Genomic DNA, 122,192 nt, shown 5'->3' with positions numbered 1-122,192 from the left:
ACCACAAAAATTTTGCTTCAACATTTATTGACTGAAAAAGTAAAATTCACAAAGAGAAGCTGCTTCAAAGACATTTGATTGAAGAAACTGGGAGAACTCTAACTTCTTAGAAACCCTGCTGGGTGTTGCTGCAGCAAGAGACAAGATGATAGAGGAAATTATCTAATTCATTTACCAAAGTAATTTACATGTGGATTCAAGCAGCCATGCTATGCACCAGAAAAGAATGGAGGTAAAGAACAAAGGAGGCAAAAAGACATCTAAATCACTTCCAGGAGACTGGCAAGTAGTATATCAATACTCACCGCTGATACAAAACTGTATTAAGGGAGGACCATTCCCGGCACACCTAGAGGCATTAATGCTTTTTAAATGGAGACTAGTAAATAAAACATGGTTCTTCCTTATGTCACCTGGATTAGGAGTTAAGAGGTCAGCAGGATACTTGTGATAAGGGAAGATGGAACTTATACTGCAGCAGATGTTACCAATTGAGTAAAGTTGCCTAAGAGCCCAAGAAATCAGACTGCATGAAGAGATCAATTTTCTAGTCAGGAAAGGGAGTGGTTATTCTATACAAATAAATGGGCAATTTCAGATAAAGTCAGTGCTAAAAGAATCATAAAGAGGTTGAGCTGGCCAAGGACTGCCCAGGGTAGACATCAGAACTGTTCCTGTTAAAACTTGTGAAACAGAACATGAAGAATTCCCTGTCTTTCAAATGCTGACAAATTTCCTGTTTTGAGAAAGAATTCAAAGCTGCACTTCCACTCGAAGAACTGCTAGTTAGCTTCAACAAAAAGCTTTTGTGATCTGATTATATCCAGTTCAGCCTGAGGTAAAAGGTACTTCTAATTTAAACCATAATTCATCCCTGAACAGAGAGGATTGCAGAGCTACACTCCTGGGAAAATAACAATAAACCTCTCAAATAATGTCAGCTCTGAAAATCCCTACTAACCTCTGGAAATCCAACTGAAAAAGGATTTGTTTGTTCTTCACCAAGTACCTTGTTAGTTACTAAGGAGCTGAAGAGCTGTACATCTTCAATATTGTCTACTTGGCCTTTGCTAGCATCATTCCTGGTTTGGCTGCTAATGCTTCCAATCTCTTAGTTCTGGGGAAGTTAAAGCACACGCAGTTCACATGGAAGTGTTAAAGCTGATGTCTGAGCTGACATGAAGCAAGGACTACACTGCTCATTTATCACTTACCTGCATTATGCTCGGTAATTAGAACTTCGTGTCTCCTATAATCACCTTCAACAGAGAGCAACCCTAATTAAGCAAGTCAAAACCACACAGAAAATTACAAGCACAGTGTCACAGCACTGTCTCCTCCCGCAGCCTTCAGAAAAGAGCAGCCTTCCAGGGTGCACTGCAGGATGAAATGACACAAGCCCCACAGGACAGAGGTAAAACAGCCTCAAAGATTAATGACCCCAGCATACCGAAGTCTGCTCCCCCTCCAAGAACTGCAAGCAGCAGAGGGATTTACCGACCAAAAACCAATGCCTCTGGTAACAAACAAGGATCTGTGAGGCAGCACTCAATACCTGGAGCAGAATCTTTATCCGCTCTACTTGTGAACCATAGTTATCATGCTGGCTGGTATATTCCACAACCACTAATATTTCAGGAGGACTTTCCATGGCAGCCTTGCATTAAGAGCACTTTATAATCCAGCAGCTGTGCTTTTACATAAAAGACTAAGCCTTTGATTGCAGCCCAGCCTCATTAGACTGCAGGTGTTATTGGCACAATTAATTGCAGGTAGTAGAAGGAAATGATGGCTGAGTATCCACTGGTACAACCTAGTTAAAAATACTCAAAACATTTGCCTCAAGATTGTCCTGTTGCTGTTGTTACTGCCAGATCTGACAGCTCCGTGTGTCCCATGAGAGTTAACAAATTCAGTTTAAATGATGGGGGAGACAAGACAGTGCTGCAATGTGTCAAATGCTGAAAAATTCTCATTGTCTACATTTTTAATGTGAATAATCACATACTTAAGGCAGCAAACAAAACGTGTCTGAGCCCAATGACTTCTTAGATCTTCCATCAATTTTGCTTTTATGCATTTTTAGAAGATTCAAGACTGCTTTGTGGGTTTTGTTTGTTTGTTTTCAGTATTTCCAGAGGAATTAAGATTAAAGCAGCCGCTGACTTCAGTGTCATGTCTGCATTAGAGAGCAGAGTGCCTTCCCTCCTGGACAGCCATCGCCTCACCCATGGTGGTGCGTCCCCTCCACCCTTACCTTCTCCTGTGGCAGCACAGTCTGTGGCTCTTTCTCAGATAAATTCTTTGGGCAGTGTCAATCCATAACATTCAGCCACAGCGTTTCTTTCCATGCATCATCCTTTGTCTAAAAATGCTCATGATGAATGAAAACGAATCTAGTCTTTCAATGGTTATGAATGCACCTTTCAGTTCACGGCATTATCAGCCTCTGAACACATTACATCCACTCATCTCCTCCAGGAAACATTTCCTGGAACAAAACACCAAAACCAATCAGCACACCTACTTCCTAGGACATTCTTCCTAAATATTGGGTGCCCATGTCTACACTGCAATGACTCACCCATCACCACTGAACTGACTTCAGACTACATGCAGCTGAAACGCAGTCTGTCCCAGTATCCATACTGAAGGGGAGGCTGTATCTCTGCAGAAAGCTGTGGTGGTGATGCCCTGCTTGCTCCCTGTTTTTCCACCAGCCCAGCTGCAGGATGTTTGCCAGGATTTACACTGATACAGCTAATCACTGAACGCCACAGGCAGAAATGTTACCTGCTGTGAGAGTGGTTTGGTACTTCTAGCTGGTAAAGCCTCAGATGGCAGCTCAGGGTACGCTTCTTGAATCAACCAGCAGCTCTGCAAAGCAGGGAGGATCTCACCATTGGGATCACTCAGGCAGGCAGCGAAGGAGGTAAGAAACAGTCGAGATGAAAGCAAAAAAGTTCAGTGGCAGGAGGGCTGCAGGACGGGCTACGGTGCTGCTGCCCCTGTAGTCAGCCTTGTCCCAGCCCTCCGCTCCTGTCCCTGCTGCTCCAGGATGGGGCACTCTCCATCCACAGAAGTCCCACTCTGGCTGGAGGAACCTGCCTCTGTTTAGCACTAGAATTTCAGAGACAAAAGCCTCCCGCCCCTCCCCACCCCGAGTGTTCCTTCTCTCGGGTCAGGACTCTCCAAGCCCCGTCTCAGATTACGATTTCGTGAAGCTAAACCCAGGCAGAGCAGAGGCATCGGTACAAAGGCACAGGAGGCTGTTCCAGCATTGCTCTGAGCTGTCTTTACACGTCACACGGTTCGTTCCTATTCTGCAAAGCTAGAGTGCGACTTCTCATCTACTCTGGAAAATCCTTGACAGACAAGATGAGGGCACTGCTCACTCTGGGACCTGGTGCTCACAGAGCAATTGTGTTCAATTCAGTGCCTTCCTTAGGGTTCCTGAACTGCAGGTTGTATGCGATTTTTTCTCTTCAAGCTATCTTTATTGAAAAAAAGGCCTAAAGTAGATTAATTTTCTTTTTCTTTAAAGCATGAGGTAGACGTTGGAGTAAATTAATTGTTCAGAATATCTGCACAGGCATCTCTGTATCAGTCCTTCCTATTCTGAGCCCCTGCCACCCAAAGGTCACGCTATATAACTTCAGCTTTTGTCCATAGATCACAATTACTGCACATTGTATTAACCCCGCAAGTCCCCTTTTGTGTTGTCAATCACTACATGCCCAAATCACACGACTGAAAACGCTGACTGCACATTCCTTGCAAGCATATTATTGGATCCCATGGATAATCAGAGGATTTACAGATGTGCAGCCACCCGTACATGTCCCAGTACTAAAGATCATCATTTTTCCTGTCCATGGTATAATGAAAAGATAACTCCACCCTACAAAAAAAAGGTCATTAGCTTGATTTCAGAAAGACACTAAGGCAGGAAATCAGGTTCGATACTGGTAAGCAGCTGATTCTCATTTTCAGCTGTTTAGTCACATTATACATGGCTTCCTTGTATCAGAGGAGATACTTGCCAAGTGTAAGTTTTTCTCTGTAAGCAAATGTTTTAAGAGTACTCCCAAGTGGCATTTGGGAACCCTCCCCCAAGATTTTACAACTTGTAACACAAATGTTCCAATAGTTAAGTTCAACATAATGCACTTAATAGAAGTACTTAATTTTCCTGACTGTACTTCGATAAAACAAGGCATCAAGGAGACAAAGCTGAAAAGGAAAGTCTCTTTCACAAGTTAGTCTGGGTTTCCCATAAAAGATAAGGAATATTTCCAGGTGTTCAAGCCACCTTGCAAGATTCTCTCTATTCCCATGAGAACCAAACTGGAAGTGTTAACACCCCGTCTCCCTAACCCACACGTACCTTATACTTACAGTGAAAATTGTTTGTCTTTTAACTTTCCCCTCTGCATCAGTAAACTGGCCTGTGAGACAAGTGGTGTTTTTGAGACCAGCACTGCGAAGTGCTTTTATTCCCAACTGTTAATTTTATGACATAAAAAAGCAGAAATTGCTGCCACATGTCATATGTATATCTATGGGCTGCCATCTAGCCCTACTAAAAAAGGACCAATAAAAGAATGAAGGTTGCTGTTTTCCAGCTCTTTCTGCCCCTTGGCATGGCAAAACAGGAATGTAACTGGATGACCCTTTGTCAGAAAGACCAAAGAGAGTTCAGCAATATCTGGGGAAAAAACCTGCTTGTGCTTAAAAGAAACCCAAATATACCACCAAAAAAAGAAAAAGGTTGCGAGCAAACTGCAGCATGCAACAAACAAATTTACTCAGCACCACTATCCTGCTGCCATTTTAGAGGCAGAATAAAAAGAACTGAACCAATACTGAGCTAGATATGACAGCTTGAAGAATCACTTAATCACACCCAAAAAGATACTGGTTCCTATGTGTACTATAGGGTACTTGACCTGAATGCCTCACACAACTTAAAATCAACTCTATTTAAAGAGAACAACAGTTCAAAAGAGAGCAGGATAAAAGGAGTCAAAAGCAGCATAAAACTGCTGTGGCACATGTTTTCAATACAAATTCAGGCATCAAATATCTAGAAATTCAAAAGCAATGTTCCTAACCACAGGTAAAACACTATGAAATATACGACTTCAGACAATATTTGCTGTGTTCTAAAAACTTTACATTTATACCCTGTATCATGATGCCATGGATTATGGAGCAGATTAATTAAAAAGGAAAAATATTTTTTTTTGCTTGAAAGTAATGCATTTTGTTATCAGAGCTTTTACTGTAACTACTTTTGTGCAGTACATCTAATGAGACTCAGTATGCAGAAACATAGGTTTGATGGGAAAACACTGGCAGCTTCGATGGCTGAGTAGAGGTATTCATTATTTATGCCATTTTTATTGTAACACTACATGGCAACATACAAGTCCCAGCTGAATTTCTACTGGAACAACTTCTGCTTTCTGGAAAATATTAACCTAAATGTACTGACTGCTACATACACATTTCACAGTCTATTGCTGGCCATTAGACAGTCACTCAAAACTAATGTTTTTATAATTCATATATTTAAATATAAATGCACTGAACAAATGCATTCAAGGCAAGAACCTGATCTGGATAAAAAAAGATTATACAGAAGCACCACGTTTTGTGCACATTCCTGATAAAATCATCAGTGAAAATAAACTGTGTTACATAAGTCCAAACAGATACTCACACATTAGTCAGCAGAAAGATGGACTAAAAGACGTAAGTCTCTCTCAAAGCAGTTAAACAGAGAAAAAAATGTTCCACTGAAGGACTAGCCTTCATAATGTTAAATTCGGAAACAACTCAACTGGAAACATCTGATCTGTGGAAACCCATGGGCACCAGACAGAGAATTCCAACTTCTCCACTATACACTCCAGGGTACCCCAGGCTGAACCAGAGGACACCAGATATATCAAGCAATGACTGGGAAGCAATACTGCAGCAGTGGCCCATGCTATGGGCACATGCATCAAGAACTGGGTGAGTCAAGAAAACGTTACATGTCTTCATCATGGTAGAACATGCAGCAGTGCTGGAAACAGCTCCATTATGCTGCACTCAACCCTCAACACTTCAGAAAACTTGAGTAAAAATTTACTGCTGGTCTATCTGCCACTGGTGCTGATAAATTCTGCCTTTTCATTAACAGACCAAAAGCAAAGGGGCCTGTCGTGGTTTAAAACCCAACCACCATCTATCACACCCCCCCTCGAACCCCCCCCTCCCCACTCCCGGAGGGATGCGGAGGAGAATCGAAGGAATGTAACTCCCATGGGTTGAGATAAGAACAGTCCAGTAACTAAGGTATAACACAAAACACTGCTGCTACCACCAATAAAAATAATGATAGAGGAAATAAGTGAACATGATACCACCCGCCAAAATGAGCCCGACCCGGAAGAGAGCAAACCAGAGCCCTTCTGGTGAACTCCCAGTTACCTCCCCAGGCAGGACATGCTGTGGTATGGAATACCTCTTCGGCTAGTTTGGATAGGGTGTCCTGTCTCTGCTTCCTCCCGGCCTCCCCTCCTTCCCTGGCAGAGCATGAGACTCACAAAGTCCTTGATCAGAGTAAACATTTGAGCAGTAACTACAAACACAGGTGCTATCAGCACCGTTCTCAGCCCAAAAGTCAAACCACAGCACTGCACCAGCTACCAAGGAGAAAAAATGACTGCTACTGCTGCTCAACAAAACTAGGAAAGGGATCTCACTTTCAAAGAAAGGTGTCATATTAAGCATCACCATGCCCTGCTAGCTTCTGCTGACATGAGTAGTGCTTCTGCAAGCAGAAAAGGCTATGAGACCATTTCCAGGAGGTGGAAAAAAGGTAAGAAATTTTCCAGGTGTTGGAAGGAGTAAAAGAATAAAGAGGAGAAGCCAGTGTCTGGAAGGAGAAAAATAGTGTGGGATATGGTGAGCAAGCCAATGTTCAAGCTAAATAGCTCCTCGAGTTCTCCATGCAGAAGCTGATGGGTGCTCTCTAATGGAGGTGTGGGGGTAAATAGAAGCACAAAAAGCAAGAATACAGATAGAATAGCAATCTAGGACTTAGTGTAACAAAAAAAATGGCCAAAGATGTCTATTTTCAAAAGACTAAGCAACAGTTTTGGTAGCATTGTTCTTTATCTTCTTAGCTGCTTCGCAGGAAAATCTATTCTTCTCATCTCCAGTATGTTCATTGGTTCTTGAAAGGCATTGGTTCTTGAAAGGAAAATTAAGGCACGAGTTGAAACAACTTGCTCAAGAACCAAGAATAAAATACAGGCCTCCTAAGGCCCAACTTCAAGCCTTTTCTGCCTGTTTATTCATGGAAGCATCTTTGCTGTGTGTTTGCACATGTCTGGAGGTTTGCTGGGGTTTGCTATTGCACTGCTTACTGAATCTATTTCCATAGCTATTGCTGTAGCCACCCATCTGATGTATCTGGGAAAGAAGGTTTGTCCAAGTGCTTGTTAGCTGCTGACACTTTATTGTTCCATTGCTTTTTATTCAGTGTCTGCTAACTGTAAGTCTATTTGGTACAGCATTTTTGTTCTGTGACACTGGCTTCAAATTTTGACATTTGGGGTCAGTATCCAGTCATGAATTAAAATTTGCCTTGAATATTTCAGCTGGAAGAGGTTTTTACTTTCTTTCCATGTTTGGAATGCAGAATAACAGTTATCAGGGTGGAGCCAAGAGTACATAACCTAGAAAACAATGACCTCTCAGGAGGGAATCTCCAAGTATCCCATTTTAAAATCTTTAAGTGAGCAGCCAGCATCCCCCTTTGGGCTCATTTGCTTGGGGGCTTCCCACTGCGTCATTGCCTTCGGGTTCCTGTATCCCTATCCCAAACCATGTCCCGCTGAACCCAGGACAGGGCCTCAAGAAAGTCAGCTTTATTATAGACCATTTTGCATACAGATGTATCACCTGGAACTTTCTTCCTAGCCTTATTCAGACATCCACTAATATGAATATCACTTTCTAAGGGCTTAACTCAGTAATTCCTCCCTACCAGACAAAACACAAAAAGGGGAGGGAAATAATCTATAAACTGACACGAGATTCCATTTACTGGTCTGCTGCAGCAGTGCTTTCTCTGCAGAACAAGACAGTCTGAGGTTTACTTTCTATAGAGCATCTATGATGACTTTAAAATTATGAATTGGATGTTGAAGTATTAGAGTAGGACCTAGCTTAGGCTCACTTTTTACTAGCCTTTCGTCAGCACCTGCTACATAATGAAAGAAGTGTGAAGGCTATGAAGTGCGACATGAAATACAAAAAAAACATTGTTCATGAATTAAAACTGACAAAGATTGCTTCTCCAAACCTCTGTTACTGATAGTCTATTCAATTTTCTTCAGAATTAGTTACATTTCTGGGAATATTGCCAAGCAGCTTTAGCTAATATACAGCATCAATGCTGGACATATACAGAACCTTAAGCTGTTTGGTAAAGCAACCAGAACAGGCTGCAGAGGTCTCTGCTCCTCAGATTATTTGTGCTTCAGGAGACTGGTCAAAGCCTGTATGTTCTAGAACTTTTCCTTGTTTTCCCTCCCTTCCCCCCCCTTTATTCTTTACCCTTTTAATTTCCTTTCCAACATAAATGCATACTGTACATAATATCTGAAACACTATTACATCAAAGCAGTATAAAGAGTACTCCTTCTAACAAATACTTTTTCTACTATAAAAATCTGTATCATTAGTAACTGTCTCGCAGGGTCACCCACTGAACCATAAGATGAGGCTTGCTTGTGGTGACAACTACTTTCAGTTCAGCAATTTCAGGTAAGCACACCCATCAAAACATTTCAAGAGATGTTTCAGTATGCCTAAGAAGATGTTATCTTGAATTCTAGAATTATTTTCTTGTATGTTCACAGGTACTGCTGCATTTCATGAACAAACCTTTCATTTAAATAAATGGTGCTCAACATCAAAAATGAAACATGCTGTCAACAATTTGGTCAAAGGTAAAGGTGAAAAATATAATCTGATTACAAAAGTATTTGTTAACACCATCTGTACAACATAGATAATGTCTTTCGTAAGATAAATTCAATCACCACCCTCATTCAATCATTCTTTGATGTTATCCATTCATAAAGCATGCCTTTTCTGTGTACTTTTATGCCATTAGTGTTTTATAGTACTTTCTACTTCAGTGTGAGCAGTTATTACACAGTGACTCAGTTGAGATGAATGAGGGGAAAAGCTTGTGTGTTATTTTAATGAAAAGATACTTTCCTGTCTAGCTCCAAAAGAGCCAAGAAAGGTAAGTGATAAAAGCACCAGCTTAGACTCTTGAACATAAACTCAGGCATTTTAATGTGTATCTCAGTAAAGCTACACGTTTGCATGTAGGTTATTCATACATATTATGGCACTTAGACTCTCCTAACAGGTATTTAGTTACCTAGGATATCTAGGCTAAAAAGAAAGGTCTGCTAAAATTAACCATTTCTGTAAGAAAACCATTAATTTTCCTGGAATTTGCATCAAAATACAATTCACATTATTTGAGTAAGTTGCCTTTGACAGTGATGTCATGTTAACTTAGATCTCTAGTGATTTGTGACTACAAAGGCAGGCAATCTTATCCACTTTCAAAAACCAAGCTGTGTACTGCTCCTTAACAATTATAATATGGAGTATTGATACTTGTGTATCCATTCATTTGTTGGACTAGAGTCTCTGAAGTAATTACACATACTAAGAAAGAAGTCCAAATTTAATTAAAAGTGGCTTACAATGCTAGCTTTTTCTCCATGTAAGGCATTATTCTGACATCTACTGGCCTGATTTCCAACCATACATTTTAATACACTGCATTTGTTATTGAAAATGAGCATATATATTAATCCAAAGATAAGAACAATTAAAAAACCACAGACAACATACATTTAAAACAGGCCCATGTATTTTCATAGAAATCTCACAACCCTGCCAGTATTTTGGTAGGTTTCTATTGCTTTCTTAACTCATCTGAACCACTGTATGAGGCTTTAACGCAAGCAGCTTTGGGAAAGAAAGTTACATTTTGAAGGGAAAAAAAACAGAAACAAGTAAAAAAAAATTAAATCCAAGAAGCTCTTAAAAAAAGAAAAATCTTTACTTGCAAAATGAAGCAGCTATTTTGTGATTCATATCTGAATTGATAAAGACTAATCAGACCAAAATAAAAACCTAAAAATGGTAATTCTATAAATAATGAAAATTTTGATTTCACTAGACTTTCATGAAAAGCATTTGGTAATTAAATACTTGCTACTTTTCATTTTGTTGATGAACTTTATTAGGGTTAAAACTGTAACAAAGTTCATCCTAAAACATTTTGCAATGCAAAATTATTTTCACTTGAGGAGTGTCTCAAATTGAGTGCTAAGAATTACAAGCAATCTTCAGAAGCAGACACTCACATTCATAAAACTTTATACATCTTTTGGAACTAAGATATTTATACTACTAAAATCAAACATGCATCACTTCCCATACATTCTGGTATCATGATTTATATTACATTATGTAACACCATTCTTCTAAACAGCAGCAGTTTTATCATACGCTTGCTCCATTTTCTTTGGATTTCTGATCTTTATCTTCGCTCTTCACAATATCCTTTAAAAGGAAAAAGGGAAAGGGTAACATGAATTATAAAGTGATATTTCTTATGTGAACTAGAAAGCAGCATGAGACAGATACTGTTTGGTATCAACTTTAAATATTATGTGAACTGATATCTTACTCAGTTTATTTATAACCAATTCATATTTCCAGTATTTTCCTGAAAAATTGAGGTAGTGGAAATTAAGGGTGACTTACGCACTTTTAAAAAGAAGCACAAAAAGCATGCCCAGAAGCCTCATTTTGTAGTCTAAAGGTTTGGGGGTTGCTGAGCCTTTTTAGTTTTCTTTTCTTTTTTTTCCCTAGTTGTTTCATTCTTTATTTGAAGAGCAACTGAAACCAGTTGCAAAATCCACTGAATTAGGAAATTAGGATAATAATTTACTGTAACAGTTCCGGCAAAGTATTTATACTGGCCAAAGCCATCTGAAAACACTAGGCTTCAAAGACATTATCATTTCAAGAATACCAGACAGAATGAGCAAGATATTTAACTAAGCTAAGGGCAAGGCAAAAGAGGGTTACGCAGTATCTTCATCTGTGGGCTCTGGTGGAGTGGGAGGTCTACAGCATGTAATGAAGCACAGGACTGCACAATGACATTGATGACAGATGTGCAAAAATATGCAAATATCTTTCTGCACAAGGACAGAAATGCTTTGGAGCATTATCTGGTTGGCTTAAAACTAATTTTACTGTAATACCTCCATATCAATTGAAATACCTGAGTTCTGCCTTGAAAAACTACTTCTAATTGATCAAACAGAAGAGCAGATTTGGACTGCTGGGAATGGACAAGATCAAGACAGGAAAACCCTAAGATGGTTTGAGATAAAAACTTTTTTGTTTCAACAATTTCTCCTACAGGAAGCCTGTATACAATAATAAAAATGGAATTAAGCGATTCTAACCTTTTTAAGAACACTCTGTATTTCATCCATAACAGTAGCTAAATTTTTGATTGTCTTATTCAGCTGACCCTCAAATTGCAAGTTTTTATCATCCGAGATCTTCAAATTTTCTTGCAGATGACCAAGGTCCTTTTTCACTTCTTTGAGCTCCGTAGACAGACTTCTGTTAGAATTCTCCAGTTGTAGTATGGTCTTTTCGTCCTCGTCTTAGAGGGAAGGGAACAAGGAAAAAAGTTAAGTCACTTCGAGTGACATGTGCTGTGCATCCTAACATTCCATTTACATGCCAACACTGTAACTACTGATTTTTAAGGAATACTGAATGCTGCATTACATTACAATTTGATAATACTCAAGTCTGACTACATTTGGAAGTCTTACGTTCACCTTGAATAAAATATAAAAGCATTTCAGCATGGGACAGTGCTACTCAATAACACTTGGTGTGCATGGTCAAAGAGCTTGGGAGACAGAAAATAAAAAATCTTGGTGAAAAAATCAGCCAAGAAATTTAGGCCACAAATATTACTCAACTTGGTTTATCTACTTAAGAAGCCTTGCACCCATGTAAGAACCACCTTCAAAGTAATGTCCAACCTGTTTTTTCTTCTAGTAACTGAAGCTTTTGCTCTATTTCTGCCCGCACTCTTTCACTCTTCTCCAGCTTCTGTAAAAGGCTCCCAACATCCACCATAGCTCCGTTGTACACAATGAGGCCAACATTTTCTTCTATGGCTTTTGATTCTTGCTTTACAGTAGGCGATGGTAACAGTAATCTGTTTCCTGTATTAGATTAAGTAGCATTAGGAAATAATCATTCTGCCATTTTTTAGTGACCAACCTCTAAAAGCGTCTTAAAAAGACACACAACCAAACCCCCCCTGCCCAAAACCCCTCAGACCAACACCAAAAAAACCCAGGCTAAGACTAAATTCAAGTTTGCTGGTCTATCCCTCACATTTCTCTCCTCCCTTCTTATCCCAGTTCCTACCCTCCCTGCCCCCCAAAGGAGCAAGTTCTTTCACGACATTCTTCAATGCCTCCTCCTGCATTCCTGCCAAGTTGGACAGAGCCTCGGGTGACACAGTTTAGTGTGAGGTGTCCCTGCCCATGGCAGGGGGGTTGGAACTAGATGATCTTAAGGTCCTTTCCAATCCAAACTATTCTATGATTCTATGATTGTCTCCAGAAATCAGGCTCTGTTCTACCACCTACAGCACTGATCCTCCTGATTGCGAAACTGGCGTGAATGCACCAGTACTTGATGTTAACCTCTGTCCTCCTTCCTGTTCAAAGATATTTTCATCCTACAGATATTCTGGAAGCCAGAAATACTGTAATTTACAAACTGCCCAAGATCTACTTTTCCAGACTGGCAGGTTCCCTGCAGACCTAAATTAATTTCTTCAAGGAAGCAAGTATCTCAGCACTCTCATTATCATTAGCACAAAAACAATTCTCTGGAATTTTGTGGCATAAGAAAATAAAATACCACCTAACATATCTTCTTGTAGTTCTTCAGACTCTTCTTGGTTTTCTTCATCTTTAGAAGTGTCTGTTAGTCTTCTATAAAAGCAAGATTCTCTAAGCACTACTTTACTAAGTAGCTTCTTAACCTACAACAAAGCCATGGAAAGAAATATAGTGTTACTTAACACATGCATTGTATAACCTAAAAAAGAATGTTTTAACTTGGAAAATTTAAAGAAGCTGCAAAGCTTTTTAAACTTTAACATACTGGGACGTAAAATGAAAAAAGCTAGGGAAAAAAAAAGTATTAAATTTTGAGACAAAAGCTCCATACACAATATGGGCATATGAAGAGCTGCAAACTGCACCTTTTCATTCCAAGATCATTTACAAAAGATTAAACTAGTATTTTATTGTAAATATGATGTGGCTACATAAAAATCAGGGATGAAATATTTAAACAACAGCTTTTAGAAGCTGAATTATATTCCTCCCACTTACAGCACCCTTGTAATGTTTTCACAGATATTTCTTTTAGGATACAAAACCTGAGCACGTGACAGGTGTAGTCCAAGAGTGTACAGTATCTCCTCCATGTCCTTCTCCAGAAGATATCCACAATGACTTTGATCAAAATAAACAAAAGCCATCAGAAGATCTCTATTAACAGTTACCATCTGCGTCTTGTCCTTCTCCTACAGAAAATTCATTATGGGATCATTAGCAAGTTAAAATGTCATTTCCCCATCATAATTAAAACCAGAACTTATCAGTTAACAAAAATTTTCCTCTGTTAATTTTATTACTGCGTTCAGTTGCATGATTACTATAACCAGCATTTACCTGCTGAGCTCAAATAAAAACATAAACAAGCTATTTGATCTTTCAAATATTGTAAGAATTACAGCACAGTTGATCATAACATCTGTTGGACACACTTTTCCTTTTGTTCATGCCAGTATGCCAAAAAAATGAACAATTAACCTGACAACAGTAAACATCCCTTCTCTCAATCCCATATTTTACTGACCAGCTGTTTTCAAAGTGAAATCCCCATAAGCATGTAATGAATGAGCATCTAGTTCCCACAGCTACAGCAGTTCTGCAGACTGTGTTTTCCATTATTCCTATTCCTACATCTGTTTTTCCTTGAAGAAAAAAATAGAGAACCAGAACTTTGTTGTATTCTTGCATTTATAAATAACGTTTAAGTATAACAAAACAAGCTTATGCTGTTCCTTGATCTTCACTTATGGAAACAAGGTATTGGTCTCATGACACAAAAAGTATCAATTTTCTTGCAGGGAGATGCAGAAACATCACTTGACAACTGAAAAACCAGTTTATCTATCAAGCTAAGCTTCTCCTTTCTTATGTAAGGATACAACAGTTGAAAATAACAGATAAAATTGCATCTGCTGTCTCTAACATGCACACATACAGCATCAGTCTTCGTGTCTTTCAGACAGATACACTATGCACACTCAGTGTTTCAGTCCAGAAGTGCTGAAGGAATCAAGGAGTGCAAATAGGTCTTACAATAAAAGTAGTTAATATCTAGTTAGGACACCTTTAATAAGGCTACATTCAGCTGTTAAGAAAGGTGTTAATTACTTTATCTTTTGATGATCTCTCTTTGCAATGCCTATTGCCATCTCTTCTGTCCTCTCGTTTGTTCATTTCCTCCTCATCCCGATCTGTAAAACAGAAAGACAATTCAACATACTCCCAGAAAACAATTTTATAGCCACTATCTCAATGTACACACACTAATTTACAAGTATACATAAATCCCCAAATATATGAAACCAATGTCTTTCACTGAAAAATAGTAATAATTAAAAAACCCAAATGGCCTTTAAGTGAATCCTCTTAAATTTTGGCTGTTTTCTCTGGTCTTAATTTAACATAAGCCATTTGTCTTTTTCTGCCCCTTTGGAATAGCTGAAAAAAAAAGCTAAGTAGTCCAAAATGAGTTCTGCCAACATCACCATCTACGTACACATGTGTAGAGAATGACCACAATTCGCCCTGATGAGGCTTGAGAGAGTCTACATCTAACTATGGTTACTCTTACTAGAAAAAAATCAGTACTATTTACTCTCAAATATTTTTATACCATAAAAACTGTATCAAGTATGCAATTAAAAGCATGTTTATTTATGTATATTTCTGAGTGGGGTATTACGGATACTGTGATCAGTAGATTCTCCAAGAAATTACAGATCACACTGCTTAGTAGATATGAATTACAAACTGCAGGTTTTTTGTTTAGAGGTAGAAACTGAAGTAAAACTAAATCTAAAATCAGGAGAGAAAGGGAATATGACAACTTCAGGGACGGATTATGGCATGCAGCTCTGTACCTTATGTGCAAGTCTTTAGTCAGAGAATCACATCCCAAGTTCAGCTTTAAACTCACCTTTCTTGTGAGGAAAACTTTGGATAAAACTATGTATCATAACATTTGTGTAATTTTGCCAACGTGTTTCTAAGAACCAATAGCTTTCTCCTGTACCTCATGGACTGTTCTCAGCAACTCTGACTGGGAACAGCACAATGACAGATTATGGGAAGTAACAGAACTTGTACAGAACAGGCCCATGTCACTCTCATGGCCAGATTTTAAGAAAGAGTTATTTTGGAAATCACAGATTGGCACCAATTTTTTAAGATTGGTGCAGTACTCTGCCAAAAACACAACTAAAAATGTAGGTTAGAAAATGCTGGGACTGCAGTATCAAAGCAGTTCAACCCCATACCTCTAGCAAAAACTCCACAAAAGGACAAAAACCCCCAAAAAAGTGCAAGCCGAATAGCATACATCGTATCTTATGCCTTTCTGAACCTCTGAGCAGGGAAAGAGGGCTGTTCCCTGGAGAAAGTTCCCCAGTCCCTTTCCCCATTTCTTCAGGCAAATACAGCTTCACGCAAACAGAAATCAAACCCTCATAGCATCATGGACAGGGCACCCCACACTTATTCTGGCTTAATAAAAACAGGATGACATTTCAGAACTGAGGAATAGGAAGTCAGGCACGTCAGAGTGGCTTGGTTTTTCAGAGGTGCTGAATACTCACATCTCCTACTGACTTCAATGGGAGTTGCGAGTGGTCTGCATTCTGAAAAAAATAAAACCACTTCTATATACATGCCTTACTTTGAGTACCATGGCTACTTTATATTAACTACGTTCATACAATGCCAGAAGTACTAAAATTAGTCTAATAATGCAATTTTAAATTGTTTAGTTCCAGTGCATTCTCCAGCTTGAGAGAACATATTTCGTGACAATAAAGAATAATTCTGAAAGCCATAAAATTTGTAATCCAAGATACCTTCATCGTCATCTTCAGCATCTTCTGCCTCCATTGGATCATATTCTTCTTGATTATTGTCATCTTCAGTTTCTTCTTCGTCTTTAGAATCATCTTTCCTTTTATCTTCCCTCTGTAACAGAAGTTCCTAAAAACTTATTTAGTCAGAACTAAATAACTAGGAAAGTAAAAACCTCACTACCATTCACTCAAAATTTGCATATGTTTATATTAAGTTGCTTAAAAATCTGTATGATATAGCTGAATGTTAAAATATCATTACACCTGTAGAATTTTTAAATTGCTAAATATTACTGAAGCATATTTTAAATAGATCAACAAGTCAAACCAATTAACTAACACTACAAAACCTGAGTTTTGAAAGCAATAAAGTAAAATTCAAACAGATTGATCCAGACAGGACAGAAGATATATGAACTATCTGCAAACCTTCTTTTCGTCTCTATCTTCTTTTTTATCATCTCCAGATTTTCTCCTCTTAGGTTTTGGATCATCTGTTTCATCATCTTTTTCTTCTTTTTTTTCTTTTCTCTCATCCTTTTTGCCTTTTTTGTCTTTTTTATCTTCCCTCTCTGGGAGAGAAATCAGTGCTTTGTAAATTCTGACACCAAAATCTCTCTGAAGCATTTCATTGAAGAGTTCTGCAAACAGTGATACCTGAACAAAAAAAGAATAAAAGGAGAACTGACAAAAAGTTTTTAAGTATGCAGTAAAAATTTATACAGCTGTGACTAAATAGCTCTGAGCTGCTATCTTACCAACTTTCATCATATCAGGATTTTATGTAGTATCAGATTTCCTACCATCTGCTTTGAATATGGAAACCTTGAACAGCTTTATAAACATGATTCTTTCCTGTACTCCAGTAGTGTAGGACTTAGACCAGCCACATAAATTATAAACTCACTTTCACATCTGAAAACTTGCACATTTCTTTGGGATATAGTATAGTGACTATATAGTTATTGTAAACCAGGTACAAAAGACTGAACATTTTTTTTCCAGGTATTGCATAAAACATAACATAGCAAAATTAAACTTGAATAAGTTATCATACACTTTTACAATTTCAGAATATGGCAGTAGTAACAGAATTTAAAAGAAACAAGAGTGGCTAACGGCAAGTAGCACAGCTAAATTACCTCAAAGGAATGTTCTTTATTATCTTCTAATCTATAGTCCAGAAGAACACTAAGAGACATAATGCTACAGTCAAACTTCCCACTCTTTGCTGCCCAATTAGGATGTACAATGATTGCTGGTTCATCAGGTAAGATGTATCGTCTCTCCCGCCGCTGACGTTCCATTTCTTCTTGACGTTTTCTTTCCTCTTCCTGAAAAGAGGCAAAAAAACCCCAACCATACAGCATACTCCAAACATGAAGTTTCAGTCTACAGACCTGTTTTTAAGACTCACTGCTTTGAAGAAAGTGAAGGAAAGCCTAACCTGCTGGATGCAACACAGAATATAGAAGTCACACACTAGAATTTCTGGAATGCATTCTGCATCCACTGCCAACATTCACCTGTAACAACTGCAACCTTGAGCAACATAAAGTAAGACATGCAGTGTTATTTAGCCAACAGAGCAACGAGCACCTTGTAAGTATCTTATGGTGCTTACTGCAGCATATTTATTCAATACTGGAAGGACTCAAGCTAGTTCACTTCAAGAAAGGGACTGCAAACTAGCAAAGGAGCCAATGCTCCTGAAGGAACTTTGATTGCCTAGGGGTGTTTTTAGAGCAATACAGTACAGTAAGCTGTCTCATTCCTTACACAGGTCATCTTCTCAACACAGCTTTAACAACTACCAGATGACAATTTATTCAGCTCTTTTGATTATGGGAAATCAAATCTCTGTAGATAAAACTGAGGCACATGAAACAAAAGGTTACTAAAGGTAAAATACCAAGTAGCTTACTGAATGCCAAGAGAGAAATACTGAAGTTTTATGAGTATGGATAAATGGCATGGCAGAGCTTGTGCTTTTTAAAGAAACAAGCAAAATCTTGAAAGCTCTGTCCCTACTGTTAAAGAAAGTCATGGCAAGAAACCTGAAGATAGCTGAAGTGCATCCAAGCTGTGTGAGAAGGCAGCAGCTGACAGAATTAGCAAGCACATGGCCTTTGCTCCCTTCAGCAAGGCTTATGCAGATATATAAAATTTCAAATCATCCCATACTGGCTAGCAGGTAACACACAAAAGAGCAGGTTTAAAAGCAACTGACCCACAGTACATTCTCAGGACATTTATGTCCCTTTTCTGTGGCTGAGCTTTGGCCTTACTGCACAGATCCTGTTTATCCTCAGGAAACAGCAAAACAGTCTAAGTAGTACTGAAACTACCAATTGCAAAACTGAGATACTTCAACACACAGGACTGTCATCCAAAAGCAAAAATTAACGTTTCACAATAAGGGAAAACAAACCTAACCAAACCGTTAGCCATGTGAAGAAACTGGACTCCCTGAGACACTTCTGTAACTTCTACAGGAGGCACCTGCCCCCTCCTATTTCCACAATAATTCCTTAAGGCTTTATACGACTAAGCAGTTACTTTTCATGTAGGTTTAAAAAGTTAAGTGTATTCACCTGTTCTCAAGAATTTTTTCTCATGAGTTTGGAATTTATTTTTCCTTACACTGAAGGCCTGACATCAACTCAGATACCCTTAGTGCAGCTGCACATTGCAGCTGACTTTGCTGATATAAAGAAATTCAAACTTGCCAAGATTTTGTTCCAATTCAGCATCTCAAGTTACAGCAAGGAATTCCCAGCAGTCATCCAAGAACTACAAAATCCTAACACAACCGGGCATAGTCTTGTACTTTTTATGCCAATGTATTTATTTATGCAAATGTTACACATAACTGTTTATGTATTTATGTATATTTAATAAGGCTTAAACCAAATATGTCCAAAATCTAACCTCTCTGTCATCTTCAGATTTCCTATCTTCCTCCTCTTCCTCTTCTTTCTCAGACTTCTCTAGCTCCTTTTGCTCTTCTTTTTGTTCCTCTACTTTCAGCTGCTTTGTCAGTCGAGCTATCAACTGCGATTTCAGTCCTTTAGAGCTAAGGGTTCGACTTTCTAATTCTTTGCGAAGGTCATTTACCTGGTAAACAAAAGCTTTGTAAGTGGTATCACCCAGTGACATTGCAAAACATTTGATTAGCAGAAAAGGTGAAGTAAAAATTAAGAACACTGAACAGTCAACTGTACTTTTTAAAACCTGTACTGAAACTCACTAGTACTTACAGATGCATAAACCATTCTACATTTAAAGCTGCATTCTGAAAGAAGCCCTTTTTGAAGAACTTCTCACAGGGGCAGGGAAGCCATTTTACTACAGCAAAATAGTTTATTATTATTCTTCCCTTCAAGGAGACTTTTACTTATGTCTCCTGTCACACATTTTTGTATAATTACTGCCTTTTCAAACTAACATTAAAGTATTTTAAAGTATTATGAAGATTACTGCAGAACTTTAATTTTGCAGTTAATATATCGTATGTGATACCCTTTAATTGTATGAAGTTCAAAAGCTCAGCACAGTTTTGTTTAGCTGTATTCACTTATTATAATCAGGAGTCACGCTTGCATACTGTGATATCACATCCAATCCCTACAAAAAACCAGCAGGGTAAAACACTTGTTTTAAAACATTTGCTGTAAAACAGAAGGTTTTTGCTCAATTAAGGGAATATATAGCTGTATTTCAGGCTGTGCCTTAAAAATGAAAATGTGAGGAAATAGAAGAAAATTTAAAAGTTAGTTACCTTCATTGTTTTTGGATCCAACTTAGACCAGTGTGTAGGTGTAGAGATCTCTTTAGTTTCCCCATCATCCTTTTCCTCTTCATCCTGACAAATAAAATTTAGAAATTATCATTCAGAAAGTCTGAAAACACTTCAGTTATTTTTTTTAATTCTGTTGCTGATCTGTGCAAGGTCACAACTGTTTCAGATAGTCTTCTCCTAAAGTTATTATTTAGACAAGTTCACACACACATTCTACCACTTTATAAATGATCACAGTGCCACTCAGCCAATACAAGCCAGATCTGCGGAACACAAAAGGGTGATAAGCAACACCACAAAGAATATTGGGGTTACACAGACACTGCTGGTCTCCGTTAACCACACAGTGTGTGATCTTCCCCCAGATTTTAAATCTCCCAAATTACTCCTTGTTCAGTCAGACCTTCCCTTATTCCAAGATGCTGATCAGCCACATGGCCTGAAATTCAGATGTTTCAGACTAGTGTTTGTTCAATTCCAAGTACCACAATTAGAACTGGCCAGAGGAGAGAATTTAGAAATTTTAGAAAATGGCAAAATGTTTAAAGACAGCTATTCGTAAACTGCATCTCACTCAACAACTGGTCCCAGATTCCAGCAACTACATCTATGATAAAAAATTTTCTGCGCATCGTAAGCACAATTCAATTCCATTTGTGGTATCAGCATACACATTTAAAATTAGTGAGCTAGCTGAAACAAAAATAAAAACCAACATCCACTACACTGCTGAAAGCTGGTTTACCAGTCATTGTTACCAGTTATGTTCCTCCTATGTATGTATGTTGTGTAGCATGTGGTGTGCATTTTGTGCCTGTGTTCCTGTGCCTGTGAGAAGCAGAAATAGAAAAAGGGATTAGCGTTCAGTGCCTGTTCTCCATCAGCCTCCTTGCGTTCACCCTGAAGCTTCTCGACCAGCTGCTGCTTGTATCCTCGGGAGAGGGTTTCCCACTCTGAGCGGGTGGGAAGGCAATGCCAAACATCCGGGAAAAATAAAACCACTGTCTCCACATGAGCTGGAACTGTACGCCCCTTGTGGGTCTCCTCAGGGCGATGGTAGCGAATCTCTGCAAAACGGTACCTGTTGCAAGGGAAGAAGCATGTTGGAAAAAAAATTCTACAATACATTTTAAAAGAGCCTAGATCACTTGTAGCACATCAAGTAAAGAAACTTTGCTGCAAGACCTTGAAGTTTATCTAAAGAAAAAAATTATGGAAGCCATATTTTCTCTTTCGGCACACTTGGACAACGTATCGCACTTGAAAAGGAGGAAAACCCACAAAATCCTTTTTATGTTACTTGTTGTTTAGCAGACAGGTTTGATGCACAAATAAAAGTGTTTAAGTGCGTGAAATTTAGCGTACAATAGACTGTCCTGGTAAACTTCAGCGAGTGTTAACACAGGACAAAAACTCAGCAAGAGAAAATATGGCTATATAATGAACGGCTATTCATTTGTAACAAAAGAACAATGAAATGAAGTTCTCTTGACGATCTTCTCCAGCTATGCACAAAATGAAAAATATTTTCAATGCACATTCATTAAGAAATTACAGCATAATACATCAAAATAAACCCAGAGTTTTTAATTAGTTCTTAATGCAGTATTCAGCACAGTTGGCACCAATCAAGTTTATTACAAATCAGAACATCCTTTGAATAGTTTACCTGCACTACCAAGAGCAGCCGACAAAGAAAAGTTTTTTCCATTTCTTTCTTTTCTTTTGTTTTTAAAAAAAAAACCTGGGGTAACAGACAAGTATTCCTACAGTGGACTTTGCTTTGCAGTACAGTACTTACCATTGTGTGCACACACTTAAGTCAATCCCTGTAAGGGCCTTGCAACAACGAATAGCCGTCTTTATCAGCACGGAAGGGTCCTTTTCTGGATCAGGTCCATCCAGTGATGGGGACCAGTGTCCTCCAATTGCCATAGCTTCATCTTTGCCTTTCATACCCACTAAAAACTAGACAAAAAGAGTCTTCTGAATGTTCCCCTGCTACGGATGGAGTCTCATTTTCCCAAAGCACAAATAATACTTCATAGAACACATTGAAATCCATGAGTAAGCTATCTCAAAGTCAGTCAAGAAAGAGTTCAGTTATTTTTTTCCACAGATCATTTCAGAAATGGAATAGGTTTAAAACATCATCACTCATTCTTGCTTGCAAGACTTTCCATCAAGTTTCTTTACTGGTATAAGGCTTGTTCCTTTACAATTAAAGCTTTCTAACACAAAAGACAAACAGCTACTCATTTAAATGGTGCCTTAATTCCAATACACATCTATAGATGCTCCTGCTTAGAAGTAATAAAGCAAAGCTACAAAAAATAAGAACATTATAAATTCAATTACTCCCATTTAAGACAATAGCGTTTAATTGGAAACCAAGTCTGTGACATCCTGAAACACCACAGCACTTATTGTTCAGGTTTTAACAAGTTAAATTTCACTTCATACACTGGTTATTTAACTGTTGCTTCATTTGTATTCTCTTCACAGCTGAGCCCTTAAAAAAAGTCTTAAGTGCTTGTAAAAAGACTAACAAAGTTAATAGTATAATACAGGTTTCTCCAAATATCTATTGTTTTGAGTTCAAGTAGAGCATTCAGTAAATATTAAAGCAGTGCATGAAGCTCCTATGAACTGGAAACAGGATTCACATATAAACTAGGTCTCCTTAGAAGGAATATGAAGCCATCATTCAGCTGCCTACAAACTCCTCCCTTATCGCCTAGTATTTTAAAGCTCTATAACCAACCTTTATTGCCAAAAATGTCTGGCATTGAAGCATATTTACCTTTACAAGTCTAGCGGGATGCTGAAATCCATCACGAAGTTCTTGAGGATCTTCAGCCAGAGCACATGACTTGTGATAGAGATCTTCCATACTAGGACTAGCCATCAACATCACCTGTTGTGTAAGTCAGATCAGTCTTGTGAAGGTTTCCCACTATGACTGGTAAACAATGACCACAACTTGCAAACACATACATACCAATACTTTTTCCTTAATCTCACAAAAAATCAAAACAAATAAAGGTAAAATAAATAGTTGAACTGAGGGTTAAAATATCTGTCAAGGACCAACGTCTCTCCATCACATATGGATGCAGTGTGTGATCTTATTTAAAACCAAACCAAACCGAAAGTAGATAAAAGCAAATGCTTTGCATGCTATCACTATATGCCAAATAGCCTATACCAAGAAGCACACTTAGTACGTTTCTGCTTTCAGTAACTTACTCCTTCCATTTGTCACAGTCGCAAGACTTACACACTGATTTGCATCCTCAAAGCATCCCATTAGCCCAGCCAATGCTAACAAGGTTGCTGTATATCCTAAAGAAGTTAGTATTATCAAATGGGATGTTATTCCTCAGTTACTAAATGTATTTTGAAGTTTGACCTTCTGAAAGAGAGCTCTTGCTCTGCATCAATAGACTAAAAAAACAGTATGTCTGATACTTGCCCCAGGGCTTCAAAACTTATATACACAGAACATAAGAGAAGTGAAGTCTTTCAGAAATACAAGGGTTAAAGGCAGTTTTGTTTCTAAACCTGTCTTTATAATAAACAGATTGACCTAGAAATCTCGGACCTATTTTAGTAAGTGTTTCAGGAACATGTTTTGACACTGAGGTCTTTTATACATCATTGCAGCCCTTGATGCAACATTTTTTGACATTCAGATAATCCCAATATGCTCAATCTACTTTCCACAAAATAATATTGAGAGGAATCTGAAAGAAAGAAAAAAAACTAAAACAAAAAAAAATCACTAAACAGAAGAGCACTAACTGCACAAAAGGGACTCTTGAAGAAATAAAAAAGGGGCTCCATTAACTATTCAGAATGAATCACCTAAAAATAACATTCAGACATACTGGGGGAGCTGGCTTTCTTTCCTATAGTCAGATCGGTGCAACTGGGTGCAGAAAGAAAATGGTAGAGGCCTCAGTGAAAATATTCACGACAGCTCTAGTAACAGCAGAACAAACTGAATTTCAGTCATGATTCTTCAAGCACTACATACTAGCTTTTTATTGAAAGGTTTAAAAACACTGTATTTTGCTTAAATTATAGAATACTTTCAGTTCAGTTAAATTAACTTTTTCACCTTATTGGTAAAAAACTTCTAATGAATAGCCACAGTACTGGAGATCTATACAAACCTTTGCACTGTACAGATGATCAGCATCAGGTGGATCAAGGACAGCGGCGTTTTTATCTATAGGATCTACTTCTCTATGCATTACATAGAAATTACAGTAGTTTCCCAGCTGAAATGGTCTAGACATAGGAAAAGCATCCACCCATGTAAACTGAGCATCAAAGAAATCACTTGGGATATACAAGTTCTGGTAACGCCTCCTCAGCTCCATCATATCGCAGCTACGGCTGAAATAAACAGTATTATTTGAAAGATACAGCAATAAAAAACATTAATAAAGGCACATAATTAAGAGGTATATTAACTGGAAGTACAGCCATTGTGTATTTATTACTGCATGTATATACGTAAAATGTAAAGAGAAATATTTGAGTGTCATGGTTTAAAATCGAGTAACTACTAAATACTTCTGATTAAGGTGTCTGAATACTAGGGAGTATTTACAGAGGTAGTCAGTAGCATCAAAACATAACAAAGAACCTAGAAAACATTTATCATAGAAGGTTCTCAGCCACTACGTATTTGATATTTCTTTAAGGGTAAGATATCATTTAACACTCACTACACACACGTGTTTACACAGCTCACAGTAATCTGTGCCCATAATTAAAGTAAGAAGTAGGCAAACATCTGGCACTATAAACATACCAGTCCAATGAGAACTTTGAAAACTGAACCGTGTAACGAGGAACAACACGTCGTGGTCTTCGAGGTGACCTCTCCCTCTCTCGTCTAGGTGACCTCTCTCTGGAGCGTTTTCTCTGGGGTGACCTTTCCCGGGACCTACGTCTCTCTCGTTCTCTTTCGCGACTTAAAAAACGCATACAAGATACAAATATTTTTGCATGCTGATAACACACAATGATTTCCAGAACAGAAGCTAAATAACGCACAAAAAGGAGAGAAGTTCCTCATGGTTTCAGAACACTGTCTCTTTACAAGAGACCATTCATGCAATTCCTTCATTTCAGAAAGGCAAGAACTCCTCACTAGTATTTATCGTAAAACCATTTGTGCATATCACTGACTCATGCTGGAGCAAGCCCAGCTCTTTTTGCAGACAGGTCTTTACAGAATGCTTTGATTATAGCCTAGTCTTCAGCAGCATACCTCCTGTCATCTTTTCGGTTTGGCATAGGGTCTCCTCCTCTGTCATTCCTCCCAGAAAATCGGGATGGTGGGTCTAATCTTCGAGCTGGTTGAGGCTGTGAAACTAGACGAACAGGCGGCTGTAACAAACCACCTGAAACAAAAATTTAGAAGATCAGTATCTAATAGGGGGCAACTATCCACACTTTAGAAACATAGCTGCTTTACAGTTGCTTCACTTATGTACATTTTCTAAACTAACCCTAGAGTCAAACAAATTATTTATTACGCCCACCCGAAGAAACTCAAGAGACCTATGCTTTTCATCACTGATTCTGAGACACTAGAGTGACACTGGTTTAAAAGCATCTTCTTAAGATGGAAGCTAATATAACATAACTAACATAGCTAACGTAATATAACACAGAAGCTATCAGTAATAGTTAAGCCTCTCCATGAAAAAGTAATTTGCTTTAAATTAGATAACTACCTACTCATTGAACTGAAGAAAACCAAAAGCTTGGTTTTGAGGCTACTGATAGGTAAAAACAGCTTCCTGAAATATTATTCTTAAATGTATTTATTACACTGCTCCATCAATGTTCTAGCATGTACTTTTTTGTCTTAAGGTATTTAACCACCTGATTGTAAACGGAGCAAGCATTACTAAACACCAACTAGGACTAATTAGATTGTAATAAGCATTTATCCAAAATAGTTCTGCTCTGGTGATAGCTTAAGATTGTCTCCGTTTGCTTCTATTATGTGCAAGACAAATCTTCATTTTATCTTATTATCAACCCTATTACTAATTCTTCAGCCAACATTCAAGTGACCCCACAACCTTTGTTTTAGGTTTGCCATGTTTGGCAGTATTTCTTCTCTCAAACACCAACTTAGCTAATAAAACACAGATATAGAAGTAACAGTTCTAACAACACAATTGTGTGATAAATTTAATATATGCTAATATAAAAATTATTACATTGACTTTGCTTTTGGATTATGAACAGGAGTCCATGGGGATTTCACTACCAGGTGACTCTTGAGCTATTGAAGGCAATATGCCTTGCATGTAGCTGCAGGAAGACACATATTCAAACTGAAAATTCTATAGGGTCCTTTCCATATTATTTAAGTTATGGCTTCAGTCTTCTGACTAACAAAAAGAGTTATCTTCACGCACTAAGCAGTAGAAGGACCACACAAACTTTGCGCACTGAAGGGGCACCTTTCTGCTGTGGCTGCTGCAGTAATGGCTGAGGCTGTGTCTGAAGCAAAGGTGTGATTGAAGCTGCTGATATTTGTGCCTGCAACAAGGACTGTGGCTGCGGCTGTGCCTGAACACTGAACGCAGTCTGCTGTGCAATGGGCTGAAGAACTGCTGGTGGAGTCTTCAGTAACGGTTGAGCTTGTGTCTGGTTCTAACAGCAGAAGAGAAAATTAATTGTGAGTAAGCTTAAACTAGAAGCAGTCAGTACAAGTTAGACTGAGGAACCCCATATACCTGATTTGGAAGTGTCTGGATCCTTTGTGCATTCCATTTAAATGGCATATTGGGATTGTAAGTAGCCTCTACCAAAACTCTGTCGCCCACCTGAGGTGTTTTTCCTTTAACAGCACTGCAAACATAACAAAATGTATTGTCTGAGTCTTATCTAGTTACTTCACATTTGCAAGTTACATGTAGACATGGGTGAAAGTATACATAAAAAAAAAGCAGCTTACAGAAAAAGCATTTACTCCAAAATTCAGTGAAAGTGCCACCTGCTTCAGCTCAGAGTATGCACAGGAATTCACTTCCCATCTTAGGTCCAAAAGTTCCCTAACGAGTACTAAGTTAAGACAGGAAGATAGCAAGTTTTATGCATTTTAATCATCTACAAATTCTAAAATTTCACAATATAAGGAGCTTAATACCTTTCAAATCTCACAGCTATAGGCTTTGCATTAGGAAAATTCAAAAATTCACATAAAGAAACTCAGTCTATTAACTTACTTGATCATCTTACTTCCACTGTTGATGGAAAACAATGTACTAACTTTGCAGGCACTATTGGTAGAGTAACAGGATGCAATAACCTAAAACTTTTGAGTGAAGAGACCCCAAAGTACTTCTGTAGGCAAGTAGTACACCTTACCTAAGTTGAAAAAAGACATCTTCATCCACAAAACCAAATGTATCATGTAGTTTAGTGACAACCCCGGTGAAGACACGCTGCTTTTGTGGCTGGGTTTGCTGCTGGCTTGACCGAGGTGCTGGGTAAGAAACAGTTATCTGGGCTGCTGGTTGAGGAGTAGACAGACTAAGACTGGTAGGCAGCGCAACAGCTGGCTGTAAGCAAAATAAAGCAAACTATAAATCTTATAACCAGCGACATACCTACAAGGAACAATTCCTTTACCCATGTAGGCAGGAGTTTAAAATGTCTCTAAAGCAATTATTCTGAATGGAGATTTTCAGAAGGTGGAAGTGTTTTGTCTGTAGATGACTTTTTTTCTACTTTGAATGAAGACTGAATTTGTTTATCCTTTTCTTTTAAAAAAGCCAACTTCCCCAAAATATGCACAGTCTAGAGAAAAAAAAAAGTGAGGACTGCATTAGTGCTTACAGGTAACCCATGCAATGGGCCTGAATAGCAGATATGTTCCTAACTTTGCCAGGAATACATGCTTAGAGATTATTCTCCATTTCTATTCCAGCTGTAGTGTTAGAAATCAGTAAAGGTTGAGCTAACACAAACTCTTTCCTAACTCAGTAATTCCAGTGCTTGCCTTCTTATAAAAGTAGAACACAGTAAGACAGTGTAGAGTTGGTTTTGTTTGGTTTTTTTTAAAAGCATGTTTTAAAGGTTAAGAGAAAAGGAAACTAGAGCAACCTAGTGTGCTAAATTGTTGCAAGTTTTAAACTTGTCAAGCTCAGCAAGACTCTTTTGGTATCTCTCCATACACCTACTGCAATACTGTTAAAACAGAAGGTTAAAATTCCTTCTCAAAGGAAAGATTTTCCCAGGTGGTTACTCACTGCAAGACAGCCAAACACTTGAAGTTTGAACAAAACAAAACAAAAAACCCCAAAACCCCCCAAACCAAAATAGATAGATCAACATACATATTCCCTTCAAGATTAAGGAACAGTGGTTGCTGCTGGTTTTTGAAACCAAGACAATGCATATTTTAACATCTGGATAAAATAAATCTGTACCAATTAAATGTCCATTCACATGACTTCATTTTACAGATTCAAATTCCCAAGACTTCACGAATTTGCAGTACTGAATTATCTGTGTTTGGGGATGAAGACCAAACAATAAAACCAAACTAACCTGAGTTAAAAGGGTCTGCTGAGGTTGCTGCAACTTAAAATAAATAAAGTTATAAATTAATTTTATTTGCTTAAGGAAAGTGTACAATTTTACCTCCTCTTTACAAGTAAGAGTTTTTGCTTAAGCTGTGTCAGTTAATAGTCCTTTGCTGTTTGGTAATTTCAGCAGTTTGCATATGCATAAAACTGTGCTTATGTGGTTAATTTTAAGGTTGTATAATCTAGGTTTATTCAGTAAGCAGAAATGCTGGGGTTTCTGTAACTGAAAGTAAATAACAAAACCAAAAAAGTTCTGGCAGCTGGAGAAGGTTAGGTCTGTAATTTCCATGTCCTTTCCTTCTTTTTCAAAACCTTGTGCAGTTCAAAGACCATAAAAAAATCCAAAAAACCAACAAACCAACAAAAAAACCCAAACTGACAAAACAAAAAAAACCAACACCACCTCCCCCCCCCAAATCCACAACAACAATCCAACCAACCAAAGACATAAAAAGGAACTTTTTCTGGACAGCATCTTTCCAGCAGTTAAAACACATGGTCCTGTTTAGAGCAAAGTTTAGCAGGAATCATGTAACATAGAACAGTATGTATTTTTAAGTTTCCTTTTTAGATGAAGGTACACAGGCTTCCATTCTGGATACATCTCTCCAAGTTTATGAATTTCAAACTCTCTTTCACTACAAAAAAGTATTAGTTTAACAACTTCCGATAAAAGGATGATTTCGGAGACAAATCCTACAAGACACATAGTGAATGTTATTTTTAAAGTTATTTGTGAGGTACAGTAAGAATCACACAAACCTGTTGCTGTACACTATAGAGAGTCTGCTGAGGTTGTGAATATTGCTGAAACAGATAAAAACAAAGTATCTCATAAACACAAAGTATTATTACCCCAATAACACCAAAACCAAGTTATCTGCTAAGTTAGTTTTAGATAGAAACTAGTAACATTCAACAATTCTAATACAAAATGTAACTAATAGTATCAGCATATTACTTTCATAACAAATATTTTTAGCCTTTACAGTGGATTCTGATGTACTCTTTCTAGCTAAAATCACCAATTTTTTTTAAGCCTGACACTTAGGACAGTATCTAGGGCACACCATGAAATCATGCAATATGCTATGAAGAATACATATAGTGATGGAAGATACTTGAAACTCTAGCTTCTTGGTTTAGGTGCAGCAAAATTCCTTTTCCCAAAAGGATTTCTGTAGCCAAAAGACAGCACCTCCACAGCCAAAATTCCCACCTTCACAGACTAATACAACTAATGATATCTGTAGACCTAAAATCCCACTGTTTTTTAAACAGCCTTATACTGTAATGTTCACCATTTCCCATACTGTTTTTCTCCTGGGTACTTCAGCTTTACAAAGCCGCAGTATTAAATTGTTAAGTTCATGCAGTCAACAGCAAATGCTTTTTCTTTACCTGCTGTAATGCAGCCGCTGCAGCTGCAGCTTGCTGCTGTAAAGCAGCTGTCTGAGTTAGCTGATAGTTTGTTGGTGTTTGTGTAGTCAGGCCTGCTGCTGCCAATGCTGTCTGCTGGGTGTATATTGTAGGAGAGGCTCCAAGCAGCGATGGCTGCTGTACACCAAGAGCAGCTGAAAAGAGAACACATTCAATAAGCACTAAGAGCAACTTAAAATAGCTGAAGTTTCTGATAGTTAGAAGAGAGGCAGCATGTGATGCTTCACTCCGGACTCAAGCCATAAAGCACAGAAATCCAATTCCAAAATTCAAGGTAAAGTTTCACACCTCACTAGTTTTTCTCCTACATTACTTTACAAACTGTACACCACAACAAAGGCACAGGGACCACTTAATTTCCTTCTCTCAAGTTGCTCATGAGTTCATAGCTCTATGAGCTGTCATCTCCGTCTGCATCCACCCTCAACACATACATTCAAGAAAAAATAAAGTGTGTGTATTTCAGGATTTGGATGAGGCAGAGGAAGACTTTTTTACTCTGTTCTGTAAATTAATACATTTCATTCTATCTGAGAGCAAGAGAAATCTTTACTGTAATAGCAGCTATGAATCAGAGGATTGTGGAACACATCGTCTAAAAATGCACAAGGCTTTGCTTCACTCAGTCCTGTCTTTGTACCTGTGAGAGCTGGATTTTGTAGATACGGGGCTGGTTGTGAAAGGACAGCCTTATAACAACAGGGAGTTTAACTGGTCCCCATATACAGAGGGAGCAAGTCAAGCTCTCCTCAGCTTTTACAGGAAAGGGTTTGTGCTGTCCTGACTCAAACTGCCAGGAAGGACAGATATAAGTTTATTTAATGTCATATCAGATTTTAATTAATTGCAGGGGATTAAGCAAATTACGAGGAGCAGCTACCCAGGCGCTACACTTCTTATGCATGTGACACTTCTGAATAAGATGCGCTTAAGCTTTACGGACAGAATTTTTCAGGACAAAGAGCCCTGCACAACACAAATCTGAGTGAAGAACTACAAACATATCTGCAAACCTGCTCCCTCTTTGGCAGGAGTTTTAGAAAAAGTTATCTGCAGCTGCATGAGCAAATACCACTTCATCAAGCTAACAGTCCAGTCCACATGTTTAAATAAAGCCAAAAACTCAGCAGGGAAACAACATACTGCTAGCAAAACCAGGTCAGCCAGCCACCTTCAGAACTAAAGAACATTTGAGTTGAACAAGGTTCCTTTCTCTTCCAAAGCCATTAGAGGTGCAACAAAATGAAGATCAGATTTACAGTACTTTTCCTGCAGAGTTTATGCTTCACACTATTAATGATCTAAAATGAAGCTGTCATTCCTGACCCAGGGATACAGTAAGAGACTGCTTGTAGTTGGTGATCATCACCACAGAATACACAAAAATACTGTATCCAACTCAAAAAATCCTGGGTAAGGTAATGCTCTCTACTACACTGTTCTTAGCAGCAGAATACAATCTTCAGGAAACAAGTTGATGGCACTAATCATCTTACAATTTTGGAATGAAATACGGGAGCAATATATGAACAACAGCAAAAATAATCACCATCACTGTGTTCCATATTAACTATTAATAAAAATATAAATTAGTATTCCTTCCTGGAATACTTACAAGTAAAACCAAGCATTCTATAGTACAGTATTTCCAGTATTATATGAATTCTCCCCCTGGAAAAATTCCAACATTTGGGTTTCTTTAGAAGCCAAATCTGAGGCTTTGTCCATGACAGGCCCTCCACATGCTTGATCCTCTTTCCTCCTGCTTACTCATCAGCTCCACCTTGAATGTGCATTTTTGACCACCCAGAAACACACTCTCATCCGGAACCTTACCAGTGCCTCCTTAAATGGACCTTTAATAAAAAGACTTCGCTGCTGCATCCTGGGACAACTTCAATTTTTCTTGGATAAACTACTGGGTCACTAATGCATTGGTCATTTACCTTGAATCTTCCTCCTCTTATTTCCACATACTGAGCAGAAATGCCTATCAGCACAGCAATTCACTTCATGCCATTATCTCTGAATCTTTTTGACTACACTAGCTATTGCCATTCAGTCTGATACTCTAGTCTAATGTTGCTCCAACACAGGGGGATGGAGTTGGGAAGCATTATCAAGCAAATTTCACAAGCTCTCTCCTACTTCTTGTACCAAGGATATCCACAAACAAATTATGCTAGCTCCCAAAACCAGCTCTTGGGATTACTCTACTCTTCAGTTTCTACTATGACAATTTCCCTTCCAGCATAACCCATAATTACCTCAAAAAAATCCCAGCCCACCCTAAGACTCTTATCCCATTTTGTCCATTAAGAGAAGGGAAATAAAACCAATTAAATTTGCCACCTCTACTGCCACTTTATGAGCGCTTAATACTGACTGGGTATCATATCATCTACATCACCACAGATCAACTTACAAACAAAAAGCAAAGAATAGAACTGCTGAGATCCCCTCAAAGGGTAACTAACATCTGTAGTAACAAGTTTTTCAAAGCTGTCTCTTCTTTCTACCAATTTGCCCCGAAGTGTTCTGAGAGTTTAATTTGACTGCCTTTCATCTGTGTACTCAATCTCAGCCGAGCAGGCTCCGATTTAATAGGCATCTGTGTTGGCTTTTTTTTTTTCAGGGAAAGGGAAAATCACACAGAGAAACAAAGCACACAGAATGAATCTCACACCAAGTGTGGAACTGGTATCTGACTGCCAAATTATTATTATTGGCAACAAGCATCTGCAGGGACAAACAATAGCTCCTTAGGATTTGCAATTATGTCAGAAAGAACAGCAATGGAGATGTCTTCTTTCAAACGTAGTTTGAACAACTTCCGCTTGCACCAAATGCTGCACGGCATAACCATCTGAAAAGACTTGGATAGAAATTAAGAGTCCTAAGTTGCAGCTCAAGCATCTTCCTAGGTAACAAATTTCTGTTGTAGCAAACACAAAGACAGTATTCAATAGCACCTCTCACAGCTTCTGAATTCCAGAGACTTTTAAAGATTATGGAAACATCTTCAAGTATTTAGCCACATATATTTCCTTGATAAATGATGTAAATTTACTAGTATTACAGTAAAGGAGTACCCTATCCAGAGCTTTGGACACTTCACAGTTGTCAGAAATTGAGTTTGTGTGTTTGGGGTTTTAAGTTTCTTCAAGATTAACACACTTATAATACAAATGCCATACAACCTACCCCAAAAGAATTCCTGCTAACAGGCACACAACAGCAACTAGGCTCAGCGTATTTATCACAGGACATCGGTTCAGAGCAAGCCAGCAAACTGTGCATCAGCTACTATTTCTCAGTGGCTCTGAAATCCACTATGTGCTTGTCCTATCACTTCTATAGTCACCTTCTCATGGCCACCAGCAGTAACAACATACTGAATTTACGGTATCTTTGTTTTCATCAGGTCATCAGGTCCTGTTTTTCACTCTAATGCAATGAAGGTTTTTTTATATAATAAAGATAATGATGATGCAAAGCAGCCAGAACGCAGCACAGCTAGGACTTTCCCTTGACTACAGTTCTACAAAAACAGGCTTCACTATGCAACCAGAAAACAGCATATGCCATGCCCTGCGATACAAACCAAAGACATGTCAAAAAAAACCACCTGAGAGAATAGGAGGGGTTCTCCTTTGCAGATGTTTCAGGAACTTGTACATCATTATGCACGTTAAAAGCATAGAGTACTTGGAAAAAACCCAATCTGTGCTACCTAGGAATTTTATAAACTTCAATTTTCTATAGTAGACATGATTTAACTTATGCTTTAATAATGCTTAAACAGCATAGGAGGGACTTTATTCTGGTTTTAGTCATGTGATGCACAAAACCACGAGACAAGGAACAGAGAAACCATTCCCCTGTGTTCCAAGTAGGAGTCTCTCTTTACACAGATCTTCGCTAGACCCAGAATTACCCATCTCTCTTCTAATACAAAGGCACAGACAGCAACCAGTAAGCTATCCTAAAGGGATCCCAGGAACCCTTCATTACACAGCATGCCATTCTACAACTACCTTAGTGTCACACCTTAATAATTAAGAGCGTATGTTTTCACCAGGGATTGCCAAGACAGCACCCAAGTCAGCAATATAAATCAACACCACCATCCCCAGCTCTGAAATTACCTTTTTGCTACTATCAAGCTGGATTTATAACACCATCACTCACCACTTTTGACAACAGCTTAGCAAAAAGCTACGTATCATTTTGCTTGTGTTACAAAGACCTCTCCCCCATACCCAAGCACCTTGACACTTTGGAGAAGGAACCTGACACTTAGATAAAAACAGCTGGTATGCATAAATATATGTAACACCTTTTACCAATCCTCTAAAAATACATAAAAAATTGGTAAATGTTGTTTTTTAAAAATCAGTTTATGAATGCTGAAACTCAAAAGGATAAGCCGATCTGCACAACTTCTTGAGTGCAGGTGAGAAGCAGTACATGCTAGACAGCATGCCTGAGCACTGACTGCATCTCTGTTCATCAGGCAAACTACCTAGCTGTACATTCATACTTCAATGTTGGGAGGGTGCATGAAAGGTGACTTAGCTGCAGTTCAGTAGTTAAACACTGTCCTTCAGCTCTCAGCAGTGCCAAAGAGCACTGCTTACTTTGCAAAACAAGTTTCCTGTGTCCTGTATTATAAATCATAATTGCCAATAAAAAGCCGGAGGACAAGTATGTACACTGGTACTAAAACAGGAGCTGGCCAGTAGAATCCCAGGACTGGATTCAATAGCAGAGACAGGGAAGAAAGAGGACACAGGCAGGCATGATGACTGTGTAAAGTAGTAGGAATAAGAAAGGACTTCAAAGGACACAAGGAGCTAAATGCCTTCAAGTGATGCTAGAGAAAATATACTACAGTGTGAAGGACACTAGGAACATAAAGGATGGTGGAACTAGCACAGGAAGAAGGCAAAAGCACAGTCAAATGTTCATCTTTAATGGCTCTCATGTTTGAGTCAAGTGCTTCCAGATCAGATAAACAGCTAAACATCCCTACTAAGGAGATATTGTCCTCATTGAAGTGAGGACAAGTGAAAACTCTCTCACAGCCGCTGATGCCGAGCAGTCCTAGCCCAATTAGATTTTGCACTTCATTTAATGTAAGGAGTCTCAGAAGTAGGCTGACAGAAGGCAGAGTCATAGAAATAAGAAAATGTATAAGAAATTTATGTATGCTTCTAATGCCCTTGCTCCATCCACCTCCTCTCCAGGGCCCCCTTCTGGTCCTAGCTCAGCAAAGTCTAAGATGGCTGCCAGCTCCTCCACATCAGCGGATTATATGCAGCTTTCCCTCTCAAACAGGACAGGGAGCTGGCCCTCAGTTTTCCACCGATATTTTTGATGGATTAGCTGTCACATTAGCCAATGTATGAAAAATACTCTAGCTCAGATGATACCATCCTTTGATCACTCAGACATAAGAACCAAAAGCTAAGATTGTCTTTCCCATTTTCCCAATACCAGCCCCTTCTTCTGTTAAGCAGTTTATTAGAGAAGGAGAGTACTGCCTTTTGGATCAAAGACACTTAAGCTCTTCAGAGAAGCAGTGAAAAAATGCTTGTAGGAAGCTGGTTAGGTACAGCAACAGTTTAAGCAGAGAGTAGGACAGAATGGGCATGGAGAAAAAGGCACACTGGGTCTAAGTACCATGAAACATATGGGGGGTGTGGATGAGTGGGGTGGCAGCAGTTCCCCGAGGACATGCACTACAATTGGACCAGTGCCCAAAGGAAAAAACTGGAGAGAGAGAAGTCATTTTGGGAAAAAAAATGGATCAGGAGAAATACTTCTCTCCCCACCGCCAAACCATGCACTTCCGAAAAACGGCAGGCATTCCCAACTTTTGCTAAGCTCCCAGACATAAAACCACTTACAAGAGAAGTATTATATTCAACTTCCTATCAAATTAGAGCAAGGTGCAAATAACAAGCACAAAAAACATACAACTCCTTCTAAAGACATCTCTTCAACAAGGTTACTGCCTGTGCTCACATTCTGGCATCCTGAATCCCCAAAGTACCACAGCCTTGTTAAAACCTTCTCACATCAGACAATGAAACTACAGTATCTGGGAAACATTTTGTATTCAGTAAGAGAAAAAAGCAAGCAAACTGGAAATGGAAGCACCAAAATTCACCATGCAGCAAGTTTCACATTCTCACTTCAAAACTTTTTATGCTATAAACCAATGTGAAACATCGAAACCTAGCCAGCTAGTTTTTTAATACCTGTGATAAGTCTTAGCTAATTCAAAAAGAAACCCTCTATCATTAACAGGGTGATACATTTGGTTATATGGATCCCTAAGTTTTAATTTGACATTTAGAAAGAAAATATATTCGCCACCAGTCAAGTAACAAATTTCAGAGACCTCTTCTCTACGTGAAGTATGTCCAATCTACTAACAAAGACAAAATATTTTGGAAATAGTGGCTTAGGTTGCCATGGAAATGCAATTCAGGCAGCACTTAAAAAATTCTTTATGCTTTATTAGCACTATTATTACTTAATCTAGAGCAATGCAATTAGATCTACATCTTTGGACATGAGTAACTTGATATGCTGTTTACTGACCAAGAGAATCAATAAAAATTCACCTGGGATTTTACTTATCACCCCTTACAAAAAACCAACCAAATAAAAAACAAAACACAATAGCTCCACAAACCCAACAGCTAGTATTAGACAAGAATCTTTAATGCTTTTATTGTGTGAAAAACTTCCAACTTAAACCATTTAATTAGATAGCATGGCACCACTCTTTAACTGGATACCCAACTACCGAATCTCCAAATCTACTAGATGTCAAGGTTCAAATATTAAGTGATACATAAACTGACCTGGCTGAGATACTGCAGTGGCTGTAAACTGAGTAGCCCAAGGGGGATTCTTCTGTCCTCCAAACTGAGCCATGGCGAAAGGCAAAATCTCTTGGGTGTCTATCTTCTATAACTGCAATCTATTAAAATAAAGCGCAGCTACAGTCTTTGACGCATACACCATCAGCCTATTGTAATTCTGGGTCAAAAAAAAAAAAAAAGGCGTTGAGAGATTATCTTTACACCCCTAAACCTGGTGGGCAACACGCATCAAAAGTGGGAAACACAGACAGTTGCAAGACAAGTTGTTCTATTTTCCTAAAGCACGATCTCCACTCTCCCCTTCTGAACAATAGAACTACCACTACTTAAACGCAAAAATTTATTGGAGTTTCCACCGAAAGGTGACTCTGCAGAACGAAGAGTTTTCATTACTATTTCTCGTCCAGGGATACTGCTCGGCGGCCACCGGGAAGCGCTGCCGGCAGAGGCACAGAGCACGCTTTCGGCTTCCCTCCCCCTGAACAAGGGCAAGTTAAACCACGCGAACATGGCAGGGCAGCTCTCCAGCTCCGCGGCTCGCCTCCCTCCCTGCCCCGCCACCATGGTTTTCAAAACCGACTCAACCCCCTCAGCACCGCTGGGCCCTCCCCGGTTTATAAGTTGTTTGGGTTTTTTTTTTTTTCCCTGGTTTCGCGCGTGGCCTCCAAACCCCATGGCGAAGCCGCAGCCGCGGAGCGGAAAACACAGCACGGGAGAAACGAAGAGGAGGAGGGCACCGGCCCTTCCTCCCGGCCCAGTGCGGCGGCGGCAGCCACCGGCACCCAAACCCCGCAGCGGCGAGGCCGCCGCCGCCCGCCCCTCCTCCTCCCGCCGCCCTCGGCCAACAATGCGGGCCTGAGCGCGGGCCCGCGCTCGCCGTGCTCCTCCCCACCCCAGGAGCCACCAGGACCTGCTCCGGTGAGGCCGCCGAGGCCCCCGCGCCCCACCCGGACCCGTTCTGCCGCTGGCCACGGTACCTGAACGGCGCTTCATTGGAGCCATCGCCAGCCCCTCCGAACCTCCCGCACCGAACGCGCCCCCACTGCGCAGGCGCGCCCACCCCCGCGAGCAGCGGCAGACGGCGGCGCACACTGCTTACGTTAAGGTCTGCGACCTCGCGAGACCGGAGCAGGCTGGCAGTTGGGCTCGCGCTCAGCCTGCCGCGTGCGGGAGACCGTTAGTGGGGGGTGGAGCGCGTGCGCCATCTTGGTCAGGACGGGAGGACGCAGGGTGGGGCTGGGCAGTCGCCATCTTGCAGATGGGCCTAGGTGGTGTGTCCACCGCGGAGGTTGGCTCTTGCTCAGCCTGTTACCCTGCCTTGCAGCCTACTCGTTGGTGTAAATGCGGGCGTAGTGTAGGTGTTGGGCCCTTCTCATGCCACCCCATGGGTGCCTTAGTGGGGGAGGAAATAGACCACCTTCAGCCTGAAGTAAAGCCATGCATGAGCCCCTGAGACCTGATTTTATGCTATTATGGGGAGAGGAGGGTAATATGATCATTGAGGTGAAGGGAAACCAGACTTGCCAGAGGGCAACAGTAGTTTGTCTTCCTGCTTTTGATGATGCTACAAAGAGCCTTCCATCCTTTAAGTAGTGTTTTACACGAGTTTGTTTTGAGGTGAAATGTGCACACTTGAAGTCAATGAGACTTTTTCATAAACGAAAATGGGACTTTGAAGTGTTTCATTTGTCATTAAAAATAAAGTTAGGGAATAAAATCTTAAGTGGCAATAACATGAAACTCTCCGTTGCGGTGTGCTGCATTGTGAGCCACCAGGATGCAACTAGAGGAAGCAGGATACCATCAGGACAAGGTGAATTTCTGCCAGCATTTGGTACTCGGTAATCTGTAAAGCCAGATCTGCCTTAGCCCTTTAAAATACATTGAAAATTACATGGGGGTTTAGATGTTTTACACTGATAAACATGTGTTTAACTCCAGACATTTTAAACATTACTCATGTCCCTTCCTGGCATAACTCCATGAATAAAGCAGCATCTGTACTATTTAACCTGGAAATAAGATTAGAGGCTGAGAAGGTAACAAGGCCCTCCCACACTACAAATGTAAAGGACAGTGGCAAAATCGTATTAAAGGAGAAAATAATTGGCAGCGGTGATCAGAATTTATTTATAAAGTAGCTCTGTTCTTCAGTCATTTGGACCAGGGCTTTTTTAATCTGAGGATGCATAATTCATAGTGATAATCTCAAAGAAAGCCTTAGAAGCTCATAGGAGACCACTAGCCTGATTTCCTGCACCTCAAGTAGAATATTACTTCTTGTACTTTTTCCTTTCCACATACTGCTACCATTACTGGGAAATTTGCTGCTGCCATTTATAGTACATTAATGATTCATTTAGATTTCAAGATAAACCATGCTGTCTTGATGAAAAATAGTTGTGATGGAAATCACAGTGAAAAAATGTGAGCACCTGTAGTCTTGTTTCTTAAAATAACTCTAGGCACCCTAAGTATCTTTCAGGTACAATTTAATCCAAAGTTGATGAAGAGGCAGAAGTCTGGAACAAGAATTCTACAAGTTACCTTAAAATAATAAAGCAAGTTGAGAAAAAATAAAAGGCAAAAAACATAAAGCATATGGTGCTTCTAGCCTTCTTGGTGGTTTCAGGAGCTAAGAACATGCTGGGGATATTGTGGAGAGAAATGATAATTTTTAGAGTTCATAATTGACATCATATGTCTTTTGTCACAATCAGTACATTTAATAAAGATGCATGGAAAAGTGCAAAGAATTTTAGTATTAAGGAATGCTGCATAGTAGTAAAATCTCATAGTGCAGGTGGTTAATACTTTGGAGCTCTGATCTTTAATATTCAGCTGCCTGCCTTTGCTCAGGAAGGCAGGGAAGTTTCATCTGTGACACCTTCCACAATGGTGTACATGCTCTTTTTAACCAGAGTTTTTCTGGAGTGAAAATACGTATGTCCTCTTTGAATAGAGGCTTATTTGGTTCTCTGTTAAATACTGTTATTTAAAAAAGTTTAAAACTCACAGCTTTCCGGTTTGCTTTTAAGGATCTATGACCAAAAGAGTTCTCAGAAACAATACCTCTTTAGATCCAACCTAATCATAGCAATAAATACATAATAGATAAATACACAATAAACACACAGCACCTAGTATTACTGAATCAGCTCTGTAAAAGCAACAGCTAATACCAAAAAGTATAAACACTGAATCAGCAAGTAGAAGCACACTGTTGGGTATAGGTGGAGTACACATTGAGAAGTGGATATGACAGGTCTTCAGTGAGCATGCTCAGTGTTTAAAAAGCTATTGTATGGTTTTGCTTGACATAGAGAAGTTTCTCCATTAGCTCAAGGAATATGAAATTGTACTGTTTCTGTATACAGTGTAAATTTCGTACCTGCACTGGTGTTGGTATGTATCAACATTGGCCACATTATATTTGTTGTTTGGCGCAGCATCTCACCTTCAACTGAGAAAGGAAAAGAATTAAAATACCGTCATTCACTTTAGAGATAAAACCACATTTGTACTTAGTGAAGCTGACTAATTACTCCAAGTTCAGATCCCCAGGATGTTGCAGAAGCAGAAAAATAATAATGTTTGTCACTAAAAAAATCTTTGCTGTCTTCAGACACTCCTAAGGTGTCTCATAAGAGTAATTGTATCATGAACTTATCACAAAACACAAGTGTTTGCTGTAGGGGTTTTGAAATCTAAAAGGAAAGAATGGGTATCAGCTGCAGATAATGTTTTTGTTGCCTTTAGGAAGAAGTCCTACCTTACAGCTTTGGGAAAGTAAACGTCCGGGTTTTGAAATAAAGTGTGAAACCAGAAACTGTTACAATGCTTATCCTTCTTTTGAAAATGAGAATATGAGTAAGGTTGATCTTCAAGGAATTGTTAAGAACTGTGTGCTTCAGGGACAAGTTCCCCTGTTACCTACAGCAGCACAGATTGCTTCACCATTACTCTTTAATACATCACTATACATTATTGACACTATGCATAGAGTTCAAAGCCATAATAAATACATTGTGGCTCAACACCTGTTATATAGTGTTCTTTACACAAAAATTAAGCACTTACCAAACTTTTGTCACTATACAGCAGTGACAGAGGTACTGTGGTATTTTCCTGCATCAGGTATAACAAAACCAGTTTGAGGTCTTAGGTGTGTGCTGTAAGCTTTAATGGTCTTTAGAGGTTTACAGAATTATTTAAAAAGTAGAATGCACTTCTCAATACTCCACAGCTGCATTGTGTATGATACAATTTGGAAATGCATCCCAATATGTCTCACAAAAACATTTTTAATTGTCACTTTGATGGCTAAAGGGCATATGTAACAAGGCTGGCTTAGTTCCAAAGGGGTTCTAATAGAACTGAAGCAACTCTCATCTAAACATAGTCATGTCCAAAGTTGAAGTTAATATTTGAACAAATAAAAACATTTACAGAAGCCATACAATTTTTAGAAGAATATTTGAAATTAAGTAAAAAATTGTGTAGAAAAATTAGTCTGTTAATAGGGTAGTTCCACCCAGGAGTGACAGCTGGACTTGAAAGGAGAGTGATGGAAGGTCTTTCCTTAGAGAACTGCTTTAGCGCAGGCAATGGTAGTGGCAGTGCAGAAGAGGTACATGGTATTAAGTAAGTGCAGCCTTACTGTTACTTAACTGTAGTTGTTGATTGCAGTTATGGCATAAAGCCTTTCACAGCCTCTGTGGTTACGTTAAAAAAAATGCTAGAAGGGATACCTAAAAGTCTTCGCCTAAAAATTTTGTGACATAGACTAGATTCAAGAAAGAGGCATTTCTATAAAAACAAGAAAACTAAACAAGTTTCTGCAAATAACTTGGAGGATATCTGAGGTAAATGGAAGACTGAACAGCTTGTCAGTGATGCCTAGAGGAAATGTAATCTAAATACTGTTTCAGTACCCTGTTAATGGGGCAACTCACCACTATTTCAGTTCTGAACTCATATCCCTAGGTAGAGGCCATCAGCGTCTGTGTTGTTGGCTGCTATTCTATCAATCCCATGAAAGCTTGGCTTTCATTCAGTTGAACCAATGCTTAGGCACAGTAATTTTATTTAAGCAACTAAACATCTTCTCCTAACCAAGTATAAAATAATTTTTTCTTCTGAATTGTCCCATTTGACACTTCAAAATTTAAAAAAAACCCAAATGTTCTTATGATTGAAAAGGTGTATTAGAAGGAAACCTTTTCAAAAATTGTTTTGGATGATCATTGTTAATGCTTTAAAGTCAGAGAAACACATTTCTTGCAAAAGGGAGAAATCATTTTGAAGCTGTAACTGTATCTTCTAAGGGTAAGGTAATTTCTTAAATAAAATCAGATTGGCTTTCAAATTTTACAATGTTCAGCTTTACTTAACTATTTAACATTTTACTTCTATCAGAAGTATTTGCCTGAGTCTTACAGTTCTTTGGGGAGGGCAGGATATCTCTTTATCTGATGTTGGTTGAAGGAGAAATTATCGTTCTGAATGTTAATGTGGAAGCTTCTTGTATAGGCTTAGGGAGACCTGTAATGTTTGGATCATTCTTCATGGTTTATGGCAGAAAAAAGAGGCGTAAAGACATAGGGTTTAAGCATTCCTTTCTTTTAACCCAATCTGACTTGTATTTGGGTGCCTTTGGAAAGTCCTCAATACCTTTCAGAAGGCCCCATTTTTTTGTGTGTATCAGATTTGAATGTGTATACAAGAAAGGATTTCTCATCTATCTCTGTACAGCTTTGGGGTAGCCAAGCTATATGAAAGACAGTCAATGCACTTCTGTAGACAGGCAGTAAAGAAAACTGATTAGAAAAATCCTGACCACCTTTTTAATCTTAGCTCTGTTACTTGAAAAGCAAGAGATTGAGGGATGAGAACTTACTTCCCTTCCACAACTGCCTGCAATATTTAGCCTCTTCCTGTAGCAGAGCACAGGCCTCTGATCTGAAGGACAGGCAGGCACAATTCCCGGTGCAGAACAATTGAGTGTAGTCTCATGCTTCATGACTTAGCTGTATTTTTCAGCATTATTTTTCAGCTTATTTTTAGCTTTATTGTTCCAGCAGCAATTCAGGACTGCTCCAGGACTGAGCAGTGGGGAAGTGTTACCCAGTTATCTTACAAATGAATGGATACACACAGGGTATAGTAGGAATTTTAAATATTTTTGGCCTTGTGTAAAAAGATGTTGACATTTTCAATATATCAGCTGTTGAAAGTTTTGTTTAAGTGGTCTGTATCATAAAAGCAAAAGAGTATCTAGAAATAAGCAGACATCTCAGGGAATTGAGGCCCATCTTAGGAATTGTGCTTCAGGCAATGGTTATTGCAATAGCTGAGTTTAAATTTCCACTTTTAAAATCCTTTTTCCAGTGCATCTTAGATTAAAAACACGGATGGGCATGACTGGTAATTATTTTAGATTTCCTAGGCCATTTCTTTAACCAAAACACTACTAATTGAAGCACTCGCTTGTGTTTAAATTACATTTGTATATGATGCTGGTTCTGATGTAGAAAATTCACAGGAAGTCCAATATTTTGATTAATACCTATTTTGAAGATGTAACCTGATACTGTGTAATAATATTATCAGCAGTAATCAGCATTAGCATTATTGAGCAGCAGCCAAACCCTGCTATTCTGTGATCTTTATCAGGTATTAGAGTACTACAGAAAACTGTAACTGTAGCACTAGCAAAACAATTTATCTTGCAGGTTAAAATACTGTTACCAATTAATACCGTTTTAATAGGTATTGTAATTTAAAGCTGTAACATCCTAAGAATTTAAAAGCAACTAACTGTACTGTATCAATATTCTATTATTTGTATAGTTTATGCAACAAAATACAAAATACAAGAAAGCACTGAAACCACCTCCAGATGTTGAGTTCTGTAAGATAAGCTCATGTTTAGCAACCTTTCAGGGTGCCAGGGCAGGTAAATTTTATGTACTTTTGTTCCCACAAACTACAGGTAAAGCTGTGTTTTAAAACTTACGCAATCCTGCCATAGCACACAAAGAAATGGAGCTCTTGAGTGGAAACATGCTATCCAGTGGGAATGTGGGGGAGGCAATCTGCAGTTGGCTGGCACTGTTTCTCATCCATGTCTCTCCCTCGATCATTATGTTCTTGTGTCTGCTCCCAAGTCTTTGAGCGACATTCAAAATCCATGTTTTCTTAGGCACCTGTGCTGTGGGCTACAGATTCTAATATCAAACCGTGGAATACATAGCTCTGGTGAAAGGTTTGATAATGTGGTTTAGAGCAGGCCTGGGCAAGTTGGCAGATGTTACAAAACCCCAGTTATGATTATCTTCTGAAAGAGCAGTAAATAGGAGGGTAAAGGCCTTCCACATTCAGCTCCCAGGAAGCAGGTGCACCAATATCACATAATGTGGTCTATAGAGAATTACTGGAGCCTGAGGATAGCAGCATTTTTATGCCTTCTAGGAGATTCCAGTTATCTGGAAGATCATTCTAACATCAGCATTTGATACTGTACTTAACAGAGAAAGAAAAGCAGCAAATATGGACATTCAAAGTTGTAATCCTCCTTTTTTCAGGTCTAAACAGGAGGAATTCTGTCGAGTGTTGTTCTGCACCAAAATGTCACATATTATCTGTTTTATCTTGAGAAAAATCCCAAACCAAACCTCTGACTTGAAGCAAATAAAACCTACTGGGCTATTTCCAGTAGCTGGGTTTTAAAAGCCACAGTAAATGATTCCCATAACCTTGCTCCACACCAGACAAGGCTGGTAGGAAAGAGACACTGTGTAGTCATGTTCACAAATTGTTTTGTCCTTTTTTGTCAGAAGATGATGAACTTCAACATTTTTTGACTGCTGCTTCTACTCTACAGCTCTGTCTGGGACAGGTCCTGTATGAAGCAAAGGCAGACTGATGATATGCGCCAGATTCATACCCCATCCCTTTCCAGTGCAGAAATACTGCTGATGTGGGTGAACCCACAATAATACTATAGGTCTGAGTTAATTCGTAAATGTGTTTCTACACATAATGATGGTTATTAGTCATGAGAGCAAAATTTCTGCAGGGAAAATAGCTCATAAAATGAAGATACTTCATCAGTAATTATTTTCTTATTCTCCCTTAACAAGATGATTAACTGCCACTTGTTTACTACCCATATGGAAAATTATATAAACATACAGAATCTAAAGAATGGTATTTTTAGTTGAGTAACTCCTTGCTATTGTCAGAACATTTTTGATGAGGTTCTCAGCACCCTTTAATATGCTGCAAGACTAGACTATTTCTAGCTTTAGAATCAGTAATTTTCTAATTTCTTGTCTAAAAATTCAAGCCATGTAGTGGTTTAAAATGGGGCATGTGCAGAGCATTATATGCTGTATTATGAAGCAAGGCATTAACTTTGCTTTAAGTTGTATGGAACAGACTCTTCTGGCCCAAATTTTAGTCTTCATGTACTTCAGCATGACTCTGGTTTGGTTTGAACTGGAAACAACTTTCTTTTATTTCTCAAAGCATTTTACAAGATGAAGCGTCAGGAAAGAAAAATTAGACGACTAAGTGCAAAATAGAAGTATAAAATTTATTTAAAACCACCCACAAAGTTCTGTGTAATCAGGAATGATACAATTTGTAATAGTCTTTTTAAAAACTCATGACAAGATTTAAAATATATTTTCAATTACAGTATTCATTTAGCCTTATTCAGTTAGGACAATAAAAAAAAAGAAAGTTTACGATCTAAACAGATGAGACACACAAGAAAATAGAACAGAACAGACAATTTCCACAACGACAATTTTTACATGTATGTTTCAATACTAGTATCAACATTTCAATGCATCTTGCTACATAAACATGAAATCATGTACAACAACTGCTTGCACCAAAAAACATAGCTTAATTAGATCTTTCAAGTAACATGCAGTCACAACTCACAAGTCTTCAAGTACTGCTGGTAAGGGTTCCCTTGTCTGCAAAGATTTTAAGGTTCAGTTTGTGAGCTAGTGTAACTCTTCACAGCTCCACCAGCCTCATGAAACTGTGCTCAGTTATACTAGGAAAGAATCAGGCCCCAAATGTTATTTGAGAAAAGCAGTATATTTTTATACCTTCTCCTGTAAATACTGTGACATAATGAAGTGCTTTTTCTTTCTGATTTTTTTCTCCCTGTACATCATCTTTTCTTTAAAAAAGTTAATTTTATGTTCCAGATCGAAATACCAGTAGATTGGTAACTGGAAATAATCCAAAACTTCAAATTCAAAGTTGAAAATAAATATCAAATGCATCCCAAAGAAAGAAAGAAAGAAAAGAAGAAAGAAGGAAAGAAAAAAATGCGGACTTTGTTTTTTGCTTTGGCATACTGATAAATCTTTCAGTTTTGCAAAGCAGGAAAGCATTCATTAGCCATAGCATTTCAGTACAGTGTGTCCTTACCTGTTACTGTTTTTTCTTATGAGCAAATTCTGAACAATATTTATGACCTGGTATGATATTGTCAAATTTCTATGAAGAGCTCTCTCTTCCAAACTGAGCAAGTAATTGTTGAGGACTGAAATCTCTGAATGCTTGTATTGGCTAGAACTGGCTTTCTTTTAGTGGTATTGGGATATCACATTTGTTTTTCTTGCATACAGTTATTTCTTTATTTTGAGGACAAGAGACTCATAAAGTTCAGACACTGCCTTTTGAGCTGCATGGATCAGACTGGCATTCACTAAGTCAGTACAAAATCTGTTCTAATTAGGCCCTGCAGTATCACTGCAGTTTAGAAATTTAAGAATGAAGCTATGTTTTCTTTTCCTCAAACTTTTTTTGAAAGAGAAGTTTGCATTGCGTTGCATTTTATAACTGCAATGTAGCGGGGCTTGATGCTTATGAAAAGCTTCTACTGGCAGCAAGGGAGGCTCTGCATGACTCAAGCATGCAGGGCGGTGCCAACGGTTTCACTGTCAAGTAGCACCACAGTTAGGGCAGTCAGAAAACGTTGGCTTTTAGCTTTGTGTTTCAAAACTCACTGCCATGTGAAAGCACCACACAATACTGCACACCCTGCTGGGTCTTAAGTCAGAAAAGAACTGAGTTCAGTAGATTGTCACAACCCCATTTTATACAATCAAGTAAAAGGGATGAAGTTAACAATAAATGGAAGCAAATATTTTAAGAATATAAAATACCAAAACTTAGAAATAGTATTATTGACAAAACTGTAAGATTTCTGGCCAAGCCATTACCTAGAGGTACAAACTTTTTACCACATTCTCCTTGTAGACAGTCTTGGAAGAAGGACAGCCAATAGAAGTGAATACTTGAAACCTGATAAAAACCAAGCCAGTTTCTTTTCAACCTGTATTTCTAAATCTGGATGTTACTAGAATCATAGAATAGAATGGGCCACTATGTGCACAATAGCAATATTATGAAATTGATTTCAGATGATTGTACAAATCAGTCATTTGGTAATAGTTTTAATTTATTCTACTGACTGTTTACACCATTATTAGTGTAATGGAATACTTCAAAGGATGTAAGCTAAACTGACATCCATTTAAGGCCCCTTTATCCTTTTAATGTGATGCAAATGACAGTAATATAAAAGAGACTCAGGGCCTTCATTCTTATTGTAGATGACTTCCAAACCTTAGACCCTTTTCCATTACAATATTATAATAAAGATACAGATAATACATGTAAAATATTGACCAGGTCACAAAACTTTCTACAACAGTATTAAAATGTTCTGTGGCAACAACTGCAATACTGAATATCAAACTAGCAGTTCCCTTGCTCCACTGCAACAACACTTCTTTGGAATACAGTTTATCTGCTATAACTGGTAACTCCAAATCTGTCCTTCTTCTTATATATGTAGTTTTATGAGGTCTACACATGCATCCTATGACTTCATGAGGAAAGCTGGTAAGGTGTGCGAAGTGTTAAAACCAGCATTGTTAATCAGTCACACCAGCCAGCCAGAGCACATCACCTTCACGTTATTTAGCACCCCAGGCTTGCATTCACTGCAAGTATGCTGTTGGGAGATTCTAGCACATAAATATAAATGTGGGTGGAAATACTACATATATAATGGTCCAGGAAAAGAGGAAAATATACTGTTGTGGGAAGAGTTAAGGTTACAGTGTCAAGAAGTATCTTGTATATTTTAAAACTGAACTTACAAGTAGGTGGTTAAATACTGCAAACAATATTGGGATGATGAACTAGGAACTGGATTGAAAAAAGAATCCTAAAGTCTCAGAAGGAGGAAAACAAGTGATGCTGACACCCCTATACCCTTTAATAAAAGGCAGTAACTACTTAGTTATTTTCTGCTCATGCTCAATCAATTCTGCTTCCTGCTACAGAGAAGGAACATCTTTTTCCACAAACAGTCCTATGTTAGTTAGGGCATTTAACTTAAGCAGTACTTGCGTTTCTCACAAAGACTATGACTGGTCAAACCAGAAGATGTAAAGGAACATTCCTGCTTTTGTACTCTGTAGGGTCTCATGTCAAGATTTAAAGAGAGCTGGTAGAGTAACTCCAAAGAAAAAAGGGCATTTCGCAGAGATGCTAGCAAAAGAAGCAAAAATCTTGTACCTTGAGAGAGGGTGACTTTTCCTTCTCAGGGGGTGAGCAGTTTTCTGCTCTTGCAGTCTCTTATAAGTTTGGCTATTTGCAGATTTAAGAACAGTGTAACAGTTGCATCAAGAAATATGAAAATTAACTGAAAAAATTATTTTGATTTAAAAAGAAAACACTGATTGTGACAGATAATGAATTATCCCACTTTCCTGGAATGAAAAAATATCCAACTGCAATATTCTAGGCTCCCTATGAGAGAATATGAAATAAAACCCAACCCCTAGAATTGTCATATATAGAACAAAAGATGACTGAAAGAAGCTTATTTTGGAAGTCACAGGAGAATAAATCCTTATGATATTCCTGAGATGAAGACTGTCTGCTTTACATACAAAGCAGTGATAGTGTATGTGTGTGGAATTCACAAGCAGGCCAACAGCTATACTGCTAATGTACACTGAATGTACTGAACCAGATCTGCAGAGGGATAGGAAGAACTCCTGGAACAGTTACACGCATTTAAAGCATTCAGCAATAGGTTATAACGTGATCTTGTGCTGGCTGTGAAAATAGCTAGACATAGCAGATGATCCATAAACAGACCATGGAGTGAGAAAGGTGGTTGTACTGTTCAATGTAATTTGTAGAGTAGAAAGTAATCAGCACTAGTCAAATTAAATATTCTTCAGGGAGACAACACAGCATTAGTTAGAATTAAGTTTTCATAATTTAGTCAAGCATGTAAATGACAGTATTAAAAAGTTTTGCTCACTCTAAAATAACTAAAAATGTTTTAATAGGGAAGAAATAAGGTAAACCACTCTTCAGAAGAAGTGATCTGTATGTTTATTAGTGCCGGATTAGATACTACTGTTAGAAATCCTTGGTCTTTGAGAAAACTTCAAGTATGAAACTCCTTTATGCAATTATAATTTTGCAGCAACATACGGAGCAGCATATAGACAACTTGTGAAAACTTTCTGACTAAACATCAGGTAATGCCATGAGATCCTGAAGCCAGTTTCTGTACTATTCTCCTATGTAGCCACATCCTCAGGACTTTTGACACTGGCCACTCTGTTTAGGATTAAAGAACATAAATGTGTCAGAAACTAAATAAAAAAGCTTATGAATTTAAAGTCAGATGTACCAAAAAAAGTGTCAACATAAAGAAGTACCCTGGCGACTACAGCACATATACAGAGAAGGCTGTCTCAAATGCCAATTGTACCTTCACAGCCTTGCCTGTGACTTACTCATGCTGTGCATCCCATCAGCTTTCCGTATCATGGGAAGGAGCAGCAGACGTGTTGACAGCAGTGCTTGCTACATTGGTCATCTACACAGATTAAAGAAAGGGTGACCAACTCTCCCTCTTCTTGTTTTTTGGTTGTTGTGGGGTTTTTGTTGTTGTTGTTTGGGTTTTTTTGCTTTGATTTTGTTTTTTTTTGTTTTCCTCCTTAAACCAGTCTAGGCAGACAGAGAACAAAGGAGAGATCACTGCCTCAAGAGGAACTGTGGGAAGAGATGAATTTGTATATACATCCACAGCTGTGTGACACAACAACACATCCTTACTGGTTAGAAACAATGCTGTAACACAGACATGGCAGAGCAGTACCACGGTGTCACAACAATCAATGGCAACTTTATCCACAGTTCAATTTTATAGAAAGATATACCCTCTATGCTTACTCCTGAACATCAGATCAACATCTGGTAAAACTGAGAAAAAAGACAGAATATCCAAATGTGATTGGACTGTTTCTCATCTCCAATTGTGTTATTCAAGATCAGATCACAAGTCACAGTTGGGCAGACACCTTTCACACAAGAAGTAAAACATAGTTGTACGGAAGATAAGTCACAAAGAGCCTAATCTGAATTTTTACAATCACAGCAGACCTGAAAGAAAGTTTGTTCAGCACTGCCTGAAGGTAATTACTGCTAATGTAGAAAAAGTGTGGAAGTAGCCATGCAATTTAGCTTTTCATATATATGAGGGTACAAATATTTCCTCCTGTTAACCTAGAAATTACAGGATTTCTGCAGTAAAGAAAAAAATCATGTATGTACAAATAGTTTACAAAACTTGAAAAAAGGAGCCAATTTTAACATGCAAGCAATTTCATGGAAAGTGAAAGGCCAAGACTGACCTCACATTTTCAGTATAAACCCATGAAGATGCAGTTTTACTAGAATGCTTCCGTAACATCTGTCATTGAACAACCTATAAGATAGGGAAAACCCAAAAAAGCTGTCAAGAGCAAAGGGATGAAATAGACCTGTCTGCATGCCTGAAACTTGAGGTGAAGGTAGTATGTCTCTCTACAGACGTTGTATCACTTCTCATGCTACAAACAATATAACCTTTGTGTTTAACCAGAAGTACATTTACTCCAAATCTTTCTCCCTATGTCCTTGCAAAACCTGTTTATTGTGGTAGGGTTGCAAGGGTCCAAGTTGGCACAGACTTTGGTCAACTGTTATCCATCCAGTTAAATATGAAAGTCGCATGAAAGCTTGATGAATGAGCATATTGCAGTCGGTGGGGCCGAAGCAACATAAACAGGACCCAAGTTTAACCCATCAAATTTAGTGTAATACTGCAGTGATATTAAAAAGGTCTTTTAAAAAAAACCCAAATAGTTGTATGTTACAAATAATCTTGAGTACTACAGAAGTTGTTATTTACCCATGCTTAACATAAAATGTTGGTTACAATTCTACAGTTTTTTCCTGTTTTTAGAGAAGCACTGTTATACGTAAGGTTAGGATTTTTAACAGCAGTTATTCCTAAGCAAGAGTTAGCTTAGATAGTTCTTAAAAAAATAAATCTGAATACAACTGTTACAGGTAGAAAGCCAGGCTCTTAAAAAGCTTTCTGGATCTTGTGACTAAAATATTTATAGATTTTTTCTATGTTCTGTAATACAACAGCATGTTACAAGCAGTAAGCACAGAGGAACTGCATGAGTAAAACTTACTATCGAGATGGGCATGACTGCAGTAACTCCAAGAGGGACTTGGGAGCCAAGCAGAACTGGCTCCTGGTGAAAGCATTATTCCTTCCTTCCAGAGCAAAAGTGGAGTGCTGTTACTGGACCCAGTGGAGAAACAGATGAGAGACACTTCTTCTAGGAACTCAGAGGCATCCCATATTGGATCACAACAGTTTTCACTAGTGTACTGTGAAAAATGATTAAAAGACAACCACACCCCACCACCAGCCCACGCATGAATCCATTTTCTGGTTTTTCAGTCAGACCATACTGCCAGTTATTGGAAACCAAGTAAAATACACAGGTCTGACCTAGACAGCTACCTCAATTTTAGATCCACCTCCTGATCTGGGCGTCCTGGAAGGGCTTCATTAAAGAGAAAGAGCAAATTGCAGGTGGTTGTGTGGCCTGAAAAGGAAAGCATTAAAGCCACAGATTCACACCTTTTAAGAAACAAATGCTGTTATAAAATTATAACCTTACTCAAAACAACATAATTTGTGTACAAGACTGATAAATACTCTGAAAAGTCACAATAAATAGCACACAGTTGTCAAAACAGTAAACAGTTGCATTTTCTATACTGCAGTACAGCAGTAGAAAATACAGCTTGCAAATCTCAACCTGCTATGTGCCATAGCAGGAAACTGTCTAGCTAACCTGCCTGCTAGGTACATGCTGAAAAAGTACTTATGTGATAGTCAAGGAAAGAGCACCGTGAATGATATTTTATTGTATAGATGATATATTTTTCTGATGTAAGCAACCTTAATAAAGCAGTAACTGCAAGTTTTAGCACCTAGCAGTTAATAGCATTAACTAGGATGTTAAGATACATTGTTCTCTGTTACAGTTGCCATTTCAAAACAGGTAAATGCGGATTTACTGAAAGTCTGTTGGTGCAGTCACCTGAGCAGTTACTTGCCAGGGGCTATGTTTGGTGGTATCCTTTGAGATCCACCTTTCAGTTTCTCACTTCTTTGAGGGAAGCTGCTGGGTTTTCACTGGAAAATTTCTATCTCAAAGTTTCCAGTCATACATAAATTAAGCATGGGCATATATAGTGGAAGATTTAAGTAAAAATGATCCGCTTTAATGATATGAAAATCTTAAAAGGTAAAAAGATGGCTCTGTCTGTAACTTACCAATGTTGTGTAAAAAAATGTTAATTCACATGAGAGCGCTGAATAACTTCTTTTTTTTTCAATTTGCAACATAGAAACTAATGCTATTAGCACTACCAGTGAAACCAATAAACTCATCTTTCCTGTCAGTGATTGCTTGTGGTGTCGAACAAGGGTTTTCAGATAGCAAATACAAAAATGGAACAGCTAGAGAACGTACAGTACTACTGTATGGACAGCTGGAATTCTTACTAACCTTCGGCTCACCAAAAATATACAAGTTTTAAAATGGAAATCTAAGGCACACAAAATACCGTAATGATTTGATGTATACTGTATATTACATAGTCAATAAGCATACAACTGCTGGTACAAAATGATGGCATAACATTGGTTTTGTTTTATTATTTACAATCCCTTCATATCCTCTATTTGAAGTAATATTAAGCTTTGAACTAAAATTTGCAGCATACCCAGTTTTTACAAATTTTACTTAAAATAGGTAAGATACAAAGAATGGGTTCAACTCGTCCACCCTCTGACACCAGCATTTTTGTTAATTTTGACAGGCATCTGTAGAATTGAACCCAAGGTCATTACATAGTGATTGCTACTTCAGACCTTGCTCCTGCCAACACAACACGTGTCTATGTCTATACAGGAGAACAGTCTCATTCATCAACAGCCGCATTTAAGTATTTGTAGCACCAAGGTCCTAACTGGCACTATGTGTTAAAAATACAATTTACGTACTTTTCGTACCAAAACTGTAAACGTAGTGCTTACAGTTCAACTTTCAAGGGAAAAGCACCTTGTCTAGGTTTTAAATAAAGCAGATCTAGATAGTTCATATTCCTCAGTTACAGCACCACTACATTGTAATGTTATCAAGTATATTATTACTATATTTTCACACTGGAAAACTTCTGATCTCATTACACCTACAGGCTACCCAGCCAGGGAGGACTCCAAGGCAGAACTAAGGTACAGCTTCATCTCTGGGCCTGATCCTGCAGCTCTCAGTCACAAGAGGAGTCCTGGCTTGAGCAGTCCTCCTGGCTCTGATGGGGCAGGTATGGCTACGTAGAGCTGTTCTCATGGAAGAAGTTGTAGGATGAGGTTGGTCCTTAGCTAACATTGCCATTTGGTAATTTGTTTAAATAAATAAGTTTAAAAAAGAAATACATAGGAGAGGAGAATCAGAAAGAAGAGTGGGATGCTACAGTATTTAAAAGCAATAGAGTGTCTGTTTTTCCTCTGGTTTAGCAAATGCTCATTTCATGTTATGTCACTTTTTCAGCCGAAATTGAGAACATAAATTTCATATGTTTGGAAGGAAGAAGACAACCCTTTCTACATGAAATGTAGAAATCACTTAAAAAATTTACAAAACATTTTTGTAAAAAAAATGAACACAGAAAGCTGGTGAATATTACAGATACGTTATTCTTCATGAAAAACTTGCTGCTGTTATAAATTTCATACTTTTCCAAAATTTCCTTTGTATTTTCCCCAAATTATTTTGTCCCAGAATAGAATAAGGCAACTCTAGGGGGTATATTCCTTTTTATCCCAAAACAATCCTACCCCTGAGGCATTAGGAACATTTGGTTGTCGTGTTAACTTACAATGCTCCAAACGAATGAGACTTACGCACTTATTGCTCAAAGAAATCATAACAAACACTGCCTTTAAAAACCCAAATAATATTCATAGCTCCCAATAGCAACACACACACTGACAAGACGTTTCCTAATTTCATGTTTGTACACTCTCTTGAAAAGAATGGTTCTGTATATTGTAACTGTTTATATGCAACATAAAAACTTCCATGAAAAAGGGCAAGTCTAAAAACAATCACATATGCTATTAGCATACATACTGCAACTGTAACAATATGGAACTCTACACAGCAAGAATAAAATTATTTCTTCTGTAGAGTATGCACAAACCTTAGACAATATGATCCTTATACTATACTATTTCAAGTTAATTTTAAAAATAGAAAGTGCTTTTAAAATATATATTTACAGCTTAAAAACAACTTCCAGCCATCATTACCAATAACTTCATTTCATACATAATGACAAATCCAGAGAAAAAATTCATTGGTTTTCTAAAAGATTTATCTGTAATTTGGACTATAAAGCAATGGGTGGAAGTTGTTAAAGCAATGGCACCATGAAGTAATAATTCAGCTTATTTATGTTTAACTGTTTGATGTGGTTAAGCACCAAGAGCTGTGTAGAGCTATTACTGTATAACTTGATTTAACACCATAAAATGTGAACCTGTTAAAATCCCTATAAATGATTTTTGTAGTAAACAGACTCGATTTAAAGCACCAAAATATAAATTCCTAAAGGTAATAAACTGAACGATTCAATCAAGGTTAACAACCTAAACAAAATCTTTTTTAGAGTGTATTAAAACTATACAATTTTTTTTTGCTTAAAATGTGCTTGAGCACCACCAAATATTAGTCACAGTTTAAGAAGAAATACCCTCCTTCTTTTTTTTACCTCAGCCTTAAAATGGTTGAGATGAGCAAATAGTAAATGGCACGAAGCTTGTTCTTTAACAGCACCTTAAAGAAACACCATGTAACACTGCACCAAGAGGGGGCATTTGAGACTAAAACCTATGCCCAATGGTTGTAAGGCCCTGCAACTCGTGTAAGGGCATATGAAGATACTGTTATTATGTTATCCTTAGTTATTGTTAATGCTCTGCGTGATGGAATTTGGTTGAACTCATTGTCTTCATAAAAAAGATCTCTGTTTTCACTTGTTTGCTTTGTTTTCCTGCTGCTAGAATTCAGTTCGGTATTCTCCGTTCCTAATCTTTCCGCTTCTTTTTCTTTTTCTTTCGCCCTCTCAGCCATCTTTGCTTCCCACATGGCTAAACCATGTTTTGGCTCATTTAAATTTTTGTGTTGGTAGAAAACTAACGAAATTCTTGTGGGATGATTGCGGTTGGGTTTTTTAATAGGTGTTGTAGCATGGAGCTCACGTCTTGCACATTCAATTAAGATAGAACCATGAGAAGGTGCCACAGCAACCCCACCAATGTCATCATCCAAAAAATTGTGCTCACTGTCTGACCACATTTCCTCTGCTTTTTCTTCAGAATCAGCCAGCTGTCCCAGTGCATTGTTCTGCTTTTCGTCCACACAGTTAAAATCACACATCTGTTCCTGATGGGCGCTGCCCTTTTCCACTGGGCATCCACGGGAACAGTCAGCTTCGTTTCTGACTGCATTCTTTGCTGGAGAGCTTAGCGGTACTGACAAATCACAAGAGCTGACCATCTGTGAAGAAGGAGAATTGTCTAACTGAAGCTGACAATTCTGTTTGTCTGGCTGATGTTCAAGTATAGTGGGCAAGGGGTCTTTATGGGCTGGAGGGCCTGGAGCAGTGACCTCTGGAAGAATCGGTGGCACACCATTCATCTTATCATTCAGCAAAATTCCAGTATAATCTTTGACCGACACATCAAAGTTCTTACAATTTACATAAGGTGTCACATGAGGTTGCTTGCTACTGCATTCAAAATACCCGTAGGGAACTGAAAAATCTTGTTGAATATTAGTCACTGCTGTTAGGCCAGACTTATGTGCTAAAGATGAATAAGGATGTAAACTATCCACCTTGAAAGGGGAGGAAGCCGTATACTGTTTTAATAGAGAGCAATTTTTAGTAGTGTTTGAAGTATGTTTCATGGCATAGAGGTGATCAGAAGTCTCCGGTTTTATTCCAGGTTTTAAAGCATCTGTTTTGTTCCCTAAAAAAAAAAAGCACACCAAAGTGTAAATACTTTTCCTCACTTAAAACAATAGAACTTTTATAATATTTCTTACACATGCTTTCTAATAAAAAAGATATACATGATGACTACAGATTTTTCAAAATGGTTATTTTTAGCTTTTTAGGCATATCTCTAGGAGCATAAGTACATCATAATAACCTTGCTAAATTAACGCCTTAACCTATTCCAGTCAGCCTGTTGGTATATAAAATAACAGAGAGTTGAATCAAATAAACAGATACAATGGAATTACCACCCAGTCCTGATTCAACACAGGTGCTTTCCAGCAGCTGACTGCTGGCCTTCGGCACTGCCCAGGCTTGCAAGAAGCACAGTGTAAAAGTTTTTACATAATTGATCAAATTTAGTCTGTTTGAAATGAAACCTGTGAAACAGTCCAAATTCTTGGCTGCCTCAACCCCATAATCACAGGAAAAAGCATGTTTATAGATCTTGTCCATTGCAGCAAAAAACTCACTGAATTACACTGATTTGTGTGCTGATTAGCAAGCAACTACTCAGAAATTTCCTTAAATCAGCTATCTGGCAACATACTCCAGGTAAATCCATCCTTACAAAGCTGTACCACGTGATTTGGCTATCTTCCATCTAATTGCCACATATTAATTATTTCAGATCTTTGTGGAGACATACATTTAAGTTGGCTCCCTAATCAATTTCTGGTCACAGCTCCCTGCAGTTATTCTGGTTTGTGGAACAGTCTCCTCCAATGACTCATTCTCATCATGTGTAGGTTCAATCCAGAGTCCACTGGAGTAAGGGGAAAGAATTCCATCAACTTTGTTGGGCTTTGCATCATGACCTGAAATTGCCTTACATGCGTTTTGCTGGTACACTGGCACCCCACAGAGAGCTCTTACATATTCTCATAAAAGACTGTCTCTATCAGTGTTTCTTCATTGTTCCATAAATACACAGAATGTTTAAATGCTTTACTGAATATAGAAGAACTATTCTTTCTTCTGTCTTCTAGTAATTTATAAATAGTGATGGATTAAAAAAACAGTCTTTCAATAGAAAGGCAAAAAAAGGAAAAGTGGGATCAATTAGGGACACAATAGTTGGTATTCAAATATTGAGATTGCGGAGGGACGTATGGAAACCGCAAGAACTTTAGAAAAACCTCTTCTATGAAATCAAACTCTTAATTAAGAATCCCCCAAGAACAAGACCTTCTTCCAAAAGACTGGAAACACAGCATTTGAGAAGTGTGGTTTCTGTCATCTCTGCAGAGAGACCTATGTTCTCTGGAAATAAGTTTTAACAACCCACAGCATTTTCAGAATGGCCATGGCGCCAGCAAATTCCACATCTCTTGCCAGAAGCTCCTTACTCTCTGGGGCAAAATAGCAGAGATTAAGAGAAGCTAATATAAATATATGGGTAGAAGGAAATCAGTAATGGCTCAGGTAAGGTGGCATTGCTTCCTGGGAATACCTCCTGTTCAGAGACTGACGCATCTCCACTGACAGCTGTTGGTTGAAGTGGCCACTGCTCTGCTGCAGCCAGCTAAGAAAGTGTCCCTAAGTTGGTGGCTCATCTCCGAAGTACAGGCCAAGAAAAATTGCTAATATTTATGGAGACAAAAATAATTTTTCTGTCTGTAAAGTTTATTTGACCAAAGTAATGTGGTTAAATGATGAAACTATACAAAGAAGGATGTAAGGCCTCTATCTTTAATACTTATAATAATTTAGGATTTCAAAGGCTCTTGGCATTAGCATGAAGGTAAAAATTAACAGTTGTGCTGTTTGCTGTTGGCAAAAGATGCCTGACAAGACATTCCCATTTAATACACAACATTTCCATAAAAAACTTGGCACAGTTGAGATTCAAACCAGGTCTTCCCATATGCATGATCTACCAAGATTTAATCTGCCTTCAGCACTACAGAAGATCTGCCTCACCAGTCTGTGCTGTGAGGACAAGTGTCCTCTTTTTTCCCTTTCTAATTTCCAGTTCTCCATGTGGTGAAGACATGCAGGTTAGAGGAGTCTCTCACACCTTCCAGGCCTTCCTACCAGGCAATACTGCAGTGGTTCTGAAATGATGGTCAGGTCCCTTTCAAAAGAAGGGCCTCTAGTTTACCATCAGGAGGTACTACTGGATAAGTCTAGTTTCAGCTCCTCTGTCTCACAGGTTCTTTGATTTTGTTTTCATACTAAGCCTAAAGATCCCAGTGATACTAAAATTTTCCATTCTCAGGACTAAAAGGAACCAATCAATGACTGCTCCCCTCTAACTGCTACAAAACCATATGTACAAGTACGATGCTGTAGGATTCTAAATCCAGAATTTACCGACACTGGCATTTTACTGTAGGTTAGGGGCAGGGCAGCAGTGGTGTGCTGAGGTCTTTACCCAGCCATCATCCTGTATGACTGAACACATAAATCAATGTGCATAAATTCTTCAAGTTACTTCTGCACATCACACCCCCTTGCTCTTTGCAAACTTGAACTTCTGCTGCCATTGCTGCCCAGTTAGTGAAGCCTCTTTGAAAGTGTATCCATAGCCAGCCACAGCAACATGTGCCATTGGCAGACCTGGGGATTACAGTGCTGACATCTATTTGGAGGGATTTTACTATCAAAACTTCCATGACAAAACCTGCACTTTTATAATAGAAATTAAATATTTCTAGTCACATACTTATTTTTCCATCTATGAACAACTCCCAAAGAAGTATTTATTTCTCACTCTTGACATATCAGCTGCCCTTTTAAATTATTTAAGCAAATACTTCAAGACCAAACAAATTATTTAAGTCTTCACAGCTGTTATTTTTGCATGTTCAAGTAATAAAGTTCTGTGTTCCCAAAGCCCATGGCAAAATTCTGGATATTGTGCCATTTGTTAAAGGTATGGTCTTCAGATATCAAAGCCATGCCTGTTGGTAACTACAATGGTATGTATGGGTAGGTGGTTCCTAACTCTATTTCAGTGTTTCAAAACAGCATTCCAGTGAGATCAAACAATATCATAATTCCTTCCCAAGCCAGAACCCTCTAATGCTTCCAGGACTTCCAGTCCACTCCAAGCACAATGGAAGTTATTAATCATTGCTTTGGAGTTACTGCTGGATGTTGTCCTCAGCCGGAGGAGTCCTTTTATGTTTGTTTCGAAGCCTGGGCTATGTCTCCCAAACTTGCATGTAGATTGACTGAATATCTAATTTCCTAGGTATGTCAATAAAACTGCTCTTCTTGTTCTTACTCCATCTTGCTATATGCAAAGTTTACTGCTTGCCCTGACTCCTCTGCTGAGATAACCAGGGTGCTGGGTGTGAATTACAAATGGATGTGACAAATGGGTTTCCTTTAGTTTGTTTAATTTTAACACCCCTCTCCCCCCCCCCTTCTAAATACATTTAACTACTGTTCCTCCCCTTAAGTCTACTATACGTATCTGGTTGTCTCCCATGAAATAAAACTCCAAATTTTAGCAGGTTGGCCAGTTTTCCTCTCTTCTTCATAAAAAGTAGATCCTTTTTTTTTTTTTTTCCCCTTTAATCACAGAGTCTAAGTCCATGGCCTTTTCTACTTTTCATTACTGGAAAGTCCCATATATTAGTTCTGTCCTCTGAAGTACTAGTCAAAAGTCTGACCCCAGTTACAACAGCAAAAATCAGAAGTTCTCCACATTCTCAGCCACATCACAATTCTATGTTGCACAAACACGTATTGTAGCAGAAGAGTCTGGACATAGTTTTCTTGTAACAGAACAAACATGGCATTCCTTTTACCCAGCTGCTGACAGATTCCAGCTATGTGGCCCTTGCTAATGATATTTCAAGGAACAATCTGAAGAGCACTGTCTTATTGAATAAAATCTAGGGCATTTTTTGCAAATCCCTTGCTTTGCAACATGCCACTGGTAGGAAATTATCAACTCGGATTCTGAGAAAGACATTGTCTTTCACAGGCAATAACACAGTTCTTGTACTTTCAAATGACAAACATTCCTGTTGGTTATTTAGATAAGCATTCTTACAGCAGTATTTCAAGATGATCCTACTGCTATTAGTTATTAGAATAAAGGAACTTGGAAATATTTAACTCATGCTCACACACTACCAAAAATTTGATTTTGAGCAATCACCTGTTTGTTTCTTTTCCTGTGCCAAGAGAGAATATAGAATCATAAAGTCATAGAATAGTTAGGGTTGGAAAGGACCTTCAGATCATCCAGTTACAACCCCCCTGCCATGAGCAGGGACACCTTACACTAAACCATATCACCCAAGGCTTCATCCAACCTGGCCTTGAACACTGCCAGGGATGGAGCATTCACAACTTCCCTGGGCAACCCAATCCAGTGCCTCACCACCCTAACAGTAAAGAATTTCTTCCTTATATCCAATCTAAACTTCCCCTGCTTAAGTTTTAACCCATTACTCCTTGTCCTATTGCTACAGTCCCTAATGAAGAATCCCTCTGTGGCATCCTTGTAGGCCCTTTTCAGATACTGGAAGGCTGCTATGAAGTCTCCACGCAGCCTTCTCTTCTCCAGGCTGAACAGCCCCAACTTTCTCAGCCTGTCTTCATACGGGAGATGATTGCAATGAGTTGTACACTAGCCCTTAAAATGAAGAATCTACAAGTATTTTATAAAACTGAGTATTAAGGAGTTTTTCCTTCCCTTCGGATGGGTAAGAGGCAACATAGTATCAGAAAAGACTGGCAGAATTTAACAGTCAGACTCACCTAAACAATGCAAAGGGTTGCCAAGATTTTCTGAGGCTTCAGTTTTCAGCTTTACTGGTGTTGAGTATTTTTTATCTATTAATGGTTGCTTTTCAGTCAGGGTCCTCCTTGTGTCTGGTTTCCTTTTCTTTGTAGCTCTGAGTGGCTCAGCTAACATTCGTACTTCTCTGGGAAAAGCTGTGAGCACCTGTATGGCTCCGGCTTTTATCTTGGCTTCCAGTCCCTCCTCGGTGCCAAATTCGTCTGTTTGTGAAATTTTGTAAAGAGGTAACACATGGAGCTGTTCATCACTTGGAATCACCCCCACTCTCCGGTTATCTTCCTTTGTTAATGTACAGACCTGGCAAGAACAGGAACACTTACAAATACAGCCACATACATAAAATATAAGAGTTACTTCAATGCTTAAGCAGTCAGCCTAGACTTCACTGGTTTCTTGTATTTTGTGGCCTCGATGCTATGAGTCTTTCAGATGTAAACATCTGACAAATATCCTACTTGATTTATGATGATGCAAAAAAAAAAATATCGGTACTTGAAGAGTAAGATCAAGGCACATGTCTTGGACAGGAAAAATGAAACTCTGGCTCAGCTGACATTGTCCACAGCCATGTGCCAACCTCAGTAAATAACCTGAGCTGTCAGACTGTTAATTCCTAAGCATTCTTTGTTTTTTTAAATACGTATTTCATGTTTAGATTCATTTTTAAGGACTAAAAATATGAAAAAATAAAACAGTTCTGCATTGAAAAAGAAGTTTCTATGACATGGAACTGGTTTTGTTTTGGCTGGCAGAAAAAAATCAAAAACCAAAAATCCCAAACCTACAACAGTTACTTGTACTGCTCTGTACTTGCAGCAAATCTCAATTCTCACCTCTCACTCCTCCGTTCCATGTTTATACACTTTTCTTACCCTAACACCCCCCCCAGCTCTTGACTGCCTGTGTAATGAAGTCACAAGACCACACGATGCTAGGTTTCTCTTAGGCCACTGATCTACTTTCTCTCATTAAATTATGTGCGGTGAGATCCTGAAGCTGAGAGGAGAATGCTGGTTAGATCCAGTTTGATAAGGGCACTTCAGAAATGTGGGTAAACATTCAAACTTATTGCAACAGTTTATATATTGTAATTTTTCTGAATCACTCCTGAACGTCTGCAGTACTTAAAATTTTCAGCACTTCTAGAGTTCTGGCTGTTATTATTAACTTCATCTCACAGGAAGTGCTAAAACCAGCTGTGTGCTTCCTGGTTTCTTTCTGTGCTTTCCAAGGGATGGCAACAGTTTGACATGTATGAGCAAGTGTACAAACAGTCCTGCCATTTGTAATTTTATTGACTACATTCATGAGAGAATACTGGTCTGTACAACAACATACTACATCACTAGAAAGCCATGCATTTGATATCATGGCTTGGTTAAGCTTCTGTTTCACAGAGAGTTACTAACTACCCACAGGAACATGAGCACCATCCAAGGATAAGATGATACTCCCTAATTGGAAATGTTATCATTCCATTATTGTGCAGGCTGAATGTGATGCTGACCATAAACAGTTAATCCAATGTCCCAGAATCTTGTCACCATGCCTAAGATTCCAGGGGGGAATAATAATAATAGTAGGAGGAAAGGGCAGAGGAGAAACAAACATTTTTTATTTTATAGCACAGCTTTACACATAAAGACATCACACAATTATTTCCAGAATAATAAAATTACAGAGTCACAAACTAAAAATCCTAAATCAATAAGGTGGTTAGGGCTTTATAAATAGCTATATGCAAAGCTTGACAGTTGCAGAGCAGCAAAAGGAGAACATTTGAGAGGCAGAGACAAAGGAGAAGAGCTTTTCAGGTGGCATTTTGAAAGGATCGAGAGAAGGGCAGTTAGAAGCTGATGAGTAGCATTTACTGATGTGCTTGCTCCATGCGCACTTACCTCAACTGGACAGCCTTTGGACTACGAGGAAGATTTAGAAAAAATAACAAGTTGTTCCATGAGCAGCGAATGATGCCTGGTTTCCTATGGACATCTCATCCCCACACTCCCACACACCCACATCATTAATCCCTGCTCCCTTTCATGCCCTGCTACCACCTACACTGGGCTCCAGGCAGTGGAAGCAGAGCCTGTCTGAAGCTTGGTGCCTCCCAGCTACTGGGCCAGCAGGTATATGAGGATTAACCTGGGGCCGTGGTTATGAGAATCCTGCTGCAGCCTCCTCAGCAGAAGAGCTAACCTAGATCCGTCTCCCCCACACAAGTAAAATTCACAACTTGGAGCAAGAGCTTAAAATCCCAAAGACAATTCAACTTCTGCAAAATTCAGTGAAATCTGGTTGAAGTTTGTCAGCAGATTCCAAGTTATTCAGGAAGAATAAAAGAGGGTAGGACATAGAGCACAATTACATATGACTCATGTTCTTAGAAAGCCTAGCACATCCTCCCCTTCTAAATTGAAAACAAAAGAGGTAATAACATAAGCATGGAGGGGCCCAGCTCCCACTTGTTCCCATCAGAAACTGGATTATTCTCACTTGCCTTTTAAAATATTCTATCCAACCTGTGTCTGGACCAATGCACTAGTCTGAAAATTGTCCCAGTCTTCAAGATTCAATCCACCATCTTGCTCATTTTGAAGATCAAAACCCTAATCCAATTTATAGTTCTCAATTTTCATGCATTTCACTAGACATTTTAATGGAAAACTGATTTTGTGTATTTATTAGAGTTCTTCTTTTCCATAAAAAGATCTACTCTTAAAAATGTATTATTAATCTTTCATCTGACTTAAAATTACACAGCGGTCACCATACTTGGCCAGGGGGAGCATACGAGCAGAGACAAAACCCAAAGCTAGTATACACTGAAGAAAGATCTGTTTTCAGCACGAATGGGTATTTGTCATTATCACAAAGCCAACACCTTCTTTAGAACAAGAAAGCCAAAGAACTGTTCTGAAAAACTAAAGATGATGACGGCTGCAGTATATTGGCAGAACTATGCTGAAAATACAGTCAACTCACAAAAAAATTAAATACTGAGTTAGAATACATAAAATTAAGAAATTCGTGTCTATTAAAAATTATGTTAAAACCCTGAAGACCAGAACAACTACAGCCTAAATACCATGACAGCAGGTTTTACTTACATTAAACTTCAAGGTCACTGTGCCTCATAATATAATTTAATATAAATTTAATATAAAAGGAAGGACACAATGGCAAGTGGATAACTGAGAAGTTAATGTTAAGGGGAAACCATCTATAAATTAAGGTCCTGTGAAAAGCTAGCAATTTGCAGCTGGAGTAATCCACCAAGTGAGAAACACCCATTTCAAAAGTCCCTCTTATAATTAAATAGGCAAAATATTCCATTAAGAAACTTTAACAGAAGCTATTAGTGAGAAGTTAAAAGCAACATTTTCCATCAGTACTGATGCTGTGCTGTGAACTGACCAACATTAAACCCAAACATGAGGATCATTGATACTGCTGAAGTCCATTTACACTGTGAAGCTGCATGTCCTTCTACTCAAAATACATTTTCTAGAATGTGCAGCTTAATCATCCAGGATGCTGAAAAGCCAAAGGAGATGTTGGCCAAATGGTTTGTTTAGGTTTCCAGTGTGCTTGGTAATCAGAACCATTACCTATTCTGGTTTAGTGAGATCATGGTAAAACTTGCATATTTATACAACTTTACTTCTTTTAAACCCATGAACTCAATGGGACTGCCTCCACACATCTTCAGAGAAACATCTGTAGCCACACAGCTCCCAGAGCATTATTCTGGAACTTTGATTTGCCTCTGTCCTCTTGAACTTCACATGTGAAAATGATGTAGCCTTTTCCACTGTGTTGTATGAACAGATGTTTTAAATTAAAGTTTCAGCAAAACAGTCAAATGACCTTTCTAAGTTCAAAAGATGAAATAAGTTTCCTATACTTATCTTCCTTCTGCAGCCAGAAGGGAGAGTGGGTGCCATTTGGGACTCTGAGGTGCTGCTGCATCACTGCTTACCATTACAGATGTGAACAACGTCACTTTTCCTTTACAAATGAGACGTGCTGTCATTTTATTGGCCTGTTACACCCTGAGTAAGTATGCATAAGACTGAGTGTCAGAGGAGGGAACCGAAAACATCTCTGCCCTCTGACAACTATATACACACAGAGGAGGTGCCACTAGACAGCATTTCTGTACCATATGCTGTCACACTGGTATGGCGCACAAACCGCTGTGCAGCAACTCACAGCTTAGTAAAGTTAAACTTCTAACATCTCTCCATTTTCACAATAAGAACAGTAACAAAAATCCTTCCTTTACAGCCCTGTGAGGTTTATCTTTTCTCTTGTTATAATCTGAAGCACCAGTTTAAGGATCTAGTACTTCTGTTGCTCACAAAGCAAGCTGTGGTCACGGTCCAGAACATAGTCTGACCACTCACAGAGACATTACATAATTTACTGCAAAGCTCTAGACCAACATGCAATGACTTGATGAGCTGTAACTACAGAAATACAGTAAATTATTGGAAGAGCAGAGGATTATTTTAATAAATCAGGAGAGCTTGTTGATGGATTGTTCATTGACACTACTTAGTTCTGCTGCCAATAATAAATTTTGTGTCATAGCTGCTCCTGAAGCACAGATTTACCTTCCTCCCCTTCTCCCACAGTGCCTGCTGCAGACTCCATAGCACCAGCGACTAGACATAATTGCAGCTGGGCTCTCTCCTTTCTGAACGCCAGCCAAAAGGGAATGTGCCCCATAGGATGACAAACACCCACACAGATGCTATCAAACTAGTGACACCTTCATTGACCATGTTGTTTTGGACAGTGTAAAACCCCATGTCAGGGGTTTAACTGGACTCACACAGGTACAATGAATGTGATCCTTTGTAATTAATTCAATAAAGAAATATTTAATTTCACATACTCCATTAATAACTATAAAGCTTTTTAGCTTTCTATCCAAAAGGAACACTGTACCCTAACACTCCAGTTGTAACATACATCCATGGCCCTTAGAAGAACATTAAAAGATGACAAGAGAGCCTGAGTAAAAATGCAGGATGTATTTATTGACTTAAAAGTTCTTAAAGAACTCAGTTCAAAGACAGAAATTACGTTTCTCTTTCTTTCAGATAAACACATCAGCTTACACCTCTGTGGAACTGCCAAATGCTTTCACTCTACTGCAGAGCAAACAGGGAATATTAATTTTTAATTTTAGGTCTGCTACATTCAGGTCGTGATTCTCGCAGCCAGGAAAGAACTTCAGTGAATCAAATCTCCCATGGTAATGCTCAGTTTGCGCAAGTTAAGATGAATTATTCTATCTTAGAAACATAGAATAATTAGGGTTGGAAAGGACCTTAAGATCATCTAGTTCCAACCCCCCTGCCATGGGCAGGGACACTTCACACTAAACCATGTCACCAAAGGCTTTGTCCAACCTGGCCTTGAACACTGCCAGGGATGGAGCATTCACAACTTCCCTGGGCAACCCATTTTAGTACCTCACCACCCTCACAGTAAAGAACTTCCTCCTTATATCCAATCTAAACTTCCCCTGTCTTAAGTTTTATCCCATTACCCCTTGTCCTATCACTACAGTCCCTAATGAAGAGTCCCTCCCCAGCATCCTTATAGACTGCCTTCAGATACTGGAAGGCTGCTATGAGGTCTCCACGCAGCCTTCTCTTCTCCAGGCTGAACAGCCCAACTTTCTCAGCCTGTCTTGTATTTACAGTAGACATTTCCAGAGCTTTTTTTCCCCCACTGCTAATGAAAATGACAGCCTCATTTATTTTCAGAGTCACATACAAATAATGCAGTTGAACATCAAAACATTCATACCCAGAAAAATACCAGAATGCTTTTTGGAAATTCTGGCAGAGATAGAGCAGGGAAATTATTATTGGCAGCTCATTAGATAATACATTCTTGTAAGTGTACTGTAAACTGTGCTTATCATTAAACTCATGTAAGTGCTTTGCTGAACTCATGTTTGTGTCTGGTTTAAATAATTTAAACAGATTCTGGTTTTCCTTTACTTGTGGTGCACTGCACAGCATTCCCCTCATATTTGTGGTAAAAGTGATTCCCCAACAACTGAAGGGAGAAAATGAGAAAGTATTGCTTACACCAGGAGTAGTGGTGATAGAGCTCGCAGCATGTGCAAATGCACTTTATGCAGTATTTATTTTAACCCTTTTAGTCCAGAGGAACTTTACATTTTATAAATGAAGATTCTATGTCAGAATAAGGAGGAAAGGAAGAAATCTTACCAGCACTAATGAGGTGCAGGATGACAAGTACACTTTGTACAGATTTTGAACTGTACAGTGTGACTACCATTTAAAAAAATCATAGTAAAAGAGGAGAATAGTAAATGAAGTTTTGTATGTTTGAGGTTTGTAAGGCAGTGCAAATCCTTCTCATTCTGTTAATTATCACATTATCATAAAGCAGTCACCTATATGAAAATTGTCACCACAGTTAGATGTATTACTTGCATATAAAACATTTAACAGACAAAATATGTCATAGTTATGGAAATCATCATTATTATCAGTGATATATAAGAAGTCATAATGTATTTTAAACTAAGCAGGTAGCCAAAGTAGCTTTTGGAATAGATGGGAGTACAGAGGTGACCAGATAGATGCTGGAATGCATTTCTGCTTGTGTTCCTACCACAAGTTTTCAGACATTAACACCAGATTTGGTTGTAAACCAAAATTGACAATCCTAATTTTGATCATCATCATGTCATTCCTGCTGAATTCTGAGACCTGCTACCATATTGCCCTGGTTTTGGCTGGAATAGAGTTTATTTTCTTCCTAGTAGGTGGTACAGTGCTTTGTTTTGGCCTTAGTCTGAGAACAACGCTGATAATACACCAATATTTCAGTTGTTGCTCAGTAGCACTTACCCTGGTCAAGAACTTTTCAGTCTCATGCTCTGTCAGTGAGGAGGGGCGCAAGAAGCCAGGAACTATAGCCAAGACAGCTGACCCAAACTAGCCAAAGGGGTATTCCATACCACAGCATGTCATGCCCGGTATATAAACTGGGAGGAGTTACCTGGAAGGGGCTGATGTATCGGTCCGTGAGTGGTGAGCAGTTGTATTATGCATCACTTGCGGGGTTTTACCATTAATTTATTTTTTCCAGATGTGCATCCTTTGATAGAGATATTATTCTTGAGTGTCACCTCCATTGATGTACAAGAAGTCATCCCAGCTATTTAGAACACTGCAGTGCTCTAACTACTAAAAGAATCAGATTGCCAGGTTTATTTTGCCTTTTCTCTTTTGAGCTTGTCTGTCTTCAAGACAATGGTCTCAGTTTCTAACCAATTCCCAAATGATTTTCTCACTAGCAATCCAGCAAGGTATTTGGTACACCAGTCACACCAAAACCCCCACGTCTGTGGGTTTTCCTTTCATGTTGAGATTTTAAGATCACAAAAGTGACCTGACTCCACTGTGACTTTCTGACTAGTAACTATACTAACACGAAGCCTCATAACAGGGCAAGAAAAAGTGAATTTGATGAGAATTGACCCTGGGGGATGTAAACTAATAACAATTCAGTTTGTTAGCCCTTCCTCTGCAGAGGTCTGTACAACTCCTTGGTTAGATTACTATTTGCCTCAAACAGCTACTGCGAGTATGTCATCTGTCCCACGGCCAGTCCTGGGTGTCTTACAATAATTCAGGTGTTTTGTAGGAAGGATCACTCCCAAACCCTTCCTGATCTGCTCTATAATAAGATGAACTTATGTCCCTTGCAACCTAGTAATAAATGTATACAGCTAACATGGGAATTTATAAATGGCAACATGCAGTTAATTTCCTAATACCTTAAAAAACTTCATGCAAATGTACCCACCCAACCAAGCAGCATTTTAAAACACACAGTAATCACAACAGTAAAGAGTGCAAATGAGAAAATCCTGTGTACATACCACAGTGCTTCCATTGTGCATGTTATGTGTGTCCTTGTGGGCATGGGCACAGAAATCTATGCAAGCTGTTACCCCAGAAAAAGGCCTACCATCCTTGGATCCAAGTCGACAGTCTGGGCCCATGTGTTCATTTTCCACCTAGAAATAAAATAAACTACAGGTACGTGGGACTGAAAATGAGTGACTTGGAACTTCATGAGCCACAACTGCACTTGTGACTGAATAAATGCATCCAGCGAGAACAACTGGAAAGCACATATTTTCCCATGAAACATGCAACACGACGGGCTATCAAAGAGATAATGAGCTCAGCCAGAGTCCAAATGTCTTTAAATGGTTAAAACATTTTACTTACAATATTATCATAAGCCTTTTATGTGTGCACAGCTCAGAGCATAACTTAACCATCAGATGGAATAAGCAAGGTGCAGTATTTTAAAACTAGCCAAACAAAGCAACCACTGTAAGCAAGCAACGGGATTCACCACAGCTGTGGCTTCTACACATGAACACACTGTAGGGTTTCATCTTGTTTTTAAACCACACTGCCTGTTCAGAGCTACAGCTAGATCAGCTGCATGTCGCAGACATACCTGGTTCTGGAAGGCTTCAGGAGCAAGCTTTTTATAAACTGGAGCCACATCAGTAGCTAAGGTTTGCAAATTATTTTCAAGAAGTTCCTCCTGCAGAGAAAGGCAACACTTAGAATGCTTTAATTTGCTTTAAAAGAATCTAACCCAGGTCTGAGATGCCTGACAGATCAGCCTGTGTCTAATATTTTATTAATCTTCTGTTCTGTTGCCATTTGTCACTAATTGTAAATAAGTCTACCTTTGCATGATTGAAGTACCAAAATTGTTAAATATAAATCAACCAAATAACAATGGAGAATACCTAATACAGCAAAGAAACCCAACACAGAAGGAATTAATCTCTCCATCCTTTCCCCCTTCCAATACATAGACAGTCAAGGAATGAGGTATGTTCCACATAAAATGAAGAGGTAACATCTAGTGGAGAAAAATTACACCACATGCTGAGTGGAGCCCCAGGTCTTCTCTTAGTGTTGTTCTGCTTATGCGGCCTTGACTTATGTTGATACAGCTTTGCTTGAAGAAGCCTAAGTTTCCACTGCCTTTTTTGTTTAAAGCATATGAGTAACTCCCAATAGTGTTTAGCATTAGTTTCAACTCTTGGGGGAAGAGATACATTTTCTAACACTGCAACAGAACTCTAATCAGGAACATTTGTTAACTATTTTGTTCTTTGCAGGTGCAAAACTCAGGGTTTTATGGAAATATCTACTAGATTTGGAAGTAATGTTCCTTTCCTTGAGGTAAGCCATATAAACATGGAACTAGTTAGGTGAGCTCCTATGGCAGGGTAACATTTACAGTCTTATTTATAGAAACAATCCCTAAATGCTTTTCCTAAACTTTTGCTTTATCAGGAGAATGATCACCTAACTGGGAAATAAAAGATGGGGGTGACATACTCCCTACTTTGCTCTCCTCCAAGAGCTGGGCTTTGAGAAACAACCACAGCTTCAGTTTTGCGTACTGCATAGTGGCAAAAATAACAAACAGCTTGTTTTAGTTTGTTTCCAAAACACTTATCACCATATATTATAAACACCAATGTATATAAATACAAGGAAACATCACACTGAAAAATGTGAGAGTAACATTACAAAATGACACTGCATTTTTTAACTTGTACTATAGCCAGTTTATCAACTGTTGATTGCTGCAGATTTTTCTGAACTGCATTAAAGGTAACACATCCTTAATTATCTATCCTATGAACTATTCTTACCTAGGTATATTATACCCTTAACCTCATCTCACTCCATCCAGTGCCTCAAATGATCCAAATCTTTCTGGACTTCGAACTATCTTCTTAATTTTCTATACTTCCTAGTTTTATGTCATCTGCAAAATCATCAATATCCAATATTTAGCTAAAAGAAGTATCTGCTAGGAAAAATAATGACAAAATGAAACAAAGAGAAAAATTATTTACCAGTAATATAACTTCTTTTGAGATGCAGTGACAACCTGCAGGGACACTGCATCTACACAAGCATCACTGTCACCTAGAACTGGAGGCTTCTGCAGAGTGGTAGGCTAAGGGTGCGCATGCTTCCCTCACAGGCAAACACACTTGTGAAGTACCTGTGCATAGCGCAACCCTCATCCCCACATCAGAATTTGAAGTAGTTTTTGAAACAACTTCCATGGAAAAGGGAAAAAAAGTGAATGCGCTTTTAGATCACATCTAGAAAATGTCCTCATTGAGCAGCCTACTCTTGCAGGCAACTGCTATTTATTCCTTCAAGGGAATTAAAAAAACATAGAAAAGCCAGTTTATTTTATGTGGCAGTCAGAAGATCAGGTGTTAGCTGGTCAGACAACAGTGTGAATGCAGCACAACAACAAAGTTTTCTATGACCAGGCAAAAGGGGTGAATCTCTGAGGTGCAGGCTTGCTCTTAGAAAACACCTTTTGGTGTATTTTATACTTCCAAAGAATAAACATTTCATAAAGAGTTATACAGTGGAGCTACATATGCATACAGAAAAGCATTTAAGGACAATTTTATGGTATGTAAATACATAATAAATGACACTGAGATTTTCTACAGAGGAAAAATTATAAATAATACAGTTATAAAACATTTAGTTGAGTGGTTGTGTTATAAGCTATGCACACATGTGAGAGACAGAAGGGGTGGACATTTGTAGAGTCCATTTCCAGTTCTTAAAATCAGTAGGCAAAGTATTTGGAGGGAAAAAAAACAAACAATAAGAGAAATGAAATAAATCTTACTTGTTTAGGGTCATCAGTGAGAAGCCTAAATTTCCTCGGGTTCTTGCTTCTGGCAAACTTACAGCCATTGAAATACATGCTCCATGAACAGCCAAATGAGAATGATGCTCCACAAGTTTCCGGATCAAGTCCTTGACATGCACAGGTACGACTATGAAAGGAAATAAAGACACAGGAAGTCAGCCTACAACACGGTTCTTTTTTTTTTCTTTTTTGGCAATGCTATTTGCTATGTCTTTTCTAACACATAGCGTAACAACATGGGGATTTATAACACATATTGTTTAACCAGGTATTTTCTGTTAAGGAACTATCCATGTGTAGAGAAATTATTTTTTCCCCCCATAGTCTCAGCTCCCCAAAACCCCAGTTCTGAGAAATAAATACATAACCGTCAGTTATAGCTATATAAATACACCCATGCTACTTTGATTTTGACTTGTTGAGTTGGATAAAATTTTTATCTAAGAAAACACCTCTGCAACTCAAGGTTACCCCCAAATCCAGTAATTATTTGGTTACATTCTCCAAATTGCAAAGCGTAACAACTCTACTCAGCCTGACCCTTCAAGAACACAATCATTAGATTCAGGTCACTGTACAGCTATTAGTCTCTTAAACGTGGGTTGAACAAAAATCAGGACAAAGGCAGCACTGCTACAGAGCCTCAGTTGCAATATATTATCTAGACAATCAAACCAAATTCCTCTCAGAGACAGAGGGGAAGATCCTAATTTTGAGTGTTGCAAAGTCACATATCACCCTCTTAGCAGCTCTTTCGCATGGCCATGCAAAGGGCACGCTGACTGTCTTTGGGCAGCATGCACAAAGCCAGGAGAGTTCACTGCCACCCCTTTCTCTGGATGTAGCATGTACAACTATCACTTCAAGCCTGGTCTCTAGGAAAGACAGGAACTAAGTTCTATACTGAAATGACACCTAGTGGTTTGTAATTTTAAATGATATTTTGCATATTTATTTTATTAGTTAAACTACTGAGTTCTCAAATTATTTATTGCAGAATATACAACAGGCAACACAACCATCACTATAAAGTAACTTACTCTTCATTTAATGCACATCTACGGCTGGTGGGACAGCCATATTTTCTGAGACTCTGTGTCAGTTCTTTGTACAGCGTATCAGCCAGGAGATGAGGAATCCCTTCCCAGGCCAATATGAGAATCACAATGACGGCAGTTTGACAGTGATGTCCTGCACGCTGACGTACCAAGCACAGCAACTTTTCCTCATCACTACTTCTTCGTATCACCTGGAAGAATCATTTTGTTTATACTTTGGTAAGTGTAGGAAACACATAATGTGCTCCTCTTCTATGGGACATGCAAGGCCTGGAAGAGCAAGAAATACTGCTGCCCAAACAGCTTCTGCCCATCTGCAAGCATATCTGGGACAGCATCACACTGATCTCTGGTGTACAACATGTTTTTGTGTTGCTGTTTACCTGTAGAAGCAATAGCAGTACAGGAATATTTAGGTGTTTTATACAAACGAAGATTCATTAAGAGGAAAATAACTACTAAATGGAAATTAAAATCCTGAGACAGCAGATCCACTGGGAACCCAACAGTGAGATTGGAAATAATGCAGGAAACATACTGCCAAATCCCAGAATGCAGCTACATAAAAACACACCACAAGAGCACACATATGCATGTGTTTGGATGCTTACTGCAGTTGTTATAATGACATAAAATGGTTCCCACCTTTCAAAGTAAGATTAGAAGAAAGCAACGAAAATAAACACTGTTCTTAGTGAATGAAGCAACAAGATGTTCAGAACATATCCTTAGACGACATACATTAAAGTTCCTTAGCAGAATGCTGAAGCTTTTACTAAACTGCGTATGTTATAGAATCATAGAATAGTTAGGATTGGAAAGGACCTTAGGATCATCAAGTTCCAACCCCCCTGCCACGGGCAGGGACACCTCACACTGAACCATGTCACCCAAGGCTTTGTCCAACCTGGCCTTGAACACTGCCAGGGATGGGGCATTCACAACTTCCCTGGGCAACCCATTCCAGTGCCTCATCACCCTCACAGTAAAGAACTTCCTCCTTATATCCAATCTAACCCTCCCATTTAAGTTTTAACTCATTACCCTTGTCCTATCACTACAGTTCCTAATGAAGAGTCCCTCCCCAGCATCCCTATAGGCCCCCTTCAGATACTGGAAGGCTGCTATGAGGTCTCCATGCAGCCTTCTCCAGGCTGAACAGCCCCAACTTTCTCAGCGTATCTTCATATGGGAGGTGCTCCAGCTCCTGATCATCCTCATGGCCTCCTCTGGACTTGTTCCAACAGTTCCATGTCCTTTTTATGTTGAGGACACCAGAACTGCACACAATACTCCAAGTGAGGTCTGACGAGAGCAGAGTGGAGGGGCAGGATCACCTCCTTTGACCTGCTGGTCAAGCTCCTTTTGATGTCAGCGTTATCCATAAAACACAGAGACTAATACAATATGAAACAGTACAATAGATCACCAAATAAATGGGGGTGGAAGGTGGGGAAATCAAATACCTAGACACTCCTACTCCCACATATCCAGGGTTTTTTCATAATTAGAAACAGAGTTGCATTGTAAGAAGACAAAAAACTGCCTTAAAGCTAGGTAACGCTACAGCATAATCTTTGATGGTATATTTATTCTTCCAATGTGTTTTTAACAGGCATAGCCTGTATGAGGTGTCCAACAAAGATGTCAAGACCCCCGTTTCAAACACATTCAGCTGGGACTTGGGCAGCAGAGGCTAAATCTTCCTCCTTGGCTCTATCATATATAGGATGGGTACCAGCAAGTCTGTCTCCCTTTCCACTTGCAGATGGCAAGCCCTTAAATTACAGATACTCTCTGCCAGCTCCATAGCAGTACACTTCTGAGGGCACAAAGTTGGTCATCCAGCCTTTTTACCCAACTCCCCATTTTCCACCAGCAAAACTTCCATAGATATGCTAGTAGTCATACATGATAGAAGCAGGAAGGCAATGGAGTTTCACTTATTCCTTGAATACCTCCAAGTATCTGAGTTTTCAAGCATATTCCCTATTGGACTGACATCAAAGCTTCTCTGGTTGCCAGACATGCAGCTGTCATTCATATGTGATCCCTAGCCTGATCAGCTCTGAATATCTAAATTACTTGAACTCATTAAAAGTGAGGACCAAAGCACGGTTGCAATTAATCCATAAATGAGAAGGTTTTCAATATGTGAACAGTTTCAGAGGGAATCTGTGCAGGCTTATTAGGAAGAAGCAAGCTTAATTTGTGTCAAGAGAGAAAGTATCACCACTCTAAAGTTAATCGCAGTCTCACAATCCAATCAGCCTGAAACTTAATGGCAAAATGAGCAAATGGCTCTGAGATACCAGTCCTGAAAAGGAATCTTTGTTGTGACTGACCAACCAGTACAGTATTTTTTATTAAGGAAAAAAATGAAACTCATATACATTTGAGTAAGGTTTACAGAAATCCATTATGGCTGATATACAACACAGGTTATTCATGTCAGTGTTAGTTTTACATTCCTGAGGCAGCACAGTTCCTTGAAGTCAGAAGGAGAGGAATTTAATTCTGTTACTCAGCATAACTGGTGATGCTTTTACTCTTTTTTCTTTTTTTTTTGGTTTCTAGACTTTGTCACTTTGATAAAGAAACCCAGTACCTCTTAGTTTCCCAGTACAGTATCAGGTTGCCCTTTTTGAGTTCTCATATAGTTCTAAACTGAAAACACATAGTCCAGGAAAAATGAAAGACAAGAGGAAGAAAATGCATACTTTCCTTTTAAATAACACCATACTTCCCAGAGTTAAACACAGCTGGAATTTGATTCATTGTGCATGCAGTAGAGAATGCACCACTCTTACTGGACCCAAAACCATTTTATAATCCATCATCCTTCAAGTCACAAAGGTAGGTAATAGATTTACTAGTTGTCTGAATTTGTGTTTCTGTGGCTCTTAAGAGGTTACATCATATGCTCATCTGACTGCTACAGCTGAAGTGGTTCTGTTCATGTGTGCAGTAAAAAGACAAGGCACTTTTCTCATTTGACTGTTTTGGTCTTAGAAGAGCACAGTTTGCATTGAAACAACCATGGTTCCTCCAGGCACACAGTCAGTGTCAGGACAGACCAACCTGGAGCCACATTACTTTTCCTGTATAAAGTGATGATACCCAATCACATGCTATAGCTGACATTCCCAAAGTGGCAATACCTCTCTTTGGTAATAATAATTTGGACACACAATACCATAAGTATCATCCTTGTAGAGCGCACATTTGGGCAGGATCATTTATTTTGATCACATTTGAAATCAAATTTTGTACATCCCTCTGGTGCACACTTTTCATACCATGCTTGTTCTGAGTTATTCTGGCTACCCACGTATCTTTGTTTATGAGTACATCTAAAGGAAGGCAACTTGAGTAATTTATTTTTTAACTAGTCCAGATATTGTCAAATGGCAGAATCTGAGAATATGAGCAAGCCTTCAAGGTGAGCCACAGCTAGCCAGCTAGGACAGACATACAATCAACAGCTACTGTGGCAACATACGACAGCTAAACCTCTATTTCTACAAGCCACAAAGGTAGAAGTTTACCTGATTTTCTTAATAGAAAGCTTGAGCAAAAAAGTTAAGAGTATATTTATTGAAGAGGTGTGATACGCAGCAGAATTTACTCCAGCAATTTAGCAACAAGTTATGGGATCAACAAGACAGAAAGTTAGTTTTTCACTCCCTCACAGAGGGACAGCAGAGTGACATAAAGGAATGCTGAGAATTCAATAATTGAATGATGTAAGAAGAGAACAAGGTCAGACGAATGGACTGTCCAGCCTTATCCTGGCTCTGAGAGTGATTACAGAAGTTGTCTAGGGATGAGTAGTAAGAAATGCATTTACATGCAGAGCTGCTTCTCAACAATCATCAGGCACCTACCAGCCACCTGCCGGCAGCTTGGGGGATGTGCTCTCTCCCAGCTCGAAGAATTTGCCTTCTGTGTATTTGTCCACTCACTTTAAAACTATGCAGCATTTTACCATCCACTGCCTTCCTGGCCAGAGCTTAACTCCAGACTACATGAAAGAAAAACCATTAGCTTTTCTTCGTGCTGAGCTCATCCCCTGCTAGTACCCTCTAGTTTTTATATACGATGAGGCTGTGAATAATAGACTGCTGTCCAGCTCTCCATGCCACATCAAAGACTTGGAGAGCCCTGCTGTCTTCCTTTCCCTCTCAGGCAGGCTGATGAGTCTGTGTCTCTACCTTTATCAGTTCTGCTGTGCTTTCTTGAGTTGGGGAACCAGAACTGGACAGTATTCAAGACTGGGTGCAGCATCCTTTCTCACAGAAGACTACAAATGTTTCACGGGTTTTTTTATTCATCTCCAGGAATTCTCACCAGTTTCTTCTGCTGTTTTCATCACTACTGAACACTGAAGCTGATGTCTAATGAACTATTATCCCAAGTAGTTACACTCAATCTACGGTCCATCACTGTGTATATGAAAATACAACACTCCACTTTTTGTGTAACTTTATCAAGTGAGTTATCTATCGTTTTAGTAGCAATCTGTGCTGGTTCACAATCCCTTCCTGCTCTTCATGATATCTGTCCCTCCTCTGTATTATCTTGAACAACTCTGTATCATCAGCAGTTTGCCACCTCCGTTTTTCCCACTTTTTTCAAATAATTTCTGAGTGTACTGAACAGCATCAATAAAGTTATGCTATCAAGAAAACCCGCTTCAACTGTCCAAATGCTTGAGTTCTACTTACTTGAATTATTTCTTTTAGATTGTTGAAGCAACTGTCTCAACCCTTGGCAGGAGCTCTAGAACAAGGAATAAGTACACTGTGAATAAAAGTTGCTTATGCCCTTAAACATAAGCCAGTCTATCTAAATTAGCACATACATGACTTATGTAAGTAGCTAAGAGTCAGACTGCAGCAGCTAAGCATACCAGATGCTGAATTACCACATGGATGAGAAATTACTTTCCAATTTATCATCACCGGAATAGTTGTCTTAACTTCAATATGACATTAACCAGACCACTAGCAAATAGTACAAAAATTTAACTGAGAATTAAATACACTGCTATAAATTATAATGGAACCAATAAAAAGGTTCTTTTAGGTTTATTTAATCTCTGTATGTGGTTCCACTGTAATACTCCCTTCTACTCACTCTGAATTTCTTCAGCAAAACAGCTATGTCTCCTTTGCAGGATATCAGTAGTTGATTTTAAAGTGAGACCATAGCTTAACTGTTCACTGTAATTTCCTGAAATAGGCAATTCATTCAGAACATTTTGGCTTCACATTTTCTAACCAGCAGCTTTTGCTTCTGTGCAAAGTCTGTGTATGAAGTCCTCTCTACACTGGACAAAATTCTCTGTTAAGCCACAATTCCATAATAATCTACACTAGTGCAAAGTGAGAGCACAGTGCTGCTAAAACCTGCTGCTGTTCTAGCAGGTGATGCTGTGTAACAGATTGCAGGAACAATGTTCTTGTTTGCCACAAAAGTGAGTCTGCCCTCCTTTTTCCCAGTTCACTCTTACATGCACATTAAACCCTTCTCTTACTGGAAAATGTTTTATCATTTTATTCTCAGTACATCTAGAGATATAAAAATGGAAATAAGTTCCACTTCCCTGAATTCTCTCTTCTTGAGTATTAGCAGACTATAAAGAGTTAGCACATAACAGTTACCTTCAATCACAAATACTATTAAGTTACTTAGCTATTTTTACAAGAATATCACTGAAGTGTGATACCTTCAATTATCTGCAAACACCTTTTCTCAGCTTGCTACTGGAACCAATACTGTACTGTTTACAAATGAGTAATTGGTTGTAGTATATATAAATGGTTCTTCTACAATCATACAACCAGAAATGAGGACAAAACTCAAGTCCCAAATTCCTAATGCCACTCCTTACTGCCTCAGACTCCCCTTCTGTTGTATAGCAGGCAACTGTAAATGGCACTTTGTACCATATAGGTGTCAATAAGAATCTACTCTCTCAGTTGTTCAGGTACCCCATTTGTTTTAAGTAGTGATAACAGCAAAGCTTGCTCTTTTGTAATACTTAACATACCTTTTTTGTTTCATGTTTATTAAAATATTTGAGTGATTTTTCATACGAAACATTATTAAACCATTTTTATTTACTGCAGAAACAATGTAAAAGTTTATAATAATTTTGAATCTCAAAGGATTACAGCACTTAAAGAATGGCTTTAATTTGGATGACATTCCAAAAATTTTTGTCCAAAATAAACTCCTCCAATTCTGTATTTAGAAGGTATGCCTCCACTTTCAAACAGTGAAAACAGTGCCTGCATAGCTATAGTACCTGCTCTACACACACTAATTTAACATCTTACACCATTAAGACAAGAAAGTGATGTTCTAAGATAACATTGTTCAAAGAGGTGAATAAAACCCCCACTAACCACCCTCTCCATGTCCCAGAATTAATTTCCTTCCAGACTTCTCCTATAGAGAACATGATTTAATCATAAAGACAGCTTATTTAATCTCTGTATGTGATTCAAATCACAATCATATAATTCCATATTTAATCATAAAGACACTTTAATAAATAAAAGCTTGAAGTACAGTGAGCTGTTTAAAGCAGAATGGAGCTCCATTTTACTGAAACCTGCAGCCAGGCAACAGTCAGTCCAGAAGGATTTACTTTAAAGCCCTTTTCAAACATATTTCAAAAAAAATTCCCAACTCTAACACGTTCTGAATAGCACGACAGCTTCTCTATGTCCTAGCCAGCAGTGCCGCACCAGACCTGACCATTTCACTGCCAAGTGGGAGAGAAAACAAGCAGAGAGTCTGTTCACAAGGGCCTGACTTCCTAATAAAGTGCTCCTCTCACCATTTTCATTGATTAGCAGTGATCACCCACTGCAAAGTACCTGGTTTATTCATCAATTTTTTTCAATGAATTACACATATCTTCTAATGATAGCAATACCTTATATGTAGAGTGCCTAGCTAAAGTAACTCATTTTTCTTGCTTTCTCAATTCCTGATTTCAATCACTTTCTCAATTCAAACTAAACTATCAACTGAAAAATCATCTTCTCTGCATCTGCAGAGGAATCTATAGTTGTGAAAGCTCATTCAGCACTCAACAAATTGTAATGTCTGGCATTTAGCTACAAATTCCTATCAGTTCAATGATGTATAAAAACTTGGTTATAACAGTGGGTTATCTAAGCATTACATTTAAGTAATTGCTTAATTTCAGTGGCTAACATTAGGTTCAGGTATGTACAGGACTGTAATTTCAAATTTAACTGTATTTTAAAAGTATTTGTAATTAGGTTTTTTATCAATTTTTAATCCACCCCTACTTTTTTATATATCCTACTAATATACACCCAACACTACAGAAAGCATAATAAAGATCTGTCAAGTTATAAATACAAAAACAAAAAAGGCAAACAGTACAGAAGTGAAAAGGTTTGAGAAACTACCTGCAAAAGCCCCATAATACCATATTTTCAGACAAATTAGGCCCACCATGAGGCTAACAGAATATGAAGAGCCAGCAGATCATCCAACCGTTTAATATTAAAACAAAACCAGCACTCAGAGAAGAAAAGGCTCAAGATGCAAAATCCACTTCTGCTGTATTCACAAACTAGAAATTTGGGAAGATTCCGATGACAGAAGCCTTCACAGGGAACAGCCAAGATTTTTTTCCCTGAAGTTAAAGCCAAAAGTGGGTAGAGGACAGTAGTAACAAAAGAAACCCCAAAACTAAACAAACACACCCCCCCCAAAAAAAAAGTTCAGATGGGATCCACCAAAGAAACTCAAAGATGAAAGAACTTAAGTATTAAATGTGATGCGTATTGTCTTGATTTATAATACATTAGTACCAGAGGACCTGAAGATTACCAAGAGGATATCATGTTTCACAAAGATCCTGAAAAAGTACCTCGACCCAGTGATCAAATTAACCTGGTATCTGTGTGGGGCAAAGCCGTGATCACACAGGAAACTATGATGCACAGGGAGAAGTCAAACTTTTCTGAAAGAAATTCACAGCTCAGTCAAATTCCAGGTCTTTCTAGATTTCCAAAAGCCATTCAGTAAGGTCCCTTGGTAAAGGCTTTTTAAAAGCCCTAATGTGTCTAGGGACGAACTAAAGGACTACACATGAATAGCTGGTGAAAAGACACGAAACAAAGGCTGGTATGTCTCCAGTGGGGCTCTGTAGAACTGTGGTCAAGCTTGTGCTCTTCAGCATGTTTGTTAAGGTTAAACAAAAGGATGACAACAGTTGTTGATGACACTAAGCAATGCATAGTGAAGACAAGCTCAATCTGCAAATGAAGGAGAGATTGGCAGTGCTGAGCGGGCAGTAAAATAGCAGATAAAATTCACTGAAGATGTGCATATTTAATGCACATGGTGAAAACAATTCTATTTTTAGATAAGAGATGGACTGTGAGTTGGCCATTACCATGTAGGAATAAGAAGCTGGCATAATGATAGAAAGCGCTATCAAAACGCCAAATCACTACTCTGCAGTGGAGAAAAAGCAACGACTGCTAGGAATTACTGGGAACTGAGCACAAGGCTGAAAATATTATGCCAGCATTTTAACTTCTAGCATAAGAGACCAGGAAGGAAAAAGAGAAATAAAGATGACAACATTTGTGAAAGGCAACTCAACACAAAGACACTGCCTCCAGCTTGGGGAACCACAGAGCTGTGAATTACTGGAAACAAAGCAAGTCTTCTGGGAAGCAACTGCCCTGGTCTTACACCTTTCTGCTATCAGTCAGTGCTGGAGACAGGGTATCAGCAAGAAGAACCTCCACCCTGATCTGGTGTTTTTATCACTTCTTACCTCTTGTCTTTATTCAGAGCTGGAGCCTTAAAAATTACATTGCAACTCTGAATAAAGACAACAGATAACAATGACAGCTTAGTTGATCCAAGCCAATGTCCACTGAAACCAGGAGAAGAAACCCATAGGAAACGGGTTTCATCCAGAAAATATTAAGAGCTGAAGCCAACCTCCTCTGAGGTCAGAGGCACATATCTTGGACTTCAGAGCAGCAGGATGATGCCTACAGTAATTTCAGGTGAGTAATTTCAATACTCCAGAGGCTTTTTTTTTTCTTTAACTTATTATGAAGAAGTATGATGAACCTGGACAAAGCATAAAAGCAAAAGAAATCCAAGCAGAAAATAAAGAAGAATATGTTATTATCTCCACAGATATCAACACATTAAAAAACTCTGGCAAAACTTTATTCTTTCTATTTTGACATAAAAATAAGACAACATAATTTGGCACCAAAAAAAAAGGTTGAGCAGTCTCCTTGCCACCCCATGTAGAGAAAACAATAGTATGCTCATCTTCACTGCACACAGTTTAGCTGATGTGGATGCCAGTCTAATGCTTACACGTAACATACCATAACATTTCAAAATCTAGGTAGCATTTTTTGATAATATTTACATTCAACTAATAAGAGGGCTCTTGCCCACATCCAAAGGGACAGAATATCAACCTAAAATATAATACATAAAAACCCACAGAAGAACAGATGTTTATTCTTCCTTCTCAAAAGAAGACTGAAAGAGACAAGTTTCTGCAAGCTTATGGTAACCTGAAATCTAAGGAAGAAAACATCAGCTCCTTTGGTGGAAAAAGAGTTTGTCTCAGTAAATGTTTAACACACCAGGCACACGTTTGGAGCCACTTCAGCAAAAACAATTTAAGAGAGAATCAGAATTAAGAAATGCAGTCAGTAACAGAAGCATGTATGGACACAGGTATTTTAGAAAACCTCCTTTAATCTTAAAATTCTTCTAGTGAACTAGTAAGGCTGGTTGAAATAGGGAAAATTAATTGGGAAAAACAGTTCAGTATGATCAAGAGATACATTCAATCTTTCCTTATATTTGCTTCAGTAGTGTTCCATTGTGGTGCTCTCACAGCAAGTCTCTCAGGAGCCCTAAGGGCAATAGCTTGTCCATCTGCAAAGAAATGAATCAGTCCCAAAGTACACTGTAAATGAGTAAGTAAAAGTCTCTGTGCAGCTGACAGAACCTTGTGACTGCAATTATCAGAGAGCACAGCAAACTTTTTCCATACGCTTTCAAACAAATTTCACAATTGTGTTTCTTTGGTCATAGCCCAAACCCAAATATGCTCCATTATAAGGAATAAAATTAGCATTGCCAATGAAAAGTTAATGCAACCCATTACGAATACCAGCCCCAATATGTGGATTTTATACAGGATGAACAGTCCTACAGAGGAGATTTCAGTGATTTCCTTCCCACTCTTATACTGAAGAGTCTCACAGTAACAGCATACCTGGAAAAGCATTAATCCTTTTGGGTCTGAACTTGCACACAAAAAACAAGTTTTTCGTTGTTGTTGCATAAACCAAGTTTGCACCTTTAAAAACCAAGTTAATGAACTTAAAAGCTTACTCTTGTAAAACACTTTACATATAGAAATATAAAAATCTAACTAACATGAGAGCAGGTCCCCATACATTAAAACAGCCTTTTCTGTATGCATGAGTGCTTTCTAACTGTCATATTGTATTCACATGTTGGATACCTACAGCCATGCAGATATACAATAAAATCTAGCGTTTCTGTTTTACATCAAAGATAGTGTGTTGATACTGGCAAAAGAAAAAAAATCAAGGTCAAGACTTAGCTTCAAATGCCTTTTTCCTTTCAACTGCTCATGTCTGTGTCTAAGGTAAGATTTTTAACTCATTTCCTCAGTTAAAACTTGAGTGTTCTATTTAGTTCAAACACTGAGAAAAATAATTCCATTCTTTTGGGGTCAGTTGTTTACAAAATTAATTTCGTCATCTTTTTTTCTTGGATGCTGATTTGTTATTAAATATTATCTGAAGCAACACGCACATACAATATTCCCTTCTGAAAAAGTTTAGGTATTGCATATAAAAAAAAATTTTGGCTGCTCCAAAAGTCAATATTTAGCATGCAATACCATCCACGTACAACATGTAATAACCTTGGTTTTACCATGTAGTTACAAATGCTAGTCTCCTAACTGTGCAGTTATCTTCGTTATTTTTTCATTCAAGTCTGGAATTCCTAAACACAGCAATATTTTAATTTTTTTTCTTTTAACAACCAAGTTATTATTTTCCAATATTCAGTTTACATTTCCAGTCTATTTTTTACCTCCCTTAGTGGCTTCAGCAAAGATTAAGGACAATTATTTCTTTCCAAGCTCTCCCCTGGAGCTTGTCTGTTACCTCATTTCCTGGCTCCTAGGAAGCAATGTGAGGCAAGACTTTGGTGAAAAATATCACCATAATATTTACATTTCCAAATACTGAGTTCAGTTCCCCCAGAATAGTAATAAACTCCATGGCACATGAGACTGAACCTCTTGATCCACCACACTCTCTTTTCTTCAGATTTTCATACAACTAAGAAAGGCTTTAAAAAATGTTAATGGAGTTTTCCAACTCTCCCAAGCAACAATCCCATCCCAATAACATGGACCACTCCAACTCTCAGACAGTGTCAGGATCTTCTTACTCTTGATTTGATCATCCCTGCTAGCCCTGTTAAGCATCTCTCACTCTCATTCAAACCACAGCATAACACATAGCACCACATCTTCAATAAATTGAAAAAAAAAATAAATATTCTTTTCCTTAGCTTCATCATTCAGGCAGACTTATAGATTAAGTAAATGAAGAACCAGATAATCTTCATTAAAGATCAGATTATGTTTAAGATCAAGAATTACACATCATTTGATATTTAAAAGCCACACAAAACTATTTCACTGCTGTAACATAAAAACTTACCCACTTGGCAATTGGACACCCCTGAGAGCTTTTTCCTTCCTTGCCTGTATAAACCACTACCTCTATTCTTACAGCGCTTCCTTTTGCTCCATACCTGCATTAAAAAAAAAGTTCATGAGTTAGACAAACTGCTGTAGACCATTTTAAAACAGGACAATTTTCCAATAAAACCAGAAGAACAACTTTATTTTCACATAACTGAGAACAAAAAGAAAACAAAATATTTTTAATGTCAAAAACACTTTTAAATGTAAAATCCTATTTGCAAGAGCGATTTTTGACATCTCTCTTCTGATAACACATTTCTGCCACTAAGGAAACATTATCTGGGAAAGAAAATGTTACCTGCATGTCAATCCTAGTGCACTCAGTCACTAATGTGACCTTTCTGTCCAGTTTGCCGCAGCTTCTTTGCATGCAGAACACTAGAAAAGCTAATTCTGCCAGCTGCTGATTACTGTCATTCCTATTGACTTTAACAGCACCTAAGAGCACACTGCACTTGAAATTGAACTCTGAAATTGCAAGAGCTCCAATAAACATGAGAGTTTGGAACCTAAATGCTAGTGTCCAACCTCATGCACACCTGAACAGGAAAGCACTTTACAAATAAGTACTGAGAAAGTTTAGGAAAACAAAGCTGAACACAGCGTCTGCTTTCTCATCACTGTTGTTCTTTCCTGTTTAGACAGCCAAAAATACTGTGAGCATTAGATGCTGAATTTTCCTCACCTGTTCTCCATTATTTCTCTCACAGCAGCAACACTTGGTCCTGTCCCGAGGTGTGTGTAATATGGGCCTTCATCTTTTTCTATAATTTGCTCTGTAAGCAGATTGAGAAAGCTAAGTTGTCACATACAAAATTTATTTACACCGTTACAAATAAGATTAGAAACAGTTTACAAAAGCATCTTCCAAGTTAAATTACAATACAGAAAATTTGTCCTTGATATGCACTGAATAAAGAGTATGGCAGATTTTTCTCCTCGGAGGCATCTAAATTAGTTTATACTTGTTTCCTCCTATTAATCTGCTAGCATTTATTCTTTATGTTATAAAGTAATCCTAATTATAGTAATATTTTGCATTCTTTACAAATCTTCATTACAGGAGATGTAAGCTAAGTAAGCTTCCCAATATCCTTCTTGCTTGGAAAACATTAATTCATTTTAGACAAAGGAAAATTGAGAGGAAAAACAAGTAACTAATAGTCATGTACTACAGAACACTAAACATAATCCAGGCCTCTTAACTAGCACTCTATTGATTCAGAACATTAAAGCAAAGATAAAACAATTTGACTGTGTACAATTTATTGTAAAATTTCTGACTTGTGTTTCCGTCTGTGTGCTTTGACAGTCTGAAAACACAGTATGTCTAACACCATAAATCAAGCTGTATTTGCAAAATCCTCAGTACTGAGTTTGGCCTGACATCTTATCCTGCAATGCAAATTATCACGTATGCAGCCTCAGTGGAATGCCGCTTTCCCTCTCCTCCCTCCCGTAAGAGGCACCCAGTATCCTTTGACATAGGCTCTTCAAAGCAAACTGACAGTGGTTATCAGTATTAAGTGACAATAGCAATACCATCCACAACTACGCCCTGCTGCTTACCTAACAGCATTTAGGCCACAATGACAATATACTGGGAAATGTTTACCCAGCCCATCTCAGACAGGAACTAGTTCATAAAAATCAGAATCTGATATACAGCAGATAAATTCACACAGAGCACAAGTCAGCAATGACAACAAACAGAAAAACTCATTTTTCTACTGGGTCTAAATTTGAGTATTTAAGTCTGCCATTTGCACTACCAAAAATAATAAATTCTTCCATGTTCTGCAGGTCCAAAGAGCACTGAGCACAAGATACAGAAAGGGACAAAATAATTTAGTCCCATTTCCTAATGGCGAAATACTGATTCTTTTGCAACAGCTAAGTAAGTGTCAAGTACACTTCTCACATTAAAGGAAGCAACATAACACACCTCTATCTGAAAGACATAGGAAAAGTTAGCAAAAAGACTTACCAACACAGTCACAAGTTGGCAATTCAGACTGTCCTTTTTTTGTAGGCGTATCTATTAAATTTTTTGTAGGGGTATCAAGAAACTTCATAGGTGATTCAAGGAAACTGCTGAGTGTGTTTTTTGCTGGAGAGCACCCTGAGTCACTTGTGCTCTGCAGGTGGTCAGTACCCAAACTGGTTGGCGTGAGAACAGACACTTCATCGGTACTCTCCATGTTCCTGAGAGCTTCAACAGAACCTGGTACCTGGGCCCCCCCACAGGAAACAGGTAGCACCTGCGACTTTGGATCTACTTGTTCGACAGCACCATGCTGAATATAGGGTTTTTCTTCACTATGGATTTCATTAGTTCTCAGGTTAGACTGATTAAAAGTTTGAGGCAAAGGATGCATCTGACTGACATTCGCTGTTTGCTGTACCTGAGAATTGCATTTTTCTGTAAACATCTGTAGGCTTTCACTTGGTCTGTTCAATAACGATGCTGTTTTCAACTGTGAAAGAGCCAGAGCATTACCGGAGGACAGGTCACTATGTTGGTTACGTGCAACAACTTCATTTTTCAGAGGATCAATGCCTAGTGGCTCACTAGAACCTGCAGTTTTGATTTGCTCACTCACCACTTCACAGCCAAATAACATGTCTTTTTTTTTTTTCTCTTGAGGTATCTCAGGTAAACATCTATGGAATTTTATCTGTGTTTGTGGGAGAAATAATCTAGTTTTTTCTTGTGATGCTAGATTTTGATTCAGTGCTCTCTGTGCTTTGGTTCTTGGAGTCTTTTTTTCAGATGGAGTTGTTCTGGAGTCCTGTGGCAGGGTTTGACCAAGCTTGTGGAGTTTTGATGATATCCAAATGTCCTGTAACTCACTACGCTGGCATGACAACGGCTGTAGCTGGTTTCGATTATTTTGTTGATAGTGTGCTTCTTGAGGCTTCTTTTTGTGTCTTGGTTTCCATGGTACAGCATTTCCTTTTTTATTTGTTGGCTGCTTCTGTTTTAACAGTAAAGAACTATGATTATGCTTAAAAAATACAGATTCTTTTTTCTGTATCCCATCTTGGTTATATTTTGGTTGCCTCTCATGTGATATTAGATTAAGCAGTGATGTCTTTATGTCATTCTTCTGCACAGGATTTGTCTGGTTTGATTCAATTAGTGCTGCAAGCTGAGTTAGTTGTGTAGCTACATCCTCTTCATCCTGGCTGTGAATTCCTCCTTTAATCAAAGAACTAGGTTCCAAGTTCAAATCATTACAAGTTGGGTTTTGCTCTAACTGGCCAAGTGTTTCCAAGTTATTACTCGTTTGCTGGACATTACATGAAGCATTGCAATACCGTGCAAGGGTGACTGGATCACAGGTATAATTTTTCTTGGTAGTATATCCTGAAAATGATGTTGCATTAGATGTTAAGTCAGATAAAGTTTTGGTATCTTTTGAGGATGACTGTAATTTGTACATCTCACCAGCCAGATGGGAAGGTTTTTCACACAAATCAGAAACTGAGCTTTGGCCATTGTATAACACTGCCTTATTAGGGAGAGGGTTCTGTGAGTGAGTGCAGTGAGCCAAGAGCTGTTGTTCATTCTGTAAGTAAGCATCTTTGATTTCTTTTAACGCAGAAGATGTGAAAGAGGAGGAGATATCCCTTTTATAACTATGGAACAAGTTGGAAGTTGTTTCTTCTGTGCGTTCAGTACTTTCAGTTTTAGCTGGTGAAGTTGTTTCTAAAGGGACTTCAGATAACTGCGTTAAAGCTTCAATAGCTACAACCTGTTCTACAGTTAAATTTCTGGTTTTAATCAGGGACAAGAAAGTTGGCTGGAATGAAGAATCCTCATGCTGTGTCTCTGCATTAGGTACTTTAAAGCCATCCTTCCCTACATGCGCTTCCTCTTCAGGCAGCTGAGGGCAACACAAGCTTTCTTGTAGATCTGAAATGGAACCCGTCTGCAAAACTGACTTATCATAATCCTCAAAGATGCTGCAAGTGCAGTTTTCCTCTTTCATCAAAACATTTCCTGGTTTTTCTGGGTGAACGCAGCCAACACCAGTCACCAGAGTGTTTACTATGTTACTCAGATTGGTATTGTTGGTCCATTGCATATGTGAATTGCTTGTCAAATCTGTTCTTTCCTCTACAGACACTTTTTTGAGTGAAGCAACTGCTTCTGGTGGCGAATAATGTAAGGGTTTTATGCCATTTTTGATGGTCTGTGCAAATGAATATTTTGGCTCAGCTAAGTGACTGGGAGAGACTGCTCTTTTACTGTCTTCAGCATTTTTCAAGTGTTCGTTGCCTGTTACAGTTCCGTGGATATCTCCATTGACATGGACACTGAAAGATGGCTTCTCATTATGTGCCCACTTCTCTGCTTCTAAGCCTGTCATTCTTTCTTTCTCCTTAGACTGCACATTTTCAATGGGTACTGTTTGGTTTGTTTTCACCCTGTATTTTTCACCATGACCACATATACTGCATTCCATGAGTTCTGGTCTGCGGCCATTTACTGGTTTGTTTTCTAAATTTGCCTATAAAATAATTAAAAAAATATTGTTGTAACAGCTGTTTAAAAAACATTAAAAATAAGAAGCATAAGATTTACAGCAATTAAACCCTGCTTTGACAGATGGAGGAATATCCTAATCAAGCACAGGCACAGACACTGGGGAAAAAATCCCAACCAAACAGGAAGTCATAAACCCCCCTGAAGCCGAAAAGCCCTGTCTATATTTATAGCTGGTTTTACCCACTGCTTGGGGGAGAACAGAGAAAGAAATTGTGTGCATGTTGTGTTGGGGGGAGACTGAAGAAATGAATTAGTGGATGTACATCAGCATTTAGAATCAGGTCTAAGGATTCAATTGTTAATGAATTGCATAAGCAGATGAAAGTCTCTCAGTACTGGACTGAAATACATAGGCTTGTACCAAAATAAGTTTAGTAGTAATTTGGCAGAATTATACCAATTTGGCTAGAGCAAGACACTGATTCAACACTTGGTTGGACACTCTAGCAAGAATGGCTGGTTTTCAGGCTTAGTTTCAAGGTCTTAAAAAAAATTATAAAACCTAAGCTGAAATGGATACTAAGCCAATTATCATAAGCTCACCTGAGCATTATCCCCTAAACACTGTTTAGCTTCTGTATTTAGATGGTAATTTCTAGGTTTCTGAACAGTCTCTCGTGGAAGCTATCCTTACCAGTATTCTAGTAACCTCTAAATCCTAATATTTGCTTAAATATATTATTCATCTTCACTGATATACAATTCATGGCTGAAACAATGTCAACATCTAGATAGAATCAAAATACTGTGTGTTGGAAAGAATATGTGTATTAGCATTAATATGGTATGGATATAAAGTAAGGATTTACACAATTTAAGTTAAAAAAAGGCAGGAACTCAGTCAGAAACAGCAATAAAGGCAGGAATCTAATTCTTATTATGTTAAATAAATTTTATTTACATTTTCTTTTACAAAATAATTTTAAGTCACAATAGACAGAGCCGGTACTTAGTGGTATTTTAACACCTATGAGTTATTTAAATCGTCTGTAGCCTTAAGCCCTACTTTAACAAGAAAACCAGTACTGATTTTTAAATCAGATAAGCAATACAACTGATTAATTGCACACATTGGCACTGTACATCTTAGCAGTTCCCAGAAAATAGCACCCAGTTTAATATAAAACATTCAGTTAAATCAGACATGATTTTGTGGTCTAAACTAAAGTGCATGGACTTCTCTGAGAAAACTCAGAAGAACAAATGCAAAATAGATTTACAATTAATCATAAGCATAAAGATGGAATTGCCAGAAACCCCCAGGCAAAACAAGGCATACAGGCCCAGCTCCATCTGGAGTCCTGTGTCTACCTCACAACTGATTTCTGATAAAAAACTAAACTGGGAACCCATAGCATGCCCTCAATTATATGAGAGGCATCATGAATTCTCATGGAAATGCTGTGTAAAAACATGTTCAGCATAAGTCAAGCCTATCAAAATTACATAAAAATACCTCATTTACTGCTTTTTCAGTACACTCAGATGCTGACTAATGGTCTGTGAGCGTCAACTCCTCCGGATCCTGGTGATTTTCAATCAACGAATGGTCCATAGACCATGGGGATCACTGAGTAATTTCTAAGGGATCCACAAAAGTGGTTAAGCAGTTCTGTTGTTAGGAAGAGTAAATGCAACCATACTAGAAAATATTTTAAGGGCCCACCACTGAAAAGTTAATTTCCACAAGTTCATACCTGTGCAAAAGCTGAATTTTAATTACCTCAACTTCACAAAAAAATGGGATATGAAACTGCTCCTTTTCTTCAGCAAAAGTATGTCTAATACCTCTATTAGTCCAAAAGTTGTCCCAACCATATAAAATCATTATTAAAAAATTACTTAATTAGACAATTAGGAGGCTAAGGATATAAAAAGCATGTAGATTAAAATAATTTCCCGGCATTTGTACATTTTCAACACAACAACATTTTTTTGCCTTTCCTTTATTTTTACAGAGGGTTTCAGTCACTACATTAAAAAGAATAAATCTAAGTCTGGTAGACTGAGAGCAATGAGAGGTGGGGGGAACGAGGAAGGTTCATACATGGTCAGCAGAGATCAAAGATCTGACAGAGAGTCCACTGATAGCAATTCAAAGCGCAAAAATGTCATCACACTTCTCTCCCCTATGTTGTTCCTCAACAAAAAACTTTCATCTGACCTAAAAGCTTAAAAACCACTCAGGATATCTGTAATCTGACAGTAGTACACAGGTGCAGTCCTGAGTCCTCGTAAGACCCCAGTGAACACAGAAGTAAAGTGGGATTACTTTTAAAATAAAGTTATTCCTCATTCATAATAATTTCCACTAAAATTTCTGGAAGCTGCCCACATGCAATGAGGAAGAAAAGAGAACCAGATGATTCATATCACTGGCATGATTTTCTTAATATTAAATTTTTCCACACAAAGAATAAATATTATCATAAAATCGGATTTGATTAAAAGAAACCCAAACCCTCTCTTTCTTTTGAGCACTACCTTGCCTCTTCTGCTACTGAACCGCAAATGGATCCTACAATTTACCATTTTCTTTCCTCTCTTACCAGATTTTTCACTGGGGTTTTCCATTTAATATGTGAAATTATTGCTTCCCAACATAAAAAGAAATACAGATATACTAGCAGGGGCAGAGTCCATTTGATTCTTCTCAGTGTAAGTCTGGCAGACTAAAAGTAATATCCCAGCAAAAACCTCTTGCACCTGAATGATCTAGGAGCAATCCGTCTTCAAATACTTGAATAAGGACTCAAAAAAGTGAAAACTACAGACAAGGATACCACAATTCCAAGCAACAGTCTTAAAATTCATGGAAGTTAAACACACAAGTCTGATCTGATTGATTTCTAAATCTTTTACACAAGTGTAATGAAAAGGTAAGGAATAAACTGGATCAATAAAAGTAATTTCCTCTCTTCCTCATTAAGGAGAGTATTACTCTATCTGGAGACATAAAACAGTAACAAATCATGCTCAAGCTTAGGCTCTGGAGTAGCTAGAGCTATTAAGACAGGAAGCATGGAATATAGGCGGCTGTAGCCATTGCTGTATTACTTTAACCAGACAATACCTCTTATACACATAAAAATTCACTCTGTGAGCACACCTCCAGCACATATGAATAGCCAGTTACAGTAAATTATTTCATCACTCTGAAAGGATCAGACTTTAGTATTAACTCTTAACACAAGATGCCTCTGAGGTAACGGCAGAGTTCACTAATTGACAATCAAACCACAATGCTAAAGACATTTCCACATCTGCTGTACAACAGACGGCAGGCCATAGGCTTATGTCTCTTGTTTCAAAACTATAGATGGTAACAACACATACTGTACAAGGACATAACTGGAATCAATTACTCCCATAAACAAAAAAATAACAGATAATGCCCAGGCAAACTACTGGTAAAATGTCTCTATGAGATATTAGCTTGTACCAATAACCAGGATGACACAAAAAGGAGCTCTTCCAAGGTCGCAACATTCATCAACATAAAAGGACAAGTGGGTGACAGTGCTTGTGTTTTGTAACTCTTTTCCATTGCAGTGCAATGGGTAAGTCTGAATCCTGCTGCAGTGTCTGCAGACATGTAGCCATCCCCACGTGCCCTTCCATGTTGGCACAGAGCTGGCAGCTCCTCAGTAAAACTTTAAGAAAACCTGGAAAAAAAACCAAGTGTACTTGATATAACATTTGAACAGGGTGTTTTGTTTATGGTCCAACTGTCAGATGCCACTGCTTCACCATGAGCTAAAGTACCAGCCAGCTGGCCAGCAGCAATTTACCCCTATGCAATTTATTCCTACTCTCCAGCATCTGCTCCGCTGGACATGAAATCCAGTGCAATGTGTGACTTGCACTGTACAGGACCAACATACAGGGATAAGGAGGTAAGATATGGACAGGTCAGGGACAGTGAGACAAAGAGCACATGTGCAAAGAAACAGTTGCTTATGTTGAGTGCTATGTACAAAGCTGTGCATTGGTTAGAACAAATACAAGGTGGGATGCTGTGGCAAATGTAAGTCACCTTCTTGAAAGAGTCAAGGTTTCTTTGCATTCCAAAATAAATGCAGATACAATAAAATAGTTTGTCCTTAAATCTGTAAAACCACACTACCTCATGTTTGACTACTAGAATGCCAACAACAGCAATGTACTGGAAGTTGCTGCCTGAGCAGGGTTTCCAAGCAGGTAATCATCAGAGAACAGCCAGATAGAGGCCAAGCTGCAAGCTGGGGCATAATCCTATGAACTTCACCAGAGGCACAAAGCAATTACCACCACACTTGCATAAAAACCATAGATACGAAACAGTCTCTTAATATACTACACTTCTACAGCAACTTAGATTTTCTATCAGACTTTCTGCAGAGAAATAGATTGGGGCCTGCTATTAATGTAATACAACCTGCATAAAGAGATGTTTTGTTCCTCAAGAGCACAACCTCCACAGATGGCACTGAGCCACATGACAAACATTATAGAAACTACTGCAATCAATGCAAATAATGTCTACTCTTGACAAAATTATGTAGACAAGTTTCGACAGAGAGGATGGTTTACTCAGGAGAGCAAGAGTTCCTTATCTGGAAAACTGGATAAAGTGACCCAATCTGGGGCAGGAAATCCAGGCTTTCCTGGAGGGATCCTCCTCACTCCCAACTCCCTGCCCCTGAATATCAAATCCACCCAAAGACACCAACTGGAGTACCACAGCAGGTACTGTTTCACACTGGATCTTATAAGAGCTGGAAGGTCTGCTCTAGTTGATGGTGTTTTGGTTTTTTTTTTGTTATCTGTAGCCACAAAAGTGAAGTACATTCTCCAAGCTACAGCTTAGCTTTCTCCTTCCCAGTTTCATCTCCATTTATATCGTCTTTGCTATGTCCAAACACCAGGCAGCTCTCCCACAAGAAAAGGTCCTTATCTTGTCTTTCCATAAGGAATTATGGGCCTTAAAGTCTTTACAGCTTTGTTCTCTTAATTTTCTCTCCTATACTGCTATCACAGATCTCCTGCCCACCTTGGGTAACAACTTCCATGAGACCAACTCACAGAGAAGATCTACAGTATAGGACCTAACAGATGCGCTTACTAACAAAATAAAAAACAACAGGACACTAATTCTGGCTCTAAAGGTTTCAAATGGTGATCCCCAGAGAAATGTATTTATTGGATTGCTACTTGGAAATAGGCCCTCTCAGCCACAAACTCAAATTGTTTCATCAGCCCTGAGCTCTAAGCTGTGACAGCTACAAACAGGAGCAAGAAAAAAAAGCAGAGTGAAGGATACCCCATTCTCCTACACAGCACCCAAGAAGTGGATGTGTTTAGAAAGAAAAAAACCCAAACATTACAGTACATTTTGCCAAAGAAGCAAACATAGACAGGCATCTTGCTTGGTGGTTTTTATTTTGTTTGGGATTGGGGTTTGTTTTGTTTTTTACTTGTGTTTTGAATTATTCAATTATTTGTCTTCAACATTGAAACTGAGCACTCAAAGAGACACTGGCAGCTCTGGAAAATATAGCACTCAATTCACTCACAAAAGAAAAATGATACTTATGCTTATTAGCAGCAATATGTATTCCCTAATACAACCTTCGCCTAATGCACTTTAACTCAAAAGCAGAGATGACAAAAAAATCAGTCTCTGAATTTATCCACGCTAGCTAATATCTCTTGTGGTCTACTCATTTATGAAACCATCCCCAAGCATTACAAAAGCCTTGCCTGGCCCTTAGCTGTAAATGGAGAATCATCACAGTGTTCATAACAGGGTCTTCAGGGAGCAGATCACACATAATATTTTTATCAACGATGTGAACGAAAAGTGAAACTAATACTGATAGAAAAATGGCAAATAATTAAAAGATCAGTCATGATACCTCCTAAACTAACTGGCAAGCCAGCTGCAAGCACACATTTCAATAGAGCTAAAGGTAAAGTGTACCTAACAACAAAGACATGGGACTTTATTTACAAAATGCAGGTTTCTATCTTATAAAGAAATGTCTTTAAGGAGGGCATTAACATGATCAATAATCAATTGCACAGTGACTACAGAAATTCCTATTGGAACTTCATGGGCAAATGTGTTAGTGAAATGATTTGGTACATAAAAGACAATACAATTACAAAAAGATGAGTTACTTTCTATCCTGTACTTTGCACTCTTGCAAAAAAAAAAGTTATTTGAGCTATTTTTAAAACATGATGCTTAATCCAAATAAATTGATACACTCTTACAACCTCTCAGCACAAGAACATGTGATCTCCGTGATCTTGCTTGAGTTTACCATAGGTGAACCAAACTGACACAAGTTAATTTTCCTTTGATTTCAGTTCAGTAAAGACCTGAACTGCTAAGGTAACAATATAACCTTCCAGTTCCTAGAACCTAACAAGGAAGATACTCGGCTCCTTAATTTAGGACCCAGTTTAAGTGCCTAGCCATCTGTTGTACAACCAATTACATGATTTACAAGTTGCTACATGCCAGTAGCTGCTCTCAGACCAGATCTGCTAAGGGCATACAACACAGTAAGCTAACAATGCTAACCAGCTCTCACACACATTAAGCCCGTTTTCCCCACTCACTTTGAAATATCAGCACAGGTCCCAAATACACTTCACAACAAGTCACATAAAAGGTCTTCTCCAAATTCAAACATCTATTTTATAGGTATATTCTAGCCTGGTTTTACAGCTGATGGGGGGGCCATAAGACTAAAAGGAATACCTAATACTCTTCAGCAACAGAAAAGTCAGTGACAGGATATGTCAGAAGAACAACTAAAAGTAATTCAGATAAAAGGAAAAAAATACTAATGCTGGTCACTTAAGCCACCAAGTTACAAGGCTGAGCACTATTCAGGATTGTTTTGCATATTCTCATGAGGAAAGAAGCTAAAAATTGGCAAATCATATTTCTCTTCTGGCTCAATCTAAGCTAGCATACCTATGGTTCTCAATAAAGCTAAAATGGAATTTACATTGTATGTAACTTCTGCTTTCTCTTTACAGGAGTACCAGCTTTCACTCACATACTGGAATAACAGCAATGTTGCTCTGGGGCAGCACTGCAACAGTGATGTTTACATTGCAGAATTAAGACAGTGATTATCCATCACAAAAGTAAATGCTTTTTATTTTAGTTTTTTCTGGTATAGGGTTTGGGGTTTTTTTTTGTTGGGTTTTTTTGTTTGTTTGGGTTTTTTTTTTTGTATATTTACATGTTTAAAGGCACAGAAATTCTCTCTCTTATTCACAAGTTCAGCAAAACCTTTATTTTAGGAAAAGTAAATGTAGAGCCAAATTTTACTCCACAGCATCAATTAAATTATAACACAATACAAACAACACCAAAACACTGAGAAAGAAATTCACAGTCAAGTGTCTAGACACAAACCAGTCAATTTTAAATCAGCCTTGAATTATTCTTAATATTCTAATATTCTTAAAGGCTGAATATTAAAGCTGTTAGGACAAGGACAGCCAAATACATTCTATATATTAACTTTATATAAGTTAATGAAAACTGATTATTATTTGTTCCTTACGTATAATTTCTGTTTCCTTGATGTTGGTTAAGTTTCATGTATTTGACATAAAAAAATAAAACATCTTTCTAAGAACTTATGGATTCTTTTTATCTCCCAAATGGAACTTAATTCAGTAGGATTCAAATCTTTTCGTCTCTACATAGGCAAGGCTCCTAGTAATGTCAACGGCAAAGTTTGCTGCAGTAGTATGTGCAAAATTAACTTTCTCATATTCAGTAACACTAAACAAAAAATTTAGTACAACATTACAGAAAGAAAAAAAATATATCACAGAAATTAAAATCTGCTGCTGCTCAAATGCATTCAGGCTTTCTCACTGTTTTTTTCCTACATCAGTTAAAAGCAATAAACAAAGTTGCCTAGCAATATGGTATCAGATTCTAAACACACAGTGTGTATTTTCAAAGCATTTTCTATATATCCATTTAGAAATGTATGTACAAACAGCAAACTGACAACAGATTTCTGGAATTTGCAAAGCCATCTCAATTATTTCAATGCCTACATTACATACAACAAGTACAAGCTTAATAAAGCTCATAATTCAGTATTAAACACAAGTAGTATCAACAACATACCTGGAATAGGAAACCAGAGTTTACTCTGTAATACTGAAGTTTAGTTAAGATCTAAACAATGTATCAATATACTCATGCAACTGGCCTTCATCTACACATGTAGCTCCTTCCTTCCCACAAACTATGTTGCTTTTATTGATTATTTTACAACACTTTTGGTCACAAACACATTTTCTACCTTTGGAAGAGGCTCCTCTAAATCCACTGAAGTGGAAGACCCACCATGGCACTAAAACACAGTGACAGCAAGATCTACAAATAGGTATTCAAAACATGCAAACTCCCTCCAAAACCACTGTAATCATTAGGTTTGCCCTGTCCTTAACGCTTCCCAGACTCATTATACCTCTGCCTCCTCCATTCCCCAAGGAGCAGCACTATCCTCACAACTGCTCATGTAACAAATGAGTTAAACCAGAAAACCCTACTTTTCTCTGTCTTCCTCTCAAAGGAACAACATTTTGGGAAGTGGGCTGTGTGGACAAAGAGCAGCATGATGGTGCTTCTGAGCAGCAGTGCATGGGTCCTGAAAAGGAGGCAGATGGGAGAGGGAGCAGCCCTGAAGTGCTCTGCAGGAGTAGGAGGGAAAGGGAAGGAGTGCATTTCTGCATTCTGTTCAGCTCACTGTATCACAGGGGAAAGTCCTCAAGGGACAGGCTTCAACCTCCCCAGAAACTTGCTGGAAAAATTAAGGATTAGAAAATTACTAGAGTAAGATGAATAATTTGCAGACCATTTACAAAGGCATTATTTGTTTCGACTCCATTTAAAAAATGTCTACAAACTTGAGTAGTCTTAGCAATACTGTATAAACAAAGTATGAAAGTGCTTCATATGTTCAAGAGTGCATTCATGTGAAAGTCCTGGAAAAGGTGCACATGCAAATGTGCTACTAAATTGCAACCATAATCATGCCTGCTTACATTGAGCAAGGTGCATGAGCTTATCAACAGCAAAACCAAAATTGATCACATTTATACAGACATATATCCAGCTTGAAAAAGCACAAGATTTATTTTTTCCCCCCAAAACAGTGACACCTAGATTTTTATTTTTTTAACTAAATTAACAGCTAAGTTAGTAACTAATCTTGTTCCAAAAAATAAATGTTAACTAATTTGTGTAGGCCACTCACATACCAAAAGTAAGCTCTCCCTATTAAAAAAAAATGGACCAAGAAGGCACATAAGAAATAATCAGACACTTTTAACCAGTACTCAAAGCAATTTTAATTGGTATTTATTGAAGGAATACGTTCCAAGGTGAGAGTGTCCCTTTAAAAACACAAATAAGGTCAGTATTTTCTGGACAACATCCTTTCCAACATGTATTACACCATTCTGTCTTCTTCCTCTGTAAAATTCCACTGCAGTGCAATTCCATCCATTGACTTGCTTGTATCTTATTTTTAAAGGGGGAAAAAAAGTAATAAGATTTAATTTCTTCCAGCTAAATATTCTTGCAGATATTTCGCACTAAAAACACACCATAATTTAGAGTGTATGTTCAAAATCAGTTCAAACCATGCTCACTTAAAGCCTTATCATAAACACATCAATCTGACAAAAAAAGGTGTAATTTTAATCTCTTTAAGCAGCAAAACCAAGACTGCATCATAAATATGGCAACAGCAGGTCTGCTGAACCAGCTTCATATTTTAAAGTTGTTTTTTATTAAGACAGGCTATCTTTTGTATGGAGAGAGAAAAATTAAGAGAGTGCTCAAGTATATATTTGTAGCTTTGGTGGAAATTAAACTTTTACTGGTTCCTAGTACAATGTTTACAAACAAACCAGAAATTCTAGGTACTGAGTTATTTCTGGCTTTTGGCTTTACTTAAATTGAACAGGTTTTATGCAGTTTAGCAGGCGTTGTTCACACTTCTCTGGCCCACATTACAGTGTTTATGCATAAACACACAAATAGAATTAGCCAGAGAACAAAGAATGCTCATGCAGTTATAATACTCACTTAGCACTGCATATATTATTCTGGATCTCTCTTACAGTCTATCCCCCCCCCTTTTTTTTCCTTTTTTCTTTTTTGTTTTAAATCTCCATCAATGCAGCAAACATCTGCAGACATTCAAATAGTTGCCTTGGCTCCACAGAACCTACTAGAAAGACCATGGACTGTACTTTTTCACCAGCTGTATCTTGATCTGCATGAGGTTTCATTACTGGTGCCACTGCTGTCTATCTTTTACATGTGTAGATTTCCCTGACAATTATGATGTCATGTTCAACTGTTCTGTTCCTCTGAGCTCTGTGCTAATAAAATTGCACGACTGCAAACATTTCCCTACTTTTAAAGAGGGATGCATTGCGCTCCCCAGATTGAGTGAGTAGCTAAGTAGCTAAAGGGAAAATTATAGTAGGTGAAGCAAGGTGTATAATGTCTTTTGAAATGCAGATGGATGAATTTTTAAGTATGTGTCTCTTCTATGCAGACTTTCCACTATCAGGAATAAAACTGAAGTGTCTGCTTAACTGGGGATAACACACAATATAAATGGTAAGAAAAAGCACTGGTATATCTCTTCCTTAGTGTCCACTACTACGCACTCACAAGGACTCTTTCTTCAATAAGGATTTGCCTAGATGTGATGAATATTTCAGATGTTCTTTCAAAATAAACATGGAGAGCCTAATACAGTATTTATGGCACAGAAGAATTCCCTAAATGACTCCACCAATAACCAGAAAGGAGCATTAAAACACAAGCGTGGAAAATTATATATAGTAAACAAAAGGTACAGTATAATGTAGCACTTTTAGTCTTAATGTTTGCATCTGTCCAACCTGTTTTCAACAGAGAAGCACTGTTTATTTTCATCCTCTACAGAAGAATTTGTAAATATGTTGGTCCTAAGAAGCACAATTAGAGGGCACTGGCCCTCCAAGTAAATAAATGTGCATCTGTAAATCTTAGGAGGATTAGAAAGATACTCACTCTGTGTATTATCGGAAGAAAGTATTACAAATCCTCCTTTTAAAAGTTTATTATACTATTTGAATAAAATACAAAGAAAAAAAAGTAAATATTCTACTAAAATTTGAAAGTGTCATTGGTCAGTTACCCTCAATCACTGCTGATGATTAAATCAAATGTTGAGATTATAATTTAATAGATACAACAATACCACTTCACACGGCACTTTACATGGCAATCCCACCAATGACAGAAGCTAGGTTTGAGAGTCATGTATCAGAACATTATATTTATAAAAATGCCCTTGTAAAGATGTCTGCAAATTATCTAGTTTTTTCTAAGTGTATTGCAGCCATCACAAAGCTGCAACTTAAGATGACCAACCTCCCTTCTCCCCTCCCAAACCAAAGGAAAACTCCACCAACCCCAACCTACACATTTCATAAGATACATTCAGGCGTACCATGCACTACTTGGTGGATGCAAGTGAACAAACTCTTAGGAAATACACTTTAGCACCAGAAAACAAAGACAAATAGTAGTAAGCACAAAGAATAGTACCTAACACAAAGAGGAAACACTGCAGAATCAATTCAGCAACGGGAAAGTTAAACCAGAAATAAACACAAGTCCAATGACTAACATTCCATACTACGGATACACACACAAAAACAGGCAAGCCTTTCCCTTTAAGAGACAAGGAAAAAACACTCTTCAAGCTTTTTGGAAAGGGGGAAATGAAAGCATAATAGAATCATAGGAACCTGCTCTGCCATCAAATTAGAAACAGTGGCAAAATGAACTCAAAGACAAAAAACTAAAGACTCAACTATGAGCCCCTACTGTAGACAGATGCCCAATACAACATAGGTATCTATCACCAAAAAAAAATATTACTCTTTGATAGGCATCATACTTTACAAAGCTGAATAACTCATTTACAGTCTTTATTTTGCACACTATTACCAACTGCACAAAACAAAGGATGAACAAATGCTAAAGTTTTAAGTATACGTTGGCATAAAATGAATACTTAAAAGCATACCCATGACATAATGAAAGATGTTAACATTTTAACGGATTCATTTACTTAATGTGAGAAATAAAAGCACGTGCTAATGTTGTACAATCACAATTACTGTTAGCGTAATACACAGGGAGATGGCTTGCACAACTACTACCACATGAAAAGACAGACAACCTCAAAGCTGGACATACTTGCAAGTAACGCAAAGTTATCTGCTCCTTGCTCCATCTTAACTTTGCTTTATCTTACAAATTCACACATCCTTTAAGCAAGTTTCTGTAATGTGCAATAGTGATGACAAAACTGATAACTGGGATGTTCTGAAACATAATTACACTACAGACATTCAGCATTTGTCAAATAAACCACATCCAGTAACTTCTGAAATTTTAATGTACTGAAATAACTCTAAACTATCTTATATTACATTTACCTGGCGTAAGAGAATAGCTCTACAAAGTTTAACAACATATATTTCTTCTCATTTTCCTTAGCTTCATCTTACACATACCATCCATCTTACTTGCAGCACCCATCCTCCAAAATGTTAGTTTGCAATAACAGAATTGGTGACTTATTTCTATTCAAAATATTCTGAAGACTAACTGGAAATGAAACATTGATGTGCTACTTGTTACTTAAAAAAAAAAACAAACCCTACACCAGCCACGAGTGTAGCAAGTCTGTATTTTGTTATAAAAACCAAAACATTTCCATTTGAATGACCAATCTTTTGTTGTCACAAAAGATAGCCATCTTTAAAATCTTGACGAAGTGTGTTACCAAGTAAGACTGAAGTTCACAGAATCTTCAGTCTCACTTAAGGCTTCCTAAAGTTTAACAAAAAAGGAAATCAAAACTACAGTAACGTAAGCATAACATTTCTCTTTTGTTAATATGGTTTGCATTGTAACATTGACTTCTTACATTGAATTTCAGATGCCATAAAACTGTACACTAAACACCCCACCAACATTCAACCTTTGGAAGTATGAAACTAGGAATAGAGGAAATTAAAGTGAATCTTCAGTGCAATGGAAAATAAACTTTTGGTCTGCAGACTTGTGCAGAAAGAGTCAAATGTGTACACAACATGCTTGGAAAGAAAGAGGAAAAAAAAGAACATGTTCTGTGCTTTTAAAATTAGCTAATCTCCTGAAGAGCTGGAAAGCGCCACTTCCCATAAATTAACCCTTCGGTTTCCTAATTTATAGGACAAGAAAATGCTGCTTAAAAATGGAAGGGGAGAAATATTAAAGCAATTATTGGTTACCTTTAAAACTCTTTGCTTCCTCCTCTGAGGCCTTTTGTTTTCAGTTAGAACCTAAAAAAACATCAAATTCCAGAGTAAGTTGTAGTCACAAAGGCACCTCCGATTTTATTATCAAACTGTAACATTGCTTATTATATACCCTAAATGCTTTACATGCGGCACTTTGGAGGGCTGACGGAGGCTCTTACGCGGCCCCTCCACCACCACCGCCGCAGACGGCCGAGGGGAGAGGCCCCGCCGCCGCCCCCCCGGAGCCGGCCTCGCTGGTGCCCCGCATTCCTCACAGCGGCGCCCACGAGGCGGCCATCTTGCTTCCTGCCGCAGCGGTGCCCTCCTCCAGGCGGCGTCGCGGGCGCGAGCCTCGTGCGGCACCGCGGCGCGCGCGCGCGCACACGCGGCAGGGCGCGAGGAGCCGCGCACCGGCCCCAGCCAATGCGGTGGCTGCGGCCGAAGGCGCGTCCCCGCCACCCGTGCTCCCCCCCCCCCCCTCGCCTCCCCCCCCCGCCTCCTCCCGCGCTCGTGCCGGCCCTGCCCAAACAAAGGGTCTCCTGTGCGGCCGCCGCAGCGGCCGTCCGCAAGAGGCGGAACGGATTTCACACCGTGCGGACGCGGAGCCGCCGCACGGCCCGGGCGGCGCGGGGAGGGACGGGGAAAGAGCACACGGGGGCGGCGGCCCCAGGGCCTTTCGGGCTCCAGCAGGGCTGCGGCTGCAGGCGGGGTCAGGCGAGGACATGGCTCCTGCGCGTGGGCACACACGTCCGCGCACCCGCACGGATGCACGCGTGCGCACACCCCCATGCACACGTGTACGCGCCTGGGTGCACGCAGGCGGGCGGCGAAGCGCTAGACAACTGGGCTGAACATCCTTCCCGTGAACAGCAGAGTGCCATGGGACACCACACTAGCAACGCTCTCCCTTGCACCCTGGCTCGTCCTGGAAAGAGTGGAAATCTCCACTCACTGGGAGGAATGGCAGAATCATCTAGGTTGGAAAATACCTTTATGATCACCAAGTTCAACCTTGAAGCCGCAGGCAAGGGCCTGCCTTCAAACAGCTGCACCAAGCCAAGGGAACTATCTCTTGGCACCAGCCTCCTCCAAAATCTCTGCCCGGGGCCAGGACCCCAGCACCCACCGTACTCAGCCTCCAACAGGCTCACACGGACCCAGCCCATGGTTGCTGCGTGCAAGCCACACAGCCCAGCTGCAAGATAAGGCTCCATCTTCATGTATTCCTCCGGCACCTAACGGAAAGTATCTGCTGCAAACCGATTGCAAGGGCAACAGGCCACCATACAAACACAAAATGCAATTGTTTTTCCACATCTCCACCTGCTTAAAATGTTCATCTGTGTTGAAGAATCATAGAATAGTTTGGGTTGGAAGAGATCTTCCAAAGCCATCTCGTCCAACCCCCCCTGCATCTTCATCTACATCAGGCTACCCAGAACCACATCCAGCCTGGCCCTGAATGTCCTCAGGTATGGGGCATTTACCATCTCTCTCTGGGCAACCTGTTCCACTATTTTACTATCCTCATTGTAAATACTTTTTTGCTCATATCCAGTCTGAATCTCCCTTTAGTTTGAAATCACTTCCCCCTGTCCTGTCACAACAGGCCCTGCTAAAAACTCTTACCCCAGAAAAGAAAGGAGGGGTCACAGCTCTGCAAGTTCTCACGCAAAGCCCTAAAGTATCACAGGGATACACTCTAACCATAGGCAACAAAGAAATAACAAGGTATCTAACATACCACTAGTCACTGAAGCATTCACTGAAACAATCTGCAGTTGACATCCAAACCAGGAAGTAAGCCATGCACAACACATGGAAAAAAAACTGTATGAAGGTCTTTTTAGCAGCTATAGACTGCAATTTAAAACTGTTTCCTTTAACCATTGCTAAATTACAAGTGCAATTGCTGTCTGGCTATTGGTGCAAATCAGTTAAGTAGTGCAAATGCTCAAATGTGGACACAAAACTCACTCTGCAGCTCATCAATTAAGTCAGAGAAAGGCTCCCCCATTTTGTTGCACAATGCTACGCTGTATTTAAGTTCCTCATTTGTTACACCAGAATACTGTATGAAATAGGATTTAGGATCAGGTAAAATAAAAGTACTGATACAATGTGCTGAGTACATTTTCCAAAATTCCACAACTCTGCAAGGGTCTTTAAGAATAATAACAACAAGAAAGGTACATACTCTCAGTGATCTGGGTCTTCTTTACAGTTTTAGCTACTTAAGGTGCTTTACAGTCATGTATGTGTGTGTCTCCCAAAAAAAAAAATATTTTGTATGCTAAGACCCAGTGTTCTGATTTAGTCCCCAGTTTCTTGCATGCACAGAACGGCACCGAAGAAGTGGTAGTTTCAGATTTCCTTGTTAGGCATTTTCCCATCCTGTTACGATGGGTCCTCAAAAACAGGGAAGGAAAGAAACCTTTTCAAATTAAAATTTCCTGTAAAAGCTGTAAGAACTGGCACAGACAATAAGGAGCAGTGAGGAAGCAACTTTTTTCATGCATCCTCTGCAAAGAACTATAACCCAAACTAACCCATTTCCCTGTAATTTAGGCTGCATTATAGCCCACACCAGGATTACAGAGATTGGCAGTGTGAGTTGTAATTATTTCACATACCCACAGAGCACACGTATGTCAAACAGAATCATAGAATCATAAGAGTAAACTGCACTACTCCAACTCCCTGCCCTGCATCCACAGGGTAGGCTGCACAGACCTTCACGCATCTTTGCCACACCTTACCAACTCCTCTAGCCCATGTGCTATCCCCTTACAAAACTCTCAAGTATCATATTCAAGAGGAATGTTTTTATGAACACTCATTTGAAAATTTATCTGGCTTAAATATTTCTGGAGTCTCTTGTAAAATAAATACCACAAAGTCTGTATTTCTTGATTATAACAAGGTCTGGCTAGAAAACAAGAATTCCATTTTGCTTTATATATATATATATATATATATATATATATTTAAGATTTCAGCACTTGGTTTTGTTCCAAAGCAGAGCAAACCTTTCAAAAATTCAAGAGGAGACAGATGGGATATGGGATACCAGAGTTCAAGCCCCTGGTCTGCATGAGACAAAAAGCCCTCACCACTCAAGCTGTTCTAGTAATTCCCTCCCTCTTTCTTTTTCAAGTTTTAAGCAGAAATTTCATTTGGAACCTTGAGAAACTTTTCTCTCAAAACAGTTGCATCAAGACAGATAGTAGTTCCGAAAGCTTCCTGTTAAATCAGCATTTTCCATTCAAGGAATGGCTCACTGGAATGTTCCCAACCAACTTGAATTGCAGCATCCTTTTTAAGTATGTCTGGGTTTTCATCAGCATGTTAAAAACCCACAAGCAAGCAGGCCCTTATTGTTATTTAATATTTCCATGTTACTCAGATTACAGCTATTAAAGAAGATGTCTCGAGACACCTGGGTCAACCCAGTGAACTTGTACTCAGTGACCTGCCTTTTTTTATCAGTTTATTGACTCCAGGTCCTACTAAATCTACAAACTAAAGCTCTCCCTGGCAGATGCTTTCAGCCCAAGAGTGCTCCCCTGCCCAGATAGGACCCTAAAATGTAGGCACCCTGGAAAGCTTTGCAGAAAGAAGCCTTTGGAGATGATGGCTTCCCACAGCTGCTGGTTATGCAGCAGCTCAGTATGTTTATGTCCTTTTGGGCAAGGAGCTCTGGTGGCATGCTACAAAACTCGGTAACTGGAGCTGCTCAGCTTGGCTCCCATCAGGGACAAGGCAATAGCTATGCCCAGGAGAGCACTGTCCAGCTGGGAGCCAGATGAGATCTGCATCCACCCACCTAGCCAGAAAGTACCTGTGAAATATGCTTCAGTAACTGCTGTACTCTTTCAGAAAACAGCAGATTTGTAAAGACAAAAAAGGTGGAAGCATCACACTCTCATCTAGGCAAACTTACCAGACTCTTCACTGTGAAGCATTCCCGCATTATTCATTCAGAGAGTGACAGTAACCCATTATCAAGCCCTTTTCCTCCTCTTTTCAAAGCTGGCTTGCTTTCTCCCCCATGTATTTTAGGATTTTTCTCTACCAACTCTTAACCAGCCACAATGTGAATCCCCCAGGAAGGGACATAACATACAACCGTGTTGTTACACACACAGGCTGTGAACTAGACCACTTCATCCAGACTTTCATGATGTCACATCTCTGCAAAGCCAATTACATTAAGGAAGGTAAAGTACCACTGAAGGTTTATGCGCATGTTATTTTTAGCTGATATTTTTCAAGTCCAATATAGTTTTCAAATCTTTATTACGTGCGAATTAATGAAAATAACAGTAACATAACTAAAACCAGCTCCAAACAAACAAGTGATACTCTCCAAGGATTGAATGCTTGTGCACACACAGGGGCATATGTGTTGGAATATGCACTTCACTCTGCATTCACTGCTTCTACCTTACAGGCCCTACACCCTGTAACTGTAAATCCATGTAAATTCTTAAGGAAAACTAACACTTTCTCTTTTTAAAACAGCATGCATGGACTGCCAACCCCTGCACTGGCTATCCTACAGCCATTTTATGTACAGAGATCCTGTTGACTTCACTTTGACTTTTGCACTGTTTAGTTAGAATGAGAAGAGATAATTCCCTTTAAGGCAAAACACCAGTGCCGAAACTACGCTCATGCAGAGCACATCTATCCCCTACACCCTCCTCCTGATGAATCACTTCTAAAAAACGCTTACATTCCACCAACATGAGACATGCATGACTCCTGAACAAGGAACATAGTGAAGCCAACCTCATTTCTCGTAATATGTTCACTTTCTATACCATGGACAGAGACCTACAGTTTTGGGTTTCCCCCAGCTGCCCTCTATTTGAAACACATTACTGTCACAGAAGTCCCATCTGTTGCAGCCCCAGTCCTACCAGTCTGGGAAAATGCAATGAAATTCTCTTCCAGAGTGCTACAATCTTATCTAAAGGATAGCTGCTGAACAGAGTGATAGTGTTTCCCCTCCTCCCACACCTCCTCCTGCATCTCAACACTTTTAAAGAGTTCTTGTAACATATGTACATTGTAAAATTAGTTTCCTCTTTCATTTTCTCAGAGCACAGTTTCTAGAAATTACAAATGAGGCAAGGCTTGCTTCTAAGAATATCTGAGAAAGCACCAGGTTTCATTCAAATACAATGTTATAAGAATATACTTGACATATTCTTAAATGTCAGGAGTACTTCATATCCTCCATGCACTACTCTGAAACTTCATACAAAACTTAACAAGAAAAGAAGGTGGCCCCTGGTGCCCCTCTAAATGCACTGTACAGAATGAGACCAGTTCAGTAAAATAAAAGCACACACGCAAAAAAAAAAAAAAAAGCTGCCAAAAAAAAAAAAGAGTAAAATCAAGGAATCTTATAAAGAAAACAGAGTGCCCAGAGAGGACAAAGGTGAAGGGGCAAAGCTAATCTGCACGGAGAAGGTCAGCCTGCGCAACCAGAAAAGAAGTATGTTTAGCCTGGAAAACAAAGGTTGACAGAAAAGCTGAAGTGCTTCCTTTTACCAACCCTACCAAAATGCTTTTTAAAACATGGCTGTTAGATCACTTCCCACCTCAACTCCACCAGTTCTCTCCCATAAGCTTCTTCAATTCCATTGACTAAGAAAAGGATGTAACAGCACTACTCTTCAGCTGTAAAAAGTCAGGATCTGTCTCCATCACCTTTATTGTTTTAATATACACATCTTACGTCACATTGGAGCTATCCCTCCCCTCATTTTTTTCCCCCAAGAGCATTGAGGATCAGTTGACACACAAAGGGGTTTTTGAATTAACTCTGAGCCAACTTGTTTAAACCTACTCCCCTAAACATTAAAACCTAAAATACAACTTAAACTATACTTCCCCCACAAAGGGGAATATAGCATATCCCCTCACTGCTACAGGACTTTTCTTTCTGCTTGCCTACCTTAAGAACAGAACAGACTTCTCTGCAAACCCTGGTAAGCACAGTGAAAACAGGAGGTCTCCTGAGATCTCTGCAGCTGATGGGAATTTCTACGTGCTGTAAGAATACACCATTTTAATGAAAGTGCTATTGAAAAAGGTTTTGCAGGTGCATTCTCCCCAGTGTGAACTGCTCCACTCAGAGTACACACTGGTGCAGAGACTTGAACCTCAGTTTCCCACATCCCAAGGCAAACGTCCCAGCGACTTAACTACCAAGAGAGCCTCTCACCCTCCATGGCTCAGGTACTATTGGATCATAAGAAGTAGAACACATGCAGCAGCACATGATGGCACAGAGGCTAACTCTGCAGTTCACAGGTCAGGGGATTCAGTTGGGATGTGGGAAATCTATGTTCAACTCCCTACTTACCTGATGGTAAAGCCTGATCTTGAACTGAAATCTCTCAGAAGGTCAGTGCTGTTATCACAGGGGCATACAGACTGTCTTTTCCCTTCCTCTTTGTTCCAAAAGTAATGACCTGGGTTACAAAAGGCTGATGGATCAGAAAAATGAGTGAGAAACACAGAAAAAGAAAGTATGTATGGGGGATGTGGTGAAAGACAAAGAGAGACAGGCAGGAGAAGTGAAATGAGAGAAACAGAAGAACAGACAATTAGAAAGGCAGAGAGATGCGAAAGGGGAAAATGCAACTACAATTTGGTTCTGAAGTTTTATAAATTTATCTCCACCAAATCACAAGCAAATCACAAGCAAATCACTTTAACTGAATTAAAGAGCAAACAGCCTGCCTTCCTTTGCTTTTTAACCCTTGGCACTTTGAAATACAGACCCTAATAACTCATAGTCTCCTAGGACTCATTCTCCCCCCTCCCCACAGTTTGCACTTAATTTTTTTTGTCTCTTATGCCCTCAATGAATTAATTGCTTTGGCCAATATGCCAATATCTGGAACACAGAGTTAAAGCCATAGTTACCTCTGATTTTATGCATTTTACACATCAGGAGTAAGAAAAACTCCAGCTCTCTTTAATCTATACCTTTACAGATGATAACAGGAAGTTACTATACAACCTGTTAGCTCCAACAGTAAGCTCCAACAGTAACCCTAAGCTCTCTAAAGCTGTAAAGTGACCTGCATTTCCCTTGGTAGTATTTTGAGATGTACCTCAAGCATCAAAAGAATGACTTAATCCACAACTTCTTTGGCTTACCTCAAAAGGTAGCATTACAGGTGGTGGTGGCTTTTTCAGTTCTTCACATTTTCTCTTTTTACATATCCGGTGACTAGTTTTGCGTTTCCTGCAACAGCTGCATTCTTCACAATTTGTTTTCCGCAGACAGGGCTCACAGACTCCACAACGCCTTCGTTTCTTTTTCTCTAGCATAGGGAGCAGAGATGAATATGGAACAGGGTAATCACCAGCTGGATTTTTAACTGAGGATGGCCCTGAGGCTTCAACTGCTTCAGTGCTGTCTCTCACGTTGTCCTGAACCAAATTCAAGCTTACTCCAACACTTCCCAGCTGTGATGAATAATCATTATGCTGCAGTCTTGAGTCAGCTGGCAAATCTGCATTTATGGCTTTTTCTGAGGCAAGAGCAGAGATTTCCACGCTTGAAGGCAACTCTGAAACAAAACCTTCAGAGAACTGTCCAGAGCTTTCACCAGAGATTTTATTGACTGTGCTTTTTTCTAAATCTAGAGATAAAGTGGGGACATAACCTGAATTCAGAATTAATGTCTCTGCATCGATACATTTAACAAGCTGTTCAATGTCTTCCACTTCAATATTGTTTAAAGAGGTATCGGAAACTGGTTCACATACTGTAAATATGTTTTTAGAGTCAGATTCTGAATTCTCTTTTGTACAGCTCAAATCCAAATTTGAGTCAAGTTCTTTGTGAAAGGGTACAAAATCCACATCCAGTTTCATATGGGATTCTGCAAATAAGCTTGCACCTTCAAAATGTAAAAGTGAATTTGATTCAATGACAGCTACAGAGCTGGAATTTGAACCTACATCTTTACTCTCAGAGTCTAAATCCCAGCCTGCCTTCAAGCAGGACTCTGCAAGTGAGCTTGCATCTTCTAATAGATTTTCTTGCGAGTTAAAATCAGAGGTAACTATAGGTGCAGAATGCAAGTCTTGTTCTTCACTAGGTAGCACCTGGTCCAGCTCTGCTTCAAGGTGAGATTTGGCAAGTGGGACCAACTCTTCTAACAGTACTGCTGAGCTGAGGTCTGAGGTATTGATAGAACTAGAGTCAGGTTCTTTACTGCTAAGCACCAAATCAAATGGAGTCTCTGTGCACACCTTCAAGTTTGATTCAGAGGTGATTGCAGAGTCAGAAGGAGAAGACAGAAGCACAAGGGCAGCATCTTTGACAAATGCTTCAGCTGAACTACCCGAATTGTGAACGCTGGGTATCTGCTCACAGGACAGGTCTTCCTGCTTATACTTCACCCCTGATGCTTCTGTATCATCATCAGTTACCTGACTGCTTGGAATGGAGTCATTTGTTTCAGATATTTCTACTTCTTTGTCTTGACTGGCACAGGTGATAGCAGGCTCTTCACCTGCACTACATGGTACATCTTCTACAGGCACAGGAGCTAAATCATTTTGTGCTAAATCATGTTTCAAAACTCTTTCCCCTGCTTCTATGTTTTTTTCTTCTGCCACTGCCAGAGCTTCTTGTTCATGTTTTTCCTTTGTTTCTAGCCTTTTTTGTGCTGCAGCTTTCTTGGGTTTTGTAATTGTTGGAGTTTGGGACAATCTATGGGAGAGTGATCGGTTACGGAGAGACATTGTAAAGCCATTGATGTTGAAAGAATCCTGGTTATGAAAGAGGATATTGTCAGCTTTCTCCAAACTCACCCAAGATGCTCCAGACAAGGTTCTGGTTACACTGCTCCTGAGAAGTCTATCTGAAGAGCTCATGATTGGTTTCTTTTCTTGCTGTTTTTTCTTAACATCTTTTTCTTGTGCTGGCTTTTTGCCTTTTCCAGAACTCACAGCTTTTGTAGAAGTTTTTGTGGTTTTCTTTCTCACTTGGCTAGATTTCTTTTTGCTCTGGTTAGTTTTCTTTTTGCCTAACTCTTCCTTTTTGACTAATCTGGAAGGCCTCGCGTGGTGAGCCATGTCTGCGGAGTAGTAGAAATGTTAAGAGGCGAGATGGAAAAAAATCATGAGCTCTTGAGAGAACTTCTCTCTAGAAAACTGCATATTCCCATTGCTGCTCTCTGTGGTGATGCAACATTAACTCTGAAACAGAAAAAGACAAAAAATATATTTTTAATTTGTGATTGGTGCACATGTATTAAACCATCCATTTTTAAATATGTAAAATACACTCGTAGAACTAGAAATACATTGGACATTGGAACATAGTGTATTGTTCCATACATTGGAATGTATTGGACACTACGTTCCATTACTACAAAAGCTTTAAAAAAATACTAGTATGTTGAACAGAAAGCTTGCCTAAATGCCTGTAACACAAATGAAGAAAACAGAACTCAAATGACCAGGCAACATCACATACGTACCAGTTTAGTTTTAAAAAGTCTGAATTTTCTCAATCTTATTAACTGTGGGATTTTCTATTTTAATTTGAGGAGAAAATGTGAACAGAATCACAGAATCCCAAGGGTTGGAAGGGACCTTATTAACCTCCCCTTCCCCTTGAGTAAGGACAGGAAAAGTTTATATCCATAGCTTTATGTTCAACAGTGCATCTATGACTGCAAGGACATTCAGGAAAAAAGAATAAAGCCAAGCTTAATGTGTGTGCATGTGTGTGCACATCCATACACCATCACCAGGGCCTCATCATTCTTCTATCATTCATTGGCTGCCCACCACGGTACAGTTGCAGACGGGAGAAGCAACTGGTTTCCCAAAGATATCTAACTTGTAGTGCTATTCCCAGGGGAGGGACCAGGGAAGATGTGCCTTTCCCAGTATTATCTCATAGGATAACATACCTGTGCACTCTTATTACACTGCAAGCCTTGCTTCCACCCTGTCTAGCTATATCAAATGTATTAGGCAGATAGTTGTCTCTGCTTCATCATTATGACTACTAACATATTTGCCTTCAACAAAATACCACGTTTCTCCTAAGCTTTTACAAAGTAATCCTCTTAAGTAGAGTTTTCTAACATTTGGTGCTTATAAGTACCTGTGGGAGGCTTTTACAGCTTTATTTAGCTGTTTGGATAGACTAGATGGGTAGACAAAAGTAGACAGCTTAAAAATGGGGAGCAGGCAGAGCAAAAGGCTCTAATCTCAGGCAGGAGAATGCCTTCCCTTTGTCGTCATTCCTTTAAATTCTTTAAGCCCAAATGAAGTCAACTACAGGCCACTGCCACCTCACTGATGGGAAGAAGAAAAGGAAGAACTAGAAGCATGGGGATGATGCCTAAACACCTGACCTCTAAAAGAAGGGTTAAAAAGGAAAAGAAAAAAAATGAAAGAAAAAAAAGAAGAAAAAAATGGGAATTGTGACTTCTAAAAGACATAGAAAAGGGAAAAAGGATGCTACCAGGCTCCTGACACCACCACTCCTTCCTGTGGACTCAACCCCAGCTTGAAGCTAGCAGGATGATCTTACGAGGCTGCACTTACCCACAGCCTGGTCTGAGCTCTGCTGAAGATGGGAGAGTTACGCTAGTGCAGCCCAGTCTACTTAATGCCCCAGAAACACTTAATGGTACTACACTGGACAGGCTAGGCTGATGTAGGGCAAATCAAAAGGCACGAGGCACTTGAAGAGCAGGCTCCACAAGCAGAACAGACCCTCACATCACAAAAACATATCTACAGAAGAAGGGGTGCAGAAAACTTACAACTATCCATACTAAACAGCACTGCACTGCACCAAGATAAGCTCATTAGCTTGCCAAGGGGATGGTCTAGCAGATCTAACATGCATGGCCTCTGTGCAGGACCACCAGCTCCTCAAAAACCAAGCACACTGTCAGCGACCTTGTTTCTCACTGCCTTAGCCCTGAGCAAGCTGCCCAGTGGCAACAGTACCCACCAAGGCTAACAGTAACTCCCCAAACTCTTTTATAGTAGCTTACTTAAAGCATTTTGAATCTTATCTCGTTTTCTCAGCAGTAGTAAGCAAACTGATCCTGTGTACTACAACATAAAAACCAAGTACCTTAGCTAAACATGACATGATTATTATGTATTGCATCTTCCTACTACATAGCAGATGAACTTTATTACTGAGCTAGCAGGTTTTCCACACACTCAAATACCATTTTGGCACCAGCACTGCTGTACAAGACAAGGCTAAACACTTTTTAAGGTCAGATCAGAAAATAATGCCTATCAAGTACACCATAAACAAGCTAATAGCATCCCTCCTCCACCACAGCAAAACATCAAACCTGGAGAGACTAAGTAGACACATGTAGGTGTTTATAATTTATGGTAATACTTCAAAAGCCACAGAAGAAGAGACCTGATAGGCTTCTGCAGAAGCCCTCTATAAACCTTGTGTGAGACACTGAAATAGCAAAAAAATACAAAGCTGAAATGAAGGTAATCTAAGTACTTTCTTCTTCTCTCCCTCCCCACCTTCTCTGGGTATGCATGCAAGAAGGGAGACATGGCCATCACAAGTCATCCATGAATCAAAGAGGGCATGGGCATCATGTCAACAGGTCCATGAAATAGCTGTTGGCAACTTGCAAGAAGCTTCCCCAGCTTCTTGTGGTTCTGACAGAGACTGAACTCCTCATTCCAAAGGATAGCCTGGAGGGCTGCAAAACCAGTTGGAAGCAAGCAGCAGGCAGGCATCTGTAGCTATTAGCAGCCTGGTGCTACATAACAGTAGCAGGAAAGGAAATGCGAGCTACTTTCAGACTATAGCCAAGAGAGCAAGGAAGAAAGCAAGCAAACAACAAGGGCCAAGCAACATGGTAATATGTGAATCAGGAGAGGGACTGAGGAGGTTAAAGTTTTTTCTCTTTACCAGTCCTGAAGCAGAATGATGACAGAATACAGGAGATCTGGAAAGGAAAGAGACTGAGTTTTTGACAATACTGAACATGTATAATTCTTTGCTCATGCTGCTTCTCTACATAAGCAGCTACCATTGCTACTGTAAAAGTCTGGGAAGCATTACCATTAAAATTATCAACTAGTAGCTTCATTTATAACAATTTTATATCTTTTTTAAAATCATCATTACAATTATATGATAATATGTCCTAACATGTGTTTGGAAATCGCAACATGGATGCTTCAGGGCTGAAGAAGCAAGAGCATCCTGAGGTCTTTTTCTTTTAATACAGAAAAACTTACCTGTCTGGCGAGAATACAGAAAAGTGTCATAGCCAAAGCATTGCTTCTTTTCAGGGCCAAAATTAGAGGCTATGAACATGGAGTGGTCGAAGACTTCCCTTTTTCTTAGTAAACAAAGAATGTTGATATCTGTAGGAAAATGACTGTCATTTAAATGCTACACTAAAAAAGATGGCAAAGGCTGCTAGTATTTGTCTTGCTCAGAGAGGACAACAGGGGCAACAAGAGCAACAGCTTTATCCATCTTGTTACTGGAATTAATTTAGTTTTTTCAGAAGCAATCGGGGTGATAGATCCCTAAAGGATTTGGGTTCCTCTTTCCTCCCATGATTAATACTTGATTTCAGTTATATTTGTCTGGGACTCTGAGCACTGAACCTCCAAGGTGACAGTAAGCTCTTGGGAGAAATACCTGTCAGCAACAGATTTGCTTCCCTTAAAGAAAGCCCATAGCTTGGTGCATACTAGTTTGCCACAACAACCTTAACCACTAGGTAACAACTAACATTTTTTAAACAAAGTGCATAACAAAACTAAATTATATTGGGGTTTTTTGTTTACTCTTCCACATTTAGGACCAAATTCCTAGGTAGCCACAAGCTCAGTACTCAAGTTTTGTTTTCTGTAACCTTCCTTTTCATACTTAAAGCACTGGCAATTAATCTAACTGTTGATGCCTGCAGTAGTTACAAATTGCCTCCTGTGGCTTCTAAAGGACAACAAATGGCTGTATCACATTAGTCACATTTCATAACAAGAAATTAATCATATTTCCAAAACATCTATCTGGACTTCGCAGGATTGTCAAACATAAATGTCATTGGGCAATATAATAAGTTGGCAGTTTTCCATCATCCGGGAGAAAAACAAACTTACTTCAATGCTCAAATCAGGTGGAATCTACCACATCCCCATTGAGAGCAGAGGGCAGGCATCTCTATGAAATACAATGAGTAATAGGTACAGGAGGGTTTGGAGGGAACTGCACTAGATAATAACAGTGCATCCCGAAGCTGTTTGTTACTTGAGCTGACTTATCTCTTCTAATTCATATGCAAAGCTGAAAGTTGGTTTTAAGGTTAGTTGCTTAAGTTGTACTTATTCACAGTAATAAATCTGGAGCAATCCCACTGACTGCTATAATCCTTAACAAATACTGCTAAAAAGCCAATCAAGGGCTAAATCTTTTAGTCCTGTCCTGGCCAAAATCCCGAACAATTATAATGAGAATTTTAGCTACAAAGTAATTGAGGAATTTAACCCCATACTGCTGGAATGCCTCCAAACAAAAAATAAACAAAAAAGAAACTGAGAACACACACACACATACATTAAAAACAAACAAACAAAAAAACAAAAAATTTATTTCACTTTACACAAAAGGATAAAAAAATAAAGCAAGTTTTCCATTTAGAGGTAGTGCCCATCAAGATTCTGTTCCATAACTTGATTCTTATTGAAAGACTGAGGGGAGGGAAAAGATTAAAAGATATGTTCCCATAAAATGATGGCGGCTTTTTCATGGCATAATGAAAACAGAGCAAGTGACCTGTGAATAAACACAGCTACATGGGATCGGATATGACACAGCTAGGACTAGTTGAACCTGGTTTCACTACAGACAGATGCACTAATTAAATACATTTTTTTTTCAGTGTTCAGGTATCTTTTTAAGTCACTTGAGATTGGCCCAGTGGGGAAAAAAGACCTGGAAGCTTTCATAAAAGCCATTTCATAATACACAGGTCCCAAGCAATAAGGGCTATACTTTGACTTAGAAGTTGTCACACAAGCTCAGATCTACAACTTTGAATTGAAAGCACCTCATCTTCTGGCAGCAAATGCTACAGGTCAAGAGACACCAGAGAAGACAAACATTAGAAAATCTGACCATAAAAGCTTTTTGCACAGTCTTTTCGGGATTATGTCATATCATCCACATATTCTTTCCAGCTACACCAATGTCAACCTGGTCTTCAGTCTTGCCTAATTCCCTGCATCTACTGATTGTTCTGTACAGCACTTTGTATATAAAAATAAGGGAAATGGGTTATAAGAAGAGAAATAGCTTTAATTTGCCCTTTACCCCTTCTTCAATCCTTGAATACCCATTTGATTTTGGTTAAGAAATAAAAATTAAACTTCTCATCTGCCTTCTCATGACCCTAGGTTATTTCATACACAGCCTTGTCAAAGAGGCCTCCCCATGCTCCCTCTGCAGAGGCACCCCTAAGGTCCCCTCTCACTCACCACCCCACAACCTCCCCCAGACCACTCCTGCAGTCCTGTTTCAAGAGGGGCTTTTATAACCTCAGGTGCCATTCAAGGATACTGTTTTCCATTTTACAATGTATCCGTTTTCTGCTTTACTTTCAAGAGTATGCCACTTTTCAGGCAATCAAGCATATTTTATCCAGATATATTAAACCTTGAAGTCAACACTTTTCCAGTAGCGTAACTGCAAATGGGACAGGCACTGCAGGGTGCCACCTCAGTTTCTCACAAAGGTATACATACTCAGAGCATAAGCTTTTTTCTGACATCAGTAACACAAGATGATGTTAAACAGACCAAGCACCAAGGCCTTCTTCCTAAATTTTTGTCCTCATTGGACCAAGGCCACATCTGTGCTTGGAGGACACGTCTGGATAAGGCAGGACTGCTACAACATCCTGCTTCCCCTGCTGCCTGGGGAGCTGAAGACTGCTCTGAAATACATACTCTCAATGAATTCAGCAAGAGATGTTGATGTTTAGCATTTTTCAATGTCATGACTTCACACACCTTGGAGCCTGCACTGTAAGTGAAGCAGAGAAAACAAAATACCACAAAAAAGAAACCCTCCTGCTCTATTAGAACAATGATTAAAAAAAAAAAAAAAAAACAAAAGTGTGGCAAGGAACCACACATGCTTAAACCACAAAAACAGATTAAGCCTCAAACAAACAACTGGCATCAAAAACCCATTGTGAAGACTCACACCGCATGTGCAACTATCCTCCCTCCAGCCCCGGGAGGAGCATGTGCTTGTTTTACCCTCTCTTCAGTGCAGCCGAACACTGACCTCAATGGGGAGTGTTAAAACGTAAAAAGATATCAAGTAATGTTGAAGGGGCCACCAAATGAAAGCCCATTCCCCCAGAACACTCCAGCTGTACTCCAGAATATAAAAAAGCAAGCAAAACAAAACCCTTCAGCTAATCATATGCTCCTCTAATTCTGCATTTATGCTGTTTCAAACACTGCATTTCTTTTTTATTATGTTTGACTCAATTCTTCATGGGGTTTGCCTTTTCTTAGGAAAAAAAAAGAAAAAAGAAAAAAAAGGCTAACTGAATCACCTTATCTCAAACTCAATTAAAAGAAGGGGGAGGTGGATGGGAGAACCTTCAGGCAAAGATTAAGCCTGGAAAATTTCAGCCTGAAAGGTGTTTTGAAATGTAAGTAACTGAAAACAGAAAGCAGCATGGAAATGCTTAGGCCAGCTTTAACAACCATGGGTAGTATGCCAGCCATAATAAAACACTATCAGTGGGGATTTTGAATTATTATACAATGAAGACTTAGGCCTTACAGAAACCATAAATATCAGAAAGTTCCTTGATACATCTCACCTTGAATTCTTCCCTGATTAGCTGCTTTGTGTAACCCAGCCTGCCCTTGTCTCCTTCAAGTACAAGCAAACCCTCCTGTCCAGAGGGACTGAGCCTCATCCCAAGAGCAACCACTACCTGCCGTTGTGCTGTTTGAAAAACTGCTTCTCAAAAGCATAAAGCAGCCTTCTCTGCCTTTACAGGCAGGGCCAACCAGGCTATCTCCCCAGTTTTACCCAGACCAAGAATAAACATGGAGTTTTCTGGATTCAATCTCTACTCCTAATTCATGTTGATTTACATTAATGAAAACAAGGTGATTATTGCACAGAAGAGCCTTTTGCCTTTCCACAAAAGTACCTTAAAACCACCACTGAGTACAGCTGCAAAGAGCTATTATTTGGAATATAATTTTATTATTTTTTTTAATAGGTGGACTCCCCGTTGGCTTTAAAATGTAAAGAGACACCTTTGCCCTAGGAGTCTGCTCAGTGATGTTTGCATACCTATCATGGCAAGCACATCTTTGCCCAGTTTTGCCATTACTGTATTAACACTCCTAGGAAGAGAGCTCATTGACCAGATGCACACTGGTAGAGTTAACCTGGCCAGCTTGTTTGCAGTCATGTCTCACCACCCCACTTGAGGGTGCGCACCGACATCAGTGTGCTCATGCCCTGCTCTAGATGCCTACTTGGCACGCTCCATTGTTCACCCTACAGGAGCAGCATCTCAGCACGCTGGGCTACTGCTAAGAGATGCAAGTGATGCAGACTACGTTGCTCTTTAAATATCTCTGGGGGGCAGCAGGATAGGCTGGCTGCGAGTAGTACTGGCTAGGCACGATTGGCGCGACTCCTTTGACTACCGCTGCGCTTGGTCCTTTTGCAAATCCAGCATGCTCCACCGCTTGCTCCACAGGCACGAGCAGCCCTACCTCTCTGTACGGTTAACTGGTCCTGCCTCCTTTTCCTTTACCCATCCCATTCAGCCAACAGCACCTTTCTCCCCTGACTCCATCACAAGCGTGGCAGGAACCACTTCCATCAGCACCAAACCTCCAGTTTCCACAAGGCCACCGCCTCTTCTCCAGCTCCAAGAGGCACTCAGCACGCAGAAGCACCTCGGGGGCTGCAGCCCCGCCGGGCTCTAGTCCCTTTAGCGCAGGTCGGCGGAACCCGGGGGGGAAGGGAAGGGGCAGGCAGGGCCCGCCCAGGTGGGAGGCAGCGGCTCCTCGCGGTCCGGCTCCGCCGCTGGCTGTGCTCCCCAGCACCATGAACCCCCCGGGGCTGCAAACAATGGGACCAGCCCCAGAGGGAACGCTGGGGATCCGCGGCAGAGGTGGGAGCCATCCCGGGGGATGCTTCCCCCGGTCCCGCACACCAGCGGCACCTCCACAGGGTGATGCTACTGCGCGGCCCTGGCTCGCCTGGGTCATTTTTCCTCTGGGGAGTAGGGTGGGGTGGCTGCGGGTTTTTCCCGGCTGGCCGGGGCCCCGGTTGTCGGGCAGAGTCCCTTTCAATTGTTCCCTGCCCTCCGCGGAGGCTGCAAGCAGTTTCTCTCGCCTGGCGGGTTTTTCCAGGCAGGGTCTGGCTACTGCAGCGCAAACACGCTCCAGCACAGCCAGGGAGACCGGACTTTTTCGCTCTTTCAGCCAACAAACTGCGTTTTACATTTGAATAAGCCCCAGCCTCCCCGCTTGCCTGCCTGCCTGCCTCCCAGCTTCGAAACAGCCCGATCCGCGGGGCTGCAAGCCCGGGGGTGCCCCAGCCTCTCAGTTCCCACTCCACCCTCACTCAACTTTCCAGGAAGCCAAGCGGCCAAGGGAGTGGGGACGGAGGGGAAAACAGGGGGATTCAACATAAAAACAAGGAGGGTGTCCGAAAGCTGAGGTCTCCGTTCCCCCCACCCCACCCTCCCCTCAGCAGACCAGTCCCATACACGTACCAGGGCTGCGGCGCGGCCGGCCCTCAGCTCACAGGAAGGGGCGATGCTGGCATGGTTCGCCTGTCCGCTCTCGGGGAGGGGGACACGGGGTGAGGGAACGGCGGGGGGCGAGGCGCGGTTCACGGCCCGGGCCCCCGCGGGCTGGCGGCTCCCATGGCGCGACGAGCCCAGGCGCGGGAGAGGGAGCCCCGGGCTCGAAACGTGCTCTCGGCCGCGGCGCGCGTCGCCCCTGGCCGGACCCTCCGGGAGGGAGCGGGGAGGGGGCGGCTCGGCGGGGCGCTCGCCGCACCGAGCCCTCCCGGCAGGCGGCAAAACGCGCCCTGGATCCCCGCGGCTGGAGCGGGATTCGCCGCCCCCCCCCCCCCACCGGTCCCTCCCACCGCCGCGCTGCGGGGTGAGCCGCCGGCAGCAGCACCGCCGGGGCTGGCCCGGCACGACCCTGGGAGAGCGGCGGGTGCGGCGGCGGCCGCCTCGGAGCAGCTGTCGGTGTGCCAGGCTGGCAGCTCCAGGAAGCATCTAGCAACGACAACAAATAAAACGGCAATAATAATACGAAAGGCAAATGATTCCGTTAGTTGGGGAGGCCGCGGTTTGACGCCGCATACCTCACGATCAGCAACGGAGGTGGCACCGTCTGAAGTCATTCCTTTTATTTTATTTTATTTTTTTTTTAAGGCTGGAAGAGGGGAAGTCTGGTTAGCAGCGATGGGCTCGCCGGGGGGCCTGCCCCCCTTCTCCTTACATGTGCCATCCAGGAGAACCTTCAGACATAGACGCCCACCCTGACCCGGCCGTTCCACGAGTGGAGCAAACATGCCCAGAGGCATGGGGAAGATACTGGCTAAGGAGGAAGAGCTGCTGAGCTGCTCTCTGTCCACCAAGGAAGAAGAAACATACAATAAAGCCTTGCTCTCCCCATCCCCCACCTCATCCATTAAGAGCCACTGATGAATTTGCTGCTCCTTCCCAGAGGGAAGCACAGTGTTATAGTAAAAGGAAGAGTTGGTCCAGCGTTCTTACGTGTCTCATTATCACTACAGCCTTCTGCCAGAGCAGAAAGCAGGCCACCAAGTCTAATGTCTCTTCAGACTGCTAAACAGATGTTGGAAACGGGATCTGTGAAACAATATACGCAAGCAGTACTTTTCTTAAAAAAGCTTCATTAAGTCTCTCTCTTGTAGTATAAAGCACTTCAAATGTGAAACAATCCATTAAAATGCAAGCCTGCAGAGGAGTTTTT

General features: G+C 39.3%; 2 protein-coding genes and 1 non-coding gene across 12 annotated transcripts; all 3 read right to left on the bottom strand.

Moving 5' to 3' along the window:
- Positions 1–9,342: 9,342 nt before the first annotated feature.
- On the bottom strand, positions 9,343–38,201 carry CCAR1 (cell division cycle and apoptosis regulator 1). Of its 8 annotated transcripts, none has more exons than XM_031053039.2 (26): positions 38,130–38,201; positions 37,132–37,250; positions 30,215–30,387; positions 29,576–29,620; positions 28,776–28,808; positions 27,591–27,784; positions 26,957–27,071; positions 26,681–26,873; positions 25,471–25,603; positions 25,009–25,170; positions 24,362–24,587; positions 22,987–23,100; positions 21,985–22,151; positions 21,054–21,264; positions 20,163–20,246; positions 19,313–19,498; positions 17,524–17,715; positions 16,811–17,038; positions 16,382–16,508; positions 16,124–16,165; positions 14,658–14,740; positions 13,592–13,738; positions 13,069–13,189; positions 12,171–12,356; positions 11,574–11,779; positions 9,343–10,656 (listed from the first exon to the last, which is right to left on the bottom strand). In XM_031053039.2, the coding sequence occupies exons 2-26, from the start codon at positions 37,202–37,204 to the stop codon at positions 10,597–10,599; spliced, it is 3,501 nt and encodes a 1,166-aa protein (XP_030908899.1). In that variant the 5' UTR covers positions 37,205–37,250; positions 38,130–38,201; the 3' UTR covers positions 9,343–10,596. The 8 variants fall into 8 exon arrangements, with proteins under 8 accessions (XP_030908899.1, XP_030908902.1, XP_030908901.1 ...); XM_031053042.2 differs by having other exon boundaries at positions 16,382–16,493; XM_031053041.2 differs by having other exon boundaries at positions 28,776–28,802.
- On the bottom strand, positions 22,279–22,342 carry LOC115947305 (small nucleolar RNA SNORD98). Its single transcript, XR_004081251.1, has one exon. It is a non-coding gene; the product is annotated as a small nucleolar RNA SNORD98 (small nucleolar RNA).
- Positions 38,202–55,376: 17,175 nt separating the features above from the next.
- Positions 55,377–120,085, bottom strand: TET1 (tet methylcytosine dioxygenase 1). Of its 3 annotated transcripts, XM_005153682.3 has the most exons (12): positions 120,007–120,085; positions 110,301–112,355; positions 103,110–103,160; positions 87,159–89,688; positions 85,857–85,947; positions 85,125–85,218; positions 73,294–73,502; positions 72,230–72,380; positions 69,995–70,084; positions 69,402–69,539; positions 61,417–61,756; positions 55,377–56,665 (listed from the first exon to the last, which is right to left on the bottom strand). In XM_005153682.3, the coding sequence occupies exons 2-12, from the start codon at positions 112,230–112,232 to the stop codon at positions 55,524–55,526; spliced, it is 6,768 nt and encodes a 2,255-aa protein (XP_005153739.2). In that variant the 5' UTR covers positions 112,233–112,355; positions 120,007–120,085; the 3' UTR covers positions 55,377–55,523. The 3 variants fall into 3 exon arrangements, 1 of the variants encoding a protein (XP_005153739.2); XR_004549541.1 differs by lacking the exons at positions 55,377–56,665; positions 61,417–61,756; positions 69,402–69,539; ... (6 more) ...; positions 110,301–112,355; positions 120,007–120,085 and adding exons at positions 99,096–99,279; positions 103,709–103,821; XR_004549540.1 differs by lacking the exons at positions 55,377–56,665; positions 61,417–61,756; positions 69,402–69,539; ... (6 more) ...; positions 110,301–112,355; positions 120,007–120,085 and adding exons at positions 99,096–99,279; positions 103,249–103,433.
- Positions 120,086–122,192: the final 2,107 nt, after the last annotated feature.

This window comes from Melopsittacus undulatus, chromosome 4 (genome assembly GCF_012275295.1).
Source record: "Melopsittacus undulatus isolate bMelUnd1 chromosome 4, bMelUnd1.mat.Z, whole genome shotgun sequence".
Taxonomy (NCBI): Eukaryota; Metazoa; Chordata; class Aves; order Psittaciformes; family Psittaculidae; genus Melopsittacus; species Melopsittacus undulatus.
This window is presented reverse-complemented; position numbering and strand designations above follow the sequence as displayed.

Bases quoted from the DNA above. Each gene is read 5' to 3' on its own strand.
- CCAR1 (XM_031053039.2), bottom strand. From the start codon at position 37,204: ATGGCTCAGTTTGGAGGACAGAAGAATCCCCCTTGGGCTACTCAGTTT. The intron at 28,809-29,575 runs GTTTGTGTGATT...ATTTATTTTAAG, and splicing joins TCTATAGTGTACAGCAACAG to TTGCAGCAACCTCAGCAGAC. The intron at 10,657-11,573 runs GTTAGAATCGCT...TTCCTTTTAAAG, and splicing joins TACAGAGTGTTCTTAAAAAG to GATATTGTGAAGAGCGAAGA.
- TET1 (XM_005153682.3), bottom strand. From the start codon at position 112,232: ATGGCTCACCACGCGAGGCCTTCCAGATTAGTCAAAAAGGAAGAGTTA. The intron at 85,948-87,158 runs GTAAGTCTTTTT...ATCTGCTTACAG, and splicing joins GCCAACTTGTGACTGTGTTG to AGCAAATTATAGAAAAAGAT. The intron at 61,757-69,401 runs GTATGTACACAG...TGTTCTTGCCAG, and splicing joins TGCACAATGGAAGCACTGTG to GTCTGTACATTAACAAAGGA.